We start from the raw sequence: 118784 nt of genomic DNA on the forward strand, positions 1-118784 counted from the left end.
GATTTTTATCAAATAAAAAGCAGCACACGCAGCCGGCACTTTGCCAGCCGCGTGTGCTGCCTGATCGCCGCCGCTCTGCGGCGATTCGCCGCGAGCAGCGGCGAAAGAGGGCCCCCCTAGCCGCCTGAGCCCTGCGCAGCCGGAACAAAAAGTTCCGGCCAGCGCTAAGGGCTGGATCGGAGGCGGCTGACGTCAGGACGTCGGCTGACGTCGATGACGTCACTCCGCTCGTCGCTATGGCGACGATATAAGCAAAACAAGGAAGGCCGCTCATTGCGGCCTTCCTTGTTTATTATGGGCGCCGGAGGCGATCGGAAGATCGCCTCCGGAGCGCCCTCTAGTGGGCTTTCATGCAGCCAACTTTCAGTTGGCTGCATGAAATAGTTTTTTTTTTATTTAAAAAAAACCCTCCCGCAGCCACCCTGGCGATTTAATCAGAACGCCAGGGTGGTTAAAATTTATTTGAGTATTTTCTTGCTTGCTGGTGGCTTAAAAGAAATTTTATTGGCAAGTTTAAAATTATCACCAAGGAGAAAACTCAGGTGAAAAAGTGAATTGCATATGGGCCAGGTATCAGCTGTCGTCAAGTCTTCCTTCTTCCATCTAAGAAATATAGCTAAAATCAAACACCTTATCCCAGCTGAAGACCTACCTGTCCTGGTTCATGCATTTGTATCCTCCCGCCTAGACTACTGCAACGCCCTGTTCATCGGATCTACAGATAAGGTCCTGCGCCCCTTACAGCTAGTACAGAAGATCTGCCTGCTGACATTCAAGGCTCTACACCACATGGGACCCAAATACATAGCGGATCTATTGGAACTTTATGCCCCTCCACGCACCCTCCACTCTGCCAACAAGATGAAGCTGATTATTCCCAGGATACACTTAACATTTGGTGCTCGGGCCTTTTCCTATGCAGCCCCTACTCTATTCCACAATCAGTGCAAGAGGCTCCTTCTCTGGACAGCTTTAAAAAAAAAGGCTAAAAACTCACCTCTTTACCCTAGCCTTTGAGACTGCATAATGCAGGGTCACAGCGCTTTGAGTCCCCAGACCCTAGGGAGAAAAGCGCTATAAAAATAATATTGTTATTGTTATTAGTTCTGCTCTGTTTCATAGTTCAAAATAGAGTGTAGTTTGTAAACTTCAAATATTAGAGAATGATGCAGTGTTATAAAAAAAAAGTTATATACCTGAAAATAAAAATATGAGACTCTTTTCTTACCTACTAATGTTCTATTAGTTTTCCATACTACACATACAATTAGTTATATCATAAGTTTTCTTTCATTTCAGTGTCCCTTTAACCACTTCAGTCTTCTGGACATAGCTCCTACAGCCAGAAAGGCTGTAGCTAAAGCCTTCTGGCCGTAAGAGCTACAGTATGTCCAGTGCTAAAGCCACCGCTGCAGACGATCGCTCATTCATGCCCGCATACATACACACGCATGCCCACCACACTACTGATCAGGGCGAGGGAACAGGTTGTCCCTCTATCCGATCAGCACCCCCCATAGCTGTTACAGAGCTGTAACAGCGATCATTATAAACCACCACATCGTGTAGTAATTTACTTCCTGAAAATGCATGGGCGCATGCACGTGACCCCAGATCCTGATTGGGCAAAGGGATCATGTTATCCTTCAACCTTGTGGCTGCAGCGATTGGTCCAAGGCATCAAGCTCTCCCAGCTCTCAATGAACAATGTCTTTGCTAGACATTGTTCCCTGATTTTAAAAAAAAAGTAATATGAAAAAAATAATTTAAAGTAACAAAAATGAAAAATAGTAAAAAAAAAAATATTTTTTTTTTGTTAAAAAGAGTGTTCTTTTTGAGGCACAAAGGGAGACAAAAGGAGGCACAGGAGGAAAGAAGGGGGCACAGGGGGACTGAAGGAGGCACACAGAGGACAGAAGGAGGCAGAGTGGGACTGAAGGAGGAACATGGGGGCAGATGTGGCACAGGGGGGCAAAGAAAGGCACAAGGGGACATATGGAGGCACAGGGGGACAGAAGGAGGCAGAGGTGGCACAGGGGGACTGAAGTAGGCAAATGGAGACAGAAGGAGGCACAAGGGGAGACAGAAGGACAAAGAGGGGGTCAGACATGGCACAAGGGAGTGAAGGAGGCACAAGGGACTGAAGGAGGCACAAAAGGGACAGAAAGAGGCACAAAGGGGGGAAAAGGATGTATAAGGCACAGAGGAACACAGTGGCAGCTGCCTGCAACTTATGCTAAGCAGATGCAGCAGAAGCAAGTAATAGAACACCCAGTGGTGACCAGGGTTAGTCAGGCAGCGTGGCTTAATCCAGAAACATGGCACCCCCAGGAACAATGGCACTCCAGGCAATGGCCTGTACTGCCTATGCCTAGAGGCTCCTGTTTATCATTACAGAATTCCTGCACACATCCCTTAAAAGTTAATGACATGCAAGTCCATTAAAAGTTCAAGCTTCCAAAGTTCCTTGTCTTGCTACCAATATATATATATATATATATATATATATATATATATATATATATATATATATATATACTGAATATATATATATATATATATATATATATATATATATATATATATAGTTGTTTTTTTTCTGGATCAGATCGTATACTTTAGATCCACCACTAGATACACCCTTCTGAAAGTATACTAACCAAACGTCTCTGACCACTGATTGGTCAGAGAAAGCTTGTGTCCAGGAGCCTTGGAGCCTCAGGATCCTGGTGTGGGTGTCCATCCTGAGGCTCCAAGGCTCCTTGGCACATACTTTCTCTGACCAATCTAACAGTGGTCAGACAGCAAAATAACATCCAGCAGAAGAATTCAGAATGACATTGCTCTGGGGCTTGCTATACTTACTTACTATACTTAGTATAGCAAGTCCAGGCCTGGGAATGGGATCGGCGTGTGAGGCGCTGTTTGTCAGGCATCGGGGCAGGGATCCACGCGTGGCGTTCTCCATTGTTTATCGGGTCTCAGGGGATATGGCGCTGGATCATTTCTGAGGATACAGTCATGGTATTAACGAATTAAGATCATTGAAGGACTTTTTCACGGTTACATTTTTATTTATTTATTTTTCTTTTTTGTGGAAACGTTCAGACTGTGGGAAATATTTTGGCGATAAAGGAAACCTTGTCAGTTATGAGAGAACTCACTCTGGTGAGAAACCACATTTGTGTGCTGAGTGTGGGAAATGTTTTCTACAGAAATCACAGCTTGTCAGACATAAAAGTTCTCACACTGGTGAGAATCCCTATTCATGTGCTGAGTGTGGGAAATGTTTTGCACAGAAATCAGAGCTTGTTTTACATGGCAACTTCCACACTGGAAATATGCCCTATTCATGTTCTGAGTGTGGGAAAAGTGTTGGGCATAAATCACTGCTTGTCAGACAGGAGAGGTCTCACTCTGGTGAGAAGCCCTATTCAGGTGGTAAGTGTGGGAAATGTTTTGCACAGAAATTAGTTCTGGTCGAACTTGAGAGGTCACACACTCGTGAGAAGCCCTATTCATGTGCTCAGTGAGAGACCATTCATGTCTGTCAAGCAGCAATTTATGCCCACATTTCCCACACTCAGAACATGAAAAAGAACTTATTTTCCATGTGAAAGCAGCCATGTGAAACAAGCTCTGATGTCTGTGCAAAACATTTCCCACACTCAGCACATGAAAAGGGTGAGATCTCATGTGTGACATCAGGATGCTGTGGGTGCTCTAGGTGCTGGCTTGGGTGGGTGCGGTAGGTGGGAGCTGGGGAGAGGATAGCAGGAGCTATGGCAGCAGCAGTTTAAAGCGGATCTGAGATGAAAAACTAACTATAACAAGTAACTTGTCTATATAGCTTATCTAAAGTTTAGATAGTTTACACAGCAAATCATACAAAGCAGTGATAACTGTTATCACACTGTGAAAAGTGCTTAGCATGAAATTTAGCATGAAAATGGTTATTGCGTGCAATAACGCAATTTTTTTGCATGTTAATGCTCCGCATTTGAATTATAAATTTGCGTTATCGTGCAAACGCGAAGGTAAACGTGTGAAAATTAGCGTTAACGTACGAACGCAGATTTTTGCGCACGATAACTGTTTTTTGCACTAAGGCGCGCGCAAAGCACTTTTTCACAGCCGTGATAACAGTTAACACTGCATTGTGAATGGAGTCCCAACAGTTTATGATTATTTATTCCTGTGATACAGTGACGGCAGTCATGTTCTGTTTGTCACATTGTCAATGGCTGAGGGTTGGAGATGCTATCAGCTTGCCTGTGTGTAACTTCAGCCCCCCCTCCTCCTCCCCTCTGCCTCTGAAATCAATGGGTAGTAACCTCCTCCTGCCCAGACTGAGCTCCCTTAAGCCCTTGCTAGAGTGCCAAGGCACTGTGAAAAAAAAGCTGTGGGCGTGGCTTGTTTAGTTTATAGGGAATTAGAGTATTAAAACAAAACAAAAAAGTATTTGACTTGAGGAATGCCCTATAAACTATATGAAAGGAACACAATTATGCAATGAGTATGTAATGCTGGGAGGTCATACTTTCTGACCACCCAGCGCAACAAGGCTAAGAGCTGGATAATGGAAGAGGCTCCACAGATGGACACAGGAGTAATGAACAAGGGAGCAAGATTGACCAGAGCAAATGCAGCTCTGGGCCGCCTATCAGGCTAGATGCTATGTGATACAATACACAACAGATGCAGTTGGTAACAGATTTGGGTCATACACGTTATTCAGATGTGTCGTATTGGAAGGATTAGGCAGATTCGTAGTCGAGAGGTAGGCAAAGGTCGGTACACAATACAATATTACAATAGATGTTACAAAGGTCGGTACACAATACAATATTACTATAGATGTTACTTCAATAAGATTACTAGAATATTACGAATAAATTACAAGATATATAACTACAAAGTACAAGACTGACTGACTAGAGTGCATATATATTGTGCTGATGCGCAATATATGAAATGTAGCTCTCAAATAACTCACTAGCTAAAGCACAAGTAATGATAATTAACAAGGCAGACAACAGACAGACGGAATACTCAGCCAATCTAGTCGCTGTTTCAGCGACGGCGACCTTCACACTGAGATAGACAAAACTAACAGGTAGGAGCGAACAAATAACAACCGCTGCTATAGTTTGTCCTCGAAGGAATACTGCCAGTCACCAACGTGGTGCTGGCAGAATCTAACTATCAGGATCAGAAGGATTTCACTGAGCCCCCGCAGGTCAGCAAACATCCAGCAGACATTACAATACAGAGCAAGGCATTATACATTTACAATAACAACTTTCACAGCATAGACCCAACGACAACTCAGAGAGAGCTGAATGCTATGGGCAGGGTAGGAAATGGGAGGCAGACTTTTATGCTGGCATCAGCCAATGGATGCAGGTATGCAAATTCCCACACAGCTGAATGATAATCATTCAATCCTGAGCTGGCTTGATTACCATTTGCTAGCTGGTTGTGAATGCAAAGGACTCCCATAGGAAATACATGCAGTATTATGTAACAACATGCCTGCAGGAAATCTAGGGCTATCTGGCCGCAGCTCAGCTGCAAAAAGCATTGGTGGAATGATGACAGCATCCTGAGCTGCCCAGAACGGCAGAGTGATTGCAAATGACAATGAGACTTATTGCGAATGCACAACTGAATGCAAGCAGATAAGCCAGAACTGTACGTTTGCAGCTCCACTACAACAGACAGAACACGCTACAGGAGGGATGCTTACAGAGTAAACGTTTATATCGGATCCACGCATGTTTAAGAGTCCCTCCAGGGCTCCCCATTGGTTCATTAACAGACCAATGGTAATTGTCCAGATTCTCTCATGTTTGAAAAGGTTTCTTCAATCGCCAAAATATTTCCCACAGTCTGAACATTTCCAGAAAGACCTTAAATAAAAATGCAACTATGATAAAGTCCTTTAATAATCTTAATTAACCATAAATAACTACCTTTGGTTACTCCCACGACTGTATCCTCAGAAATGATGCAGCACCATATCCTCTCGATACCCATTGAACAATGGAGAGTGCTGCATGTGTCGTTCCCCAACGACCAAGGAACAGCGCAGCACATGTCGATCCCATTCCGAGCCCTTGATTTGCTATACTAAGTATAGCAAGCCCCAAAGCAATGGCATTCTGAATTCTGCACAGTGTCATTTTGCTGAGTTAAAAAACGAAAAGAAAAAAAAAATTCTTAGTAGTATTGAAAATCGATTTTCTCAAAAACGACAAGGTCTGACTACAAGGTCTCTGCGCTGCTCCCTGCATTCGGGGCACTTGTGTTGCGGCACTCCTGTAAATAGATTGGGGCACCCTAGAACATGTTGGGGGCAAAGCCCCCCTAAAATAGGGCTAGCGACGCCCATGGCAGGAGATAAACCAATAAAAAGAGATAATGCATGAGATAGAGATAAAGGAGAGATAAGTTGTGAGTTAAAGTGGACCTGGACTCTTGCACAGGACAGAAGGAAAACAGAGAGAAATGCACCCTGTATGTATTTAGAGGGTTCAGCTTGTCTAATTCCCTCTCATTTGTGTTTAATCACAAGTTGTAATTTGATCTCTCCCCTGTGTCACTCACCTGACTGCCATGGCAGATAAGCACATTTGTAAACACAGGATGTTAACCCTATGTCTGCTTCCATGACAGCAGGAAGTAGAAACAGTGCAGATTTATTTCAGGATTTGTTTCAGCTGTAACAAACAAATGTTCTTCTTTAAAGGTTATTATGCTGTTGCATATCTTTTAATAAGAGAAAATTAATGTTAGTTAAGGAGAAATAAATCACGAGTTCATTAATTTAAGGAGAGATAAATTGAAGTGAGGCTTCCATATTTATTTCGTTTTAAGCAATACTAGTTGCCAGGCTATCCTGCTGATCTCTTTGGCTGCAGTAGTGTCAGAATCAGAGACCTGAAACAAGCATGTAGCTAATCCAGTCTTTTTAATCCATCTTTCTTCTCGTTTTTCCTCTGCTGTCCCTCTCTGACAATCTCTTCATTGGCTACCAATAAACCAGATGATCCAGTTCAAACTCTTAACCCTAACCTACAAAGCTCTCCCCAATCTCTCTCCCCTGTACATCTCCTCACTAGTTTCCAGATACCAACCCAACCACAGTCTCAGACCTGCACATGAGTGTTTTTTATCCTTCTCTACAAGTATACAAGACTTCTCACGTGCCTCACTCCTCCTCTGGAAATTAATGCCCTTCTACAGCACATCTTTCACTCTACAACCTTTGAAATCTTTAAACGCTCCCTCAAAACTCACTTTTTTGGAAAAGCATATGCTCCAACTTAGGCCATTCCGCCTTCGACTTCTCTATGTCGAATTTTACTCCTTACTAGATAACCTAAACACGCACTGTCTGTATGTATCTCTTTTGTGTCTTGGAATATGTTATTCATTTCGTAGCTTGCACTCTGCTATACATTTTATTACATCTGTCATTGTAATCACCAGTTCTGTATTTTGTACCAGTGTCCATATTTGATATGTATCATTGTCTGCATCATTGTGTACCCCTTGTAGTTTTCCTACTTTGTACAGCGCCACGGAGTATGTTGGTGCTTTATAAATCAATAATAATAATAATTCAGTCAATGCACCTGATATGCATGCTAATTCAGGGTCTATGGCTAAAAGTATTAAAGAGGAACTGTAACGTCAAAAAGTTCCCCTGAGGGGTACTCACCTCGGGTGGGGGAAGCCTCAGGATCCTAATGAGGCTTCCCACGCCGTCCTCCGTCCCTAAGGGGTCTCGCTGCAGCCCTCCGAACAGCGGTGACGTCAATATTTATCTTCCCGGCTCCTGCGCAGGCGCTCTGACGGCTGTCGGCTCCAAAGTAGGCGGAAATACTCGATCGGCGTCAGGTCTGCTCTACTGCGCAGGCGCAAGTCTCCAGCGCCTGCGCAGTAGAGCGGACCCGACTGAGATTGGGTATTTCCGTCTACTTCGGAGCCGAAAGAAGCCACAGCTCCCCCGCTGGAGCCAGCAAAGGTAAATATTGAATTTACAGTCGGGTCTGTCGCCGGCTGTTCGGAGGGCTGCAGCGAGACCCCCGTGGGACAGAGGACAGCGGGGGGAAGCCTCATTAGGATCCCGAGGCTTCCCCCACCCGAGGTGAGTACCCCCCAGGGGATGTTTTTGATGTTACAGAGTCTCTTTAAAGGCAGAGTTTCAGCAGGCAAGCCAGGTTATATGCATTGTTTAATAGGAAATAAATATGGCAACCTCTATGTCACTCTCGCTTTAGGTTCCCTTTAAGGAGGGATAAATCACGAGTTAAGTCATTGAAGGAGAGATACATTTGGAGTAAATAGGTAAGATGTGATAATTCTTAAGATAAGTTTTGTGAACCAACCCCATTGGTAAGAAAAGAATTTGCTGTTGAAGTACAGTTGGTGTAAGGGGGGTTAGTGGGGGGTTTAGTGAGGGGGGAATGACTGCAGAAATATCATTATTCTGAGTTCACACAGCCCTGATCTTTATTTCCACGTGTTTGAAAGAGTAATGCTGTCCTTTGGCAGAAGACCAGGTTATGCCATCAGCATAGGACTCGTGCCGTCCCAGGAAGTACAGTCCATTCAAGTTTGCACTGTGGCAGTCGGCATACCACCAGCCTGCTTTAAACAGCACGGCACAGTTATTTCCATGGGTGTCGTTGTCTTGGTCCTTAGTTGTAAACTTCATGTTGTTGACAGAGGACATGGAGTCTCCTGGAAAAAGGAAAAGATTGTTACATATCTAAGGGGGGAAGGTTAGCATCAGTGAGTGAAGCAGTAAACACACAATGAGGTGGTTATACAGCAATAGGCATAACCGACCTTTGACCTGAGCCTCTGGAGCGGTTGCTCAGGGCGCTGGCTTCCAAGGGCACACGTCCACAGCACAGTGTTGCTGCTCGCTGCCCCGCTTTGTCTCTCCCCGCCTCCGCAGCTCCACTCCATCTGTAATTAGAGCAGGACTAGATGAAAATGGCCGCTGATGTCCACAAATGCGGACATCGGTGGCCATTTTCTTGTATCCCTGCTCTAACTACAGATGGAGCAAAGACGGGGAGAGATGAGTGACATCAGCGCTGGAATGTGAGGAGATGGTGAGTGATCTGCTGCTGCTGCCGCCAGCACATGCAATGTCTGAAGGGAACCTACAGCTGACTACCTATACTGGAGGCACCTACAGCTGACTTCCTGTACCGGAGGACCTATGCTTGGCTACCTATACTGATGCACCTACACCTGACTTCCTATACTGGGGGAAACTATGATTGCCTACCTATACAGATACACCTACACCTGACTTCCTATACTGGGGGAACCTATGCTTGGCTACCTATACTGAGGACACCTACACCTGTCTTCCTATACTGCGGGCATCTATAGCTGGCTACCTATACTGAGGGAGGAGCACCTATTCCTGGCTACCTATACTGAGGGCACCAACACCTGGCTACCTATATTGGAGGCACCTACGCCTGGCTAGATATGGGGGGAGACCTACACCTGACTTCCTATACTTTGGGGGAGCCAAAAAGTTCCATTTTGGTCTCATCCGACCAGAGCACCTTCTTCCACATGTTTGCTGTGTCCCCCACATGGCTTGTGGCAAACTGCAAACGGGACTTCTTATGCTTTTCTGTTAACAATTTCTTCTTGCCACTCTTCCATAGAGGCCAACTAATGGTTGTCCTATGGACAGATTCCCCCACCTGAGCTGTAGATCTCTGCAGCTCGTCCAGAGTCACCATGGGCCTCTTGACTGCATTTCTGATCAGCGCTCTCCTTGTTCGGCCTGTGAGTTTAGGTGGATGGCCTTGTCTTGGTAGGTTTACAGTTGTGCCATACTCCTTCTATTTCAGAATGATCGCTTGAACAGTGCTCCGTGGGATGTTCAAGGCTTTGGAAATCTTTTTGTAGCCTAAGCCTGCTTTAAATTGCTCAATAACTTTATCCCTGACCTGTCTGGTGTGTTCTTTGGACTTCATGGTGTTGTTGATCCCAATATTCTCTTAGACAACCTCTGAGGCCGACACAGAGCAGCTGTATTTGTACTGACATTAGATGACACACAGGTGCATTCTATTTAGTCATTAGCACTCATCAGGAAATGTCTATGGGCAACTGACTGCACTCAGACCAAAGGGGGCTGAATAATTACGCACACCCCACTTTGCAGTTATTGATTTGTAAAAAATGTTTGGAATCATGTATGATTTTCATTCCACTTCTCACGTGTACAAGACTTTGTATTGTTCTTGCATGTGTAATTCCAATAAAATTGATTCATGTTTGTGACAGTAATGTGACAAAAATGTGGAAAACTTCAAGGGGGATGAATACTTTTGCAAGCCACTGTATTTTATCTAACATAACTAATGTAACTTAATGACAGCATGTTTGTTTAGGCTGGAGTTCCTCTTTAAAGTACCCTGGGGTATACACTTAATATATAGTACTAGCGGACCCGCGGCATAGCATACGCCGCATAAGAGGGTACCGGTCAGGAAGGGGGTATTGGGCACAGTGGTGGGGAGGGGGAGTGCAGATGGGGGACCCAGGTGAGGGAGGGTGGGTCCAACCCCCTCCCCACCGCTGTGCTTAATACCCCCTTCATACCCGCTACCCCCTCCAGCTCGGCGGCAAGTCTAGGACCGCTCCTGGGGGCAGGGCGCTACTTCTTCTTCTTGAATGAAGGTTGAGGCACGTAGTCTATTATATATATATATATATATATATATATATATAGATATTATTGAGAACCTAGGGTGTAGAGTAGACTTTGCCAGCAGAAAGCCTTCTACTTGTATTTTCACTCTTCTCCCCAGAAGACACTACTTCCTATTCAGCAGGGAGATCAGCAGCACGTATGTACAGTAGTTGTTACCGAATTGTCACCCAAACAGATTGTTTCACACAACAAAACTTTCATAGGTGTACCTTTGTGCAGCCTACCACTGCCTGTGCAATATTTCACCAGGGATGCTGAGCTGTCTAACTAACATCAGCCACTGATTGGTCTGCCTGTCTGTCACTCACCTGCGCTGCCCTCCTTAAAAGGTCCAAGTAACAACTGGTACTTTCTGCTCTCATCCAAGATTTTGAAAGATGTGTACTTGGCAAAATATTTCTGGCTTTCAAAATCCTGCAGGTCGACCCGCAGCTCCCAGGCACCTTCATGGAGAAACAAAACAGTTTCATGTACGGCCTTCTAAGAACATGCAAAATATGTTTTAATGTTTAGCATCAAATTAAATGTAAAGGCAACAAAACGTTAGATGCTTACCTATGGAGAGGGAAGGTTCTGGATCTTATAGAGCCTTCCCTGTTCTCTCTTGTACCCCTTGTTTCAGCACCAGCTCCCCCATTTAATCTGTTGCCTCCGGAGGTTTCAGAAGCACTCATGTACCCACATGCTCCGAATATGGGTGGCTCCGTAAAACGCATGCGCGAGTGCAAGTGCGCTCGCACATTCGCAGTACAGAGCTGCCCGTCTTCGGAAGCATTCGGGGACATGAATGCTTCCAAAGCCTCCCAAGGGCTCACAGACATGTACAGTATTTGACCAATTGGTTGAGTACACACAACGGGGGTGACAGTGCTGGAAGGAGGGGAGCAAGAGAGGACAGCGAAGGCTCTATAGGTAAGTATCTGACTTTCTTTTTTGCCTTGACATTTACTTTAAAGATAACTAATCAGTAAATTATATATGTAAAACGAAATATTACATTTACTGCTCAATCCCATTAATGATATCCTGCCAACTAACCAGAAGATGAACTCCTTAAAGAGGAGCTGTGGTGAAAATCTTAAAATTTAAAACACATACGAATAAGAAGTACATTTCCCCCAGAGTAAAATGAGCCATATATTACTTTTCTCCTATGTTGCTGTCACTTACAGTAAGTAGTAGAAATCTGACATTACTGACAGAGTTTGGACTAGCCCATCTTCTTATAGGGGGGTTCTCAGGGTTTTCTTTATTTTTAAAGCACTTAGTGAATGGCAGTTGCTCCATCCAATTGCCAAAATAGTGGCAGGGAGGCTGGCCAGCATCTTTGTATTCATCATTTTCAGGGAATGTCTTTATAAAGAATAAAGGCCATGCTGAGAATCCCTCTTGAAGAGATCAGTGCTGGTCGTAATGGAGAAAGCTACGCTTACGGATCATTACGCGTAATTTTACGCTATTACGCATTACGAAATTACGCTTACGGCATAGACAGTCAATTTCGGTACATGTTTATAATTACGCATAGCACTTACGCAATTACGCGTAAGTATACCGTAATTCAGGTTATTACGTTATAGGTTTACGCGTAAAACCCTACTAGCAATTAATGCGTAAGGTCATGCTGCCAAGCGGAAAAGTTGACGCATGGATCAATGTTAGGTAGCCGCCGACTTTAAGGGTTAATAGCAAAGCCCCCTTAAGTGCTAAGAGCCTCAAATTTGGAGAATATATTAAGGAGATCAGAAGGAATAAGAGGAAAATTTTTTTTTTCAAAAAGACCTTATAGTTTTTGAGAAAATCGATGTTAAAGTTTCAAAGGAAAAATATATACATTTAAAAACCCGCCGACTTTAACGGTTAATAGCAAAGCCTGCTTAAAATTTAGGAACACCAAATTCACAGGGTATATTAAGGGGATCAGTGGGAATAAGAGGAAAAATTTTTTTTTCAAAAAGACCTTATAGATTTTGAGAAAATCAATTTTTAAGTTTCAAGGGCGAAAATGTCTTTTAAATGCGGAAAATGTCAGTTTTTTTTGCACAGGTAACAATAGTGTTTTATTTTCATAGATTCCCCCAAGTGGGAAGAGTTTTACTTACTTCGTTCTGAGTGTGGGAAATATATAAAAAAACGACGTGGGGTCCCCCCTCCCAGACCTCTTTAACCCCTTGTCCCCCATGCAGACTGGGATAGCCAGAATGCGGAGCACCGGCCGCGTGGGGCTCCGCACCCTGACTATACCAGCCCGCATGGTCCATGGATTGGGGGGTCTCGGAAGGGGAGGGGCAGCCAAGCTTTCCCCTCCCCCTCCGAGCCCTTGTCCAATCCAAGGACAAGGGGCTCTTCTCCACCTCCGATGGGCGGTGGAGGTGGAGGCCGCGATTTCCTGGGGAGGGGTTCATGGTGGCATCTGGGAGTCCCCTTTAAAAAGGGGTCCCCCAGATGCCCACCCCCCTCCCAGGAGAAATGAGTATAGAGGTACTTGTAGTACCCCTTACACATTTCCTTTAAGAGTTAAAAGTAAATAAACACACAAACACATAGAAAAAGTATTTTAATTGAACAAAAAACATAACCACGAAAAAAGTCCTTTAATATTCTTAATTAACCATTAATACTTACCTGTCCCTTTAAAAGCCAGTTCCCACGCAATATCCTCGGAAATATACTAATCAGTTACAATGTAACAAAGTTATTACAATGTAACAACTTTGTTACTTTGTAACACCACCGCACCCGACGTCACTCGCCGCTCACCCGCCGGCCGCCGCATACACGCTAGTCCCCGCCGGCTCCCGCCGTCCACTCCGCCCACACCTGTCACTCATATACATGCTGGCACCCATGGGTGCCAGCATGTATATAGGTGACATGTGGGAGAGGCGGGGAGGGCAGCGGAGCCGGCGGGGACTTAGCGTCCCTTCACCCGACAGAGCTCTGAGCTATATTAGCTCAGAGCTCTCGAAAGCATCTTTGTATTTGGGCTCCAAGGAGCCCCATTGGTCCTTAGCAGACCAATGGGGTTCCTTCAAATCAGAAGGAACCCCATTGGTCTGCTAAGGACCAATGGGGCTCCTTGGAGCCCAAATACAAAGATGCTTAGAGAGCTCTGAGCTATAGCTCAGAGCTCTGTCGGGTCCTGCAGCACAGACGCGGTGGCGGCGGCGGCGGTGAGTGACGTCGGGTGCGGCGTAGTTACAATGTAACAAAGTTGTTACATTGTAATAACTTTGTTACATTGTAACTGATTAGTATATTTCCGAGGATATTGCGTGGGAACTGGCTTTTAAAGGGACAGGTAAGTATTAATGGTTAATTAAGAATATTAAAGGACTTTTTTCGTGGTTATGTTTTTTGTTCAATTAAAATACTTTTTCTATGTGTTTGTGTGTTTATTTACTTTTAACTCTTAAAGGAAATGGGTAAGGGGTACTACAAGTACCTCTATACTCATTTCTCCTGGGAGGGGGGTGGGCATCTGGGGGACCCCTTTTTAAAGGGGACTCCCAGATGCCACCATGAACCCCTCCCCAGGAAATTGCGGCCTCCACCTCCACCGCCCATCGGAGGTGGAGAAGAGCCCCTTGTCCTTGGATTGGACAAGGGCTCGGAGGGGGAGGGGAAAGCTTGGCTGCCCCTCCCCTTCCGAGACCCCCCAATCCATGGACCATGCGGGCTGGTATAGTCAGGGTGCGGAGCCCCACGCGGCCGGTGCTCCGCATTCTGGCTATCCCAGTCTGCATGGGGGACAAGGGGTTAAAGAGGTCTGGGAGGGGGGACCCCACGTCGTTTTTTTTTTATATTTCCCACACTCAGAACGAAGTAAGTAAAACTCTTCCCACTTGGGGGAATCTATGAAAATAAAACACTATTGTTACCTGTGCAAAAAAAACTGACATTTTCCGCATTTAAAAGACATTTTCGCCCTTGAAACTTAAAAATTGATTTTCTCAAAAACTATAAGGTCTTTTTGAAAAAAATTTTTTTCCTCTAATTCCCACTGATCCCCTTAATATACCCTGTGAATTTGGTGTTCCTAAATTTTAAGCAGGCCTTGCTATTAACCGTTAAAGTCGGCGGGTTTTTAAATGTATATATTTTTCCTTTGAAACTTTAACATCGATTTTCTCAAAAACTATAAGGTCTTTTTGAAAAAAATTTTTTTCCTCTTATTCCTTCTGATCTCCTTAATATATTCTCCAAATTTGAGGCTCTTAGCACTTAAGGGGGCTTTGCTATTAACCCTTAAAGTCGGCGGCTTTTTTATATTATACGGGAGCGTAATATTACGCGATTATGGCAGACTGTGTAATTTCAATGGGAGTTTACTGTCTTACGCGTAATTTGTTACGCGTAAAACGTAACCCTACGGTCTACGCGTAATTAATTACGCGTAATACCGTAACCTTACACGTAACGCTTACGGTGCATTTGTAGTGAATTACGATGCGTAATTACGCTAATGCGTAATTTCGGCTCAGCACTGGAAGAGATAGACTAGCCCGAAACCTGTTAGTAATGGGATTTCTACTACCTACTGTAAGTGACAGCAACATAGGAGAAAAGTAATTTATGGCTCATTTTACTCTGGGAGAAATGTACTTCTTATTTTTATGTGTTTTAAATTTTAAGATTTTTGCGACAGTTCCTCTTTAAAGAGACTCTGTAAAGGAAAAAAAAAAACCTCTGGGGGATACTTACCTCGGGAGGGGGAAGCCTCAGGGACCCAATGAGGCTTCCTCCTCCCCTGCAGCTGCAGGGAATCCAGCGCTTGCTCCTCCGAATCCTCCACTGACAAGCTTGACAAGGCTTGTTTTATTTACCTCTCTGGGATCCAGCGCAGGCGCAGTATCGGCTCTTCATTCGGGCTAGGCGAACCCGATCATATCCGCTCACCTGCGCAGGCGCAAAAGGACTCATGTCTGTGCAGTAGAGCAGATCAATCGGGTTCGGCTATATCCATCTTAACCTGAATGAAGTGCAGCTAGTGCGCTTGCGCAGGATTGTGGTAGGTAAATATCTACTTTGCCGCGATCCGGGGGGTGGTTCAGCCCAGGCAAAGCAATGTAGGGAGGGAGGAAGCCTCGTAAGAATCCCCCAGAGGGTTTTTTTTTATTACAGATCCTCTTTAACTCCCAGAACTTTCAAAACTGTCCTCATACTAACCTATAGGCCCCATTTACATTTTCCATTTTGTGTTGTGTCAGGAGTGCTGCTAAGGTTTTTGTGCTCCAAGCGGCACATAATTTGTGCCCCCACCACCAAAGGGAGCAGGGCCTGTAGCGCACCGTGGTGAAAAATGGGTGTGGCCATGACACGATGTGGGTGGAGCCAACTGCATAATACTCTCATCTCATGTAACTATAGTCCAAAAATCTCTGAAGAATGCCATGAAGAATGCAAGGACGCCTGCACATGCGCAGTAAGCCAGAGCTGCGGGCTCCATGCTACTGCACATGCGTGGCCGTGCTCACGTGTCTACTGTGCAGCCACACTGCAAGAAGAGAAGCTGCGCACGGCCCCGATGTGGAGAGGGAACATCAGAACATCGAGGGAAGCCTCGATAGGATCCTGAGGCTTCCCTCTCTTCAGGTGAGTATCTAATTTTGGTCCTTAGCTTCGGCTCGGGAGCTCTTTAAAACTGCCTTTTAGACAGATGCCACCTGGTTCCAAAAATATGTAACTACAGAAATCCTGGTTGCATTAAACAAAACAAACTCTGTGAATGTGGAGATCATAACCTACATAAACCAGCCTGCTTACTATAGCTGGAGAATTCAGAGGAGAGGAGACAATGGGAAACTCTAAATATGCATAAATGTATGAATACAATTTTGCACCCCATTGTTGAGTGGCTTTCAATGTGTTTTTCAGTGTATTTGCAGGCACTTTTCACTCTTTTGACTATTACCTGTTGAAGTTATTTTATGGATATTATCGTTTCCCAGCCAGAACTCGTTTAAGTGACTGCCGAATCCTTTCTTGTAGTCCTCCCATCCCCGGAAGAAATCTACTGAACCATCCCAACGCCTCTGGAACACCTATGGAGAGGCCAGGAGATAATTTTATTACAATTTAATTCCTTTTCTCTTCAGAAATCTATCTTCTTGTTAATTTCCTTTTTAGCTGTCCCTATATTAAAGAACAACAGACTACCCAAGCAGCTCGAAGTGACCCAAAACTACTAGGAAAGTATAGGGGACCAAAAGAGACCGAAAAGCCCTTCTACTAAAAAGCCAATGCTCAGTGTAGTTTTCCTTCTTAAAACAGAAAGTATTTCAGCATTAAGTGAGCGATTGTGGTCTCCCACAATGCATCACTACTGAATATAAAAATTATCTCTTTATGCCCCCTGAAGCCAGGCTCACATCCAGAACTGCAAGATTGAACTTCATCGTAATCAGTAGCCGATACCCCCTTTCCAACAGGAAGTCATCCCTTTCTCAAATAGATCGTCGGGGGTAGGTGGGGGGGGGGGGGGGAGTCTGTGTGGCTGATATTGTGGTGAAACTCCTCCCCACAGTGTGATGTCGTGACCATGGTCCTGACAGTTTGCTGTCTGTGAATCTGGTAGCAGGAAAAAAAGGGCGCCGCCATAGACTCCCAAAGAAGAAAAAAGGGCGCCCGATAAATTTCGTAAAAAAAAAAAAATTAGAACATTAAAGTTTTTGAAATATGTTATCGTTTTAGAAACTTGCAACGTTATAGTTTTTGTCATACTATTTTGTTTGTGTGTACAGATTTTACGTTAGCAAATATATTAACATTTCTATGTGTGTAAGGGTGTTTGTGCACTGGGAGTGGTTACTGTTAGGCACCACCGGAGGGCTGGTTACTGTTATGCACCACCCGGGGGCGGGGGGGGGTTAGGCAACTTCGTAGGGGGTGGTAAGGGTTAAGCACCACCAGGTGATGGTTAGAGTTAAGCACCACCGGGGGGTGGTTAGGGTTAGGCACCACTGGGGGGTGGTTATGGTTAGGCACCACCAGGGGAGTGGTTAGGTTTAAGCACCACCAGGGGCGGGTTCTGTGTGAGAGTAGGGTTAGGTTAAGCTGTGTTGTTGAATTATGTAAAGATTTTGAAACTTAATATCTTTTTGTTTTCAACTCCCGTTAGTTTTACAATGGTATTTATCGTTAACGTGCATCGCCAATTTGTTATCCAATGGGGCATTTTTTCCTGGCACTCTTTTTTTCATGCACCCGTGAATCTTGTTGCATTGTTGTGAACCTTGTTGCATTGTGGGAAATAATGGCCTTTTCCAACTGCCAAGCAAGCAATATCTCCCTCTGTGCATAGAAGGAACTAGTAAACAAACATTCTGTACAGATCACCTGGCAGAACTAAAGATGTCACCAACAGTGATAAATATCAGAATGTAAATCAGGGAGAGGAAAGATTTTACAATGGGCAAACACTGGCCAAATAATCTAAAAATGAATATTGTAAAACATAAGCAATTTTTTTTATGGTATTTTAACTACAGTTCCTCTTTAAAGAGAGCCCGAGGTGGGGGTTACAAATTTTTTTTTAAAAATTACATCCTCGCCATTCTCCGTCACTCCGTTGGCCCGCATGTCCTTTCTTTCACTTTGGTGACCTCTGGGGTCATGACGCTGGAAGGAGAGAGAGGTGGGGGAGCGGCAGAGGGTGTGGCCAGCTGTGGAAAGACTGCAAGAACACCCTCAGTGGGGGTTTTTGAGCAGGCAATTCATGTCTCCTTCCTTACCCTCGGGGGGCTTCAGAGGGCTATGGCGCGGCGGTGGTGGGGGGGGGGCAGAGAGCGGCGTAGGGGGCACACAGAGACATGTCATGAGGCAGAGAGCATGTCTTGGCGTCCCATCTGCCCCCCTGCCTTCCTCCGCACCGCCTCGGGTTCTCCTTAAGTCTGAAGTATCAGGGACACTTCACATGGATGGTGAGCAACTCCTTGCTAAGGTGTGGAGTGTAAGTGGGCACGGATATTCACCAGCGCACCCTGCAAGGGATGATGGGCCGTCACCCCTAAAAGATGACAGACTACTTTGCTGCTTGGTGCCCACCAGGTTATGACCCCCAGGGCTGCCTTCACCAGTGATGAGAAGAACAAGAAGGGGTGAACCCTGCAGTAAGGGAAGGACGGACTGAAGACAGGACTGAACAGATGTGACAGGACTGATGCGACAGGACCGGCAGGACTAATCGGACAGGATGGACTGGACAAGACATACTGGACTGACTGGACAGGACTGGACTGAGGTAGACTGAATCGGGGTAGACTGAGAACGACGTGGCTACACGCCGCAGCTGTTGGGAGACGAGACAGCATTGAGCGCTGAGTGGCTGGGGTTTAGATACCCCGGCCTTTGTGCCGGTGCTCCTGCTTCGCCCCAGCTGCGGCTACAATTGTCTTGTTGATACAATACAATACAATAACATTTCTATAGCGCTTTTCTCCCATAGGACCCAAAGCACTTAGGCTCTCTCAGATTCAGTAGTTGGTAGCAGGAATAAAGTATTCACACAACAAAAGTTATATTTCTGCAAATGCCAAACTGAACAGGTGGGTTTTCAGTCTGGATTTAAACACGTCCAGAGATGGAGCTGTCCTGATCTGCTCAGGTAAGGAGTTCAAAATGTAGGAGCAGCATGACAGAAGGCTCTGGGACCAAAAGTGGACTCTGGGTATGACTAGATTATTAGAACCTGAGGATCTGAGAATGCGAGGATTGCTACGCAGCTGCAACATATCTTTCATGTATCCAGGGCCTAGATTATTCAGGGATTTAAATGTCAGTAGGCCGATCTTGAATAGGACCCTCCATTCTACTAGCCAGTGAAGGGAGTGCAGGACTGGCGTTATGTGGCAGTGACGGGGTTGGTTGGTTAGCAGTCTGGCAGCAGTATTCTGTATCAGCTGTAGGCGGTACAAGACCTTTTTTGGAAGGCCAGTGTAGAGAGCATTGCAGTAGTCCAGTCGGGAGGTAATGAAGGCATGAACTAAAGTTGGTAGATCTTCTGGGGGGATGAGGTGCTTGATTTTTGCGATGTTCTTCAGGTGAAAATAGGATGATTTCACCACAGCAGAGATTTGAGTTCTGAAGTTTAAATCCCCATCAATTATAACTCCCAGGCTACGCACATGATCAGAGCTGCGTAGATCCGTGCCTCCTATTCCCAGTGGTGAAGACTGCAAGTTAAGTTGTTTTGTTGTCCTGCGCTGCCCTCCGATCAGAAGGACTTCAGTTTTGTCTGCATTTCAGCCAGTTGACACTCATCCATTGCTGTAGTTCGCCTAAGCAGGTGTTTATAGTCGGAATTGGGTCTGTCACACCAGGCTTGAAGGAAAGATATAGTTGGGTGTCATCAGCATAGCAGTGGTATATCAGGCCATGTTTTTGGATTGGTTTTCCAAGCGGTAACATGTAAATCGTGAAAAGCAGGGGAGAAAGGATTGAGCTCTGGGGTACCCCATACTTAACCTTCCTGGCGGTAAGCCGCCCCCCCCCCCCAGACCCCGTGCGCTGCCTGGCCAATCAGTGCCAGGCAGCTCTATGGGGTGGATAGGAATCCCCTTTGACGTCACGACGTCGGTGACGTCATCCCGCCCCGTCGCCATGGCGACGGGGGAAGCCCTCCAGGAGATCCCGTTCTTTGAACGGGATCTCCTGATCGCCGATCGCCGGCGGCGATCGGAGGGGCTGATGGGATGCCGCTGAGCAGCGGCTATCATGTAGCGAGACTTTGTCTCGCTACATGAAGAAAAAAAATTTAAAAAAAAGATTTGCTGCCCCCTGGCGATTTTTTAGCAAACCGCCAGGAGGGCTAAGTGGTACAGAAGTGGACAGGAAGGGCCTCATAGACACTTTTTGGTTTCTGCTACGCAAGAAGGATTGGAACCACTGAAGATCTATGCCATCGATCCAGCAGTATTGCTGTAGCCTGCTTATCAAGATGTCAACTGTATCAAAGGGTGCAGAAAGGTCTAGTAGTATCAGGATGGAGCACTCTCCTCTGTCTCTTGCCATGAGCAGGTGGTTGCATATTTGGAGGAGGGCAGTTTCAGTGCTGTGATGTTTCCTGAAGCCAGACTGGAATGGGTCAGAACTGTTGTTTTGTAGGTTATTGGCTTCTAGCTGGAGGTATACAGCTTTTTCAATTAGCTTACCCAGAAATGGAAGGTTAGAGACAGGTCTGTAACTGGTCATTGCATCTGGGTCCAGGGAGGGTTTTTTGAGGAGAGGCCTGATGATTGCTTCCTTCAGTAAAGCAGGAAATATCCCTGATTGTAAGGAACGGTTTACAATTTTGAGGAATTGTACAAACAGGTCGGGGCAGTTCAACATGAACTGTGTTGGGCCAGGATCCAGGTCACAGGTAGATTGACGGAGGTGAAGGAGGATGCTTGATGCGACTTCTTCATCAATTTCTTTGAAGTTTGACCAAGTTGTTACGTTATCTCTGCTAATGGTCTTCAGCGCTATATTAGGTTCAGATTCTGTAAGTTGGATGGCGGACCTTATAGTGGAGACTTTGTCTGAGAAGAAATGGGCGAATTGGTCACAGAGATCCTTTGAAGACTGGATATTAAGTTTTTGACATGTTTTTGATGCGCACGTGCCCACTGGCGCAGGAGGAGGATGCCTTGGTCACCGTTCCCAGAAGCCCAGCGGGGCAGCGTCTGAAGAGACCCTTGCTGGATCCCAGGACCAGTGAGTATAACAATAATAGATAGAGAGTTATGTTTAGAAAGTAGGACAGAAGGATGCCAATTTTTCCATTTAGGAAAAGGTAATGTTTAGTATGATATAAATATGTTTTCCCCCCTCCCCCCCAAAAAATAAAAATATAGGAAAAGAGGACTCAGTGAATATGTGATATACACTGGAGGTCTGCTTTGAAGGGGAACTGAAGTAAGAGGTATACGGAGGCTGTCATATTTATTTCCTTTTAATCAATACCAGTTGCCTGGCAGCCCTGCTGGTCTATTTCTAATGTTGGGCGAACACCTAGATGTTCGGGTTCGCGAACGTTCGCCGAACATCGCCGCGATGTTCGGGTGTTCGCGCCGAACTCCGAACATAATGGAAGTCAATGGGGACCCGAACTTTCGTGCTTTGTAAAGCTTCCTTACATGCTACATACCCCAAATTTGCAGGGTATGTGCACCTTGGGAGTGGGTACAAGAGGGAAAAAATATTTGAAAAAGAGCTTATAGTTTTTGAGAAAATTGATTGTAAAGTTTCAAAGGAAAAACTGTCTTTTAAATGTGGAAAATGTCATGTTTCTTTGCACAGGTAACATGCTTTTTGTCGCCATGCAGTCATAAATGTAATACAGAGAAGAGGTTCCAGGAAAAGGGACCGGTAACGCTAACCCAGCACCAGCAGCAGCACACGTGATGGAACAGGAGGAGGCGCAGGAGGAGAAGGCCACGCTTTCAGGCGCAACTCAGGCCTTGCATGAGGACAAAAAAAATGCGTGCGCAAAGCAATGCAATGAGTAGTTTTCAGGACACAATGGGCTATTCGGAGGAGCTATTCCCACCCCCACAATCTTCTACCTGTGAAAGGTCAATGGAACAGCCACAAATGTTGTGCCCGGATTCACAACCTTTTTCTGTGGAAAATGCACCTTGCACTGAAATGCAAGGCGAGGCCGAGGATGAACATGACGTCAACAACTCAACATGATGCAAAATGGGGGCGGAACAGAAAGCTGCTTTCAATGTTTTGAAGGCCTTAATTGCCTCCGGTGGCCAGTTAGATGCATCATTCATCACACCCAAATCCCAGAGCAATGTGTGCAGGAATTTGATTTGCAGGAGGTGTACCGAGATCATCTGGACAAGTGACCAAGTGACCAAGTGAAAAGTGACAAAGTGACCAGTGACAAAGTGACAAAGTGACCGACAAAGTGACAAAATGACAAGTGACAAAGTGACAAGTGACAAAGTGACAAGTGACAAAGTGACAAAATGACAAAGTGACAAAGTGACCAGTGACAAAGTGACAAGTTGTTCTGGGGAGCTCTACTCCACTGCACACAGTCACATATGAGGAGAGGTCTCGTCGGGACTGCTGATCCTCCTCAGCTTGCTCAAAGCCTTGAGGGTTCCTGAAGGTCCTCTGCTTGGAGTTCGCCGGGGTTCAGCTTGGTGTCGGGGTCGGCGGCGTCCTCCTCACTCCAACGTGGCAGATCTTCTGTTGAAGGAAAAAAAAAAAACATTTTTTAAAGTCCAGTACCGCTTCTGAAGGACTCACCAAGAGATGCAAGAGCGCTTCAATCTAGCGCACCATCGCTCGCTGGGTGATGTCCCTCCCTACGCGCTGGAATTCTACGCTGCACATGCTAGCACGCTTTTGCGCAGTGCCGAGGCGCATTCCAGCAGCTAGCTACCAAGCTTCTGTGGATCTGATTGGGCCACCATGTTGGATCTCTGCCAAGTCCTCCAAAATTTTGAGCAATCCACGTTGCTTGTGACTGAGCAGTGACAACTCTACAGTCAGCATTACAATACCACTGCTGTGCTTACTGAAGAAATCAATGTTGAAGATGGAAACCGCTGGCATGATGCAAGTGGGGGAATCTGAAGACGAAAACGATCAGCGTGATGATACCAACATCAGGCAACCTGCCTCAGGAAACGCTGGTCCCAGCTATGACAAAGAACAGGACGAGGAACAGCTGGAGTTGGAGCAGGAATTGGATGCCCCCACTGCCGAGGGACAGAGCGGTGCACGTTGGACCTCCACAATTTAGCGGGAATGGACAGCAGAAGAGGAAGAAAGTGATGCTGGTGACGAATATGGTGCATCACAACAATCACAACGCTCACAAGAACATGAAGACAGAGGAGTCTGGCAGGACTCTCTGGCACACATGGCTCAATTCATGCTAGACTGCATTGAACGCGGCCCGCGCATTATTCACTATTCATTATTTTTCATTATTCTGGACAACACCAATTACTGGGTTTATACCCAGTTTATACAAACACAATGTTAAAAAACTGATTGAAGAAAGTGTCAGACAGGTCAAAAATGGAACAATTCCAGCAGGCCCTTGAGGATGGAGACTTTAGAGAGGAAATTGAAATCCTCCTCCTTCTCTAGCCAGTTGTACGCCGACAGACTGACTTCAGCAAACCCAGGAGGACCAGGAGGGCAGCAAAGAACACAAGCTGCTGCTAGTGCCCAAAAGGGAATGGTATTGGCAGTGTCCTTGGAGTGGGAACATTTTCTGACACCCATGCAGCAGCCCACAGAACAGCAATCGGGCAGTTCCACGTCCTCCAACACCAATCGCCTGGAGAAGATGGTCAAGGACTACATGTCAGATGGCGTAGCTGTGTTAACAATCCATCTGCAGACAGACGGTGAGTGTGACAGCACAGAAGGACCATGGCAACTCACTCATAGTACCACAGTTTGATAGTGCTGCCCAAAAAATTATATGGATCCGTGGACCCGGGCAGTACTGGGAAGTGGGAACGCAGATTTTAGTACCTAAACACACGATACAACATGTTTTCCGGGGTCGGACTCTGAGGCACATACAGATGGTCCCGATCGTCATCCTCATCATACAACTCTTCTCCTGAGTCTGACCCACCCACCACCTCTGCCACCCCAACATCCCCAGACACAGACCCCTCATCGTCCTCAACATTAACTTGGGATGCTGGCCTGAGCTCGACCTCCTCCTCCACATCAGGCCCCATCATCTCCTCAATGGCAGCCCTCAATAATCGCTCTGGCGCCGGACCGATGGACACAACGTTCTCCTCCGGGGAGGGCTGCTGCTGCTGACCACTGGCTGCTGGGGTAGATGTTATAGCTTGCGTGGGGCGTTGGCTGTTGCTGTTGTTGGGAGTGCTGCTCACAGCGGAGGTCTCTGAGGAACTCATGGTGAGCTCATATAGTGGTTGACGTTGAGTGGAGTATTACTGATCCCAGCAATATACACACTGACTGGCAGAGTACACAATGCTATATAGTGTGCTGGGTGAGCGGTGTACACAGAGTGGCAGTAAACACAATGCTACATAGTGTGGCTGAGCGAGCGGTGTACTACTATTCCCAGAAGCAACACAGAGCACAATGCTATACAGGGTGAGCGGTGTACTACTGTTCCCAGCAGACACACAGAGTGGCAGTAAACACAATGCTATATAGTGTGGGTGAGCGGTGTACTACTATTCCCAGCAGCAACACAGAGCACAATGCTATACAGGGTGAGCGGTGTACTACTGTTCCCAGCAGAAACACAGAGTGGCAGTAGACACAATGCTATGTAGTGTGGGTGAGCGGTGTACCACTATTCCCAGCAGCGACACAGAGCACAATGCTATACAGTGGCGGGTGAGCGGTGTACTACTGTTCCCAGCAGACACAGAGTGGCAGTAAACACAATGCTATATAGTGTGGCTGAGCGAGGTACACAGAGTGGCAGTAAACAGAATGCTATATAGTGTGGCTGAGCGAGCGGTGTACTACTATTCCCAGCAGACACAGAAGAGTAAACAGAATGCTATATAGTGTGGCTGAGCGGTGTACCACTATTCCCAGCAGCGACACAGAGCACAATGCTATACAGTGGCGGGTGAGCGGTGTACCACTATTCCCAGCAGCGACACAGAGCACAATGCTATACAGTGGCGGGTGAGCGGTGTACTACTATTCCCACCAGACACAGAGTGGCAGTAAACAGAATGCTATATAGTGTGGCTGAGCGAGGTACACAGAGTGGCAGTAAACAGAATGCTATATAGTGTGGCTGAGCGAGCGGTGTACTACTATTCCCATCAGACACAGAGTGGCAGTAAACAGAATGCTATATAGTGTGACTGAGCGAGGTACACAGAGTGGCAGTAAACAGAATGCTATATAGTGTGGCTGAGCGAGCGGTGTACTACTATTCCCAGCAGACACAGAGTGGCAGTAAACAGAATGCTATATAGTGTGGCTGAGCGAGGTACACAGAGTGGCAGTAAACAGAATGCTATATAGTGTGGCTGAGCGAGCGGTGTACTACTGTTCCCAGCAGCGACACACAATGACTGGGGGGACCCTGGCTAGCGTGGCTGGAGCGCGAACTACCCTGACTGCCTACCCAAAGCTAAACCCACAGACAAATGGCGGAGATATGACGTGGTTCGGGTATTTATTTACCCGAACCACGTGACAGTTCGGCCAATCAGAGCGCGTTCGGGTCCGAACCACGTGACCCGTTCGGCCAATCACAGCGCTAGCCGAACGTTCGGGGAACGTTCGGCCATGCGCTCTTAGTTCGGCCATGTGGCCGAACGGTTTGGCCGAACACCATCAGGTGTTCGGCCGAACTCGAACATCACCCGAACAGGGTGATGTTCTGCAGAACCCGAACAGTGGCGAACACTGTTCGCCCAACACTATCTATTTCTCTGCAGTGGTATCTGAATAGCACCAGAAACAAGCATGCAGCTAGTCAGATCTGACTTTAAAGTTCAAAACACCTGATCTGCTGCATGCTTGTTCAGGGGATATGGCTAATAATATTAGAGGCAGAGAATCAGCAGGGCTGCCAGGCAACTGGTATTGCTTAAAAGGAAATAAACATGTCAGCCTCCATATACCTCTCTCTTCAGTTCCCCTTTAACCACTTGCCGACCGCCTACTTCATATTGGCGGCGGCAAAGTGGCAGCCCCAGGACCACGTAACGCAGAATGGCGTCAGGTCCTGGGGCACTCTTTGGCCGGGGATCGCGCGCTGGGATGCGCACGCATCCGCCGGCAATAGGCTCCGCCCACCCGCGACGTCAACCCGCCGGCCAATCGGAAGCGCTGGCGGGTTGTTAACCCGACGATCGCCGGATAGGAAGCGTATAATACGCTTTGTAATGTTTACAAAGTGTATTATACAGGCTGCCTCCTGCCCTGGTGGTCCCAGTGTCCGAGGGACCACCAGGGCAGGCTGCAGCCACCCTAGTCTGCACCAAGCACACTGATTTTTTACCCCCCCTGCCCCAGATCGCCCACAGCACCCCTCAGACCCCCCCTGCCCACCCCCCAGACCACTGTTTGCACACAATCACCCCCCTAATCACCCATCAATCACTCCCTGTCACTATCTGTCAACGCTATTTTTTTTTAGTCCCTAAACTGCCCCCTGCTCCCTCCTGATCACCCCCCCCACCCCTCAGATTCTCCCCAGACCCCCCCAGACCCTCCCCCCCCTGTGTACTGTATGCATCTATCCCCCTGATCACCTGTCAATCACCTGTCAATCACCCGTCAATCACCCCCTGTCACTGCCACCCATCAATCAGCCCCTAACCTGCCCCTTGCGGGCAATCTGATCACCCACCCACACCAATAGATCGCCCGCAGATCCGACATCAGATCACCTCCCAAATCCATTGTTTACATCTATTCTCTCCTCTAAACACCCACTAATTACCCATCAATCACCCATCAATCACCCCCTATCACCACCTGTCACTGTTACCCATCAGATTAGACCCTTGCGGGCACCCAATCACCCGCCCACACGCTCAGATTGCCCTCAAACCCCCCCTTATCGATTCGCCAGTGCATTATTTACATCCGTTCTTCCCTGTAATAACCCACTGATCACCTGTCAATCACCCCCTGTCACTGCCACCCATCAATCACCCCCTGTCACTGCCACCCATCAATCACCCCCTAACCTGCCACTTGCGGGCAATCTGATCACCCACCCACACCAATAGATCGCCCGCAGATCCGACATCAGATCACCTCCCAAGCGCAGTGTTTACATCTATTCTCTCCTCTAAACACCCACTAATTACCCATCAATCACCCCCTATCACCACCTGTCACTGTTACCCATCAGATTAGACCCTAATCTGCTCCTTGCGGGCACCCAATCACCCGCCCACATGCTCAGATTGCCCTCAGACCCCCCCTTATCAATTCGCCAGTGCAATATTTACATCTGTTATTCCCTGTAATAACCCACTGATCACCTGTCAATCACCCATCAATCACCCCCTGTCACTGCCACCCATCAATCACCCCCTGTCACTGCCACCCATCAATCAGCCCCTAACCTGCCCCTTGCGGGCAATCTGATCACCCACCCACACCAATAGATCGCCCGCAGATCCGACATCAGATCATCTCCCAGGTGCAGTGTTTACATCTCTTCTCTCCTCTAAACACCCACTAATTACCCATCAATCACCCATCAATCACCCCCTATCACCACCTGTCACTGTTACCCATCAGATTAGACCCTAATCTGCCCCTTGCGGGCACCCAATCACCCGCCCACACCTCAGAACGCCCTCAGACCCCAGCCCTGATCACCTCGCTAGTGCATTGCTTGCATCTATTTCCCCCCTCTAATCACACCTTGAGACACCCATCAATCACCTCCTGTCACCCCCTAGCACACCTACCCATCAGATCAGGCCCTAATTTGCCCCGTGTGGACTCCTGATCACTCCGCCAAACCCTCAGATCCCCCTCAGACCCCCTTCCGATCACCTCCCCAGTGCATTGATTGCATCTATTTTCCCCTCTAACCGCCCCCTGAGACACCCATCAATCACCTCCTGTCACCCCCCTAGCACTCCTATCCGTCAGATCAGGCCCAACACATCCTGTCATCTAAGAGGCTACCCTGCTTATGACCGTTTCCACAAAATATGCCCCCTCATAGACCACCTGTCATCAAAATTTGCAGATGCTTATACCCCTGAACAGTCATTTTGAGAAATTTGGTTTCCAGACTACTCACAGTTTTGGGCCCGTAAAATGCCAGGGCAGTATAGGAACCCCACAAGTGACCCCATTTTAGAAAGAAGACACCCCAAGGTATTCTGTTAGGTGTATGATGAGTTCATAGAAGATTTTATTTTTTGTCAAAAGTTAGCGGAAATTGGATTTTTATTGTTTTTTTCACAAAGTGTCATTTTTCACTAACTTGTGACAAAAAATAAAATCTTCTATGAACTCACCATACCCCTAACGGAATACCTTGGGGTGTCTTCTTTCTAAAATGGGGTCACTTGTGGGGTTCCTATTCTGCCCTGGCATTTTAGGGGCCCTAAACCGTGAGGAGTAGTCTAGAAAACAAATGCCTTAAAATGACCTGTGAATAGGACGTTGGGCCCCTTAGCGCACCTAGGCTGCAAAAAAGTGTCACACATGTAGTATCGCCATACTCAGGAGAAGTAGTATAATGTGTTTTGTGGTGTATTTTTACACATACCCATGCTGGGTGGGAGAAATCTCTCTGTAAATGGACAATTGTGTGTAAAAAAAATCAAAAATGTGTCATTTACAGAGATATTTCTCCCACCCAGCATGGTTATATGTAAAAATACACCACAAAACACATTATACTACTTCTTCTGAGTACGGCGATACCACATGTGTGACACTTTTTTGCAGCCTAACTGTGCTAAGGGGCCCAAAGTCCAATGAGTACCTTTAGGATTTCACAGGTCATTTTGAGACATTTGGGTTCAAGACTACTCCTCACAGTTTAGGGCCCCTAAAATGCCAGGGCAGTATTGGAACCCCACAAATGACCCCATTCTAGAAAGAAGACACCCCAAGGTATTCCGTTAGGAGTATGGTGAGTTCATATAAGATTTTATTTTTTGTCACAAGTTAGCGGAAATTGATATGTATTGTTTTTTTTTTCACAAAGTGTCATTTTCCGCTAACTTGTGACAAAAAAAAATCTTCTATGAACTCACCATACTCCTAACAGAATACCTTGGGGTGTCTTATTTCTAAAATGGGGTCACTTGTGGGGTTCCTATACTGCCCTGGCATTTTAGGGGCCCTAAACCGTGAGGAGTAGTCTAGAATCCAAATGCCTCAAAATGACCTGTGAATAGGACGTTAGGCCCCTTAGCGCACCTAGGTTGCAAAAAAGTGTCACACATGTGGTATCGCCGTACTCAGAAGAAGTAGTATAATGTGTTTTGGGGTGTATTTTTATACATACCCATGCTGGGTGGGAGAAATCTCTCTGTAAATGGACAATTGTGTGTAAAAAAAATCAAACAATTGTCATTTACAGAGATATTTCTCCCACCCAGCATGGGTATGTGTAAAAATACACCCCAAAACACATTATACTACTTCTCCTGAGTACGGCGGTACCACATGCGTGGCACTTTTTTGCACCCTAAGTGCGCTAAGGGGCCCAAAGTCCAATGAGTACCTTTAGGATTTCACAGGTCATTTTGCGACATTTGGTTTCAAGACTACTCCTCACGGTTTAGGGCCCCTAAAATGCCAGGGCAGTATAGGAACCCCACAAATGACCCCATTTTAGAAAGAAGACACCCCAAGGTATTCCGTTAGGAGTATGGTGAGTTCATAGAAGATTTTATTTTTTGTCACAAGTTAGCGGAAAATGACACTTTGTGAAAAAAAAACAATTAAAATCAATTTCCGCTAACTTGTGACAAAAAAAAAATCTTCTATGAACTCACCATCCTACTAACGGAATACCTTGGGGTGTCTTCTTTCTAAAATGGGGTAATTTGTGGGCTTCCTATACTGTCCTGGCATTTTAGGGGCCCTAAACCGTGAGGAGTAGACTTGAAACGAAATTTCTCAAAATGACCTGTGAAATCCTAAAGGTACTCATTGAACTTTGGGCCCCTTAGCGCAGTTAGGGTGCAAAAAAGTGCCACACATGTGGTATCGCCGTACTCAGGAGAAGTAGTATAATGTGTTTTGGGGTGTATTTTTCCACATACCCATGCTGAGTGGGAGAAATATCTCTATAAATAGACAATTGTGTGTAAAAAAAATAAAACAATTGTCATTTACGGAGATATTTCTCCCACCCAGCATGGGTATGTGTAAAAATACACCCCAAAACACATTATACTACTTCTCCTGAGTACGGCAATACCACATGTGTGGCACTTTTTTGCAGCCTAACTGCGCTAAGGGGCCCAAAGTCCAATGTGCATCTTTAGGCTTTTCAGGGGTGCTTACAATTAGGCACCCCCCAAAATGCCAGGACAGTGAACACACCCCACAAATGACCCCATTTTGGAAAGTAGACACTTCAAGGTATTCAGAGAGGAGCATAGTGAGTCCGTGGCAGATTTCATTTTTTTTTTGTCGCAAGTTAGAAGAAATGGAAACTTTTTTTTTTTGTCACAAAGTGTCATTTTCCGCTAACTTGTGACAAAAAGTAAAATCTTCTATGAACTCACCATGCCTCTCACTGAATACTTTGGGATGTCTTCTTTCCAAAATGGGGTCAAGGTATTCAGAGAGAAGCATAGTGAGTCCGTGGCAGATTTCATTTTTTTTTGTCGCAAGTTAGAAGAAATGGAAACTTTTTTTTTTTTTTTGTCACAAAGTGTCATTTTCCGCTAACTTGTGACAAAAAATAAAATCTTCTATGAACTCACCATGCCTCTCACTGAATACTTTGGGATGTCTTCTTTCCAAAATGGGGTCATTTGGGGGGTATTTGTACTATCCTGGAATTTTAGCCCCTCATGAAACCTGACAGGTGCGCAGAAAAGTCAGAGATGCTTGAAAATGGGAAAATTCACTTTTGGCACCATAGTTTGTAAACGCTATAACTTTTACCGAATCCAATAAATATACACTGAATGGTTTTTCTTTTATCAAAGACATGTAGCAGAATAACTTGTGTGTGGAACTCCGCTCACAACCCCCAGCTGCCGACAGTGCAGGAAACCGGGCTGCTCTGACCCAAAGTCCAATGCTGTAGAAAGTGAGTTCCGCACGATGTCGGTAAAATCAAACGGCTTTATTGAATCATCACATAAGGGCTAAAAACCATCACCACATGCTGACATGTTTCGGACGTTGCACGTCCTTAATCATAGCATAGGTGCAGGTGAGCAAAGGTGATCCTTAAAAGGAGTGGGACCACACCCAACACCACCTACTCAAGGCTCCACCTTCACACAAAAAATGTATCATAAAAGATTGGGCAGTATCCCAAACAATGTGATCAGCATAAAAACATATACAGAAAGTATAAAATGCTAAGGATTAGATACGTTGCAAGATTACGCAGCAATAAATACAAACAATATTGTATATAGCAAACACATGGTTCAAGGCAAGACAAAACAAGGACAAAAGCACAAAAGCAGAAACACAAGGACAATATATGTGTGTCTCTCTCTCAGGTGACTGAGTGTAAGTCCCATCTGGCGTTAAGGCCTCTCGGTGAGCGTGTCCCTAGCTGGAAAATCCAATATGCTTCTCGAGTGAGAAGACGTTTATAGGCATCCCCTCCTCTCAAAGGTCTTTGGACACGCTCTATACCTTGGAATGAAAATGAGGACATGTCACCTGAGTGGACCGACCTAAAATGCTTAGCCACATTAGATATTTCTACAGTAAGCCAGCCAGCTCCTCTATAGTGTTCACTTATCCGTTGTCTGAGGTGTCGGGTAGTACACCCCACATATTGTACCTGACATAAGGAACATGAAATAAGATAGACAACGGACTTCGTGTGACAATTGATGTATTGTCTAATGGGAAAACCTTTTCCGTTAGAGAGGGAGATGATAGATCGAGTGGTATTATGAACACTGCAATAATTACAAGTAGAAAAATTGCATCTGTATGAAACTTGGGTAGTTAACCAGCACGGTCGTTGTGTGCCGGTGGTAAACAAGCTAGGGGACAAAATGCTCCCCAATGTGGGGGCCTTTCTGCTGGCAAAACTGACTCCTTGTTTGAGAATGACATTAAGGGTGTCATCAGCCTGCAATACTGGCAGGCATCTTTTGATAATTTGTATAACCTGTCTGTACTCTTGACTGTACGTGGTCACGAATACTGTGTCTATCTTTGGTCGCGAGCGTGCCTCCCGAGAAACGGGGTGTAGAAGTTCCTCCCTGGTTCTCATGAGGGCGTGTTTCTTGCCCCTCTGTATCATCCAATTGGGATACCCACGCTCCGCAAGACGAGAACCTACGGTGTCCAGCTCCACCCCAAGAACCGAAACATCAGAACAATTCCTACGGATCCGTATGGACTCACCCACCGGAACTGCTCGGATAGTGTGTAAGGGATGGCAACTATTCGCTCTCAGGGTGGAGTTGCCACCGCAGGGCTTGCGGTACGTGCTAGAAACTACCGAGGCCAGGGCGGAATCGCCCCTAAGAGTGAGATCAAGAAAATTGACCTCCAGGGGTGACCATTGGGAAGTAAAGACAAGATTCAAATTGTTGGTGTTAAGGAAGTCAACAAACTTCAGAGCCTCGTCGTGCGTGCCGTCCCAGACGACCAAAAGGTCGTCTATATATCTGCCGTACCACACAATATGACTTGAAAAAATATTAGAATCGCTAAACAGGTGGAGCTCCTCCCACCAGCCCATATATAGGTTGGCGAGTGAGGGAGAAAATTTCGCTCCCATCGATGCTCCACAGCGTTGCAAATAAAAATCTGAATCAAAAAGAAAATAATTGTGGGTAAGCAGATAGTGGACGGCACGCCCGACGAAGAACTGGAGGTCCTCCGAGAAAGCAGAATATCTGGCCATATGATAATCCAAAGCATCCAATGCTAGAGAATGAGGGATGCATGAATAAAGAGATTTGACATCTATAGCGATCCAACTATATTTCTCCCGCCATTGGAAATGCTGTAGACTACTAAGGACATGCTTGGTGTCTCTTATATAGCCTGGAAGGCGTCGTACAGAGCAGTTCCGGTGGGTGAGTCCATACGGATCCGTAGGAATTGTTCTGATGTTTCGGTTCTTGGGGTGGAGCTGGACACCGTAGGTTCTCGTCTTGCGGAGCGTGGGTATCCCAATTGGATGATACAGAGGGGCAAGAAACACGCCCTCATGAGAACCAGGGAGGAACTTCTACACCCCGTTTCTCGGGAGGCACGCTCGCGACCAAAGATAGACACAGTATTCGTGACCACGTACAGTCAAGAGTACAGACAGGTTATACAAATTATCAAAAGATGCCTGCCAGTATTGCAGGCTGATGACACCCTTAATGTCATTCTCAAACAAGGAGTCAGTTTTGCCAGCAGAAAGGCCCCCACATTGGGGAGCATTTTGTCCCCTAGCTTGTTTACCACCGGCACACAACGACCGTGCTGGTTAACTACCCAAGGTTCATACAGATGCAATTTTTCTACTTGTAATTATTGCAGTGTTCATAATACCACTCGATCTATCATCTCCCTCTCTAACGGAAAAGGTTTTCCCATTAGACAATACATCAATTGTCACACGAAGTCCGTTGTCTATCTTATTTCATGTTCCTTATGTCAGGTACAATATGTGGGGTGTACTACCCGACACCTCAGACAACGGATAAGTGAACACTACAGAGGAGCTGGCTGGCTTACTGTAGAAATATCTAATGTGGCTAAGCATTTTAGGTCGGTCCACTCAGGTGACATGTCCTCATTTTCATTCCAAGGTATAGAGCGTGTCCAAAGACCTTTGAGAGGAGGGGATGCCTATAAACGTCTTCTCACTCGAGAAGCATATTGGATTTTCCAGCTAGGGACACGCTCACCGAGAGGCCTTAACGCCAGATGGGACTTACACTCAGTCACCTGAGAGAGAGACACACATATATTGTCCTTGTGTTTCTGCTTTTGTGCTTTTGTCCTTGTTTTGTCTTGCCTTGAACCATGTGTTTGCTATATACAATATTGTTTGTATTTATTGCTGCGTAATCTTGCAACGTATCTAATCCTTAGCATTTTATACTTTCTGTATTTGTTTTTATGCTGATCACATTGTTTGGGATACTGCCCAATCTTTTATGATACATTTTTTGTGTGAAGGTGGAGCCTTGAGTAGGTGGTGTTGGGTGTGGTCCCACTCCTTTTAAGGATCACCTTTGCTCACCTGCACCTATGCTATGATTAAGGACGTGCAACGTCCGAAACATGTCAGCATGTGGTGATGGTTTTTAGCCCTTATGTGATGATTCAATAAAGCCGTTTGATTCTACCGACATCGTGCGGAACTCACTTTCTACAGTAGCAGAATAACTTTCGCGCTCAAATGTATAGGAAATTTTACTTTATTTAAAAAATGTCAGCACAGAAAGATAAAAAAGTAATTTTTTTGACAAAATTCATGTCTTTTTTGATGAATATAATAAAAAGTAAAACTCGCAGCAGCAATCAAATAGCACCAAAAGAAAGCTGTATTATTGACAAGAAAAGGAGGTAAAATTCATTTAGGTGGTAGGTTGTATGACCGAGCAATAAACCGTGAAAGCTGCAGTGGTCTGAATGGAAAAAAAGGCTCTGGTCCTTAAAGAGAGTCTGAAGCGAGAATAAATCTCGCTTCAGACCTCATACATAGCAGGGGCACGTGTGCCCCTGCTAAAACGCCGCTATAGCGCGGCTTAACGGGGGTCCCTTCACCCCCAAATCCCCCTCGATACACCCGGGGAGCGCTTCCTGGTTGGGGCAGGGCTAACCGCCGCAGCCCTGCCCCACGCGCATCTGTCAGCGCGTATCTCCGCCTCTCCCCCGCCCCTCTCAGTCTTCCTTCACTGAGAGGGGCGGGGGAGAGGCGGCGATGCGCCGCTGACAGACGCGACTGGAGGCAGGGCTGCAGCCGTTAGCCCTGCCTCCAGGAAGGGAAATTCTGCGACCTTTTTACGACACACTTTTGCGGGGGGTGGGTTGGGGGTGAAGGGACCCCCGTTTAGCCGCGGGATAGCGGCGTTTTAGCAGGGGCACACGTGCCCCTGCTATTTATGAGCTCTGAAGCGAGATTTATTCTCGCTTCAGAGTCTCTTTAAGGGGTTTTATGACTGCAGTCCTTAAGTGGTTAAATGAAATCAGGAGAGCAGTGGCTTTGCAACTACATAGGATCATACAGCTTTGTGATAAATCAATGACTACTACTACACAGTCAATTTCTGATAAGGGCGTGATCGATTACTTACTGGATCTCTATCAACCTGCGTATGGCTTTCTGACTACTATCTGACTATACTGATTTGTGTCTAGATTTATGTTCTCTGCAAGGTACTGCAGATTAATTGCATTATCTTGGCAATATAAATGCAAAGATAATGTGGCAGTATCAGTATCAGTATGTGACCAAAAATAAATGAAGAGTTCCACCCAGTGGTTACAATTAGTACATTCATACAATACTACATTTTAGTTAAAGCAGACCTGAACTCAGAACTTCCTCTCTGCTCTAAAAGATAAGCAACAGAATAATAACCTTTAAAGAAAAACATTTCTTTGTTACAGCTGATACAAATCCTGCAATAAATCTGCAATGTGTCTACCTCCTGCTTTCATGGAAGCAGACATAGGGTTAACATCCTGTGTTTACAAATTAGCTGCTCTGCTCTCCCATCCAGGTCAACATCTGCAAGGAGTTTGTATGTTCCCCATGTGTCTGCGTGGGTTTCATCCCAAAAACACATAGATAAGTTAATTGGCTTCCCCCTAAATTGGCCCTAGACTACGATACATACACTACAGGATACAGACATATGACCAGGGCCGGAGCTACCATAGGAAAAAATGGGCAATTGCCCCAGGGCCCCAGAGCCTGTAGGGGCCCCCAAGGTGTCCCTCCCCCATCTTAACTGTTGCTCCCCCAGGGACTCTGCAGAGTCTGTTAAGTTGGAAGGTGATGGGGGGAGGGTGAGAAGCCAGCTCAGGGGCCCAGGAGGGAAATTTGGCTGCAACAAAGGGCCTCTAATGACGCTTTTTGGCTGGGGGGGTGTCTGTTGGGGAGCCCCCAGGCCAATTTTGCCCTAGGGCCCAATTGTTACTTGAACCGGCCCTGCATATGACTACGGTAGGGACTAGATTGTGAGCCCCTCTGAGGGACAGTTAGTGACAAGACAATATACTCTGTACAGCGCTGCATAATATGTCGGCGCTATATAAATACTTAATTTAAAAAAAAATGATGGTAGTGATTAGTCACAGATGAGGGGTAATTAGTAGTGATGTAGTGAACATCAAATTTTTGGTTCGCAAATTTTTCACAATAGTTCACGAACAGGCGTACCGCCATAGACTTCAATGGGCTGGCAAATTTTAAAACTTGTAGGGACTGCTTCTGGCCACAAAAGTGATGAAAACGTTGTTTAACCATTTCAGCCCGCGGGTTGTTTTCACCTTATAGACGAGAGGAATTTTCACATTTCAGCGCTCCTCCCTTTCATTGCCCAATAACTTTATCACTACTTATCATAACGAAATGATCTATACCTTGGGTTTTTTTTCCCACCAATTAGGCTTTCTTTAGGTGGTACCTTTTTACAAAAAATTATTTTATTCTTAAATTCCTTTTTTTTTTTTTTTCATAATAATTTTCATTACAAACAACAAGTATGGACAAAAAGCAAACAGTGCCAACAAGAATGTGAACAGTAAAAGAGTCACATAACAAAGGAATATCTGACAATTGACCAGTATTGCCAGAAAATGCATAGTAATCTATCTAACAGATATATGACTATCACAAGTACTAATTATCCAAAAATAATTCCAGGGATAAATTATGTAGTTGCGAAATTCTAAATGGATTTTAATGGGAATAATAAGAAAGCAATGGAAAACATTTATTATTTCTCAGTTTGCAGTCATAGTTTTAAATTAAAATATTCTAGTGTGGATACAACCCACATATTTCATTTGCCCATTTGTTCCGGTTATTGCAACATTTAAATTATATCCCTAGTCAATGTATGGCAAAAATATTTTATTTGGAAATAACGGTGCATTTTTTCAGTTTTACATCCATCACACCCATTACGTCCAGTTACAAGCCCATAATTGAATTTTGTGTGTCTTTTTATTAAAATTAAATGTATGTATGTGTATATAGGTGTAATTTACTATTTGGCCACAAGCTGTCCTTGCACATGATTTTCTATTAGCATACTTTAAAGGACACATCCAAGCTTAATAAAAAATAAAAAAAATCCACTTACCTGGGGCTTCATACAGCCCCTGCCTGCCGATCGGTGCCCACGCCGCAGCTTCACTCTACGCTGGTGGTCCTGGTTCCCCTCGGTGCAGGATTCCTACTGTGCCTGCGCGACCGGTTCTTAGAGTCACACTGATGTCATTTGGACTGTACAGCGCAGGCCCAGAACTACTGCGCCTGTGCTGTAGAGTCCAGATGACAGCGCACCAGTGAACCACATGCTGGAGCGCAGAGAGAGCCGACGCGGAAGCTGACCTGGTGAGGTCGTCATCGCCACCGGAGGGGACCGGGAGCCACTGGAGCTGCGGCAAGGGCACAGGACAGATGCCAGGGGCTGGAAGAAACCCCAGGTAAGTGGATTTTTTTAATGACAATGACAGTTAACTGACCCCCAAAAAACTCACTGATTCTGCATTGAGGCCTTATACAGGGGGCAGTAGTAGATTCTAGATGCCAGCAGTGGTTCTAGACACTCAGGTGTGTTTTTTTTTTTTTTAACTGAATGTCACTTCATGCAGGTCAGGTGACAGATAGGTTTATGCTATGTGCAACAATCAACTCAAAATATAGGCCCTGCCAGTGAGGCCTTATACAGGGCAGTAGTGGATACTAGATGCCAGTAGTGGTGGTGAAGGATTATTGGGTTATAGTCGGTACACTACTAGGACCACCAGACCTGTCTCCAATAGCTAACGTGTGCACTGGACACACAGAACTGCACTATAACAATAGCACAAAAAGAAAAATAGCCTTTAGAAGGGCTCTTGGGGTTATGTAGATGGTGAATTGATACTGTAGCAGCAAGAAACTGCACTGGGGACACAGAACACAGGCTTAATTACTACTTTCCCTATCCACAGCACAGCTTTCTCCCTAAACTGCTTCACACAGCACACAGGCAGAGTGTAAAATGGCTGCCGTGCTGGTGCTTTTATGGTGGGGGTGTGGTCCAGGAGGTAGGGATATAGCTGATTGGTTGCCATGTATCTGCTGACTGTGGTGAGGGGTCAAATTTTGCCTCCATGATGATGTATAGGGGGCGGGTCTAACATGCCATGTGTTCACCTGCCGATTCACAAGCTGCGCATGAAAACTTACAATCCAGCCTCCACCATCTGTGGCCATATCACACAGGACCTTCATGGGTTTGCTGCCATCGGGGTAAATGGTGTACCAGCCACTAAGAACCTCCCCCTGATTCTGCAGCTCCTTGCAGCTCCTGGGGACTGGGGAATACAAAAAATGCAGAGCACAACAGGTTATTTCAAGAGACACTTTGAAGGAAATTGCTTTTTTTTTTTTTAAAGAGAGTTTGAAGTCATTCACTGCATCCCTGTGACAGAACGAGGTATTTAACCGCCTGACATACCGGGGCAAAGTTCCACGACTTTGCAGAAGTTACAGATTTTGCTGCCTGGTAGACTGAAAGAAGACTGAGAGGGGCGGGGAGAGGCGGAGATTGACTGGAGAAGAGTCAGAGCTACTGTGCACAGCTCTGCCTCTACCAGGCAGCACAATTCTGCGAACGCAGAATTTTGCCACGGGGATTTCAGAGGGATACATACCTTGTTCTACCGCGGGGATGCGGCAAATCAGCTTGGATCTTAATGCATAAGGTAACTGCGCAATAAAAAGAGATACAATAAATGGCTTCAGACTCTCTTTAAGTGTGTTTGTATAACTCATTACAAGTGATCTGCTTGAGAAGGCTTTTAGACCCTAGGTTTTCAATGTGTGGTCTGCGTACCCCATGGGCAGGGTTGTAACTACAGGGGAGCAGCACCTGCTACCGCAGGGGGCCCAGAGGGGGGGAGCAGGCCCACAACTACCACTTTATTCCATCTGATAGAGGGAGAAAAGGTAAGGATTTCTGGTAGAAAAGGGGATAGCGGCTACTGTTTGGAACGAAGTTCAATCCTTGGTTAAAGTTCCTATTTAAGTGTTGTACTCACCCCCCAAGAAGGCATGACTGTTTAATATTGTTGTGTCGTTTACTTATAGAGGCACATGAGAAAGAGCAGTAGCCAAAAACGTTGAGCCTAGTGGACAGACACAGCAGACTATAAATCAGATCTGATGGGACCGTCGTTCACATTGTCATTGAAGCGCAGCGGGGACCTACTAGTGTACGTGAGTCCAAGCATCTGAGAAAGGAGATGATTGGTTACTGAGCACATTCAGGAAATCCACTTACCATATAAAGATTCTCTTATACCGCTTTCTCCTTTCTCTCCTACAGGATGGAAATAAGAGATGTATTTTATTTTATTTTATTGTTTAGCAGCATAAAACACACAGACAGGGGCGTAGCAATAGGGGGTGCAGCGGTAGCGACCGCATCGGGGCCCTTGGGCCAGAGGGGCCCCGAAGGGCCCTCCCTCAACTACAGTATTAGCTCTCTATTGGTCCTGTGCTCATAATAATCACTTCTATATATACATTGAGTAGTGGTAAACATTAACAAGCTCTTCCCCATCCCCTTCTTGCACCTCTGACACTGTAGTTGCCATTGTCAGGTTTTGGTGCGCCGTATCAATTGTTATGTATAGAGTGCCTGGGGGGCCCCATTGTAAAACTTGCATCGGGGCCCACAGCTCCTTAGCTACGCCACTGCACACAGAACAAACTATATAGCACCCCCCCCCCCCCAATAGCTTACAGAACTATATAAAAAGATCCATAGACCAACATAAAATGTAGGAGTCCAAAGGGCCTGAGGCTTGTCCAAAGATTATTAATACCAGACTAAAGACTCCCCCAAAAATTAGAAATATGACTGTTAAATTAATATAGTTAGTATTATTAACTATTATTATAATACATTTTTGATAATTTTTTTATTTACTGTAGTTACCTATTTCTTTGAGAGTCTTTAGTTTTGTATTACTTAATAATTTATAATAATAATTCGAACATTTGTATAGCGCTTTTCTCCTGTCGGACTCAAAGCGCTCAAGAGCTGCAGCCACTGGGACGCGCTCAAGAGGCCACCCTGCAGTGTTAGAGAGTCTTGCCTTGAACTCCTTACTGAATTTTGAGTACTTGACCTAGCCAGGATTCGAACCCTGGTCTCCCATGTCAAAGGCAGAGCCCTTAACCAGTACTCTATTCAGCCACTGCTTGATTATAGCTTACTTATTATATTATATATATACTTTTTCAGTAAAAAACGATAGCTCCGTCCTGATACTCATCTGTCCTGTGGTGAAGTCCCCAAGCATCTTCCAGCCAGGGCTCTAAGGACTTCTGGAGATGGGAGACTATGTTATCATGGTGCCAGGGCCACCCAGTATATCATCTGTGTGTAGAATCAGTAGGTATTCACCCACCCACCCTGTCATTGTCCCTGTGGGTGAGGGATGTGGTTGTGGCTGCTACCGCCCTCCCCCCCCCCCCCCCCCCCCTCGTATTGTAACCTGGGAAGATAAACAAGGGCATTTTGGAATTGGTCAGCATGTCAATTGCATTGCCTGCAGTGTTGGACTATGGGGTGGGAACACGACCACTGAACCTATAGACCTCCAGCTAGGTGAGCTTGAGGGATCTTTAGGTATCTTTGTGTATGTATCTATGTGTGTTGGTTAGTGGAGAGTTAAGAATGATTATTGTATGGGTCTTAGCTAGAGGGTTAGTGTTTGGGGTCAAGTTTGCTGCTCCTTAATGAATGATTGCAGCAGCTAAAACTGGGCTACTGAGTTTCTATTGAAAAGTACTTTATACTGACCTTTTACACCAGGTGGCCCAGCTTTCCCAATCTGTCCTTCAGAACCCTTCTGTCCTAGAATACATAAAAGGTAAAAATAAAAATAAAATCATAAATGTATAAAGTAGACAATGTGTTTTTTTTCTGGTAAATTGTAAAGAAATTCAGCAATCTCACTGCTCCCTACTTTGAAGTTATAACTGTCTGTGTTGCTCCTAGCTACCAAACAGATAAAATTTGCTTCATAAAAATCACACAGAATCTATGATGAATGATAACTAGTGATGGTTATGTCTAGGAGGAGAACTCATGGAGAAGCATGTGATTTGTTTGATCAGAGTAACCACGCAGCTCAGGGTGACCCAAACTACTAGGAATGTATAGGGGGATAAAAGGATTCAAAAAGCCCTCCTACTAAAAAAGCAAAGCTTGGTGTAATTGCCTTCTTAAAACAGAAGGAAATTTGCAATAATTCAGTTATAAATGAACATTTGTGGTTACCCACAATTCACACCTACTAAATATGCAAATTATCCCTTTTCGCCCTTCTTAAGCCAATAGCTTTAAGTTTTACACAGCCATATGAAACCCACATGTAGACAGCCTGTTTCGGACTTTTGGTCCTCATCAGTACATGGCAGGGATTGATAAGGCTGTATGAAATAGTGATTGGTCGAGTACAACAGAGTAACCATGCAGCTCAGGGTGACCCAAACTGTTTGATCAGCTGATAGATTTGCAAAGCTCTGGTTTGCTTTGATCACATCCTGCTTTAGCACATGATCATGACTAGCAAATCCAAAACGTACATATTTATCACCTGACCAAACTGATCACATGCTTCTCCATGAGTTCTCCAAGACATGACCATCACTAATAATAACCAGTGCTAATGTTTCCTCCCCGTTCCTGCCACTGGGGGAGCAATGGTTCAAAACACTGTCAAAACCCATACCGGTACATTTTTTCTTGATGTCTCATCAGTGTTATGCTCTGTGCCTGAAGCATTTTTAGGGCATTTCATGGGTGTTCCACAGTAATTTTCCCTATGCATAACAGACACCAAACTACCGGGGCACCATCACCTCAACTGAGCAGCAATGTCGAAACGGCATCGGTTTTCAATGTTTTTACAGAAAAATAAAGAAATAGTTGATGTTGTCTTTGTCATGCTCAGAGAGGTTTTTATTATTTTTGTGTAGATAGGAAGGGAGTTTCACTTTGTCTCTTTCTGAAGGTTCATAGCCCACCTTTCTCCCCTGGTGCCCCCATATCTCCCTTCTGACCAGGAGAGCCTGGGTGACCTGGACACCCTCTGAGAATGGTCAACTTCTCCTGCTCTCCGATGGTGACCACTTTCACGTCTGTGGAGGAAAATGAGCAGAAATAAGTGTAAGAACAGACTTGAGGGAAAGAAATTAATTCACACAAAGCTCCAACATTTACAGTGAAATGCACATTTCAGTTAGGAAGGTCTTAAGAGAACATACAATCCCTTCATCTTGGATAACAACCAGGAGGAAAAGAATTGGGTCTAAGTTCATGGGACAACCCATTTTGTCATGTAGGAATCTGATAATTTGCGTCCAATAATCCTGGACCACTGGTCAGCTCCATAAAAGGTGAAAGAATGAGGGGTAAGGGGAGTGGCATTTTGGTGCAGCAGTCCGAGAGTTGTGGGTTATATTTCTAGCAGGGAACAAGTAAACCTGATGTAAGATGTAGCGCTTAGTACGGTAGCTCTTTCACATACTCATGGAGATACCTTCTTCTTAGCGATAAATAGTGCATCTTCCCAATCTTTAACTGTAATTTCAACACCATCTGAATACTACTTTGTACGAGAGGGGGAGGTAAGCTCCAGTGACCCATAGTGTACTAGAGTTTTATACACCTCCCCTACCATATGTCTAAAGGGGTCATCCCTAATCATTTCAACAAGAGGAGAGTTGTACATACAAACTGAGGACTGGGGAAACTGCTTACGGAAGGCGTGGCGTAGCTGCCAGTATCAAAAGTCCTGGTTGGAATGAATATGATGGTTAGACAGGAGATCTTGAAAGTGTATTAGTTGACTATTAGCTACTATGTTTTAAGTGTGAACATATTTAGTTAGTTTAGTAAGCCTGTCTTCATAACTGTGGTCCATACATGCACCTCAGTCATTTGTTTAAAGTTCCAGCTATGCACAGATTTTTTTTTGGTGCTCTGCAGAAATTCTCTGAGATTGGATGCTCTACAGAGATTCCCTGAGATTTGGTGTCTACAGAGATTCCCTGAAGATTTGGTACATTACATAAATTTGTTGAGATTTTGTACCCTACAGAGATTCTCTGAGAATTGATGCTCTAGAAAGATTTCTTGAGATTTGGGGCGCTGCATAGATTCCCTGAAATTTGGTGCTCTACATAGATTCCCTAAAATGTGTTGCTCTACACAGATTCCCTGAGATTTGGTGCTTTACAGAGATTCTCTGAGATTTGATGCTCTACACAGATTTTCTGAGACTGGCTGCTCTACAGAGATTCTCTGATATTTGCTGCTCTACAGATATTCTCTGAGATCTGATGCTCTACAGAGATTCTCTGAGACTTGCTGCTCTACAGAGATTCTCTGATACTTGCTGCTCTACAGATATTCTCTGAGATCTGATGCTCTACAGAGATTCTCTGAGATTTGGTGCTCTACACAGATTCTCTGAGACTTGCTGCTCTACAGATATTGTCTGAGATCTGATGCTCTACAGAGATTCTCTGAGATTTGGTGTCTACAGAGATTCCTTGAGATTTGATTATTTACAGAGATTCCCTGAGATTTGGTGCTCTACAGAGATTCTCTGAGATTTGATGCTTTACAGATATTCTCTGAGATTTGATGCTCTACAGAGATTCACTGAGATTTGGTGCTTTACAGATATTCTCTGAGATTTGATGCTCTACAGAGATTCCCTGAGATTTAAACATAAGTTAAAATTGTCCATATGACAAGTACAAAAGTGATATAAAACAGTGTTCTCCCCAGGATCAATTAAGTGGGCGCGCCGCCCGGGTGAATTAAGGCCCCGCCCGGCTGCTATTTTGCATATTAGAAAAGCCAGCGCTGTTCTCTGCACTCAGCGCTGACTCCTCTGTGCCCAGCAAGCTCAGCTCCTCTACGTACGAGATCTCCCGCTTTCCGGCGGGCTCGTACACTCATTGGCTCGGCATGGCAATAGGCGGGGCCATCTGTTATACTGCATAGTGCTCTTCTAGGAAGTTAGAACGAGGTACGTTGCAAGCAGTCTCTCACTCTGTCTGTGCTTGCACGATCGTGAAGGGACGCTGGAGCCTGTGTGACTAAAAGCAGAGCTGGGCAAACTACAGCCCGTCTGGCTTTGTAATCTTGGTATTTATTGCCTCCTTTCCTCCTCATGGCTGTCTCACTTGTCTCTCTCCCTCCCCAGTCCCCACCGTACAATTGTTGTACAATTACGTGCCGTACTAACTTTCCCATCTCTGAATTACGGCACTTTTGTCAGACTGAAGAGAGGAGTGCAGGCAATCACTCACTTCCTCCCCCGGGTGTCAGACGCATGGAGCAGATCCAGGGGAGGACTGGCCCAGGGGGACGGGGGGCAATTGCCCCCCGGGCTGCCCTAATCCTAAGTAATTAGGGCTGGCCGCTGCTATACGCAGCGGCCGCAGACATACCACAGGTGACAGGTTCGCAGTGGGGATCGCAACCTTGCGCGATTTTTTCCGGCAAGTTGAAGTATCCAATCAAAGAAGGGGCTGAGGCGGCCGGCCGTGGTGTGCCCTTGTGCGTGGCTGCGCCTGCGGTGGATGTGAGCGGCACAAGGACACAAATAGCTTAGGTCCTCTCCGGCCAGGTGGGTTGAAACTGCTTGACTCAGCACCCCGTCTGGAGCCATTGCCGCCCACAACGTGCTGCTGTGCCTGCGGTGTCATCGGAGTGAGCTGTCTCACTCTTCAGCTTTCTGTGCTGGGGGGGCTGGGGGCCTGGAGCTGTGGCTACGAGTGGCTGGCTGGAGGAGTCGGACACAGTCCTCCCCTGTGCTGCTGTGCCTGAGGTGTCGTCGGAGTGAGCTGTCTCACTCTTCAGCTTTCTGTGCTGGGGGGGCTGGGGGCCTGGAGCTGCGGCTACGAGTGGCTGGCTGGCTGTCCTGGCTGGAGGAGTCGGACACTCTGGGGGCTGGGAGTCGGAGATGCCACCTATAGCTGCTTGCTGCTGTGGAGGAGGAGGAGGTGTAGGACTGAGGAGACAGGAGGATAGAGGAGGTTGGGTCCAGGTTGCCAGAGGAGAAGGTGGTTTTTATAAATTTTGTTTCTGTACTTCTTCTCCCTTCTTGTCACTGAGTTACTCACACTTTGCTGCCTGCCTGCTACTGCTGTCAAATTCAATTCTCTGCCCAGGCCAGTGCCCTCTGAGGTTTTTTTTGTGTGATAATCATCCCCATTCTGACCCTGGCCTGAGGGGGAACGTTTTTTCTTCTTGTGGTGTGATTGGCGGCAGGGGAGGGGGGAGGCAGGCAGTTAGGCACTGTCAAACAGGTAGTTGGAGGGGGGGGAGTAGGTGTCAGACAAGTAGTTTGTATGGTGGGTGGGCAGGAGTGGGGTTAGGCATCACCAGGTAGGTAGGTTTGTGTGTGTGTGTGTGTGTGTGTGGGGGGGGGGGGTTGTTTAAAGGAGTTATCAGGCATTTTTAATGAAATAAATGCTACTTACCCGGGGCTTCCTCCAGCCCCACGCTCCCAGCATGTCCCTCGCCGCAGCTCTGCAGTCAGCCATTCGCTGCCGCTGCCTCCCAGTCCTTGGCGATGGCACCAGTCCGACCTGGATGTCGGCCTGTACTGCGCCTGTGCGAGCAGCACTGTCAATCACCGCCACTTGGACCGGAGTGTACTGCGCAGGCGCAGTAGTTCTGCGTCTGCACAGTACGCTCTGGTCCATGTGGCGGTGATTGACAGCGCCGCTCGCACAGCGCAGTTGGCCTGACGTCATCGCCGGGGGCTGGGAGGCAGCGGCAGCAAACAGCTGACTGCAGAGCTGCGGCAAGGGACATGCTGGGAGCTTGTGGCTGGACGAGCCCTGGGTAAGTAGCACTTAGTTTCATTTAAAAAAAAAAAAGCCTGATAACTCCTTTAAGGTTAGGCATCAGACACAGACAGGTAGATTGTGCGGAGAAATGGGGTTAGGCATCAGGTACATAGTGTGTGTGTGTGTGTGTGTGTGGCTGGGGCTGTTAGTCATCACAATTTGAAGATTTGCACACAAGAAAGATATGGCTTTGGGCTGGGGATGCCGTGAAACGGGCCTCTAGTTTGTGTTGTCCCCCCAGGCCAAAAGGTCCCAGTCCTCCCCTGAGCAGATCTCCACTCGCTGCAGAGAGCAGGATGTCCTGGTTGCTCAGAGAACAGCACACAGACAGCAGCGCTGAAGGGGGGAAAAAAAGCAGTCTGATCTGATAGGTACAGGCAAAAAAAAAAGCTGTGACCTTAGGTCAGCTTGCACACATAAAGCTCTGTCCTGAAGTGTATTCCCACCCCCTCTTTTTTAACCCTTAGGATACACTAATCTCTGGAATCTCAAGGGGCCAGCATGTCCTTTCAAACCATGCTGAGCTTTGCATTTTCTCAAAAAAAACCAGTTCATACCTATGTGTGAATTTGCAGCTTCTCAGTTAAATCTGTAGGACAAGCTGAGCCTTGTGGTTCCACAACAATGGGGTCCACACAGGGCCGGGCCGAGGCATAGGCTGGAGAGGCTCCAGCCTCAGGGCGCAGTGTAGGAGGGGGCGCAGAATTCATTCAGCTGTCATTCCTAATTGTGTTTGAAGCAGAAAGAAATAAGAAAAGGGCATACATGGCAGTGACTGCAAGCCAGATAACTAGATATTAAGGTGTTGGGGAGGTTGTTGGCCCTGTGGCGCCTCTCAGTCTATAGCAATCAGTGTGTGACAGCTGGGGTGGGTGGGATGGAGGGGCGCACTTTGGTGTCTCAGCCTTGGGTGCTGGAGGACCTTGTCCCGGCTCTGGGTCCACAAATAATGAAAACCTTACCAATCAGATGATTGGTAGAGGAACCAACCCCAAAAAACATTGACGGAACAATAGTGGTTGATCGGAACCATTAATGATGCCCAATACGTATAACAATATGATGTCTGTTTCACCTGCACTGTGAACCGGATTTGTGTACTGCAAATCAAGTCTATTTTTGTTTTGTTTTTTTCAAACGCAAACAAAAGGCACTGTAATAGCATATTGAAAACAATCAAACAACCGTTTTTCCTGGTTTTGACTTGGCAGGTTCACTTTAAGACAGATGGTGCATATATAATACTGGGTACACACAGATTTTCCGGCTGATTTACTGTCAGATCCATTATTTCAAACATGACCGATCTGCGTTCTGATCGATTTTCGAGCATTTTCCGATCAATTTCCTATTGAAGTGAACGGAAATCGATCGGAAAATGCTCGGCAATTGATCAGAAAGCAGATCGGACATGTTGGAAATAATCGTTCTGACAGTAAATCGGGCAGAAAATCTCACCTAGCATCTCTGTACCTAGCAATAAAGCAAGAGTCATATGGAGGCTCAGTGTTTTCCCCAGGCCTCCATCCGGCTAATTTTGGTAAGCACCCGGCTGATATCGGCTCGTTTCCTCCTTCTGCTATGCTGTCAGCAAAGCTTACACGGCCCTGCATTCCCCCTGTTGTGCCCCACCCGGCTACTTTTTAATGCCACCCGGCTGGAAAAAATTTCTGGGGAGAACACTGTAAAACAAAAACAAATATAGCTTAATCCCTCATATAACAAGAATAACCGTAATTCACCAATCTTCCAGCAACCCTCACAGTGGAACTGAGTTATCAACGCTGAAGAATTTGCGAGGAATATCAGTGGTCTAGCAAACTGGAGCTTTCAATAAGTATCTCTTACTAAGTGACCCCTCAGATGGGTCATATCAGCACACAGTGAAAAAAGCTGTAAATTTAGTAAACCGGAGTTACTACTAATCCAATCACATGCAGCCCCAAATGGAACAATGTGTCTTATATAAACACAGCCTAATTGAATAACCTTGCAAACTCACACACTATGTTCTGATATGACCGAGAGGAGGTCGACAAACTTTTCACTTTCAAGGAATCCAGTATAGGTATGCTGGTGGATCTCTTATGTTCTCTGGTAGCCCTCAACCTTACAAAATCAGCCCCAATAGTACAAGCTATGATTAAAGAGACTCTGAAGTCTCATAAAATTCAGGTTTTTATATTAAAAATCTCTTTAACATCATTGCCCTAACTAAAACGCCGCATCCCGCGGCTGAACTCCCCCCAAACTCCCCAGCAAAAATCCAAGACTTTCTTGGTCGTGGATTTTTCTGCTGCTGGAGGAGGCAGAGCTTTCAGCTGCAGCTCTGCCTCCATGCACGTCAATCAGTGTGTGTCTCCGCCTCTCCCCGCCCCTCTCACTGAAAGACGACTGAGAGGGGCAGGCGGAGGCAGCGATCCGTGCTGATGGACGTGTGAGGCAGAGCTGTAGCAGAAAGCTCTGCCTCTTCACGGAAGTGCTTCCCACAATTTTCTCCCGGGGAGTTTGGGGGGATTTAGTTAGTGTGCTGCCTCAGGGATGCGGTGTTTTAGTTAGAGCAATGATGTTAAAGAGATTTTTCAAATAAAAACCCAAATGTTACGAGACTTCAGAATTTCTTTAAGGAGCCATGCTTTTCCCTCCGATACGTGTGAGCTTTTACCTGTATGTACCATGTTGTCGGAATAAAGAGTTCATTATTACAATCCAGCCAGTTGGTGTAGTGCAGGGGTACCCACACTTTTTCGGCTCGCGAGCTACTTTAAAATTTGCCGAGGCCAGGAGATCTACCAACGTCCCAAATGTTAAGCATGCCCCCCCGCCCGCCCTGCGTAGGTTAGCCAGGTATATGTGCCTGCAGCATAGGTTACATGCCCTCAGTATAGGTTAGCCACGTATAGGGGCCCTCAGTGTATGTTAGCCAGGTATATATACCTGCAGCATAGGTTAGCCAGGTCCTCTGGACCCCTGGAACCTCCGGCAGGCAGGCCGCTGGCCAATAAGGATGCAGGGGAGAAGACGCGTTGAGGATAGTGGGAGGAGAGAGGCGGCACGGCCGCTACGTCATGGCTGGTTGTGGCGCCGGGCACGTTACAAGCACGCACGTTGCAGGCTGCCTGCCGCCGCCCCCAGCCATGACGTAGCGGCCGCGCCGCCTCTCTCTTCCCTCTCTAACTCGCAGCCTCTCCTCCTGCATCCTTACTGGTCAGCGGCCGGCAGCTAAACATAATGAGCCGCTGGCCGCAAAATTTAACGAGACGCGGCCAAGAGGCCGCGATCTACCGATTGGGCAGCCCTAGTGTAGTGGAACATCCTTTTCAACTACCAGTCCAATAGGACACAAGCCAGGGTTGTAAACTCTTGCCATGTAATATGTGACAATATTTATTAAAGGAAACCTGAGGTGAGAGGGATATGGAGGCTGCCATATTAATTTATTTTTAAACTATACCAGTTGCCTGGCAGCCGTGCTGATCTCTGTAGTAATGCCTGAATCACACACCTGAAACAAGCATGAAGCTAATTTTGTCAGATTTTTGTCAGAAACATCTGATCTGCATGCTTGTTCAGGGTCTATGATTAAAAATATTATAGGCAGAGCATCAGCAGGGCTGCCAGGCAATGTGTATTGTTTAAAATGAAAGAAATATGTCAGCCTCCATATATCTCTCACCTCAGGTTTCCTTTAAATTCAGGCCAAGCTTGAGGGCTCATTTATGACCTCGTATGATGATCTTTATCTTGGAGATGTCATAGTAAATCTAGGCTAGTCCAGTGAGTAATCCAGCACACAAAACCCCCTACTGAAAACCAATAACTTACCTGGGCAGGATTGTTCCTCAGTGATGGTTGTGGTCACTGTCACAAACATTAGGACCGCTAAGACCAGCATTGTAGCTCCTCAGTGTCAGGAGTTCTGCAGGTTCAGCACAGTCCTACTAATAAAGCCTTGTTGCTACAATCCCTGTGGTTATGTTCACCCACACACTTGCCCTTTTATATCCTCTATCTAAACAGTACAATTGCTCAATTCCCTGTTACCAGGCCAGATCTTTTCCCACGACTTCCCAAGCATTTCTGATGGCCTATAGAGCATGCGGACTCCCGAGGGCATTCTTGAGATATGTTGAAACACTTGTTAGCGTTGATGTATGGTTCCCCTGGGCCAACTCCAACACTGCTTCCTGAACAAAAGTTTAACAGGACAACCACACAAAGGGAAAAACAACATCTTGCACAACCTCTGTAGGCACTGCTGCTGTCTCTTCTCCATTGTGGAACAGAGTAAGCAAGCAGCTCGGGGTGACCCAAAACCACTAGGAAAGTATAGGGGACTAAAAGAGACCGAAAAGCTCTCCTACTAAAAAGCAATGTTTAGTGTGATTTGCCTTTTTAAAACAGAAGGTACTTGCGATAATTCAGCTTTAAGTGAACTTCTGTGGTTACCCACAATGCACCACTACTGAATGCAAATGATCTCTTTATGCCCCTGAAGCCAGGTTTACATCCAGAACCATTGGTGTATAGCTAACCTATAACTTTAAGTTATACAGAGCCACATCAACCCAATATGCAGACAGCGTGTTTCGGAGGCTACCATATTTATCTCCTTTTATACAATATAGGTTGCCTGGAGTCCTGCTGATCTATTTTGCTGTAGTAGTATCTGAGTCACACCAGAAACAAGCATGCAGCTAATCTTGTCAGATCTGACAAATAATGTCAGTAACATCTGATCTGCTGCATGCTTGTTCAGGGTCTATGGCTAAAAGTATTAGAGACAGAGGATCAGCAGGACTGTCAGGCAACTGGTATTGCTTAAAAGGAAATAAATATGGCAGCCTCCATATCCCTCTCGCTTCAGTTGTCCTTTCAGTAAGTATGTTTTTGAATCAGAACTCCATTAAGTGTCATTATATTGCCTATTCAAGAGAAAAAATATTTGAAATACTGCATGTATCCTTAAAAAGTCTTGTACACACGGTAGATGGTTCTCGGCCAAGGCAACCATTCGGGGCCACATCTGGCGACAGAGCCGGAGTTACATCTCCAGAGCCTATAGGCACAGAGGTTTTGGAACCCTAAATTCCATTCTCCACCAAACCCGCAAATCCTGATGCAAAGGAGAGTACGTAGGTTCATCCACCAAACCGCACCAGTGTGTCCATTTCCTGGCTAGCTCGGCTGGTACTGTTCCCCTCCTTCCTCTTCCCGGCATGCCAGCACTCACCATAAGGGTTGCTCGTGGATGAAATTACGAGTAGAACTTCCTGCCCGCGGGAGGGGGGGGGGGGCAGGGCCGAGGCAGAGGCTGAAGAGGCTCCAGCCTCAGGGCGCAGTGTAGGAGGGGGCGCACAATTCATTCAGCTGTCATTCCCAATTGTGTTTGAAGCACAAAGAAATAAGAAAAGGACATACATAGCAGTGACTGCAAGCCAGATAACTAGAGATTAAGGTGTTGGGGATGTTGGGGGCCCTGGGGCTCCTCTTAGTCTAATAGCAATTAGTGTGTGACGGCTGGGGTGGGAGGGATGGAGGGGCGCACTTTGCAGTCTCAGCCTTGGGTGCTGGAGGACCTTGTCCCGGCCCTGGGGGGGTAACTTACCCATGCTGCCGCCTTAGCCGATGCGCTCAACTCGCAATCCACTTCACATTTCACGTCACTCTTATCATGCTTCTTCCTTCAACCCTGAAGAAGGATGTATGGGAGTGACGTGGAACGCAGGAGGAGCGCATCGGCGGCAGCATGGGTAAGTTAACCCCCCCATCCCGCAGGTAGGAAGTGCTACTCGTAATTTCAACCACGAGCAACCCTACTCACCACCATGAAGCCACGTTGATGTACCTGCCCCAGGAGCATAAGGTTATTTTTTAGATAAAAAGGAGCCAATCGAGAAAACATATTTAAAAACTGGCCATACTTACGGGGCTTCTACCGGGAGAAGGAGGAGGCGGATAAGCACGGCGTGGGAGAGATCGGTGCGGAGGGGGCTGGAGGTATAAAACTTTTATACTTATTCATCTCAACTTTCCTTTAAATTACTGTATTTTAACATGTAATACAGAGTTCATGGCATGTATATAGAGTGGGGTATTGTACTGTATTAGCTAGGCCTATTTTTAACATTCAGTCTCAAACAACCAGAAAGCTCACTTATCCAGCATCAGTCGATCCATGTCAGTGCCATATAACTGAGACTCTACTGTGTGTCTTTGTATTTTTTGTGGTATGCTTGACTACGTGTACGGTGGAGGCGTGGTTAGCAGCGTGGCAGGGGTGTGTCTTAAAGAAGGTGTCCCTCTTTCTTAACTCAAAAAGTTTGAAGGTATGCATTTTGCTATACCCAGTGTTATTTATTAATTACACGTATATACAGAAATCATCCCAAAGTGTCATCCGAAGTAATGAGTCCCAATCCCTGGGGGCAACAGTAATTGTACATGTTAAGTTTTGTTGTCTTTCAAATCAGTTGCAGCAGTTAGGGAACCTAAAATACATGAAAAAATTTTTTTAACTTACCTGGGGCTTCTAGCAACCCCCCCCCCCCACTCCACCCAGCCGCCCTGTGCCCACGCCGTCACTCCGCGATGCTCCTGTTACCCGCAGCGCCCCCTTTCTTCTGGATGTGCAGCCTTGGACCGCACCCCTCCTGATCACAGTCCCGTGGACGGGAGCGCTCTGCGTATGCACAGTATAGGAAAATCTCTACTGCGCTTGCACAAAACGCTTGAGGAAATGCACGGCCGGGGCCGCACATGAGCAGTGGCCATCGACTTGCTGAGTCGTCCGGCTGAAAGAGAGGGGCTGCGGGGGACTGGATCATCGCTCAGTGATGGTGCGGGCACAAGGCGGATGCAGGGGGCTGGTTTGTTTGGTTTTTTTACTTGCTTTAGGTTCCCTTTAAAGAGAACCTGAACTGAAAATAAAAATTCAAAATAACCATGCACAGGTCATACTTGCCTCCTGTGTATTCTACTCCTCAATCTCTTTCTCCTCTCCTGCGTCCTGTTTGTCCACTGTGATTAATGGAATTCTCCGTCCTCCATTTTAAAAATGGCCATTACCCCATAACAGCTTCCTGGTCACTGGTCAGCACACTGTTAAACTGTTATCACCCACTTGAGACATAGGAAACCAATATCAATAATTTTTATTGGAATTTTTCAAAATTTAACAATACAGTTAACAAACAGGTATGAAGTGAAAATATGCATATTATACAAACAGCTTTGTGTACATAAATACAAGTATAATAAATGTATATGTATAAAAATATACAATTGTACAAAGGTATAGAATAGTAACAGTTTGTATCAGGTAAGACATACAACATAAACAGGCCGCATATCAATAATATTCTGTGAGCAGGGTAACATAATTACTAAAAATGAGGTTATATATAAAGGTAACAAAAAGAACTTTATCTATGAGTTGTACGCGTAGGTCGCGTATTTATTGCGTAGGTTTTTTATGGGCTATTTCCTTGTACAGTACGCTATGCGAATTATAATGGGGTAATTTATATACATATATATATATACATATATATATGAATGCGTATTATATGTGTACTTTAATGCGTACAAATATACACATGTAAAGCGTACGCACACATCTATCATGCGTACAAATAAGCTCTCCATGCGTATATGCGTATTTTCTAGTAGCGTTTTAGTAGCGGTAAAAAAACGCATATACTTCCAAGAAAACGCCCAAAAGTCGCAAATGCGCGTTTCCTGTGCGTTTTTTGTGCGTTTTTCGCAATTTTGCAAAAATAATGTCACAAAACTCAAAATAAGTGAAATTATTAGCTGAGATAAAGGAAAGACATAAAAATTAATAAGAAATAAAAATAGTTTTATATGGGACCATACATTTAGATACAGTGGTTAGTTGTGGTTTAATGAGCCATAGGAAACCATGGACATTACCTTGCACATTTAGTTGTAACTGACAGCTGTTGACATTTAACTGACAGCAACTGGTATATTTCAGTTCTGACAAAATATTGTCAGAACTGGAAGGGATCACTGTAAGAAGAAAATGGTAAGCTTCTAAGAGGAACTGACAGTGAGGTAAGTATGTAATATTCATTTGCAGCTACAACATGTGCTTATTTTAAATAATTTTACTCACTTCAGGTTCCCTTTAAGCACTCAATCTAGTCAGCTGGCACATTCATTTATCTAAATCGGAAATCGAGATATAAGCAAGGAATCAGGTGTGTTACCTTAAAACGATAAAAAAATGTGTGGCGTCTGCCTGACAACATGGGGTGGGGGAAAAAAGCACCCAGAAGCCCATTCAACCGTACTCAGTGATACAGATTGTTTTTAAATGTTGCTTTCAGTAATATTTGGGCGGAAAAACGGCTCGATTGGCAACCGTGGGAAAGAGGAGTTATGCTCGGTTCCCATCTGCCGCTGGACCATGTGCGGCCAACAGGAGTGGACAGCTTATTGTCTGCTCTGATGGTCCGCCGTGGTCTGGGTGGAGCCCGAGGGCAGATGCGTTACCACCATAGGCTATATGGGGAAAGCATTATTGCAGACTGCACAGAAGTGCAACACAACCAAAGGATCCACAGCAGGCTGACAACTATGAACGGCTCCTATTTATAAAATAAGATCCGTTCACTGTCTTGCGATGAGCAGAAAACAAACAAAGAATGTCCGCTCCCAGCTCTTGTGGGAACACAGCCATTGGCCTGGTTCACATTAGAGTTAAAAAATGGATCGGAACGGTTGCGAACTGATCCAATGTTAACCTATGGGTCTGTTCACATCTGTTCGTTCAAACGGATCCATTCCACACGATCCAATGATCCTGCTGCACCAATTTTTCAGGACCGCTGACTCGCTGAGCCTAGCGGAACAAACCTGAAGCACTGCATTGGGGTCACTGAGAAAACGGAACGTTTCTTCACACTAGTGAAGAAACGGACCGCTCTAAACAGAAAAAATACACTTTGGGGGTGTCTGGGTGGGATGTGGGGAAATGGAATGGAAGCAGCGGAAGGGAAACGGAGTGGCAATGGATCGAATCGACTAGTGATCAAATCCGTTTTCCACTTCAACTCAAGTGTGAACTGGGCCTAATTCATTTCACATGGTGTAATGTTCTGCTGATTGGTGTATAAGTGACTGAGGATTTCATACTTCACTTAATTTTAACTGAAAAGGTCACTTTTTCTTATCCCAGCGAAATACCTTATGTTTTCATAACATACCCCAATAAAGAACCTTCACAGGCAGACATGCTGCTGAGCTGATTTGCGTATCTGGCCAGCAGAGGGCAGCAGAGGCGCGCACGGAACGCACACGGTGAGGGAACCTTTTGCCAGGAGACGCTTTAGCGGGGGAAGAGAATGATACATGGACCGCAGTGATGGAGGGCTCTGGAGTTGTAACTCTACCGAAAGACCAGAAGCCCATGGTGTGCGTAGAGTACCCGGGGCTGGTACAAAACGTGGACCGGATGCTGCTCACCCTGGGCGGGGAGGAAGGGGTGTCTCGGGTGAGGGACTCTTTTTACTGCTACACATTAACTGAACCTACCTATACTTCCTAACAGTATGAGGATTAAGTATTGCATTGCTGGTATTATGAAATATAAATATGTACCTTGAAAATTCTTAATTATTTATACCCTAGTCCAGAAAACCTGATTAGATATTACTTATGTAGATGTAAGGCTCTGCATACCAAAAAGACTTACCTGTCCCATACCTCCCAACTTTTTGAGATGAGAAAGAGGGACATTTAAGCCACGCCCCACCACAACCCTAGTCTCTGAATGAGGGACAGTTGGAAGCTATGCTGTCCTCAGTCAGTACCATTTTTCCAGTTCCGTCCGCCATGGAAGGTCTGCGACCAGCTGAGTCTTCGGTACTTCTTGGGCTGCCCTCAGAAGTCTACATGAGAAGTGCCAGAGAGGTTTTCACCTAGTATGTCAAATAACTTCAATGGGGGACAGCGCTGGAATGACAGGCAACACGGTGATGTAATAGTTAACAGAATTGCCTTGCAGCGCTGGGTTCCTGGTTCGAATCCCTGCCACTATCTGAACCGAGTTTGTATGTTCTCCCGTGTCTGTGTTGGTTTTCTCTGGGACTCCGGTTTCCTCCCACATCGCAAAAACATACAGATAAGTTAATTGGCTTTCCCCTGAATTGACCCTAGACTACGATACATGCACTTAACAATACATACATAGACATATGACTATGGTAGGGATTGCTCCCAACTGTCCCTCTTTTGGAGGGACAGTCCCTCTTTGTGAACTTAGTCCCCATGCCCCCCTTTCTTCCTTCTTTGTCCCTCTTTGCTCACAAATCATGTTTTGTTTTGTTTTTTTTGCTTCAGGTTTGCTTTTTTTAAATGACATTGACAGCTTTTTGTGTCATTCATGAAAATGTTGTGGTAGATCCTGTAGTCTAGTCTCTTCTTGTAGCATTCAGCGACAGCTGCATTTGCATGGTTTCGTGACTCCCTAGCGGCATAAAAGGCAACAATAACCCAAACCATTTTCTGCTTGGTTGAAGAAAAGTGTTTAGCATCGGCTAAACAAGCTGCCGCCAGCTATCCTGCAGCTGCCCACTTAACCAAGTCTAGTGGGAGGGAAAGACACCAGGTTAATAATGTTGGATGGAGGATTTTAACGTGCTTATTTGGCCCTTCTTCTACTTGCTTAATTTGTAGCAGTGAACATTGTGGGAAGTTTGCTTCTGGTTTCTGTTGTACTCCAGCAGATGGCGACAATCTGCTGCCCACATTGTAGGATGTTACTTCATGTTCTGGCTTTTGAAACCAGTACTGACACCTGTTTTACGGGTTTTCTCTTCTCTGGCAGGTGTATGCCGACCCTGCAAAAAGGCTGGAAATGTACTATAGGCCGAAGGACCCTTACTGCCACCCTGTGTGCGCCAACCGCTTCCCCACCACCACTATGATCCTGCGGGTGAAGGTGAGAACTCGCAAGAAAAAGCCTAAAGAGGAGGAGAGCCAGGCCCCCGAGCAGAAGATTGACCTGGAAATCCTCGGTGTCGTAGGAACAGTCTATAAATTTCAAGGTGTGGACGGTTTATATTACTTTTTAGTTTACTTTGTAAAATTAACCGCTTGTAGGCTTACCCCTCCCTAGTGATCAGGCTATTTTTTACAATTTAGGTCACTGTTGCCATGGTCGGAGCCCCGAAAGTCTCCATGTCAATGCATGTAGGAGCCTAGCGCATGTGCTATAGCTCTGTCTTGCTTGGCTTTCTTCATCAATAGCCGCAGTGTTCTCCCCAGAATTTTTTTTCCTGCCGGGTGGCATGAAAAAGTAGCTGGGTGGGGCGAGATGAGAGAATGCAGGGCCGGCGCTTCTGTGCACAATTCTACTTGCAGCAGAGGAGGGGAGCCGATGACAGCCGGGTGCTCACCAAAACTAGCCGGGTGGACCACCCTGCTAAAAGAGCCTGGGGAGAACAATGATCTGGGCCAAACTGGGTCCATGCTACTGCACAGGTGTGGGCTGTTTGCGCAGTAGCACAGACCCGATCCGGCTTGACTATTTCTGCCGGAGCCTGAGTAGGACGGTGGTAGTGAGCGTGCAAACGGAGGCCGCACTTCGGGGGTCTCTGGTGGAAGGGATCTGTGCAGGACAACAGGGGAAGCCACTTTAAGATCCAAAGACTTCCGCCTCCTGAGGTGAGTGCCCCCCAGGGGAGATTTGCCTTTTCACAGGTTTACTTCAAGTTACAAAGTCTGGACAAAAAAAGACATGTCCAGATTCAACCAGGAATCCAAAAACTAAAAATAAATTAATAGAATTCTACATTCTCCTGAACCATAGCAAATAAACAAAAACAAAGAAAACCTCTTAAAGGGAACCAGAGAGGAACATAAAAAAAGCAAAAGCTTTTATACATACCTGGGGCTTCTTCCAGCCCCATAAGCCTGGATCGCTCCCACGCCGCCATCCTCCGCTTCCTGGATCGGCGGTACCGGGTCCCGTCACTTCCGGCGGACGCGGCCAATTGTCCGCATCACAGCGGCTCCCTCCATACCCGTATGCATGCGGCTGCATAGTAAGCAGCCTCATGCGTACATACATGGAGGGAGCCCCGTGTGATGCGGACAATTGGCCGCGTCTGCAGGCCAACTGGCCGACTGGCGGCCATGACGGGACCCGGTACCGGCGGATCCAGGCAGTAAAGGACGGCGGCGTGGGAGCGATCCGTGCGTATGGGGCTGGAGGAAGCACCAGGTATGTATAGAATCTTTTTCCTGGGGCCTCTGGTTCCCTTTAAAGAACAAGTGACACCCATGCTAACCTCGAAATAAAAAACAGATGTATAAGTAGATAAATACTAGTTCTACTTACATAACAGATATATTGCACTGTCCATGTTATTATTCCTGTGAATTTTATGAAGGAAAAGCAGAGAATCCTATTCTAGACAGTTTCCATCTTGGTTACCTTTTGAATGAAGCTAATCCTGACATCATTTCCTCCCTCACTCTTTTTTTTCTCCTCTTGCTAATTGTGCATTTGTTACCCGCCCTCCTCCCAGAGTCTTCAGACACTTCCACTGAGGTCTATACTAGGAAGTGCACTGTCTTATGTCATTAGAAGGAGGGGGAAATAAAGGGAAGAGGTGGAATATATTATAGGTAACAAGACCCCCAGCATGCAACTGTTTTGCCAGCCGATGGCAATGACAATTAAAGGGCCAGTGCTCCTAAGGTATCAGATAACTCCAAACCATAACAGCAGAAAACGTTTTGAATGCAGGATTATCACTTAATACACTCAGACCACTTGCTGTTGAAATTAGATTTTTATGGTGACAATCCCGCAATAAGAGACATCTGTTTTCTTCAACCCTTTCAGGACTGGATGGCTCTGGCCCCTTAACCTCCTTTGTGTTTTAACATAAAATAAAACTGGAATATCTTAAAAGTCATTTTTAGGAGAAGGAAGATAGATACAATTGTTTATTTCATTCGTTTATTTTCGCTTCGGATGTCCTTTAAGGGCCTGTTTCCACTGGGTGCAAATTCGTGTGTTTTTTTTTTTTTTCTGCACACAAATTCGCTCAGCAATGCTTTCCTATGGGCCTATTTCCATTTGATGCTAAAATCAGCAGTGCTACAATTTTTCGAACGGTGCATTCGTTTTTGTGTTTGCATTTATAAATGTCAAGAGAAACCAAAAAGAAAGCAAAATTAGCGATTGTGCCTGCGTATTTGCATCTGAAAATGGATGTATACCTGTGTAAATTCGCATTAGCATGCAATTTCGTATGTGAAAAATGGCATGCAAATTTGCATGCTTCTTGTGGAAATGTCCCCTAAATCAGTGTTCACCAACCCTGTCCTCAATGCCCACCAACAGTGCATGTTTTGTGGAAATCCACAGCTCTGCTGAGACACTAATTACCTCACCTGTGCATGTTTGTGGTTTTCTGTAAAACATGTACTGTTGGTGGGCCTTGAGGACAGGGTTGGGGAACTCTGCCCTAAAACACCAGAGCACGGAGTGGTTGGGGAACAACACTTTACACTTGGGGGGCAGCCTGGCACGATTTCCAGTAGGTTTCATGCTGGACAGTGTATGGCCAGGCAATAGATCCCTCTCTGGTCAGATTTGAACAGGCAGGGATCTATCTAATGGTTTATCTGGCTATACATCGAGTGATAAATGGCCAGCTTTAGTGAAGTTGAAGCCAATGGGTTTTGTTGTTTGCTAACAGTTGGGCAGGACTTTCCTCTCGTTGGACATGGCAGGTAATGCTTTACGTTTTCTGCCTGCAGGGATGTCAGATTTCCAATACTTGGCATTCTCCAGCGGCTCTGACGGCTCCAGGATCTCTCTGTATGACAAAGTTATTTTCAAAAAGCCTGAGAAAGAGGAGTTCTTCCAAGAGGAGCTGCCCCTTTATATCCCGCCTCCAATTTTCTCTCGGTTGGACAACCCGGTGGATTACTACTACCGACCCAACATCAATCACAGGTGGGCTGAAGCTATGTTTGAAGTCATTGGATTCCATGTCATCGTGTCTCCAGAGCAGTGCTGGTTTTCGGGTTGACCTCAAAGGAATACCGAGGTAAAACAGGTGGATGAAGCCAAGGCCGTACATAGTTTCCTGAATGTTTGCAGGCAGTTACTGAGGCTTTTCCCCCTGCGATGCCCTGTTTGCCTGTAAATTGGTCTAGTTTAGGCCCCGACCAGAGAAAGCCGCCAACCTTTGACCTGAATCTACTTGGCCACGCATGCGCAGTAGCTTAGCGCCACCGCTCTGCCTGCACTCCTGGCATTCTCGCGATTGCAATATGACGCCGGGAGCGAGGGCAAAGCGGTGGTGCTGAGCATGTGCATATGTGGGCCCAACTAGGACCGGGTCAAAAGTTGTTGACTTCTGCTAGTCAGAACCTATACTGGACATCTTACTTACAAATAGTGCATCATGGAGGGGGGGGGGGGGGGGGTCAACACACTCATTGAGTGCCTGAAAATGATCAGGAAACTGTATGGCCTCTGTTTCACCTTGGTATTTCTTTAAAGGGAATTTGAAGTGAAAATAAACTTTAAAAAAAATGTATTGAATTGTATGTGTAATACAGCTAAGGTAGAACATTAGTAGCAAATAACAGAATTTGATATTGTTTCCAGTACAAGAAGAGTTAAGAAACTTCACTTGTTACCTATGCAAAAAGAGCTTCTCTGAGTTCTCTGACCAACTTGGTCAGAGACAGTCCTCTTTTCTGAAGCACTTATACATCAAAGAAACAGTGAGACACAGCTTCAGATAAGATTTTACTGCAGGGGAGTTCAAAGGGTCATTAGCTCTGCTTTGTTTCCTAGTTTTAAATATAGTGTGTGGTTTGTAATTGCAGATATGACAGAATGATGCTATGTTATAATAAAAAAAGGGGAAAAAAGCCATATAACGGAAAATAAAAACATGAGGCTATTTTCTTTACTACTAATGCCCTATTAATTATCTGTACTACACATACAGTTCATTATATCCCAATTTTTTTTTTTTTGCGTCAATGTCACTTTAACCACTTGAGGACCACAGTACTAAACAACCCTAAAGACCAGGCCATTTTTTGAGAAATTGGCCACTGCAGCTTTAAGGCCAAGCTACAGGGCCGCACAACACAGCACACAGAGCTTCCTGTTGATGGGATCTGATCGCTTCCACTGTGTTTAATTTTTTTTTATAAATATTTTTATTAATTTTTAAATAAAAATGCCTATTTGTTTATTTATTCCCCCCCCCCCCTCCCTCCCCGCAGCCAGCCAATCATGGCTAGTCTATCTAGTGTCCTGGGGGACAGCCGTGTCACATGGCTGTCCCCAGCACAGCGCTGCTGCAGATCGGAGCGCTGTACAGCCCTATTAGACAACGGTTTCGCCGTCTAACAGTCTCCCGAGCGGCGACTGAAGGCGGGGCGGAGCTCCTCCTCCCAAACAGGAGGTGCATGTGCAGCCTGCGCGTGATCTCCTGCAGTAGCTGGGCCCTGGACTTGATGTTAGGCGGTCCAGGGCTGGGTCTTCATGTAGTTAAGGCAAATTCTAAAATCTTGTTGACTTTCTTGAGTCCCTTAAAAAAAATTGTAAAAAATCCTGAAAAGGGGCATTGCGTAAGGCATACGTCTGTAAATACATAAAAGTAATCCCAAATCGTTCCCTGAGCAATCAACCATTTGTAACACATTACTGATTCTTTGCCCCAAAAGAGTAGAGATGGTCAATGGGATGCTAGTAATTCTAGCTTGGGCAGCACGGTGGCGTAGTGGTTAGCTCTCTCACACCTTGCAGCGCTGGGTTCCTGGTTCAAATACCTTGCCAGGACACTATCTGCAAGGAGTTTGTTTGTTCTCCCCGTGCCTGCGTGGGTTTCCTCCGGCGCTCCAGTTTCTTCCCACATCCCAAAAACTTACAGATAAGTTAATTGGTTTCCCCCTAAATTAGCCCTAGTCTACGATACATACACAATACATACATAGACATATGACTATGGCAGGGATTAGATTGTGAGCCCCAAGACAATATACTCTGTACAGCGCTGCGGAAGATGTCAGCGCTATATATAATAGATGAGAATCTTAGTATTTTTTCTTGGCTGTCTTCAGTTTTACTTTAAATCTATCACTTTTATTTGTGCCATTGTGTGAGTATTGTGTTGTAATATGTACGAACAGAGGCGCCAAGCAGAGTAAAACAATGTTCTAAAAATGATAAAAAGAGGGAAGTCGAGGTGGACTTACCTCCCTCTGGTAGTGGACATATACTCAAATGCAGAGTAAAAAATATACAATTTATTCACAGCTCCATAAAATCGCAACGCATTTCGCGGTCAACAGTCCCGCTTCATCAGGCAGTACAGGAGCATATAAAACTGGTTCAGGTCCATAAAGCGTGTGAGCGCCTCTGTCGCGTGTGTGAGTATGCTAGAGATGATTTTTCTTTACACATTTTATTGTAAATTGGAGGTTGTATCATCCGTCCAGCAATTTGTGTAACAACGATAGTGCCACTTTAATTATCGGGTGCCAAGCTAGAGCTGAGATGACGGCATGGAAACTTGAGTGGTGGGTTTGGCCATGACTGTGCATCACGAGTGAGTTACGGTGAAGGGACTGGAAAGTTTGCGTAACCTCACGCTTCCTGGCAGGATTTCGATGGATGGCTGCCATATTTACTTTCCTATTATCTAGTTAAAGCTGTCGGCGCAGCTGAGGTTTTCTCACCATTATTACCAGACACAGATGCGTAAGCATTGAATGGCTTATCGGCTACTTTGTGATTCTGTTGAAGGACAGGTCTTTGTAGGCTTCATCCTAGAGGATGGAGAGCATGAACTCTTTAAACCATCCCAGAACCTTGCTGTTCTCATTGAAGATTCTATGTAAACATCTGGCCTTCACGTAGCTTCCATCAAAAGTCTTTGTGATGGAAAATGGCAGACTGGAGTAGGGCCGGTGATAGCCACAGTGGGACCACAGGCAAATATTGAATAGGGTCCCCCTTACCTGTAACGCCACCCTTCTTCTCCAGAAGCCACTTTTGCCCCATTACTCCTGACTCCCTCCCCCCCCAGATAGTATTGGGTGTTCCCCCAAGGCCCAGAGCTGGCTGTTAGGGAAACCACCCACAGTACTCATTTCAAGCTCATAGTGGTCCCCTGCAGAGTATTGGCAGCAGAGTGAACTCACCTGTCCAGGCGGCGTGCTCCGCCATCAGTTTGCGTGCTTCCATGTTCATCCAAAGTAATAGAAACACCGCTGCACTTACTCTCCCCGCATTGAGGTGCAGGATTCAGACAGCCATGCCAGAGGAGAAAGAAATATCTGCACTCTCCGACGGACACGTTTCGGACGTCAACGTCCTTACTGTAGGCTATGAGTAAGGACGTTGTTGTCCGAAACATGTCAGCCTTTTACTTCTGTCTTGTGGTTGCTCAATAAAATCGTTTGGGTGCCACCCGTCGGAAAGTGCAGATACTCCTTTTTCTTCTTCCATGTTCATCCTTGCAGGTGGCTCTTTGCAGTGTATGGGTAACATGCTGCCAGATCACAGTGAATAGGTGCCTGCAAGGATGGAGACAGAAGCACACAGACTGATTGCGGAGTGCTACAGCAAGACAGGTGAGTTCACTATCCTGTGAAAACTCTGCTGGGGCCCTGAGGACCAGTATTAACTTGGGGGGGTGGGGGAGGGGAGGCCTGGGGGGGCCCGTTTGCCAGCTCTGGGGCCCTGGGCAATTGTGCAGTTTTCCTCTGGAAGTGCTGGCTCTGGACAGGAGTATCAAAGATTGCCCCTGGTAAGTGGATTAGTAGAGGTATTGTAAAGTAGTAATAAAGGTTCTGGCTCTGTGTAGCCAATTAGGCCTGTAGTAAAGTGGAATTATACTGTACTCCCAAAACTAAAATCTCAGTGTCTACTCTTAGGTACATTAAAGAAAACATTTGAAAACATTCTCAAGCATTTGCGGTGTGTGTAAACATTTGCTTTCATTGCAGAAACCAGTACAGGCTTGCTTATCTCTGGCTAATTGGCAAAGGTAATCATTGCTAGCCAGGAGACACTCTCTGCTTTTGTCATGATGCTGCTCCCTCTTTCCTCCCTCTGCTGAATAGACTCATCGCCCTGGCAACAGCTGAGTCCACTTCAGCAGAAAAGGAGGGGAGCAGAGTGAAGACACAGGCAGAGAGTGTCTCCTGGCAAAGAGAAGCCAGTTATTGTCAGTGCTTATGCTTTAAGTCCCATATAATGGTAAACTGCCGAAAGCAAAAAAAACTACCGGCTAAGTTGAAGACTTGTGGGATTCTGTAGTTCTTACTTAAGTTCACCTGAGACAAAGGTCTTCTCAGATTCCATACTCACCTGGGGCTTCCTCCAGCCCTCTTGAGGCCGATAGTCCCTCCCCGTCTCCCCAGGCCACTCCTGTCCCCTGCAGGACGGCCCGGTACTCTGTCCGAGCCATGCTTTGTTGCGATTCCGCGGTTCGTGGGAGTAGCTGGGCTGCACATGTGTGATGAGGCGCGACTCGGACAAAGTATCAGGCCATTCAGTGGGAGAGAGGAGCAGCCTGAAGGGGGCTGGAGGAAGCCCCAGGTGAGTATAAAACCTGAGAGGAATTTTCTCTCATGTTCACTTTAACTGAAGTGGCAGCGCGGTGGTGTAGTGGTTAGCGCTCTCGCCTTGCAGCGCTGGGTCCCCGGTTCGAATCCCAGCCGGGTCACTATCTGCAAGGAGTTTGTATGTTCTCCCCGTGTCTGCGCGGGTTTCCTCCGGGCACTCCGGTTTCCTCCCACACCCCAAAAACATACTGATAAGTTAATTGGCTCCCCCCTAAAATCGGCCCTAGACTACGATATATACACTACACGACACATACATAGACATATGACTATGGTAGGGATTAGATTGTGAGCTCCTCTGAGGGACAGTTAGTGACAAGACAATATACTCTGTACAGCGCTGCGTAAGATGTCGGCGCTATATAAATACTAAATAATAATAATAATAAAGTGCAGCCATGATGATCTTTACTGTTTATTTTCATCGAGGACATTGTGTGGAGGTATTGCATTGCTTCGTATTGGTGATGGCTCCGTAATACACTCTTTCCTTGCTTGCTTTCACAGAGACGGGTACCAGCCGCCACACTTATCCAGCGAGAATCTGATTGGCCTGAGCAGGGCTCGCAGGCCTCACAACGCCATCTTTGTTAACTTTGAAGACGGAGATGTGCCTAGCGAGCCGCATCCGGCCGCGGTCAAGAACTGGAGGAAACTGTGTACCAACCCCATAGAGAGTGGCATGGAACAGGATATGAAGAAGGTAATGGCGGATTTCTTTGTACTGACCAGTCAGATCAGCCTTTGGCTTTGGTGGAATTCCTAAAGCTGGCCATACATCTAGCGATGCTGTGGCCCAATCGACCATCCAATGCGCTAGTTTTAGCGAATCGGATGAAAATCTGTGCTGCAACAAGCACACCTGTTCAATGATCTGACCAATTGCAGGCTGAAATCGGTTGAATAAATCCATTGAGCGTGCTGGAAAGATCTCGGGCTGACACAGTTGATCAGGTGTGCAACAGTGCAATGATCGATGAACACGACGGACCCTAGCTGCTGTAATCCCAACTGTAAAATGCGCCCCCCTCCTCCCCCCTTCAGTGCCCCTGCTGTGTAAAAAATAAATTTAAAAAAAGCTTACCTGCCCGGCCGTCATCCTAGTTACTGAGAGCCTTCATCACGGTGGCACCAAGTGCATATGTGGTGTGGTGAGCATTTTTACACCGGGGGAGGGGGATGGATTTAGTCTTAACAGCAGCAGAGGTGGCGTCACGAGGCTGATCATGCTGAAATAGATTGGGAATCGGCATGTGGCGTTCGAGCAGCCAACAGATCCCTCTCTGATCAGATTCTGAGAGAGATCTTTCTCTTGGTCGATCTACCCATCATCGCTAGATGTATGGGCACCGTAACAGAATTTAATCTTGCGCTTGGATAAAGAAAGGAAGGACTAGAACCAAGTGTGGTTTTTATCTCTGCCAGTGTCCTTGTTGAGGAAATCTGCCTTTCAGTGTTTGTAAGAACCAGAAGTAAGGTATGTGAGAAAACGCAGAAAAGCCGCCGCGTGTACCAACAGCAAGGCAGCTGATTCCGCGTCCAACGCGGGGGTCTCTAGTGACATGGCAGGACGCAGAAAAGCCGCCGCATGTAACGACAGTAAGGCGGCTGGTTCCGCGTCCAGCGCGGCGGTTTGCACGCAGCAGCGTGCAGCTAGTGTGGCTGAGCCTGTTAGTACACACAGGTTTAGGAATACGCGCGCACGCGCTGAGAGGCAGAACTTTTATGACAGCCAAGAGGGGACCAGCCAGCTGGCGCCAGAGCAGGTTTCTATTGGTCCATCACTTAGAGGTGGCGCCAGAGAGCGCTACACTATATATAGTTGCTGCTGGCCAGTCACAAGTTGTCTGCCGTTGCGAACACTACGTGGAAGCACTCAGACCTTAGTCAGATCCTGCAGTGTGTTTGAACCTGGTGGACCTGGGAATTCACACTGAGCCAGATTACTTGTATTGTATTCTGTTTATGCTTAGACCAGTTCCAGGGTGTAGAGACCACGGACCTCACACCCAGACTAGGGAACCTGTGTTATCAATCTGTTTATGCTTAGACCAGTTCCAGGGTGTAGACCATGGACCTCACACCCAGACTAGGAAACCTGTGTTATCAATCTGTTTATGCTTAGACTAGTTCCAGGGTGTAGAGACCACAGACCTCACACCCAGACTAGGGAACTTGTGTTACCATTCTGTTATACATCAGACTAGTTCCGGGGTGTAGAGACCAAGGACCTCACACCCAGACAAGGCATTGTTTGATATCTTTTATGACTTATGCTTTCCTGACTACTCTGATCTCTGATTCGGTACCTCGCACATCTGATACTCTGTTGCCAAACCCTGCTTGCCTTGGATACCGAATCAGCCTTCTGTCAGCCTTGTGTTGCCGACCTGACCGTGTGTTGCCGACCTGGCTTTCCCGACCTCGAGAGCTATCTCTACTATTAAGAGATAGTTTCCAGATCACTCAGTGACATTTGTCTTTATTGTCACTCACTCTCTGGACCTTCCTTCTTCCAGCCTGACTCCGCCCCTTGGGGAGTCCCAGGCTACTGGAAGGTTTCCTTATTTTTAGAGCAGTATTGCCCATACTGTCTCTAATTTCCTGTGCCATACTCAAAGTACTACCGTTACACCAAACACTCATTATCCTGGTGTCCAGAGGTTAGCAATATATCTGTATTATCGGTGATTCTGCAGATCATCAATAATCAGATTCTCTCTGCGTGCTGACACCAATCGTTACAAGGTGATCTCAGCACTGGGGTAACAAAGGTGAAAGCGCTTTTGTTGCCATAGTTGAAACGGTTGGGTGCAATTCTCTATCTGTCTGTCTTTCTTTCTTCCATGAGTGTATAAGGTAGGGATGGTCAATGAGATGCAAATAATTTCGAGTTGATGCAGGATTATGCAAATTTTGTATATCCATTTACGCAGCTGGAAAAATGGACCAATCACATTTTACCTCAGCAGGATTTGAACGGTTCATTTTCATGCTGCCTAAATTTGCATACAACATTTGCATGATGCTGCATCAACTCCGAAATTATTTGCATCTTGTCGATCATCATCCCCAGTGTAGGGTTGAGTCCTACACCTGTTTCCGTGTCTTTTCTGTTACAGTATAGTTGTATGTAGCATGACGCCTAAACGCAAATATACTAAGACGCCATACTGTGAGAACGACTATGTGGTGTTTGAGGCTCCTCTTTGTGTTGTGCAGGGTCCCTGGGAAATATTATGTTATGTTAAAAACCCGCTAGAAATTTTGAAACAGAAAAGGGTTAAAACTTCTGTCCAGTATCAAATGCAAGTTAAAAGGGTGTGGCACACTCCTATACATATATGTTCACATACATGTATAACACAGGCAAAAAATGTCCTCACCACCGCTGAGTGACCTCTAGATCCTGATGCTGGACGTGTGATCGGCAAATGATGTAGAAAGAATACATCCATAAACTGTACATTCAAGGAAAGAAGGCGTGCACCATCCGTCCTGTAGCAATAAGATAACAGAGGCGCCAAAAGGATAAAAGCTTAAAAACCAATTTGGTAATGGAGGAGGCAGTGGTGGACTTACCTCCTCCAAGCAGAACACACGACTGTAGAATTTCAGTCAAAAAACTTTTATTGGGTACTCCATCCGTCCTGTGTCCAATGTGGTTTATTGCATCATATCCAGATCATCACCAGTTCCTGTGGAGGTGCATCGGACTTGCATACATTGAGCAAGGAATATGACCATATATAGCACCACACCATCAATTTGAAAAGGTATAACAACAACAATGGATGCTGAATATATTGTGATAGGATGCTGGGACCCTGACAGCATGGGTGTCAGGGTCATGGATCCCCCACTCTTGACAAAGCGGCGTGACTGCCGCGATAGCGGTAGAGCCGTCTACCAGGGATCTCCTCCTCATTCCTGGGCACCTTCTTGGTCATACCATACCTGGGTCACGTAAGCCTCTTCCTTCTTTTTCGCCACCCATGCTGTCAGGGTCCCAGCATCCTATCACACTATATTCAGCATCCATTGGTTGTCACTGGGCTGATCTTCCTTGTTTTTGCTAGCATGACATGCACTTTTTTTCTCCACAGGTTGCTCTGTTATTTACATGTTGTCTGAGTTTGTTTCTCATGGTTGTTCACTTTCTTATGCACTTTGATATTATGGCTTACTGAACCCGGGTTCAATCCCTGTGGCAGCTCTTACTTTGAGCTGCCCAGGTGATATATATGTTTGCTATTATAGCTGTTACTGTGATATTTACCAGAGATATGAGGTGCCCTCTTGGTTTTTAGATGTTTTTAACCTTTCTTCTATGGTGCTTTATTACATATATTTAAATAAATTGTTATACCTTTTCAAATTGATGGTGTGGTGCTATATATGGTCATATTCCTTGCTCTATGTTACTGCTCTTTGTGACTAAGCACACACTTATTTTTCACAGTGTTGCTGGAACATTTTTCTGGACTTACATACATTCTTATTGTTGTCCTATGGCTGTGGAGGTGCATCGGACTTGCATACATTCTTATTGTTGTCCTATGGCTGTGGAGGTGCATCGGACTTGCATACATTCTTATTGTTGTCCTATGGCTGTGGAGGTGCATCGGACTTGCATACATTCTTATTGTTGTCCTATGCCTGTGGAGGTGCATCGGACTTGCATACATTCTTATTGTTGTCCTATGGCTGTGGAGGTGCATCGGACTTGCATACATTCTTATTGTTGTCCTATGGCTGTGGAGGTGCATCGGACTTGCATACATTCTTATTGTTGTCCTATGGCTGTGGAGGTGCATCGGACTTGCATACATTCTTATTGTTGTACTATGGCTGTGGAGGTGCATCGGACTTGCATACATTCTTATTGTTGTCCTATGGCTGTGGAGGTGCATCGGACTTGCATACATTCTTATTGTTGTCCTATGGCTGTGGAGGTGCATCGGACTTGCATACATTCTTATTGTTGTCCTATGGCTGTGGAGGTGCATCGGACTTGCATACATTCTTATTGTTGTCCTATGCCTGTGGAGGTGCATCGGACTTGCATACATTCTTATTGTTGTCCTATGGCTGTGGAGGTGCATCGGACTTGCATACATTCTTATTGTTGTCCTATGGCTGTGGAGGTGCATCGGACTTGCATACATTCTTATTGTTGTCCTATGGCTGTGGAGGTGCATCGGACTTGCATACATTCTTATTGTTGTCCTATGGCTGTGGAGGTGCATCGGACTTGCATACATTCTTATTGTTGTCCTATGGCTGTGGAGGTGCATCGGACTTGCATACATTCTTATTGTTGTCCTATGGCTGTGGAGGTGCATCGGACTTGCATACATTCTTATTGTTGTCCTATGGCTGTGGAGGTGCATCGGACTTGCATACATTCTTATTGTTGTCCTATGGCTGTGGAGGTGCATCGGACTTGCATACATTCTTATTGTTGTCCTATGGCTGTGGAGGTGCATCGGACTTGCATACATTCTTATTGTTGTCCTATGGCTGTGGAGGTGCATCGGACTTGCATACATTCTTATTGTTGTCCTATGGCTGTGGAGGTGCATCGGACTTGCATACATTCTTATTGTTGTCCTATGGCTGTGGAGGTGCATCGGACTTGCATACATTCTTATTGTTGTCCTATGGCTGTGGAGGTGCATCGGACTTGCATACATTCTTATTGTTGTCCTATGCCTGTGGAGGTGCATCGGACTTGCATACATTCTTATTGTTGTCCTATGGCTGTGGAGGTGCATCGGACTTGCATACATTCTTATTGTTGTCCTATGGCTGTGGAGGTGCATCGGACTTGCATACATTCTTATTGTTGTCCTATGGCTGTGGAGGTGCATCGGACTTGCATACATTCTTATTGTTGTCCTATGGCTGTGGAGGTGCATCGGACTTGCATACATTCTTATTGTTGTCCTATGGCTGTGGAGGTGCATCGGACTTGCATACATTCTTATTGTTGTCCTATGGCTGTGGAGGTGCATCGGACTTGCATACATTCTTATTGTTGTCCTATGGCTGTGGAGGTGCATCGGACTTGCATACATTCTTATTGTTGTCCTATGGCTGTGGAGGTGCATCGGACTTGCATACATTCTTATTGTTGTCCTATGGCTGTGGAGGTGCATCGGACTTGCATACATTCTTATTGTTGTCCTATGGCTGTGGAGGTGCATCGGACTTGCATATATTCTTATTGTTGTCCTATGGCTGTGGAGGTGCATCGGACTTGCATACATTCTTATTGTTGTCCTATGGCTGTGGAGGTGCATCGGACTTGCATACATTCTTATTGTTGTCCTATGGCTGTGGAGGTGCATCGGACTTACATACATTCTTATTGTTGTCCTATGGCTGTGGAGGTGCATCGGACTTGCATACATTCTTATTGTTGTCCTATGGCTGTGGAGGTGCATCGGACTTGCATACATTCTTATTGTTGTCCTATGGCTGTGGAGGTGCATCGGACTTGCATACATTCTTATTGTTGTCCTATGGCTGTGGAGGTGCATCGGACTTGCATACATTCTTATTGTTGTCCTATGGCTGTGGAGGTGGGGTGTCGGGGACTGGGGTAGGACAAGCGACAGCCGTTTCGCGCCCTGCTGGATGCTTGGGCACGCTGCATTCCACTGTGTGCTTTAGTTTGGATTTCAGCCTGCCCATACTGTCTCATTTTTGTAATACACCAAATAATTAATTTTTTTTTCAGCTTTTTACTATTCGGCCAATCTGGTCCCGGAATGCGATTAAGGCCAACATCAGCGTTCATCCAGACAAGCTGAAACTGCTGCTACCCTATGTGGCCTACTACATGGTGAGTAGTCCTGCTAGCTGTAGACTCCAGGATTTGAGTGTGGGCTCAATCATGTAAATTATTTAGTCAGCATTTGCTATTGTAAAATGTTTCCTCACTCCAATTTACGTTCTGTCATTTATCACAGCTGGTTGGCATCTTACGTTTTGGTTTGACCACAAAGTCTGATCAAATAGGGCGGATGTTGTTCCAGTAGCCCTTCTGGCACCCACAGGGTTAATATCTTCTATGCAAAGCTGATATCAACCTCTGTAGCGATGTTACAAAAAGCATAGTATATGTAATAATAAAATCTTCCAGAAGTGTGGAACCTTCTTAGCCTTTGATAAGGTCATTAAAGTTCAATTTATTTATTAATGACCTAGTAGATGCAGTAGTGAGCAATGTTGCTATTTTTGCAGATGATACAAAATTGTGCAGAATCATTAACTCTCAGGAAGATAGTGTCATATTGCAACAGGATCTGGATAGGATGGCTATATGGGCACATACATGGCAGATGAAATTCAATGTTGACAAATGTAAGGTCATGCATTTTAGACGTACTAATGGTCTAGCACCATACAAAATAAATGGGATACAGTTGGGGACATCAAACTTGGAGAAGGACTTAGGAGTACTCATTGACAACAAGTTAAATAATCGTACTCAATGCCAAGCAGCTGCAGCTAAAGCTAACAAAATTTTGGGATGCATTAAAAGGGAAATAAAAACTCGAGATGCTAGCATAATATTGCCCCTGTTTAACTCTCTAGTAAGGCCACATCTGGAATATGGAATTCAGTTCTGGGCACCACATTACAAAAAAGATATTGCAGTTTTAGAGCAGGTGCAGAGACGAGCAACAAAATTGATGCGTGGGATGGAAGGTCTTACTTATCGAGAAAGGTTAGATAAACTGGGTTTATTTAGTCTAGAGAAAAGACGCCTTAGAGGGGATCTAATTAACATGTATAAATACATCAGAGGGCAATATAATACCTTGGCGGATGAGCTTTTTGTCCCTAGGCCTTCTCAAAGGACTAGAGGACATGATCTGCGCATGGAGGAAAAATGTTTTAGCCATTTATTTAGGAAAGGGTTCTTTACAGTAAGAGTGATTAAGATGTGGAATGCATTGCCACAGGAAGTCGTTATGGCAAACTCTATACCTGCATTTAAAGGGGGCTTAGATGCTTTCCTTGCATTGAAAGACATCCATGGCTACAATTACTAGGTAATGCCTAATGATGTTGATCCAGGGATTTTATCTGATTGCCATCTGGAGTCGGGAAGGAATTTTTCCCTTTAGGGGCTAATTGGACCATGCCTTGTAAGGGTTTTTTCGCCTTCCTCTGGATCAACAGGGATATGTGAGGGAGCAGGCTGGTGTTGTACTTTATACTGGTTGAACTCGATGGACGTATGTCTTTTTTCAACCAAAATAACTATGTAACTATATGTAACTATGAAACTGGTGGTGTTTGCAGCATCAGATGGGAGGACACTGAAGGACACAGAGCAACAGTGATAACGCCTTCAGAATGTGCATCCTTTATGACCCAATTGGCCATACTACTGCTATTAATAACTGTTTCTTTTATTGTGGGGAATGCATTTCTTAAGAAAGCTTTTTACTAGCGTAGGCTTTTATTATTATGGGTTAAAACAAAATCACTCTTGCTCCTTATAAATTGCTTCAAGGCACTTTATTGACTTGAAGAAGCGGGCCAGCACCCGTGAAACGCGTTGCCCTTACGTGCTTGAATGAATAAACATTTTTTCCAATACTATTGGTATGTTCTTCTTAAAGGACTTCCAATGCAACACAAATTAAACAGATTTTACTCACCTGGGGCTTTTTCCAGCCCAGAGCAGACGTCTTGTGCCCTCACCACAGCCCCGGTCCTCCGCATTGTCCCGCTGGCCGCCAGTAAAGATAGCGACTGCCGGCGGGTCTTCTACGCCTGCGTGGGCATTCCTTCCCCTTGCGTTCACGACGTCTAGCGTGTACTGCGCCAGTAGTTTAGCTTGGGAAGAAATGGTTTTTATGTATGGGTGGAGAACCCTTCTGGTTTGTACATCATTGGCCTTAATTCACAAAGGGCTGTTCGATATAAAAAAAATAATAATATTTTCGGTAAAATATCACATTCGGTATTTAGACTTTTCTTCCAAACTCACAATGTTTTTAAAGAGGAGCTGTCAGCCATACAATCTTAGAAAAAAAGCACATATAAGTAAATAAATACTTTCTCTACTTACTTAACATATGTATTGCACTGTCCACATTTTGATTTTAGTGATTTTTCTACAGTAGAAAAAGAGAAAATCCTTATTAGCATTTCCCATTTTAACTGTGACTATCCTGATGTCATTTCCTCCCTTACTCTCCTCTGCCTGATTGTGTATGCATTTCCCACACTCTACTATAGAAATTGTGTTGTCTCAGCATGAGAGATATTGGCCAATCAGAGAGGAACAGAGGTGTGGGAGGGAAAAACAGGAGGGAAAGAGGCTTCAGCCAATCAGGCTGCATTAGTTAAGTTTGAGGGGAAAGTAGAGAAGCCAAAAAGGACAACCCAGCATGCCCTGCAACTTCCTTTTTTGTGTACCATATTTCCTGTGTACCAAATAAGAGTCAGATAAACCGGGGAATGATCATTTATCAACAAGAAAAAAAGCCTCTTTCAATGTCTCCTTTTCCTGCTCTGCCACTGTTATGTCCCCGCCTACCAGTGTATCAGATCAAATGGGATTAGAAGCAAGAGGGGGAGGCTCTTCCTATTGGCTCTCTGTTTTCAGCTCTCTGCTGTCTGCCAGTGCTATTGCATTTGAATTGACATTTACTGACGTGTGTTGAGGTAATTACCACACAAGTTAGTAATTCACCTCACTGGTTGTTGATTTCAGATTCCCATGTGGTAACAGCCTTAGAGGTTGATGTAGCTACAGCAGCACAGCTTTATGACAGCAAAGTGTGTTATAATCCCCTGCACACACGCTATGCAGCCAAAGCGTATGCAGTTAAATTATGCTCTGCTCAAATAGTTTAAAGAGCGCTTTGTTATACTTAAGGAGTGCTCCACTCAACCCGGCCGGAGCCTGGCGGGTCCGGTAGCTTCAAAGTACGATATTCCTGCACTTTGTTTGGCCCAATAGCCTGACTGTCAAGCCACTTGGCTTCTTGGAAATACAAGTTAGTTCCCTTAAAGAGAAACCCCGACCAAGAATTGAACTTTATCCCAATCAGTAGCCGATACCCCCTTTTACATGAGAAATCTATTCCTTTTCACAAACGGACCATCAGGGGGCGCTGTATGGCTGATATTGTGGTGAAACCCCTCCCCCAAAGAAATTCTGAGTACGTACTCTTGGCAGTTTCCTGTCTGTGAACCCTGTTACATTGTGGGAAATAGCTGTTTACAGTTGTTTCCAACTGCCAAAACAGCAAGCAGCAGCTACTTCACCTGCCAGCAGTAAAAATGTAACCATGTGATAAAGGTCAGAATGTAAATCAGGGAGAGGAAAGATCTTGCAATGAGCAAACCCTGACTAAATCATTTATACATAATTATTGTAAAAATGAAGCACTTTTTTATTACATTATTTTCACTGGAGTTGCGTTAAAGTCCTCAGGGTTTTTGGCTGGCTTTATCTAAGGATCACACCAAAATTTAGTTGCAGCTGTGAAGAACAGATATTTATCCTCTGTACCAGGTCTGTATACCGTGACTGCCTTTTGGTGACGTTTCATCTTTTGACTTTTGTCCTCGTTGTAGCTGACAGGCCCATGGAGGAGTCTGTGGGTGAGATTTGGCTACGACCCCAGGAAAAACCCAGAAGCTAAAATCTACCAAGTGCTGGATTTCCGGATCCGCTGTGGGATGAAATATGGTAATTACTTTAAGAGCCAACTCCACCCAAAATGCAATCCTGTTTATAGTAATTAAAGTGGACCCAAATTAAAAATACAAGATTTCAGGAATAAAATCTATTTTCTAAATTATAATAATAAATAGCAGCCTTTTTTCAGCTGCATGATGACAAATATAAAATATGTTACATTTATTGGAGGAACCCCTCCCTTCCTTTCATATTGCCGGGACCGAATCCAGCAAACTGATGGAGTAGATGGTGTCCAGCAAAGGAGGAATTGCTAATGGCTGCCACCTGTATAACCCTAGTTATGAAAAGAGGAGGGTGAAAAGCATGCACTGAAATGCTCATAGGCTTGAAGGAGTGTTTACTTATCTTTGTATGTGTCAGAGTTGTGCAACTAAATATTTTGAATCAAAAAAAATGTTTAGTTTGGGTCCGCTTTAAGGAGTATAACTGGAAGGTTTTTTTTTTTTGTTTGTTTTTGTTTTGTTTTTTTTCAGTCCGTGTTCCTGTTGGGTGGACTTTCATCACTTCCCTTGTGACATGCCTTCATCAGAGGGACGCAAAAGTGAGTGAAATCCACCCAACGGGAACAGAAATAAAGTTCTGACAGTGCTTTCCCAAAAACATGTTTTCTTTAGATTAGCTTAAAAGTACACCCTGCTTCAGAAGCATGATAGTCATGTAAGAGAGCTGTAGAGTAGAGAAGGTAAACCTTATGAAAAAACCACAGAGATACCGGGAGCCCGGATTGTGTGATACATTCACAGATGGTGTGGGAAAATATAATTCAAGGCTGTGGTACTCACAAGAGTGGGTTGCAAGCCAGGGCAACCATCCAACCAATATTTTTGGTGAATAACCATCTCCAGGCCAGTACAAACAAGACCTGTATGTCGGTGACTCTCTAGAAAACAGGACCAGGAACCCAAAGGCTCAAGGAGGTTGGGGGGGGGGGGGGGGGGGTTATGAAACCACAAAGGATGAGAGGCCCCCAGAAAGGACTCAATATTTAGAATGGTAAAATTAGGAAATTGAGGTAGCTTACTTCATAGAGGACACCACTTACGGTACAGGACAAAACGTTTCATAGCACAAGCCTTTGTGCTATAAAATTTTTTGCTCAGTGCCGTAAGTGGTGTCCTCTTTGAGGTAAGCTACCTCAATTTCTTAATTTTAAATATTTTATCGTTTTTGAGGGGGCCTCTCATCCTTTGTGATATACGGGAGCTACCTGCATGAATAAAAGTTCAAATTAACGTCTGTCATGTTTCTGTACAAAAAGGTATAGCCAATTTAGCTTTAATGGAAGCTTTCTGTTTACAGTACAAACTGGTGATTAAAAACTGCTTCTGTAGAGCCGAACCCCTCACTTCAGGTGGCTTTTCAGTCTGAAGTAAAAGAAGATAACAGAAATGGGTCACATTATTAAAGAGAACTCGGGGGAGAGGGGGGCAGATGAAACACAGAAGCATGTTCTCTGCCTCATGACATGCCTCTGTGTCCCCACACCGACGCTTTCTGCCCACACCACCGCCGCGCTATGGCCTTTGAGAAGGTGACAAATAATTTTGCCAATTTCGGAGGTTAACATGGGGGAGAGGGATTCCCTGTTCAAAACGCCCCTCAGGGGCATTCCTGCAGGGTTTCCAGAGCTGCCGTTGGTCAGCTCTCTCCCTGTTTTGCCTCCTGCCACTCCCTGCATGCTGTGAATGAGAGAATGAATCTCTCTTTCCAGCGTCGTGAACCAGAAGTCAAGAAAGTGTAAGTGGGTCAGTGCGGTGGAGATGTGGGGCCAGTGGTACAATTTTTGTATGTTTTTAGACCCTTAAACTAGGAAAAAAATCAGGCTGCTAGAGATATCTGCAGCGGGCTGCACTTACTCGCCTCCCACGGATCCAGCGCTGCAATTCTCCCTGTGTCCTCAGGGTGGCGCTGTGACCCTGTAGTGAGATCTCTGTCATCATGAGGACAACAGGCGATCTCACTAGAGGGATGCAGAGCTTTTGAGGACAGGTAGGAGAATGGTTCACAGCGTCTGGATCCCGGGGGAGGTGAGTTAAAACGCCCGCTGCGCGCTATACTCTGCACAGAGCTTCTGGCAGATACCACGAGTCAGGTTTGGGGTTACCGCTCTTAGCTGCGGTTTTCCGCCCCGAGCCTGCCTCAGGGTTACCGCCAAGAAGATTAAAGCGTACCTGAACTGAAATAAAAGAAACAACTAGATACTTACCCCAGTAGAAGAATGCCTCAGGATAGTCCAGAGGCTTCCCCAGTCTTCTTGCACCCTCTGTTCCTGTATTGTCGAGTATGTTGCCCGCAGCTATGTTCCCCCTCCGTGTATGAGTGTGGTTGCACTGTGCAGGCGCCGGTATCCTTGACACCTGTACAGAACCAGGAAGCTGCTCAGTCACAGCTTATTCCTCCTTGCACATGCAGCTTCGAGCTACTGCGTAGAGGCAAACTCTACTGGCGCCTGCATGGTGCGGCTACACTTGTATGTGGAGAGGAGAGCTGCACTGAAGAAGTTAGTCATGACTGGCACTGGATGGATCAAGGAGGATCGGAAAGCCTCGGGAGCATGTCCTTTTAGCTTTCACTGAAAAGATCCTCTGATTATGCACTCTCATCATAATCCTCAGTGTTATATTGCTCAGGCTGGCAGAATACTGAGGCTGGGTGTACGTGTTGCCTGCATGGTTCGGGACTCCTTGGGCCACAGTTCAGGGCCAAACCTGGTGACACATTCTGTTGCTATGGAGTGGGGAGGAGTGAAATGCTCAGCTCACGAAGCGGGGGCTAAGGAGGAGAATGGGGGAGGGGGTGGCCTTAGCCTGCGCTCCAGTGAAATGATCCAGCTCTCTCGGCCCCCGAACTGTTACTCGAGAGGTTACTGTCACCTGGGAGGTTGTCGCATTCCCTTGGGGGGAGACAACTTTTTGTGCATGTGTACGAACCTTAATTCATACAGATCATCATTAAAACAAACCTATGACTTTAAAATGAGTCTCATACTTACCTCAGTGGGGATCTTCTGGATCTTCCAGATGCTTCCTACATCCTACTCGAGACCACCGATCCAGCGCTGGGAACCTCTGGAATTCTGCGGCTGCTCTTCTGTCCCTAAACAAGTGTAGCCATATTGTGCAGGCATAGCACACCTCGCACCTGTGCAGTAGCATGGAGCCGCTCGGGGACAGCGGAAAGAAATGCTACTGCGCTGCATAGGGCGTCCTTTCGCTCTTGTTGACTGGGTTCAGGCGGTCGTAGCGCTGAATCGGTGGAGGGGGCAGGTGAAGCCTCTGGATTATCCCTCTACTGAAGAATGCATCTAAATGGGGAACTTTTTTCCCTTCAGGTTCCCTTTAAACATTAATTGTAATGTAACCAAGATGCAACTGCTTTTATTGCACAGATAACATACTGTGGGCCTAAAGCAGGTAGGACAATTATATAGGCAATGAGAATTTGGGAGGTAGGTTTTTTTATGCGTGCTACATTAGATTTAAGTTCCACCGTAATTGTAAAATCTCTGTGATTCCAATGAAGCATTACAATAGACAAAACAGCTTTACAGCTTTAGTTCAGCAGATCATGTGACTGTTTCTCTCTTGAACAGGGTACTGATCACATGACTGTGTTTCTCTCTTGAACAGGGTACTGATCACATGACTGTGTTTCTCTCTTGAACAGGGTACTGATCACATGACTGTGTTTCTCTCTTGAACAGGGTACTGATCACATGACTGTGTTTCTCTCTTGAACAGGGTACTGATCACATGACTGTGTCTCTCTCTTGAACAGGGTACTGATCACGTGACTGTGTGTGTCTCTCTCTTGAACAGGGTACTGATCACGTGACTGTGTGTGTCTCTCTCTTGGACAGGGTACTGATCATGTAACTGTGTTTCTCTCTTGGACAGGGTACTGATCACATGACTGTATTTCTCTCTTGAACAGAGCACTGACTAGGGATGATCAATGATATGCAAATACTTCCAAATGTATGCAAATTTGTATGCAAATATATGCAGTTGAAAATGGCCCAATCAATTTAAACCCAGGTTTAAAGGACTTACGAGGCCAGATTTGTAAAAAATACATTTAAAAAGTTAGATACCTGTGTGTGTTTGCAAGGCACGGAGGACGCCGTCCGCGCCCTCCGTGCCGTTCCGCCTGGTCGCCGCTGCTTAATATGCCCCCGAACGGTCCCCGACCGCGCGGCCCGGGTCGTGCTCCCCAGCCTGTACCAAGATGGCCGCCGGAGCTGGCCGCGGCTGCGCAGTCCGCATAGCCGCGAGTGCGGCTGCGCAGCTCTAAGGCCAACCCCCCAATCCACGTAACAGTAGCATGGATCGGGGAGTTGGCCTTAGAGCTGCGCAGCCGCACTCGCGGCTATGCGGACTGCGCAGCCGCGGCCAGCTCCGGCGGCCATCTTTGTGAAGGCTGGAGAGCCCGACCCGGGCCATGCGGTCGGGGGTCGTTCGGGGGCATATTAAGCAGCGGGGCCAGGCGGAACGGCACGGAGGGCGCGGACGGCGTCCTCCGTGCCTTGCAAACACACACAGGTATCTAACTTTTTTTATGTATTTTTTACAAATCTGGCCTCGTAAGTCCTTTAAATTGGTGGGCCATTTTTACGCTGCATATATTTGCATGCAAATTTACATACATTTGCATCAACTCTGAAACCTTTGCATATAATTAAGCATCGCTAGCACTGACCATGTGACTGTGTGTTTCTCTCTTGAACAGGGTACGCCCCGAATGAGATGCCTGTGAAAGCCAAGCGCAGCACGTACAACTACAGCCTGCCCATCACCTTGAAAAAACCAAGTGAGCTACGTCACTTTAACCTTTTGTTTGTTTACATTGATTTGTCTTCCTTGTGGTCAGTTTTGGTTCGCTATTGATACATTGTTTATTACTACTATTATTATTCTTATCAGTAGTAGTTGTTTTTCTGTAGCACCATAGCCTTCTCATAGCCTGTAGAACAGAGTGCAGAAGGTAAAGTATGAGTTTTAAATTCACTTGATCGTATTTAAAACAAACCCTAACTGAAACATAACTTATGAGATAATTAATTGTATGTATACTTTTAATGTTAATTAGACCTTTCTTGGAGTCTCATATTTTATTTTCAGTTTAAGGACTGAATTGAATTTCTAAGAGTGAATTATAGCCAGCAGCCATGTCAGTGTGATGTAAAATCTGCTTCATTCTGCTGCACAATAAACAAATAATAGTATTTTGAACTCTTCAGCATTAAACTATTTTCAGCAGTGTTTCCTCAGCCAAATAGAAGTGTTTTGGTTTCTGTTTATTTCACAGGAGAGCTGAGGCTGCATTGGATTGCTGTTCATCAGCCTTATTTGCATAGATAAAGGCACTGCTTTATTAACCCTTGAAATTAAAAGATAAATAAAGAGAAACCTTAAACAGTTTCCTGCTGGAACAAGTACTAGCACCATGTGCCCAGGAGAATTATCAACCTAGTTCATACATACAGTATGTCAATGCCTCTCTATGGTCCCTACTCTTAACCTCTTGACGACCAGCTAACGCCGATTGGCGTAAACTGGTCGTCTGCGGGTTTCCATGGCTTTCCATGTCCGTTCACAGAGGGTGTCTCCGTGAACAGCCGGAGAGCCGCCGATCGCGGCTCGCTGGCAAAATGTAAACACACGGGGAAGAAATCCCCGCTGTTTACATCATACGGCGCTGCTGCGCAGCAGCGCTGTAAGGCAGATCGGCGATACCCGGCCTCTGATTGGCCGGGGATCGCCGGCCTATGATAGGCTGAAGCCTATCCTTCAATGCGCAGGACGGATATCCGTCCTGCGCAGCTCACAGGGGGAGGGAGAGGGACGGAGCGCAGAGAACCCTGCGGAGGGGGGCTTTGAAGAGCCCCCCCCACAAAGCGCAGCAAGCCGGTGGCGATCAGACCCCCCCAGCAGGACATCCCCCTAGTGGGGAAAAAAGGGGGTAAGTCTGATCGCCCTGGCATAATCCTGATCTGTGCTGCGGGCTGGAGAGCCCACGCAGCACAGATCAGACAGAAATCCACTGGTCGTCAAGTGGTTAATGATAAAAGTTTTCCTATCAGGATATAAATGGCAGTACTCAAATGGATGGGTCACAGTCCTGGATCCACTTCAGGAATACTATTCCTTGCGTTGCCGGTGCTACGCCTCACTCAGGTCACCCCGCCCCCCCCCCCCCCCCCCCCGAGAGTCAAGGCATACAAACAGTGAAGAGGCGGCACACAAAAGGCTTGCTAATTAAAGCATGTATTGATGGTGGAGGAACACTACATGTTACGAACCTTCACGGTTCTTCATCAGGTGTGAAATGAACCCAATCACAACACCCACATTTATAATGACACAAAACCACACCCCTTGGATAGGGGGCGTGGTGGTCACTACCTAGACATAGGCCACTCCTCTCTCTCACAGCTACAAGCACATTAAATATATTCATTTTAATCTTCCAATTATTAAATAGATCAAATATAAATACATATACAAAACTACAAAGAAATTTTTTTAAACGTTTTTTTCAAAAATACTGTCATCATAAGCGCAATCCTCCAAGGGCTACCCCTCTAATATATAATGTAACTGACCGTACTCCTAGGGCACTCCACTAGGGCTACCCGAGGACACCGACCTAAAAAAAGAAAGGTGAATAATGTAACAATGATCACTACCACTACAATCTGCTATTAACACCAATGACCTTAAAACACTTTATAACAAAATTACTAAAAAAACTTTATAGCAAAGGGCATCCCTAAGGGCCAATTTGTAAGAGCCAAAAGGATCTGCTCTACACCAGAGGATTATGTACTGGCTGGGCAAGAGTTGGTTGATAAATTTGTTACTAAGGGCTACCCACGGGACCATTTAGTTAAAATTCAGGAGGAGGTTAATCGGCTAGAGAGAGAGGACCTATTAACCTCGTGTGACACGGGGTAAGCCGCCGGAGGGTGCCGCTCAGGCCCTGCTGGGCCGATTTACATAATTTTTTTTTTGCTGGACGCAGCTAGCACTTTGCTAGCTGCGCCAGCACCCTGATCGCCGCCGCCGCGCGCCCGATCGCCTCTATCCGGTGCGGCGCGCGGCCCCCCCCCAGACCCCGAGCGCTGCCTGGCCAATCAGTGCCAGGCAGCGCCGAGGGGTGGATCGGGACTCCCAATGACGTCCCGATGTCGCTGACGTTGGTGACGTCATCCCGCCCCGTCGCCATGGCGACGGGGGAAGCCCTCCAGGAAATCCCGTTCTTTGAACGGGATTTCCTGATCGGAGATCGCCGAAGGCGATCGAAGAGGGCGGGGGGATGCCGCTGAGCAGCGGTTATCATGTAGCGAGCCCTCGGCTCGCTACATGATTAAAAAAAACTGCTGCGCTTCCCCCTGGCGGTATTTTTCATACCGCCAAGGGGGTTAAGAGGTAATAACAAAACAGGGGGCGAAGACAAGCGGATACCGTTTGTGATGCAATTTGGAAAGAACACCCCATTGGTTAAAAAGGTAGTCAGAAAGTTTTGGCCCGTACTCAGTAGTGACCAAGGGATAGGGGGCCTTTTTCAAGAACAACCTTTGTTTGCCCTCAAAAGAGGAAAAACAATTCAAAACACAGCGAGGAAGGTAGATCCGGCCACTAGCCCAGTTAGACAGAACCAACAGAGAAATGGTTCCTTTGCCTGTTGCAGTTGCAATGTGTGCTTGGCAATTGTGAGAGGCAATTCCATTTCCCATCCACACACGGGAAAGAGAGTGCAGATCAGAGGAAGGTACACTTGTGCCAGTACACACGTGGTTCATGGTTTAAAATGCTCGTGTGGTATGATGTATGTGGGCATGACCACACGGGTAGTACGTGTGCGAATTCAACAGCACAAGCGTTTTATTAGCAGGTTCCGGAAGGAAAAGAAAATTATGAGACTTCAGTGTCTAGACATTTTCGGGATGCTAGACACAGAGCCTCGCAGCTAAGATGGGCGGTACAGATGGGCGGTACTCGATTCCCTAGATTTGCAACAATGTGGGGGTGACAAAGAAAAGCTATTGCTTCAAAAAGAAGCTCGGTGGATCAACTATTTGGATGTGATATATCCAAGAGGGATGAACGAGCATGTGCAGTGGAAATGTTTTTTGTAATATTGCTATAAAGTTTGTTTAGTAATTTTGTTATAAAGTGTTTTAAGGTCATTGGTGTTAATAGCAGATTGTAGTGGTAGTGATCATTGTTACATTATTCACCTTTCTTTTTTTAGGTCGGTGTCCACGGGTAGCCCTAGTGGAGTGCCCTAGGAGTACAGTCAGTTACATTATATATTAGAGGGGTAGCCCTTGGAGGATTGCCCTTATGATGACAGTTTTAAAAAAAAAAAAAGTTTAAAAAAATTTCTTTGTAGTTTTATATATGTATTTATATTTCATCTATTTAATAATTGGAAGATTAAAATGAATATATTTAATGTGCTTGTAGCTGTGAGAGAGAGTAGTGGCCTATAGTGGTGGTGGTAGTGACCACCACGCCCCCTATCCAAGGGGTGTGGTTTTGTGTCATTATAAATGTGGGTGTTGTGATTGGGTTCATTTCACACCTGATGAAGAACCGTGAAGGTTCGTAACATGTAGTGTTGCTCCACCATCAATACATGCTTTAATTAGCAAGCCTTTTGTGTGCCGCCTCTTCACTGTTTGTATAAATGGCAGTAGATAAGAATGAGAACGGACTTGCCTGTGATTGGCTGTACAGAGATGCTCCCAGACTGCATTGCTTTGTAGTGAGGAAGGAGAGGTGACCAGGTGACAATTTTCTTCAGATCCGTTATCACTAAATCACTCTTTAACATATTATATACCAGACTTTACAGAGGTTATGCAGTCTTTAATCTATGTTATAGAACAGAGGTCCCCAAACGGTTTGGGGCGAGGGTCAGGTCAACATACTTCAGACTGCTGGGGGGCCGGAGTATACATAAAATGATGTAGAAGTCTTTGTGGGCCAGACAGTGAAGCATACCCAGGTGACAACCTGCAGTCCAAATGTACAGCAGCGTCACCTGATGTGGAATTTGATTGGAAACCATGGAATTACTGCTTTCTGGCTTCCATGTGGATGGGTGGTGCCAGCACTGCTATTCTATATGCGGACCATCAATATTTAAAGATGTAGATGATTGCATCTATAAGTAATACATTTTGTGTGCGGGGGGCGGGTAAAAAAGCCTCAGGGGGCCACATTCGGCCCGCGGGCCTTAGTTTAAGGACCACTGTTATAGGTCTGCTGAAGTTATAAAGGTGGTATTATACTCAAATTTCATCAATGGTCTAAAGGATTAAATACAGCATAAAATTAACATCTAAAACCATGTGGCTATATATCAAGGTACTGGAAGGGTTAAAACGTAAGCTTTTTACTTAATGTAGCTGCAAATTGATGAGCTTGCCTTTGCGGACCAGAATTATCAGATTGTTTTGGAAGTCTACTATGCTGTGTGAACAAGGAAGAAAAGCTGCTGTATCCACGGGGGAAACTTTCTCTCCTTTATTTGCTCACTAATTAAGAGTCAAATCTGATCATTTGTCCTGCAGCCAGCAATAATATCAGTTCTATGCATTCAAATTATATCAGAGTAGCCCTATAGTGTTTCATATTCATTTTTTACTGTGTTTAATTCATTAGGGCAAACATTTAATTATAAGTGAAATCCCACTTTAACCACTTCACCCCAAGGCAGTTTTTACCCTAACGGACAAGAGCGATTTTCACCTTTGATTTGCCAATAGCTTAATCACTACTAATCACAATGAAATGATTTATATCTTGTTTTTTTTCACCACCAATTGGGCTTTTTGGGTTTGGTCTTTGTTTTCAGTAATTACTTTAATTTCTATGCATTTTAAAGGGAAATAGAAGGAAAAAATGAAAAAATACACTATTTCTTTAATTCTATCCCCTATGGTTTTAATATAAGCACTGCTACTGTGGATAAAACCCACACATTTTATTTGCCTATTTGTCCTGGTTATCACAAGACTTTAAAGAGGAACTGTAACGACAAAACGTCCCCTGAGGTGTACTCACCTCGGGTGGGGGAAGCCTCCGGATCCTAATGAGGCTTCCCACGCCGTCCTCCGTCCCTCAGGGGTCTCGCTGCAGCCCTCCGTGCAGCGGTGACGTCAATATTTACCTTCCCGGCTCCTGCGCAGGCGCTCTGACGGCTGTCGGCTCCGAAGTAGGCGGAAATACCCGATCGCCGTCGGGTCTGCTCTACTGCGCAGGCGCAAGTTTCCGGCGCCTGCGCAGTAGAGCAGAACCAACGGAGATCGGGTATTTCCGTCTATTTCCGAGCCGAAAGCAGCCACAGCGCCCCCGCTGGAGCCAGCAAAGGTAAATATTGAATCTACAGTGGGCTCTGTCGCCGGCTGTTCAGAGGGCTGCAGCGAGACCCCCGTGGGACAGAGGACGGCGTGGGAAGCCTCATTAGGATCCCGAGGCTTCCCCCACCCAAGGTGAGTACCCCCCAGGGGAGGTTTTTGTTGTTACAGAGTCTCTTTAATTATGTCCCTAGTACAAAGTATGGTGACAATATATAATTTGGAAATAAAGGTGTATTTGTGTTGCTGTGACATAGCAACTTCCTTCTCATCCAGTCTTTCCTAAATGTGTCATCTTGTGTGCTCATACAGCACCCCAAGTGCTCAGCATGCAGGACCTGACTCATGGCCATGGATCCTCCACCTCCCCAGCAAAGACAACTCCATCCAACAAATACAAACTAAAGGTAAGTGAGGACGGTGGTGTGATGGGGAAGATGTCTTGTGATAAGTGTATGATCCTGGGCATTTTCAATAAGGAAAGAGGCACCAAGTTCTGGATAAAGCTAGGTTAAAACAATTAAATGGAATAGAAGAGTTGCCTGACCTTGAAAGATGACGCTAATAATGGGAAGGCAGTTACGTGTGGTCCGGTATTAATCATGGAGAGAATCCGAAGACATAACAAAAGTTGTTTAGGTGACGCCTTTAATGACTAACTGTACAAGATTTCTTTGTTAACTTTTGAAACTTTAGGTTTCTTCTTCAGGCATGTTTCACAACTGGACTGACTCGATAACCCCTATTTGTACAGATTATTAGGTAGATATATCACTACCCCTTATTGCACAAATTTGTATCAAAAATCACATAAGAATAATTGGCTTCAGAATATAAAATAAGATGCGTTAGGCAGCTGTCTTTGCTTATCCCCCCTACTTTGTGTCATATATTAGTGGGCAGCTATTTGTATGCTGCAAGTGTGGTGTAGCTAGCCCTAATAACCTATACACAGCATTAACCTCTTGAGGACCACAGTGTTAAACCCCCCTAAAGACGAGGCCATTTTTTGTAAAATAGGCTACTGCCGCTTTAAGGCCAAGCTGCAGGGCCGCACAACACAGCACACAAGTAATCCCCCCCCCCCCTTTTCTCCCCACCAACAGAGCCTCTCTGTTGGTGGGGTCTGATCGCCCCCCAGATGTTTGTTTATTTTTTAACAAATAGTTTTATTTATTTTTGATTACATTTGTGTATTTTTTTTTTATTTTACTCCCTCTCCCTCCCTCCATCTGCCAGCCGATCACTTCCCAGCCTATGGAGGGGACAGCCGTGTCACACGACTGTCCCCAGTACAGCGCTGCCTTAGATCGCAGCGATGTACGGGGTAATTAGACGGTGTTCGTCGCTGGGAGACTGACTCCGCCTACCAAGCGGAAATGCGTACGATCTCCTGCAAAAGCAGGCCCCAGGACTTTACACCGATCGGCGTCAGGCGGTCCTGAGGCTCCTGCCGCGGCCACACCAATCGGCATGACGCAGTCGGCAATAGGTTGTTGCAATACAACGTTAAAACACAGGAATACATGGAGGAATGTTTGCTCGTCAGCCACTGGTGTCAAAGTCAGTTTTTTAGGGCAGCAACCCACTATGCAAGGCAGCTAGCAGTAATAGCAGGATGCGCTCATACACCAAGTTAGCAAGCAACTGCTCCAACCATCAAAGTGTTGCGTGTATGTATATACGGACATAAGGGAATCTAAAATGTATAGAAAGTCGTGCATATATATATAATAAGATTTGTCAACATAGTGCTCAACATGTTTCATCTAAATAAGATTTCGTCAGGAGCTAAGTACACATATAGGGCTCAAGTCAGAGCCACTAATAAATGACACAAAGTGGGGGGGATAAGCAAAGACACCCGCCTAGCGCAGCTTATTTCATATTCTGAAGCTGTTTTTAACTTTTTAATCTCTTATGTGATTTTTTTATACAAATTTGTGCAATAAGGGGTTGTGATATATCTACCTAATAATCTGTACAAATAGGGTTTATCGAGTCAGTGCATGACTTTCGTGTTGCAAGATTTATTTCCCTGTACACCACTCAGCATTGTTGCAATTAAATGTTTCAGAACTGGATCAGAACCATACCATGCTTCTCATCCAGTTCTGAAACATGCCTGAAAAAGAAACTTAAAGTTTCGAAAGCTTGCAAAGAAATCTTGTACAGTTATTCATTAACCTCCCTAGCATTATGGACGAGCCTAGCTCGTCCAGCAAAAACATGCTGAAAGCAGTATGGACGAGCTAGGCTTGTCAATACCGCTGGGGAGATTTCCTGTTTCTCTGCCCCGCCGGCTCCACTTTTCCCTCATAAAGAGATATTCCCCAGGATAGCTGGATGCCTCTCAGCACGCTGTGGGTAGTGATCTGTGCTACCCACAGCGTGCAGAACTAGCATCCAGCCACCCTAGGGAATACCTGGGCAGCCGGCAGGAAGAGAATGTGCTCAGCTGCGTGCGGGATTCCCCTTCTGTGCGGCGGGTGGCTGAGTGTCCCTTCTGTGGGGGAAGGAGGGGGTGTCCCCCTTATGTTCAGGCTGGTGGGGACCCACCCTTCTATGTGGGCTGTGGGTGGCCTCTCCCTCCCGATCCCCCGTGCGTCCCCGGTACCCCTCTCCCCGGTCTGAAGCCTTGATGTACTCACCCCAGGGCTGTCTCCTGCGCCAGCTGCGATGGACACCATCCTCCTCCATCGCCGAAGTCCCGATCTGAGTAGCTACAGTTATGAGGCTCGGTGGCATCACCAAGCCTCGTAACTGTAATTACAGAGAACACCAGACTTTGTGATAGAGGAGGAAGTGCTGCCGCCGCAGGAGACTGCCCTGGGGTGAGTACACCCGGGCTTCAGACGGGAGGGTAGGAGGAGGGGGAGGGGGGACATCTGGCTACCTATACATCTGGCTACACCTGGCTCCTATGCATCTGGCTACACCTGGCACCTATACATCTGGCTACACCTGGCTCCTATACATCTGGCTACACCTGGCTCCTATACATCTGGCTACACCTGGCTCCTATACATCTGGCTACACCTGGCACCTATACATCTGGCTACTATACATCTGGCTACACCTGGCTCCTATACATCTGGCTACACCTGGCTCCTATACATCTGGCTACACCTGGCTCCTATACATCTGGCTACACCTGGCTCCTATACATCTGGCTACACCTGGCTCCTATACATCTGGCTACACCTGGCTCCTATACATCTGGCTACACCTGGCACCTGTACATCTGGCTACACCTGGCTCCTATACATCTGGCTACACCTGGCTCCTATACATCTGGCTACACCTGGCACCTATACATCTGGCTACACCTGGCTCCTATACATCTGGCTACACCTGGCTCCTATACATCTGGCTACACCTGGCTCCTATACATCTGGCTACACCTGGCTCCTATACATCTGGCTACACCTGGCACCTATACATCTGGCTACACCTGGCTCCTATACTCTGGCTACACCTGGCTCCTATACATCTGGCTACACCTGGCACCTATACATCTGGCTACACCTGGCACCTATACCTCTGGCTACACCTGGCTCCTATACTCTTGCTACACCTGGCTCCTATACATCTGGCTACACCTGGCACCTATACATCTGGCTACACCTGGCACCTATACATCTGGCTACACCTGGCACCTATACATCTGGCTACACCTGGCTCCTATACATCTGGCTACACCTGGCACCTATACATCTGGCTACACCTGGCACCTATACATCTGGCTACACCTGGCACCTATACATCTGGCTACACATGACACCTATACATCTGGCTACACATGGCACCTATACATCTGGCTACACCTGGCTCCTATACATCTGGCTACACCTGGCTCCTATACATCTGGCTACACCTGGCTCCTATACATCTGGCTACACCTGGCTCCTATACATCTGGCTACACCTGGCTCCTATACATCTGGCTACACCTGGCTCCTATACATCTGGCTACACCTGGCTCCTATACATCTGGCTACACCTGGCTCCTATACATCTGGCTACACCTGGCACCTGTACATCTGGCTACACCTGGCTCCTATACATCTGGCTACACCTGGCACCTATACATCTGGCTACACCTGGCTCCTATACATCTGGCTACACCTGGCTCCTATACATCTGGCTACACCTGGCTCCTATACATCTGGCTACACCTGGCACCTATACATCTGGCTACACCTGGCTCCTATACTCTGGCTACACCTGGCTCCTATACATCTGGCTACACCTGGCACCTATACCTCTGGCTACACCTGGCTCCTATACTCTGGCTACACCTGGCTCCTATACATCTGGCTACACCTGGCACCTATACATCTGGCTACACCTGGCACCTATACATCTGGCTACACCTTGCTCCTATACATCTGGCTACACCTGGCACCTATACATCTGGCTACACCTGGCTCCTATACATCTGGCTACACCTGGCTCCTATACATCTGGCTACACCTGGCTCCTATACATCTGGTTACCCCTGGCTCCTATACATCTGGCTACCCCTGGCTCCTATACATCTGGCTACCCCTGGCACCTATACATCTGGCTACACCTGGCTCCTATACATCTGGCTACACATGGCACCTATACATCTGGCTACACATGGCACCTATACATCTGGCTACACCTGGCTCCTATGCATCTGGTTACACCTGGCTCCTATGCATCTGGCTACACCTGGCACCTATACATCTGGCTACACCTGGCACCTATACATCTGGCTACACCTGGCACCTATGCATCTGGCTACACCTGGCTCCTATGCATCTGGCTACACCTGGCACCTATGCATCTGGCTACACCTGGCTCCTATGCATCTGGCTACACCTGGCACCTATGCATCTGGCTACACCTGGCTCCTATACATCTGGCTACACCTGGCTCCTATACATCTGGCTACACCTGGCTCCTATACATCTGGCTACACCTGGCACCTATACATCTGGCTACACCTGGCACCTATACATCTGGCTACACCTGGCACCTATGCATCTGGCTACACCTGGCTCCTATGCATCTGGCTACACCTGGCACCTATGCATCTGGCTACACCTGGCACCTATACATCTGGCTACACCTGGCACCTATACATCTGGCTACACCTGGCACCTATACATCTGGCTACACCTGGCACCTATACATCTGGCTACACCTGGCACCTATACATCTGGCTACACCTGGCTCCTATACATCTGGTTACACATGGCACCTATACATCTGGCTACACCTGGCTCCTATACATCTGGCTACACCTGGCTCCTATACATCTGGCTACACCTGGCTCCTATACATCTGGCTACACCTGGCACCTATACATCTGGCTACACCTGGCACCTATACATCTGGCTACACCTGGCTCCTATACATCTGGCTACACCTGGCTCCTATACATCTGGCTACACCTGGCACCTATACATCTGACTACACCTGGCACCTATACATCTGGCTACACCTGGCACCTATACATCTGGCTACACCTGGCTCCTATGCATCTGGCTACACCTGGCACCTATGCATCTGGCTACACCTGGCTCCTATGCATCTGGCTACACCTGGCACCTATGCATCTGGCTACACCTGGCACCTATACATCTGGCTACACCTGGCACCTATACATCTGGCTACACCTGGCTCCTATACATCTGGCTACACCTGGCTCCTATACATCTGGCTACACCTGGCTCCTATACATCTGGCTACACCTGGCTCCTATACATCTGGCTACACCTGGCACCTATACATCTGGCTACACCTGGCACCTATACATCTGGCTACACCTGGCACCTATACATCTGGCTACACCTGGCTCCTATACATCTGGCTACACCTGGCTCCTATACATCTGGCTACACCTGGCTCCTATACATCTGGCTACACCTGGCTACACCTGGCTCCTATACATCTGGCTACACCTGGCTCCTATACATCTGGCTACACCTGGCACCTATACATCTGGCTACACCTGGCACCTATACATCTGGCTACACCTGGCTCCTATACATCTGGCTACACCTGACACCTATACATCTGGCTACACCTGGCTCCTATACATCTGGCTACACCTGGCACCTATACATCTGGCTACACCTGGCACCTATACATCTGGCTACACCTGGCACCTATACATCTGGCTACACCTGGCACCTATACATCTGGCTACACCTGGCTCCTATACATCTGGCTACACCTGGCACCTATACATCTGACTACACCTGGCACCTATACATCTGGCTACACCTGGCACCTATACATCTGGCTACACCTGGCACCTATACATCTGGCTACACCTGGCTCCTATACATCTGGCTACACCTGGCTCCTATACATCTGGCTACACCTGGCTCCTATACATCTGGCTACACCTGGCTCCTATACATCTGGCTACACCTGGCTCACTATATACCTAGCAAAACATCTGGCTACCTATACATCTGGGTCTTATACACACCATTGGCTTGCTGATCCCTCGTTGCGTACCTCTGATAACTTCCCCAGTGCATTCTTCCATGTCTCTTGGCTTGGATTTTGCTTCTCCCTCAGCGATGACATGTCCCCCGCCGATCGGCGTTGATGACACCAGGGTCACACAGCGTCGTCAACATCTCGTGGCAAACACTTTTTTTTTTTTTATGGAATTCAATACAATAACTTGTATTGAATTGAATAGTAAAAAAAATTGATAAAAAAAAAAAATGCTAGAAAATTATTTGAAATTAATTGAACCACTTTTTGCACGGAAATCCTGGGGAAATAGAACGCCAGGGTGGTTAAAGGTATCACCTAAATAACTTTTGTTGTTATGTCTTCAATAAATAATTGTGTTCTTACACCATTATTAGCCGGAGAGTGGCAACGCATTTCATGGGCTCAACCTACTTCTTCAGGCCAAGTATGTGCTAAAACAATAATGTAGTCAAACTTAGTGTACCTATTCATTTATGCATTTATCTGCAAATTTATGGCACCTTGCACTTTTTTTTTTTTTTTTGCTACACTGAACCCAGGTTTATATATAAGTTGTGGGCTCTAAATGGAGTGCATAACAGTATTAGTTCTCAAGCTTTTGTGGGCCAAATTCAATAATATATTATGAAATTTTGAAACGTATATGAAATGTGATCACCTGAGAGGCGTCGTCTTTTAATGCAGGGCTTGTGGAAATAAAAAAAAGAGCACATGGATGCCGAGAGCCTAATCTGGTGTAATCGAGCGCTGTAATCACAGCACAGGAGACTTGGGCGCACACTGAGTAACTTCGGAGCAGAAGTTACATTTTAAAACACTATAATTCGTCCTCCAGCAATAGCTGGACCTAGAGGGGGAATAGTAATTAACGCCGCCAGGACTTGTGCAGCAGCAGGATAAGCCATATACCGGCTGTATCCTGCGCCCAAGTCTCCCGGCGGCAATTACATATGTCTGCGGTGTAATGGAGCCAGATAATGGGTTGTGTAATAGCAGCTTAAAGAGACTCTGAAGCGAGAATAAATCTCGCTTCAGAGCTCATAAATAGCAGGGGCACGTGTGCCCCTGCTAAAACGCCGCTATCCCGCGGCTAAACGGGGGTCCCTTCACCCCCAACCCACCCCCCGCAAAAGTGTGTCGTAGAAAAAGTCGCTGGCTGTCTCTTCCTGGAGGCAGGGCTAACGGCTGCAGCCCTGCCTCCAGTCGCGTCTGTCAGCGGCGCATCGCCGCCTCTCCCCCGCCCCTCTCAGTGAAGGAAGACTGAGAGGGGCGGGGGAGAGGCGGAGATACGCGCTGACAGACGCGCGTGGGGCAGGGCTGCGGCGGTTAGCCCTGCCCCAACCAGGAAGCGCTCCCCCGGTGTATCGAGGGGGATTTGGGGGTGAAGGGACCCCCGTTAAGCCGCGCTATAGCGGCGTTTTAGCAGGGGCACACATGCCCCTGCTATTTATGAGGTCTGAAGCGAGATTTATTCTCGCTTCAGACTCTCTTTAAAGGGTATACTCACTCAAGAGGCAACCACTCGTATGGGTGTGAGGGAAAGTACCGCCCCTAACAGGCCTGTGGAGTCAGTAATTTTGGATACCTCAAGTTGGAGCTTTCATAAACCGAGCAGTCGGAGTCAGATGATTTTTGTGCCAACCGCACAGCCCTGGTAAGTATTAGAGTTAGACTAAGGAGTCGATGTTGAGGAGTCAGAGCAAGTTTGGGTTCCTGGAGTCGGAGTCGGCGGTTTCATAAAATGTCGGGATGATTTTTTACCAACTCTACAGCCCTGACCCCCACTCAGCCTTTAGATAGGATGTTGCGGTCACAGCTCCAAAAAATGATTTGCTCCACAATTTCCTTGTGGGGTGAGTTCCCCTACAGGGTCACTATAGTACAACTGTAAATAACTGGAGGCGCTCTAATTGATACAATATGCCAAACTAGTACTTTAAAATGTAATAATAGTAAAAAGGTCCTACCTGGAAGGAAAAGGTTCACGGCAACAGTAGAAAACATTTTTTAATTTAATTTGCCCTTGGACAACGCGTTTCGCAGGATAAACTGCTTCATCAGGTCAATATAAGAGCAGGATTATAGGAGGTTGGGGAACCGGGGAGCCTAAGATGTTTTTATTGTTTTCAATCATTATATGTTTAATGTGAGTAAACTTCATTATGTATTATATACTTTAATATAGGAGTGGTGCTGGTTTAATGGGCCAATTGTATTTAATTGCCTTTAGTGCATACTCATTTCAGATAGAGTGCAGTGGATCCCCCTCTTAGCTCAATCTAGACATTTATTATATGGCTCTCGTGCTAATTGCAACACAGGGTACTCTGCTGGCGTAATTACTGGTAATTTTATTTATTGTATTTATAAATTGCCAACATATTACGCAGCGCTGATCAATCCAATAAATATGGAGACTGACAACAAGGAACAAGATACCAGATTATGCAACGGAGTTTAAGTCCAAGTCAGTCCTTAGTAAGGATACCCAATAAAGTGGTTGCATTAGCAAGTTGAATGCACAAGGGGGGAGGACCCTGCCAGAGGCTTAAAATTTAAATTAAGCGAGGTAGGGACACACTAGGCAGGGGTTGCATAATAGGTGCTCATCAGAGAGAGTTATGGCGTTGATGCAGGGTGGTAAGCGATCTTAAAGAGGTGGGTCTTGAGGGCATGTTTGAAGGTGTTGAAGAATCCAGTAAGCCTGATGGGTGGTGGAAGGGTCTTCCAGTGAGTGAGGGAAGCTCTTGAGAAGTCCTGTAGCCGCGCATGGGAGCGAGAATGGGGCTGTCACGCACTGGTCATTGGAGAGTGCGTCTGGGTATATGTCTGTGGACAAGTTCAGCGATTTAGGTCAGGCATGTGGTTGATTTAGATTTAGGAATGGCAATATTAACCTCCTTAGTGGTAAACACGAGTCCAGCTCGGGGAAAAAAAAAACAAGCTAGGAGCCGTAACCCCACGCTACACTCGTGGTAGCCACCGGGAGGTTACTGCAGAGTAATGCGCACAGCGGACGGTTTCACTCACCACCCAGAGGATCCCGACGTCGGCTGCCATTCTTCTTCCTCTCCACGGAGGCTCTGCTTCCCCCAGGTGAGATCGCCATCTATCGTCATGACCAGGGCTGTGGAGTCGGTCCAAAAATCCACCGACTCCGACTCCGACTCCTCAGTTTAGGATTCCACCGACTCCGACTCCTCTAATTTGCATATTACAATTTTGTTGATTAAAAGTATGTAACATGAAATTCGTCTCATAACTGCCAACGCTTAGGAATTTTACAAGACAACTGAAGTGAGAAGGATATGTAGACTACTATATTTATTCCCTTTAGACTAAAACTAGTCCTTAGTAATAGTACTTGTAAAAGGTACAAACCGGAAAACAAAGAACATCTATCAGGCCCTAGGCAATGTAAGTGTGGGTACATGTAAGAATGATGTGCAGGTACTCTGCAGGGGAATGAGGAGATTGTAAACAGACAACACCTCTGTGTTCAATGTGCACAGCATTCTCAGTGGATTCCCTGCAGCTCTGTGAGGAGTGCATATGTAGAGTATAGTACTACTGTGTAACAAAGTAAACCTGAGACAGATGAAATTAAAGTTTTATACATACCTGGGGCTTCCTCCAGCCGCCTTCAGGATAATCAGTCCCTCGTTGTCCTCCTCCACCACCTGGATCTTCTGCTATGAGTCCAGGTACTTGAGCCAGTCTGGCGTAGTGCGCATGAACACACTCCACCGCTAGGAGCATACTACACCTGTGCAGCACTATTGCGCAAGTGCAGAATGTTCCTGGCTGTGGGAGTGGCATGCGGCCGGACTGCGCTGACTGGCTGAATTACCAGGACTCATAGCAGAAGATCCGGGTGGTGGAGGACAGTGAGGGACTGATTAGCCTGAAGGGGGCTGGAGGAAGCCCCAGGTATGTATAAAACTTTACTTTTCATCCGTCTCAGGTACCCTTTAATTTGTAGTCACCAAACCAAATTTTAATAACATATCAAATTATTTGATTTCATCAGCAAAGGGAGTGCATACATTTGCATAAATCAGCATCAGTGCAGAATTATTTCCATCTCATTGACCATCTCTATTAGTGACACAGCTACACATCAGGCTTTATTCTTACAGCATAGATGTTATTTAGTATATATAAGAGATTCCTGTGTACACATCATATATACAGTCACAATCAGATATGTATATCTGACCTTAAAAATACGGGGACTGCTTTATTGAAGCAGCACAAGTAACTAATTTTGATTGGTTTATTTCATTTTTGTGGACTAAGCACAGCTATTACTGTATATATACATTATTTTTAATGACTATTATCTGAGAAATAGAACATTTTATCATATTTTCTATTTTAATTACAGTTACAAATTCATTAGTAGTCGGAGTCGGTGCATTTTTTCCCGACTCCGACTCCAGGCACCCAAAATTGCCCGACTCCACGACTCTGACTCCACGACTCCGACTCCGACTCCACAGCCCTGGTCATGACGACAGCAGGCAATCTCACTATAAGGTTACAGCGCCACCCAGAGGACGAAGGGAAAACTGTAGTGCTGGATCACAGGGAGGTGAGTGCTGGGCTGCTGCAGAGGAGATCTCCCTAGCAGCATGATCTTTTTTTCCCCAGATTTAGGGTCTAAAAGCGCATGATAAAAATTGTACCACTTTTTAGACCCTAAATCCAGAATGAATCATACCGCTTTTATCGAATCAACCCCATGATACCAAGTGACTGTTCTGTGGATTTTCATCACGAGTAATGCATTGTGTGGGTTGTATTTTATATGTGGAGTGTCGCTCTTACGCGTGTTGCTGTCTCTTCTATTGCGCAGGAGTCGGTGTACGTATTCCGGGATGGCAGTTTGCCTCCGTATCGACAGATGTTCTACCAGTTCTGCGATCTGCATGTAGACAGGTAATCCAAGATACTCATCATCTGTGTTTTTTTTTTCTTCCTCCTAAAATGTTATACTGTTTATTTTTGTTTGTTTTTCCGTAAGGAACCTGCAAAAACCAATAGAATGTAGCTGCACATGTATTCAATAAACAAAATAATAAAAGGTTTGCAAGGAAGGAAGGGGGGGGGGGATCTGGGTGGACAGGTAATGCCTAATTTCCCATCTTATTCATGAAGTATTTTACTTTGGAGTCAAAACAATTACGAGGCCCATGGTGGGCTAGGTTACCTGTGTGCTTCTGCTCATCCCCCCCCCCCCCCCTTTCCTCATTCCCTGTAGCTCCTGTGCCACCAGGAGCTGTGGCTGGGCAGTGAAAGCGAGCGTGAACAAGCACTTGCTTTCTCTGTGCTTGCGCAGTTTGTAACTCGGGCCTGCGCAGTTCTTCCAATTCACGCACCATCGCTAGGGGAAGCATCTTGGTTTTCATATTCAACTGGAGGATTCCATTGAATATGAAGACCACTAGGAACAGGGGGACCCTGATGACAACAAGCAGCGGCAGCACACTTAAGTAAAGGTAATCTAGGCCACTTGGGCTACAATCATTTTTTGGTCCCAGTTCAGGGGTACTTTTAAACTAAATTCACAGTTGGAAAAAAGTTGCTGCTGTGATCCCTAGTTGGGGTGAAATGTTTCGTTAAAGTGGCTTTGAACCCCATATATTATTGTAATAAAATCATTCTTCAATTACCACTGTGTTAGCATATGACATTTTTCCAGTTTACCTCATACTTGCACTGGTTGCTCACAAGTTTTATCACTTGTTTATCTTGCTCATGTCTGAAGTAACTGTAATGGAATCTAATGTATTTCAAGGCTCAGGACAAAAGTAGGGTGGGGCAAAAGCTTTTAGTTTGATTGTTATTTTTAAAGGTAAAAATACATTTTCATGTGTAAACACTACTGATTTTTGTGTAAGTCATTAACTGTGCTGTCATAGTAAATTAAGTAAATAAACTGACTTGAGTTCCACTTTTTAACACGTGGCTTCATGGGTCTAGTCTGCAGGAAATCATTAAGCGTAATGACGGCCAGGAAGCGGAGTGCACAGAAAGGGACGGCTGGTGTCCCCTGAAGACCAGCGAGCAGCTCAGAGACTGCATGTCCCTCATGATCAAACAGATCATCCGCTCCAAGAGACCAGGTGAGAGGCGACTGTATTACCGGCTGCCATTTTTCCCTGTGTTTCGGTAGACTGAGTAGATCTTAGTAGATCTGTGCATTTAGGATGTTTTAAAGCCGAATCTAACCTTTGTTGCGTAGAAAGACAACCCTGTCAGTTCTGCTGTATACATTACAAGGATAGTGAATTGGTGCCATATTTTTGGGGAAAGGCTGGACCGGGCCACCTCACCCAATCAATTTTCGTGATCACCCATGACCCCCCAGCAGACTGGAAAACAGGAAGTGCTGGTGGGATGTGGGTAATCGTGCTGGGGGGGGGGGGGGGGGGGTGTCAAACTCAAATACAAAGTGGGACGAAATTGTACTCTGGGACCTAGTTGTGGGCCAACCTCAATGTCTACTGGCCACCTTCCTCCCTTATATAATTCCCAGGTGTCTAATGCCCCCCCCTTCAGCCCCTATGGAGTTCCCTGGCGTCTAGTGGTCCTCCCTCCCATAAACAGTTCCTTGGTGTCTAGAGGCTTCCACCCTCCCCTATACAGTTTAGTTATTTCGTCCATATCCCCCATACGGCTTCCCTGGTGTTCTAGGGCTTCACCTCCAATATAGCTTCCCTGGTGGTCTAGAGTGGGCCAAACATAATGTAAAGTGGGGGGCCAAATTTGATGGCTTGGAGGGCCAGATTTGGCCCGCGGGCCGGAGTTTGACATGTATGCTCTAGAGCGAGGAGGCGACCTGGCATAAGAGAGAGGGGGGGCGGGTCTGGCGCAGTTTGCGCATTGTAGCCCGGCCTCTTTGCATACGCTCTACGCTCTATTGTAATTTCCTAGCAGTGGTACCCCTAAAAAAACTGCATCCACGTAATATTTACATTATATGGCGCAGTGGTGGAGGATGAGACCATAGGGACAACAGCGCCACCGAGTAGTAGTATTTTTTCCTGTGTCGGAGTATGGGTGCCCTTTACATTACTCGACTTGGTGGCCAATCGAGCATCCGATTCATTACTTATTATCAAATCCGATGCAAATTGGTGCCGCCACAAGCAAGCTCGAACGACTGTTCAACCAGTTTCGGCCCGAAATTGGTTGAATGTATTGATCGGACATCCTGCAAGATGTCGGGCTTATGTGGTCAATTGGGTACACAGCGGCAATGGCGCGGGATATCGGGATGAGCGATGAACATGATGGAGCCCCGACGCTGTTTCCCCTAATGTGAATGTGCCCCCCGCCCATGCATTTAATACTTTACCTATTCGCGGTCTCCCACCACGGTCACCATGCATCGTCCACTTTGCCACTGGGCTTCTGTAAAGCATGCAGCGGCTGCGTGACATCACACTTGCATCACATGCTTGACATCAGAAGCCCGCCGCAATGGGGAAGATGCACGGGGAAAAGATTTTCATTGATGTGAATGAGGCACCCTTTCTAATAGGCGCCATTATTACTGGATAACGTGTGGACTCCCTTTTGGATGGACTGTAAGCCCAAGCTGCATTATTTTTCTAGTCTGAAATCTGTACTCCTTTTCAATGCAGACAGCCCAGGTACTTTCCCTTTCTTAAGGACTAATTAGCTGCACAGAGCCCTCAGTGTTTTGAGGGCGGTTATATACTGGCTGTTAAACACGCTCATGTCTGTGTGTGAACAAGACTTAACTAATACAGAAAGCGTCCTACAAAACCTTTAGCATTTACAAGAAATCAAAGGAGAGAAAGACCCGGCTTGTGACCTCACATTCTTAAAGCGGACCCAAACTCTTGCACAGCACCCAATGAAAAGTCTTTATTCCACAGGTAGTTGCTTAATAAATTCACTTCCCTGTGCTTGTTTACCCAGATTAAACTGTCTTATTAGCAACTGTGATTAGACTGCAGAGGCAGCTCTCATACAGTAAGCACTGAGGCTTAACCCTTTCATTGCCCTCTGGAAATAGTGAAAAGATAAGCTTCAGTTTTTTGTAAGATTGTAATGAACAAGGCTGTCATGCGGTGGCTTATCTTTTAGAGCAGAGAGGAAGTCCTGAGTTTAGTTCCTCTTAAAATGTACAATAATTCTATTATGTTCCTTTCTTTCTGCTCTTGGCTTAGCCCTGTTCTCGGCTCCGTCCACCACCACGGAGAAGAAGGAGCAGATCTCCTATGAGTCTGGAGAGGAGGAAGAGGATGAAGAGGAGGAGGAGTTCCATCCATCAGAAGGTAGCGAGAATGAGATGGAGACTGAGCTGCTGGACTATGTATTAGATGACACTCAGCATCCTGACCCTCTGGAGGGGTCCAGATTGGACATGTGACATTGCTCTGCGTCAGACCAATACTTAATTCTTCGTAGGAGCGATTGATTGAGTTAAACCTCAGAAAAAAACCATAACCTATTCCAGCTGATCTGGGCAATCAGGACCGATGACCTCCTTCTTTACAGCCAAACAATGCAATGTCCCCTGCGCACTAAAAATAATTTGCCACTCACCAGCAATCCATAAATAACCTCAGTGGGCTGTATCTGCAAGTTCCAGTTCAAAGTGAAAACCCAATCAGTAGTTGATGCCTCGTTTCCCATGAGAAATCTTTTCCTTTTCACAAACGGATCATCAGGGGGCATGCCTAACCCTTAGCCCTCCCCCGCACAAAAGCTCTTCCTGATGCCTAACCCTTAGCCCTCCCCCGCACAAACACCCTTCCTCATGCCCAACCCTTAGCCCTCCCCCGCACAAACACCCTTCCTCATGCCCAACCCTTAGCCCTCCCCCGCACAAACACCCTTCCTGATGCCTAACCCTTAGCCCTCCTCCGCACAAACACCCTTCCTGATGCCTAACCCTTAGCCCTCCCCCGCACAAACACCCTTCCTGATGCCTAACCCTTAGCCCTCCCCCGCACAAACACCCTTCCTGATGCCTAACCCTTAGCCCTCCCCCGTACAAACACCTTTCCTGATGCCCAACCCTTAGCCCTGACCCCGCACAAACTACCTTCCTGGTGCCTAACCCTTAGCCCTTCCCCGCACAAACACCCATCCTGATGCATAACCCTTAGCCCTCCCCTGCAAGCCTTGGCAGGCTGAAACAACAGTACTTCTCCTCTGCTGGTGAAGGGCATTGGAATCCGTCTGTGTGAGGTCTTGTGTTTCCATAGCATATAGCCACTCTGGAACTTCACTGTAGCTTCCACAGAGCAAGCTGGCTCTCTCCCGCTCCCGTCATGCAGTCAGCGTCTGCCGGCACAGCTTCCTGGCTACGGAGTACGGGGAGAGTGCCCCGCACTTGTTGCTTGAAGTCTGGAGTCCTTTTAGATGAGGGGTGCAATTTGGATGACTGTACTTAAAGAGAAACCATAACTGATTGAACTTCATCCCAATCAGTAGCTGATGTCTCCTTTCCCATGAGAAATCTTTTCCTTTTCACAAACGGATCATCAGGGGGCTCTGTATGGCTAATATTGTGGTTGAAACCCCTGTGGGGGCCTTGTTGCATTGTGGGAAATAACAGCTGTTTATAGCTGTTTTCAACTGCCAAAAAGCAAGCAGCTCCTCCTTCTACTGACCTCACCTGCCAGCAGTAAAAATGTCACCATGTGATAAATGTCAGAATGTAAAAAGGAAAGATTTTACAATGTGCAAACACTGAGTAGATAATTTATACATAATTATTGTAAAAATGAAGCATTTGTTTATTACATTATTTTCACTGAAGTTCCTCTTTAAATACAGTTATTCATACTCATGGGCTACATTTGTGGCCTGTCGCTAGCACACGGGAGCGTGTGCGCGACAGGCCGGCGACAGCTCGTCGCCAGATCCCTCCGCATACACACGGCAGAGGGACCTGGCAACTGATGCGGCGGAAGCTGTCGCTGCTGTTCCTCCCCCCGCTGGAAGCTCAGGGTATTCCCTGCTTGTTGCTGTCGCTAGTCCGCATACCCACGTGGACTATCGACAGTTGCGGCGGAGTTGCGGCGGCAACTGTTGCCAGGTGATCGCGCCAATCGCCTGGCAACAGCAGCGACGGTTCGGGGTGCGCGCCGCGTGTTGCGGCAACAATTGTAGCCCGTGAGTATGGGCCATAAGTCTTAGATCCAGTCTCTGCGATTACTGGACAGAAAATAAGCTGCAGTTGGCATTAAATTGCTTCTGTTCTGATTTTATATATAATTATTATTTAGTATTTATATGTCTTCATCCCAGTCAGTAGTCGATACTCCCTTTCCCACAAGAAATCTTTACCTTTTCTCAAACGGATCATCCGAGAGCTCTGTATGGCTGATATTGTGGTGAAACCTCTCCCACAGTGTGATGACAGCACCTAGGTACTGACATCACACTGTGGGAGCCTTGTTGCATTGTGGGATATAACAGCTGTTTCCAACTGGCAAAAAAACAGCATTTCCTTCCACGGACATCACCTGCCAGCAGTAAAAATTTCACCATGTGATAAATGTCAGAATGTAAATCAGGGAGAGGAAAGATTTTACAATGGGCAAACACTGACTAAATCATTTATACGTAATTATTGTAAAAGTTAAGCACTTTTTTCTTTACGTTATTTTAACTGCAGTCCTCTTTAACTGTTCCTAAGAGGGGCTCACAATCTAATCCTTACCAAAGTCATATGTCTATGGCCTCAATTCACTAAGCTTAACTCCTGTCTTTAATAACTCTTCTGAGCTGTTTTACAGTTGTCACCATGGTGATATAATTGTGATAACTGTAAAACAGCTCTGAGTTATTAAAGACAGGAGTTAAAGAGGAACTCCAGTGAAAATAATGTAGTAAAAACAGTGCTTCATTTTTTACCATAATTATGTATAAATGATTTAGTAAGTGTTTGCTCATTGTAAAATCTTTCCTCTCCCCGATTTACATTCTGACATGTATTACATGGTGACATTGTTACTGTGGGCAGGTTATGTAGCGGTTTCTAGCTGTTTTGGCTGTTAGAGACAGCTGTAAAAAAGCCATTTCCTGTCTGTGAACATTGTTACATTGTGGCAGTTTGCCCAGAGTACCGCGGTACTCAGAGCTTCTTGTGGGAGGGGTTTCAGCACAAAATCAGTCATACAGCGCCCCCTGATGGTCTGTTTGTGAAAATTATTATATGTCTCATGTAAAAGGGGGTATCAGCTACTGATTGGGATAAAGTTCAATTCTAGGTTGGAGTTTCTCTTTAAGCTTAGTGAATTGAGCCCTATGTATGGGTCATGTAGTGTATGTATCGTAGTCTAGAGGAGGGGAAGCCAATTAGCTAGTCAGTATGTTTTTGGGATGTGGGAGGAAACCGAAGTGCCCGGAGGAACCCCACAAAGACACAGTGAGAACATACAAACTCCATGCATATAGTGCCCTGGCTGGGATTCAAACAGGGGACCCAGCGCTGCAAGGCGAGTGCACTAACCACTACGCCATCATACCTGAGGTATATATTTAAAGTTTACATTTATGTAAATGAATTATTTTGAACAATTCTGTTTGTGAATTTTGTATGTACATTTTTTTTTCTAATTTTGTAATAAAATTCCATAATCTGTTCTGCAGCTGTGTATTGTTTTCACTGTATTGTGTAGTCTTGCTGAACCTGCTTAGGACTGGTTTATATACTAGGTGCAGAATGCCTAGGTACAGTGGTAGCAGTCTGCTTCCGCCTGTATTGAGCACTTTCAGGTGGATTTAGGTGAAAGGGGCTCTGGGTAATGTGGCAGTGTTGGCTCTTCCTGCTTTGAAAAGCTATTAGTATTGTTTGAAAGAAAATAAATATAGCAGCCACTATATACCTCTCACTTCATGTGTGCTTTAACAAATGCTTCTTGCCTGGATTCAGTCATGTCCTCCTCCTCAGTGTGGCACACTTTAGATTTTCCTTGGCTAAAACTATTGTTTATGATTGTGTTGCCTCTAATGCTGGATACACACGGTGCGTTCGTGCACTCGATTTTCCCGTCGATTCCCGTCGATTCCTTTATTTCCAACATGTCCGATTTGGATTTCGATGGATCGTTAGGTCGATTCGCATGCAAAGTATGCCGAATCGACCTAACGATCCATCGAAATCCAAATCGGACATGTTGGAAATAAACGAATCGACGGGAATCGACGGGAAAATCGAGTGCACGAACGCACCGTGTGTATCCAGCATAAGATACATACAGTGTCATGGCATTGGGCACCACCTCTTCAGTAATTGGTTGGAACAGATCGTTGTCTCCAACCCTTCCCTTACACCTACCGCCCCGCACACAATTCCTGATGCCTAACCCTTAACCTCCCCCCACACCCTTACAAACACCCTTCCTGATGCTTGACCCTTCTCCCTCCCCTCCCTAACGAACACCCTTCCTGACGCCTAACCCTTAGCCCTCCCCGCACAAACACCCTTCCTCATGCCTAACCCTTAGCCCTCCCCGCACAAAAAACCTTCCAGATGCCTAACCCTTAGCCCTCCTCTGCACAAACACCCTTCCGCATGCCTAACCCTTAGCCCTTCCCTGCACAAACTACCTTCCTGATGCCTAACCCTTAGCCCTCCCCCGCACAAACTCTCTTCCTGATGCCCAACCCTTAGCCCTCCCCCGCACAAACACCCTTCCTCATGCCCAACCCTTAGCCCTCCCCTGCACAAACACCCTTCCTCATGCCCAACCCTTAGCCCTCCCCCGCACAAACACCCTTCCTCATGCCCAACCCTTAGCCCTCCCCCGCACAAACACCCTTCCTCATGCCCAACCCTTAGCCCTCCTCCGCACAAACACCCTTCCTGATGCCTAACCCTTAGCCCTCCCCCGCACAAACACCCTTCCTGATGCCTAACCCTTAGCCCTTCCCCGCACAAACACCCTTCCTGATGCCCAACCCTTAGCCCTGACCCCGCACAAACTACCTTCCTGGTGCCTAACCCTTAGCCCTTCCCCGCACAAACACCCGTCCTGATGCATAATCCTTAGCCCTCCCCTGCACAAACTGCATTCCTGGTGCCCAACCCTTAGCCCTCCCCCGCATAAACTACCTTCCTGGTGCCTAACCATAAGCACTTCCCCGCACAGACACCCTTTTTGCTGCCTAACCCTTAGCCCTCCCCTGCAAAAAACAAACAAAAACGTTTCGATGCCTAACCCTTAAACTCCCCCCCCCCCCCCCCCCCAGTTAAAAAATACCTAAAAAATTATGGGCACTCGAATTTCCACTTTGGCAGCTTGCGGATATTTGGTATGTAAGTCAATGGCAGCGCCCAATTTGTCCAGGAGCGTGCATGTGCCCGATTTGTCTATACCGTGGCCTGAACTCACTGCAGCATGAATGGTGTATAATGCAGGCTTATTGGCCAAAAGTTTAATCTTTGCATCATTTTTAGGATTAACCAATAAATGGTATCATCCTAATTCAAAACTTCCTGTTATTTCTCAAACATTAGAGTACCCAGTGAACTCATGAGCTTGCTGGGTAATGGTGTTTCAAGTCCTACTCCATAGAGCCACATTAATCCATGCCATGCACTGATGAGGATCAACCAATCCAAAACAGTCTGTATGCATGTTGGATTATTGTGGCTCTGTACAAATAACAAGCTGACACATCGTTGCATTCCAGCGGTTCTGGAGGCGTGTTTAGCTTTCAAGGACATGGTAGAGATGATTTGCATATTCAGCAGTGATGCATTGTGGGAGACGTCCCAGAACTCCCTCCAACCTTTAAACACCTTCTGTTTTAAAGAGAACCCGAGGTGTGTTTAAAGAATGTTATCTGCATACAGAGGCTGGATCTGCCTATACAGCCCAGCCTCTGTTGCTATCCCAAACCCCACTAAGGTCCCCCTGCACTCTGCAATCCCTCATAAATCACAGCCATGCTGTGAGGCTGTGTTTACATCTGTAGTGTCAGTCTCAGCTGCTCCCCCGCCTCCTGCATAGCTCCGGTCCCTGCCCCCGTCCCTTCCCTCCAATCAGCAGGGAGGGAAGGGATGCAGGCGGGGACTGGAGTTCTGCAGGAGGTGGGGAGAGCAGCAGACTGACACTATAGAGATAAACACAGCCAGCTCTGACAAGCTGTTTGTCAGCAGCATGGCTGTGATTTATGAGGGATTGCAGAGTGCAGGGGGACCTTAGGGGGGTTTGGGATAGCAACAGAGGCTGGGCTGTATAGGCAGATCCAGCCTCTGTATGCAGATAATATTCTTCAAACCCACCTCGGGTTCTCTTTAAGGAGGCAAACTTGTTTTTCATTTCTCAAAAATGTAAAGGTCTAATCCTTTCCCCCCGTAAAGCCCCTGTATCCAAAATGTAAAATCAGCCAGCAGGGCTGTTGCCGGGAGTACAGCACTGCTGAGCCTGTTTTACGTATTAGCCCATTTCCAAGCCTCATACAATTTCCATGCAAGTTGGAATTACAGTATAATCTCATCATAAACTCCAAGGGACCAGGATAAGTGGTTTACTATATCAGAAATTGTCCTAGAAATGGCCCAGCATGCCCTGGTACATTCTCTGCTTCAAAGGACCAACTTTGTCCTAGAGGTACAGTACAAGCACTTGCACTCATTGACCATCGGAGAGACTGTTTGCCTTATGAATGCACAATTCTTCAAGCTTCCATCATAGCATAAAAATGCCATAACCAGTTTAAAAAATAGGAGGTTTTGTAGTTTAGTTTTGTTCTTTGTTAGCAGTTAGCCATATTGTAGTTCCCCATGCAGACAGCAGAGGGCACCGGTCTGCTGCCATTGTTGGCGTATTGACTAGCTCTGGGCTTGTTCTAAATATAAAGGTCTATTTCTGCTCTCTTCGATCGCTATTGTTATGGAGCATGATGTAACGTGTCTGTTTCCAGCCTCTCTTTTGTAAGCAAGCACTGGAAAATTCCCAAGGCTACCTGCTGGACTGTTTTATTTCCATGTTAGGAATAATTACCAACTTCCAAAAATTAAAAAAAAATATGAGCTTAGATAAAACAGAGCCAGGTTTGCTGATCAGACTGTCAGCTTTCAGGGAGAAGTGTCCTAAATGGGCCTGTTTGGGGAACTGGGTCACCAGTCTGCACACCTGCCGGTGGCTCGCTCCATACACTCGAGTAGTGCTCTCCTGTCCATGTTCCAGGGCGCTGTCTAAACAGGCTTTCAGTGCAGAAAATGGGGCAATCGCCAGCAGGAGAGCTTGTCCATACGTAATTTTAAAACAAAGAGAAACAAATGCAGTCTGGTGTAGTAAATGAATACAATGGGAGAAAGATGTGGGGTATATTTATAATCTAGCCTTTCTCAGTGTGCAGCAATGTAGAATGCAAGAGTAATAGACATTAATCAGCCAGATTATGGCTGTTGGCTAGTACATACGAAGAAGAACAACGTTTTGTTCATAGCTTACTTTACAGACACAGAATGTAATAAGAGACCTTTGCTGCTTTAAAGAGACTCCGTAACAAAAATTGCATCCTGTTTTTTATCATCCTACAAGTTCTAAAAGCTATTCTAATGTGTTCTGGCTTACTGCAGCACTTTGTACTATCACAGTCTCTGTAATAAATCAACTTATCTCTCTCTTGTCAGACTTGTCAGCCTGTGTCTGGAAGGCTGCCAAGTTCTTCAGTGTTGTGGTTCTGCTATGAACTCCCCCTTCCAGGCCCCTCTATGCACACTGCCTGTGTATTATTTAGATTAGAGCAGCTTCTTTCTTCTCTCTTATCTTTTACAAGCTGGATAAATCGTCCTCTGAGCTGGCTGGGCTTTCACATACTGAAGAATTACAGACAAGGGCAAAGCTGTTTGCAGGAAGAAAAGAGCAGCCTGAAACTTCAGTGCATGAGAGATGCAGGGGGAAAGAAACACACAAATGATCTCTTGAGATTCAAAAGGAAGGCTGTATACAGCCTGCTTGTGTATGGATGTATTTTCTATGTGTGGACATACTGTACATCAACCTACTTCCTGTTTTGGTGGCCATTTTGTTTGTTTATAAACAAACTTTTAAAAACTGTTTTTAACCACTTTTAATGCGGCGGGGAGCGGCGAAATTGTGACAGAGGGTAATAGGAGATGTCCCCTAACGCACTGGTATGTTTACTTTTGTGTGATTTTAACAATACAGATTCTCTTTAACACTGCCACCCTGTTGTTATAGATGGGAATGCATAGATATACACATAATAGATTGTTGTTGCTAAATATACATTCCAACAAGTATATACTCACAAACAAGGGTTGCCACGAAAGCACTCCCCATCAACAAGGCTCCCAGGGAATTGGATGCAGCATCAACTGGAGGAGGGAGGAGTCTCTAGTGGCAATCAGAAGAGTCTAAGTGGTGGAGGGGGGGGGGGGTGTAATGAGGGGGCACAAAGGCTGCCTAATATAGATAACAGAGTAACCAAGCAGCTCAGGGTGACCCAAACTACTAGGAATGTATAGGGGGATAAAAGGAACCAAAAAGCCCTCCTACTAAAAAAGCAAAGCTTGGTGTAATTGCCTTCTTAAAACAGAAGGAAATTTGCAATAATTCAGTTATAAATGAACATTTGTGGTTACCCACAATGCACTACCACTAAATATGCAAATTATCCTTTTCCACCCTTGTTAAGCCAAGCAAGCACCCAGAACCACTGGTGTATAGCAAGCCTATAGCTTTAAGTTTTACACAGTCATATCAAACCCACATGTGACCAAACAACATTTTGCTATGGGGCCCAGTGATTTTTTTTTACAAATGTTCCTGATCATCAGGGTGACAATATATACTCCTCATGGCTCCCCCAGGTATACCCATAACAAGATCCCCCATGTGTAACTTTTAATGAAATTATTTTTGCAAACAAGTTGGGAGTCACCCGGAGTTATCCTTAAAGGGAACCAGAGACGAAGCACCCTTGTGTATTTTACCATATATATCAGTAAGAACAATAAAGAAAACACTTACCATGCTCTGTTTCATCCTCACTGCTAAAAGTGTCTGTTATCAGCTGTGATAAGAATCCCGGACTGAGCATTCAGTCTAGCTTTGCCGGGAATGATTACTGCTAAGTCATTATAGCAGAGCCACAAGGGGGCAGGCTTGGGCTTGAAAAGACACCAGAGAAGACACTCAGCTATAATCTTTCAGTAGCAAAGCCAGACTGAATGCTCAGTCGGGGTTTCTTATCAGAGGTGATAACAGTCAGATTAAACAGAGAACAATGAAACAAAGAGCAGATTAGGGGTTTACTGTCATGTTCCCACTGATTTATAAGGTAAAATACAAGAGGGTGCTTCATCTCTGGTTCTCTTTAAGGTTTTCCATATAACAATAGGCAGTCATGTGGCCGAGTCCTAAAAATGACTTTGCTGCTTTGGAGTCCTGTACATCGCTTCGCTAAAGTCATTATGCTGCATAGATTGTCTACTTTGGAAAATTCCTCCGGGGTACATTTCCTTTTTTTTATTTTATTTCCAATGTAAAAATAGTTTTGCTGCTTCCAAAAAAAGACTGCATTGATCCCTAAATAGAAACCATCTATTCATCTTTTCATTCAGCACATGGCAGCCACACGGTGCCTGCAGGGAGATAGATGACAATAGAACAACAGAACTAGGCTTGATGGCGGTAGACCGTACATCTGCTTTGTCATAAACGTTCAGATATGAAGTTGAAAAAAAACCTTTCACCGAATGTCATTCATATTAATCCAAATCCAACCACAGAAAGTTATATAATACTGAAGGTTTACCCTGTTTCTCCTAAAATAAGACCTCCCCCGAAATTGAGCCCTATCTTATATTTCAAGCAGGCTTGAAATATAAGCCCTTCCCAAAAATAAGATCTAAAGATGCTATGTGTATGGGGAGGTGTGCGATCTCTTACCGCACCTCCCTTGTGGCTGTGTCCCCCTCCATTCGCGTATAATTGCTCCGGGATCATAGCATGTCGGATGTGACCTCTGCACAGGAACGTGACCGCGCTTCTCTGTCATAATCAATGTGCGCCCTCGCTGATGCCTCCCCAGAGCACATTGATTGTGACAAAGGGGAGCACGGTCACCTTCCTGTGCTTAGGTCACAGCCGTTAAGCTATTATACTGGAGCAATTATACCTGAATGGAGGGGGACACAGCCGCAAGGGTGGTACGGTAAGAGACTGCACACCTCCTCATACACATAGCGTCTTAAGCAAGGTCTTATTTTTGGGGGGAGGGTTTATACTTCAAGCCTGCTTGAAATAGAAACTAGGGCTTAATTTTGGGGGAGATCTTATTTTAGAGGAAACACGGTAAGCCTTCAATCCTAATATAATAAATGGGAAAGTTCGGATGTTTGGATGTTTGTTACTCGATCACGCAAAAATGGCTGAACGGATTTGAATGAAATTTGGCACACACATAGTACATTACCTGGAATAAAGAATAGGATACTTTTTATTCCCATAACCAAAAAGGGAGCGGAGACAAATACAAATTTCACTGGAAAATGTAAACTGCAGCCATTCTTACCGTGTTAATGGTAGGGTTCTCAAACTTTGCACAGTTGGTCGTTGGGTGACTGTGATTAATATTCAGAAAGGTGGGTGGAGTCTACGAAAGCCTATCAAAATTAACCTATTGATTTTCAAGGGGAATATTTGCATTGCTGCCATTCTTGCACTGTTAATAGCACAAGCCTCAAACCTGGTACAGTTCATCATTGGGTGACTAGGGTTCAATTTCAGAAAGGGGGTGGAGCCACAAACAGGCAATTAGATTTGTTTCATTTCAATGCAAATTATTGATGCTAAACACCGCAATGCTCACAAACTTGGTAATTGAGTAATTGATTAATTGTGCGTTAGGGTTAGAAAAGTGGGCACAGCCAACACCAGCCAAATACATAAGCGGGCAATGTCGGGTCATAAGTGGGCAGAGACAAATACAAATTTTACTGGGAAAATGTAAACAGCAGCCATTCTTACACTAATAATGGTAGGGTTCTCAAACTTTGCACAGTTGGTTACTGGGTGACTGGGGTTAATATTCAGAAAAGTGGGTGGAGCCTACAAAAGGCAATTAAAAATTACCTATTGATTTTTCAGGGGAATATTACATTGCTGCCATTCTTGCACTGTTAATGGCACAAGCCTCAAACCTGGTACAGTTGATCATTGGGTGACTGGGGTTTAAATTTATAAAAGGGGGTGGAGCCACAAACAGCCAATATGATTTGTTTCATTTTAATGCAGGTTATTGATGCCAAAGACCGCAAAGCTCACAAACTTGGTCATTGAGTAATTGATTAATTGTGTGTTAGGGTTAGGAAAAGTGGGTGCAGCCAGCACCTGCAAAATACATAATCGGGCAATGCCGGGTCATTAGTAGGTGGAGACAAATGCAAATTTCACTGAGAAAATGTAAACTGCAGCAATTCTTACAGTTTCAATGGTAGGGTTCTCAAACTTTGCACAATTGGTCACTGGGTGACTGTGATTAATATTCAGAGAAGTGGGTGGAGCCTACAAAAGCCAATCAAAATTCACCTATTGATTTTCAAGGGGAATATGTAATTGCTACCATTCTTGCACTGTCAATGGCACAAGTCTTAAACCTGGTACAGTTGGTCATTGGGTGACTGGGGTTCAAATCCAGACAAAGGGGTGGAGCCACAAACAGCCAATCAGATTTGTTTAATCTCAATGCAAATTATTGATGCCAAAGAAGACCACAAAGCTCACAAACTTGGGTTATTGAGTAATTGTGTGTTAGGGTTAGAAATAGTAGGCAAAGCCAACACCAGCCAAATACATACCTGAACAATGTTAGGAAATAAGTGGGTGGAGAAAAATACAAATTTCATTGTGCAAATGTAAACTGCAGCCATTCTTACACTGTTATTGGTAGGGTTCTCAAACTTTGCACAGTTGGTCACTGGGTGACTGGGGTTAATATTCAGAAAAGTGGGTGGAGCCTATAAAAGCCAATCAAAATCCACCTATTGATTTTTAAGGGGAATATTTAATTGCTGCCATTCTTGCACTGTTAATCACCTGTACCTGGTACAGTTGGCCATTGGTAATTGCGGTTCAAATTCAGAAAAGGGGTGGTGCCACATCCAATCAGATTAATTTTATTTCATTGCAAATTATTGATGCCAAAGACCGCAAAGCTCACATACTTGGTCATTAAGTAATTGTGTGTTAGGGTTAGAAAAAGTGGGCAGAGCCAAATACATACTCGGGCAACGCCAGGCATCCAGCTAGTAGTATATAACTTTCTGTGATTGAATTTGGATTAATATGAATGATGTTCTGTGGAAGTTTTTTTTTTTTCAACTTCATATCTGAACATTTATGACAAAGCAGATGTACAGTCTACCGCCAGGGGCAAACGCAGGATTTTTAAGGGGGGGGTTCCTGAAAGGTCCAGAAGCACGTATGTCCCGAGTGCTTCTGAATACAGGTGGCTCCATACTGCCCATGCACAAAAGTGTGCTGGCGTATTACGGAGCTGCCTATCTTTGGAAGTACTCAAGGACACAAGTGTTTCTGAGGGCTTCTGGTAGCAGCAAATGTGAACGGGGTACAGCGCTGGAACAACTCCCCAAGAGAGGAACAGGAGATAGACTTAGTTTGGACAATTCAGTGGAATATGCTACATAGTTTCACATAGTGCAAGCGATACCCATATGATGCAGGGATATATGCATCTGCGGAAGATGTCGGCGCTACATAAATACTAAATAATAATATTTTGCCTCACCAGGATTGCACTTTTATTTAGCTTTCCTGTAAGACAAGAACACACAGTCAGCTATAGGGGAAGAGGGAAACAAAGGTGAATGAAGGAGGCTGGTGCACACCAAGAGTGCTTCTGAGCGTTTTTCAAATCAACAGTGATTTGAAAAGCGCTTGGCTAATGTTACCCTATGTGGGTGTTCCCACAGCAGCGTTGTGATTTTTTCAAAATCGCAGGTATACTGCATGTAGCATGTTTTTGAGCAATTCATTCAAAAATCGCTCTGAAAATCACTTCACAAAATCACACTCACAAATTGCTAGCGATTGCTATTGTCATTTTGGCGTTGCACTAGCCCAGAGAGAGGAGTGGAGAAATTGAGAATAGCCTGAGATGGAGCAGAGAACTTATCTGTATTGCAGTCCCACATCACACAGGCTACTTGCCTGTAATCGGACTCCTGTCCCTGTCAGTCTCTCACACAAGTCAGAAAGAAGCCCTCCTGGAGTCTAGGGACTGTCAAAAACTTTTCAGCTTGTTATACACACCTTATCCACACATGCAGTCATTATAACAATGGGGAGAGACCAGACAGATGTTTGCCCACAGACCCTGAGTCCAGGCAAGCTCTGCATCATGCTGTGCATATTTACCAGCTTGCCTGCACTCTAATTTCATCATGTCTGACACTTCTGTGCTGTGGAGAGTCCAGGACTCCATAATCAACATTCTCTCACTGCAGGCTGCATGTTCTTGTGAGGGTTGTGAGGGAAGCTCGGCTGCCTCTCTCATTCTATTAGCTGGAGGGAGGCACCAGAAGTAAGAAGGGAGGGAGAATGAGGCTGTTTATATTATGTGGGCTTCCCTGGCTGAATACACAGCTCAGTGCAGGGGGGAGGTTCCAGACACCCGGAATAGCCCCCTGAGTTCGCCAGTGACCGCCATCAAGCCTATGACAGTTCTGTTGTTCTATTGTCATCTATCTCCCTGCAGGCACCGTGTGGCTGCCATGTGCTGAATGAAAAGATTAATAGATGGTTTCTATTTAGGGATGAATGTAGTCTTTTTTTGAAAGCAGCAAAACTTTTTTTAAATTGGAAATAAAATAAAAAAGCAAACGTACCCCTGAGGAATTTTCAAAAGTAGACCCCCTGAAAATAAGCCCTAGTCCTTATTTTTCTCCCCAAAAGAATATAAGAGTGTCTTATATTCGGGAACCACGGTACCTCTCAGGGACGACTGTTTGTATCCCTCTCGTTCCCTGCCATGCCCCCTTATCAGCCTGGTAAGTAAAGCCTGGTACACACCCAATTTTTAGTGGCCAATTTTAACACTTCTTGTACTTTTACTACTGTACTATTAGGGCTAGATTTTGTATACTGTAATCAGATAATCAGGCTTGGATTTATATCACAGGAGCAGATGTCCTGGCACACTAGACTTCATCCTCCATGAACCTCCAAACCCCACCGCAAGTGTGCTGGCTGGCCCAACTGTCTTTCTTCATTGCTTCCCTTGCCTGCTGTCATAGGTAGCTACAGGTGCCCCTTAGTATTAGGTTTCCAAAGGTTCTCTCAGTATTAAGTAGCTAGTGGTGCCCCGGACCGAAGGGAGATCTGGTCAGTGGAATGCCGAGAGCAGGGTGAGTAACCTCTCATTTATGCTCTGCTCGGGACTCTGCATAGGGAAAGAGGGAGGGAGGGGCTTGGGGAGGGGAGTGAGCCGCCTTTCCATCATCAGGCGCCTGTAGACATGTGCCTACAGTGCCTTATGGTAAATCCGGCCCTGTAAATGTAGGTAAGCTCTCCTACTACATTGGAGTGGTAAAATTGGTAAATGATTGACATATAAAATTGGACGTGTGTGACCCTTAAAGAGACTCCGTAACAAAAATTGCATCCTGTTTTTTATCATTCTACAAGTTCCAAAAGCTATTCTAATGTGTTCTGGCTAACTGCAACACTTTCTGCTATCACCATCTCTGTAATAAATCAACTTATCTCTCTCTTGTCAGACTTGTCAGCCTGTGTCTGGAAGGCTGCCAAGTTCTTCAGTGTTGTGGTTCTGCTATGAACTCCCCCTTCCCGACCCCTCTCTGCACACTGCCTGTGTGTTATTTAGATTAGGACAGCTTCTCTCTTCTCTCTCATCTTTTACAAGCTGGATAAATCGTCCTCTGAACTGGCTGGGCTTTCACATACTGAGGAATTACATACAGGCAGAGCTGTCTGCACTCTGCAGGAAGAAACAGCCTAACACTTCAGTGGAAGATAGCTGCAGGGGGAAAGAAACACAAAAATGATCTCTTGAGGTTCAAAAGGAAAGCTGTATACAGCCTGCTTGTGTATGGATGTATTTTCTATGTGTGGACATACTGTACATCAACCTACTTCCTGTTTTGGTGGCCATTTTGTTTGTTTATAAACAAACTTTTTAAAACTGTTTTTAACCACTTTTAATGCGGCGAGGAGCGGCGAAATTGTGACAGAGGGTAATAGGAGATGTCCCCTAACGCACTGGTATGTTTACTTTTGTGCGATTTTAACAATACAGATTCTCTTTAAAGTGGACATGAACCCTCTTCTGTGACTAATCACAAGTTGTGTTTTGATCTCGCAGCTGTGTCAGCTGGCTGCCATGGCAGAGCATCTAATTTGTATACACAGGATGTTTACAATATGTCTGCTTCCATGAATGCAGGAAGTAGACACACTGCAGATTTATTGCAGGATTTGAATCAGCTGTAACAAAGAAATGCTTTTCTTTAAAGGTTAGTATGTTGTTGCTTATATTTTAGAGCAGAGAGGAAGTTCTGCATTCAGACCTTCTTTAAGCCTGGTAATCACATCCAATTTTGATTGGCCAATTTTATCTCTTCCAGTTACTTACACAATCTATACATGGTATTCAAAATTTGTTGGCCCTCATGCTACACGGAGATGGTAAAATTGTCCAGTTGTTGGCCAATCAACAGAGCCTTAAAGGACACCCGAGGTGAAAATAAACAAATGAAATAAATGATTGCATCTATCTTCCTTCTTCTAAAAATGACTTTTTATATTCCACAATTGTATTTTATGTTTAAATCTACTTTTTAACCCATTCAGGTTCCGTGGTTTTCACGTGAGAAATGTTCACCTCCCATTCATTAGCCTATAACTTTATCACTACTTATCACAATGAACTGATCTATATCTTGTTTTTTCCGCCACCAATTAGGCTTTCTTTGGGGGGTACATTTTGCTAAGAGCCACTTTACTGTAAATGCATTTTAACAGGAAGAATAAGAAAAAAATTAAAAAATTCATTATTTCTCAGTTTTCAGCCATTATAGTTTTAAAATAATACATGCCTCCATAATTAAAACTCACGTATTGTATTTGCCCATATGTCCCGGTTATTACACCGTTAAAATTATGTCCCTATCACAATGTATGGCGACAATATTTTATTTGGAAATAAAGGTGCATTTTTTCCATTTTGCATCTATCACTATTAACAAGTTTAAAATAAAAAAATATAGAAATATTTCATCTTTACATTGATATTTAAAAAGTTTAGACCCTTAGGTAAATATTTACATGTTTTTTTTTTTTATTGTAATGTTTTTTTTTTTTTATAGTAAACATTTTATTTGGGTAGTTTTGGGAGGGTGGGGGGTAAACAATAGATTTATAATGTAAATGTGTGTTCATTTTAATTTGTTTTTATTTTCAGTTGTAGTATTACTTTTTGGCCACAAGATGGCGGCCATGAGTTTGTTTACATGACGTCACTCTAAGCGTAACACATGCTTAGAGTGGCGCATCGGGGAGGGAACGGACAGAAAAGGCGCAGCTTCCGAGAGAAGCTGTCGCTTTTTTAGCGGGGGAGAGGAATCAGTGATCGGGCACCATAGCCCGATACATTGATTCCCTGGCTACCGAATCCGCGGCCGGGAGTGCGTGTGCACGCGCGCGATCGGCCGCGGGGGCGCGCGGTAGCGCACATGGTTCCTGGACGTAGTTTCTACGTCCAGGAACCAAAATAGGTTAATGTTTAACTGTTTTATTGTTTTTGCTCAATGACACATTCATTGAAGTATGCCAGAGCTAAAATCTATGAACTATTGACCCTTTTTATCTCCTAAATATAATTCAAAACTGCAACTCGTGCTAAAATTGAAACAATAATCTCTTTACTCAATCCAGAGCGAATTTCAAGTATAAACATTAAATTATGTCCCAGGACAGCAACAACAAACTTCAAGTAACATTCACTCCACTCACGCAGACTTCTCATAGAAGGGCCCTTCTAAAAATAAAGATAAAAAATGAGCAGGATAGAAAATATATAAAAAAACGCATTACATTCTAGGCAACCATATAAAAACTTGTTCTCCTTTAAGTTCCTGAATTCAAAAAACGTGTGTGTCCTGTTTCCAGGAAGGGAACTTCCAAAGGATAGGCTAATAGACAAGGACAAGGGAATAATCCACAGTATATCAGTATCTTATTTAATTATCCTTTGCTGTTGCTGTCCTTGGACATAATTTAATGTTTATTCTTGAAATTCGCCCTGGATTCTGAATAAAGAGATTAATGTTTCAATTTTAGCACGAGTTGCAGTTTTGAATTATATTTAGTAAGTATTTTTGAGAGTTGAAGGGATCCCCTTCTTTGCAACATGCAACTGTTAATATAGCCACCACCGAGCGCTAATGTCATATATTTATAAGTATCTTGTGATAATTCCCTTTTATCTCTTTCTTGCTCTCAGAAGCTATTTTCTGCTAGGAAAGTATTTTATAGTTGGAATTTCTTATCAGTGAGGGTCACGCTGTAGTCACTTCCTGTCTGAGTCAAGACTGAGTCAGCCACTTACATACCTGATATTTAACTCTTTCAGGCAGAGAAAGAAAAAAAGGAACACAGCATAGTTATTAGTGTGCTTGGCACTGTACATACCCATGTCTATCTCATCATGTCACATGTCATCTCGGGTATCCTTAAAATCATGTAGCTTTGGTAAAACTGATGGCTTGCACACGGAATGCACTCCATATTACCTGTACTAACTGGGACCAATAACTGCCTAGCTATGTGTAGATATGCTACACACCTTCAATTTTGATACCCCAACCATTGACTAATTTTACCACCTTCGTGGTCACATGTACTGTATCAATCGGACATGCTGCATGGTGTCGGGCCATCGTGGGTGACGTCACACGCACCCACATTACTCTAGCAACCATGTGGGGCGCGTGTATGTGAAGCCCAGAGCCAGTGGCGGACATGGAAAGG

General features: G+C 45.6%; 2 protein-coding genes across 4 annotated transcripts; one reads left to right on the plus strand and one right to left on the minus strand.

The window, feature by feature from the left end:
- Nucleotides 1-8178: 8178 nt before the first annotated feature.
- Nucleotides 8179-55810, minus strand: LOC137527859 (ficolin-1-like). 3 transcript variants are annotated; one of them, XM_068248828.1, is made up of 10 exons: nucleotides 55733-55778; nucleotides 54640-54689; nucleotides 53464-53621; nucleotides 42654-42767; nucleotides 41425-41478; nucleotides 39895-39933; nucleotides 38799-38926; nucleotides 16677-16806; nucleotides 11071-11205; nucleotides 8179-8751 (listed from the first exon to the last, which is right to left on the minus strand). In XM_068248828.1, exons 4-10 carry the CDS (start codon nucleotides 42673-42675, stop codon nucleotides 8504-8506), a joined length of 756 nt encoding a protein of 251 aa, XP_068104929.1. In that variant the 5' UTR covers nucleotides 42676-42767; nucleotides 53464-53621; nucleotides 54640-54689; nucleotides 55733-55778; the 3' UTR covers nucleotides 8179-8503. The 3 variants fall into 3 exon arrangements, with proteins under 3 accessions (XP_068104929.1, XP_068104928.1, XP_068104927.1); XM_068248827.1 differs by lacking the exon at nucleotides 54640-54689 and having other exon boundaries at nucleotides 55733-55810; XM_068248826.1 differs by lacking the exons at nucleotides 53464-53621; nucleotides 54640-54689; nucleotides 55733-55778 and adding an exon at nucleotides 50325-50459.
- Nucleotides 55711-103627, plus strand: GTF3C5 (general transcription factor IIIC subunit 5). Its single transcript, XM_068248825.1, has 11 exons — nucleotides 55711-56019; nucleotides 57355-57574; nucleotides 60303-60501; nucleotides 65652-65847; nucleotides 71890-71994; nucleotides 75756-75870; nucleotides 80611-80691; nucleotides 86564-86658; nucleotides 97598-97680; nucleotides 98725-98867; nucleotides 100944-103627. The coding sequence occupies exons 1-11, from the start codon at nucleotides 55891-55893 to the stop codon at nucleotides 101144-101146; spliced, it is 1569 nt and encodes a 522-aa protein (XP_068104926.1). The 5' UTR covers nucleotides 55711-55890; the 3' UTR covers nucleotides 101147-103627.
- Nucleotides 103628-118784: the final 15157 nt, after the last annotated feature.

The sequence above is a fragment of the Hyperolius riggenbachi genome, chromosome 8 (genome assembly GCF_040937935.1).
Source record: "Hyperolius riggenbachi isolate aHypRig1 chromosome 8, aHypRig1.pri, whole genome shotgun sequence".
Classification (NCBI taxonomy): domain Eukaryota; kingdom Metazoa; phylum Chordata; class Amphibia; order Anura; family Hyperoliidae; genus Hyperolius; species Hyperolius riggenbachi.

Bases quoted from the DNA above. Each gene is read 5' to 3' on its own strand.
- LOC137527859 (XM_068248826.1), bottom strand. From the start codon at position 50,394: ATGCTGGTCTTAGCGGTCCTAATGTTTGTGACAGTGACCACAACCATC. The intron at 38,927-39,894 runs GTAAGTGGATTT...TGTATTCCCCAG, and splicing joins TATAAGAGAATCTTTATATG to TCCCCAGGAGCTGCAAGGAG. The intron at 8,752-11,070 runs GTGAGTGACAGA...TCCTTTTTCCAG, and splicing joins TTTTAAGGAGGGCAGCGCAG to GAGACTCCATGTCCTCTGTC.
- GTF3C5 (XM_068248825.1), top strand. From the start codon at position 55,891: ATGGAGGGCTCTGGAGTTGTAACTCTACCGAAAGACCAGAAGCCCATG. The intron at 60,502-65,651 runs GTGGGCTGAAGC...TTGCTTTCACAG, and splicing joins CGACCCAACATCAATCACAG to AGACGGGTACCAGCCGCCAC. The intron at 86,659-97,597 runs GTAAGTGAGGAC...TCTATTGCGCAG, and splicing joins CCAACAAATACAAACTAAAG to GAGTCGGTGTACGTATTCCG.